General features: G+C 42.7%; 3 protein-coding genes across 4 annotated transcripts; all 3 read left to right on the forward strand.

Moving 5' to 3' along the window:
* Positions 1-8,463: 8,463 nt before the first annotated feature.
* Positions 8,464-32,948, forward strand: LOC110300390 (carboxylesterase 1C). Of its 2 annotated transcripts, XM_021170555.3 has the most exons (13): positions 8,535-8,642; positions 8,948-9,152; positions 12,568-12,712; positions 15,442-15,575; positions 16,775-16,928; positions 19,600-19,704; positions 21,476-21,586; positions 24,677-24,817; positions 25,637-25,717; positions 26,540-26,687; positions 28,954-29,085; positions 32,263-32,335; positions 32,615-32,948. In XM_021170555.3, the coding sequence occupies exons 1-13, from the start codon at positions 8,588-8,590 to the stop codon at positions 32,796-32,798; spliced, it is 1,668 nt and encodes a 555-aa protein (XP_021026214.1). In that variant the 5' UTR covers positions 8,535-8,587; the 3' UTR covers positions 32,799-32,948. The 2 variants fall into 2 exon arrangements, with proteins under 2 accessions (XP_021026215.1, XP_021026214.1); XM_021170556.1 differs by lacking the exon at positions 8,948-9,152 and having other exon boundaries at positions 8,464-8,642.
* A 16,276-nt stretch (positions 32,949-49,224) lies between these two features.
* LOC110300880 (carboxylesterase 1C) lies at positions 49,225-77,028 on the forward strand. The gene is made up of 13 exons (XM_085843707.1): positions 49,225-49,335; positions 49,638-49,842; positions 52,991-53,135; positions 59,671-59,804; positions 60,992-61,145; positions 63,830-63,934; positions 65,103-65,207; positions 68,224-68,364; positions 69,170-69,250; positions 70,077-70,224; positions 73,282-73,413; positions 76,319-76,391; positions 76,679-77,028. The coding sequence occupies exons 1-13, from the start codon at positions 49,284-49,286 to the stop codon at positions 76,860-76,862; spliced, it is 1,659 nt and encodes a 552-aa protein (XP_085699833.1). The 5' UTR covers positions 49,225-49,283; the 3' UTR covers positions 76,863-77,028.
* Positions 77,029-80,830: 3,802 nt separating this feature from the next.
* LOC110300389 (liver carboxylesterase 1-like) lies at positions 80,831-111,124 on the forward strand. Its single transcript, XM_021170554.3, has 14 exons — positions 80,831-83,811; positions 86,759-86,963; positions 89,542-89,686; positions 92,012-92,145; positions 95,501-95,654; positions 97,463-97,567; positions 98,757-98,861; positions 100,355-100,393; positions 103,950-104,090; positions 105,749-105,829; positions 106,056-106,203; positions 108,932-109,063; positions 110,423-110,495; positions 110,756-111,124. Exons 1-14 carry the CDS (start codon positions 83,628-83,630, stop codon positions 110,931-110,933), a joined length of 1,824 nt encoding a protein of 607 aa, XP_021026213.2. The 5' UTR covers positions 80,831-83,627; the 3' UTR covers positions 110,934-111,124.
* The last annotated feature ends 25,348 nt before the right edge of the window (positions 111,125-136,472 follow it).

Here is a 136,472-nt window from a genome sequence, read left to right on the forward strand (position 1 = left end):
GGCAGGAGTTCCTTTTGTTACACAATTGGCTTATGAGAATGCTAATGCAGCCTGATGTGCCACCATCTATCCATAGAAAGCCAAGCCAGAACCTGATAAACAAAGCTGTCCTGTGTCAAGAAAGGGGATGAGGGGGTCAGTCTCAGACCCCAAGGCACTCACAGCAGGCAGTGACCATGAAGCTGCTTATGGGACCATGAAGCTGCTTCCTAGCCAAGAAAATCTCGTTCTGAACTTATCAGAGCAACCCCAGGAAGCACATGATTGGACCCCAGTTCAACCACCTACACAGTACTGACCCCAGAAATGGGGATTCAGAGGCTGCCTACAGGAGTTTCAGGGCCCTTGCCTCTAGGGACCTGCAAATTACTTCTGGGCTGAAACTGCATTATTATAAAAAGACAACCAATCTATCCAGGAGTTCTAGATACTGATTATGCAGGAGAAATTAGAATTATGCCCCCCCCCCACACCCCATGGCATTATAGCTGTGCCTGCTAATAAAAGAATTACTCAACTTATTTCAGTTCCCTTGTATCTGCTACTTTCCATATTTGTTAAGAGTAGGAGAGGACAAGGTGTCTTTGTTTCCTCTGGTGTGTACTGGGTTCAATGTATTACTAATAAAAGGTCTAACCTTAAATGACTAATTGAAGAAAAAAGCTTTGAAGGATTAATAGACATTGGAGCTTATTACTCACTTGGCTGCAATGGATTGGTTATTCTATTAACCCCCCAAAAGTTCAAACTTAAGATTTATGAAAGGCAATGAAACTAGGAACTTGTGGGGGAATTACAACCTGACTTGCATACTCTAGCTGACATTCCAGGAAATGCACATAGAATTATTCTGGATTTGGAGGATTGCATTTATACTGTTCCTTTGCATCCTGGTGACTAGGAGGTTTGCATTTAGTGAGCTTACTTGTAATTTGAAGAACCCATGAACTAATATCATTGGAAAGTCTTGCCTCAAGGAATGGCTAATAGCCCTACTTTATGTGAAAATAAATTTCTCTGCTTCAATACAAAAAGCAAGGAATTTGAATCTTTCAGTGTATATTATTCATAATATGGATGGTATTTTATTAGCTGACTTTTCTGATGACGTTTTACTACAAGCCTTTGCTCTTATATACGAGTTTTTAAATGTTGGAGTCATTGTTGCTCCAGAAAAGATTCAAAGACAATGTATTTTTCAATATTTGGGGCCTCGGTTATATCCTAAACACATTGTGGCACAGAATAATCCAAGCAAGAAAAGATAATTTACTTACTTGAAATGATTTTCAAAAGTTGTTAGGAGGCTTGGATTGGCTAAGACCACATCTTAAGCTTACCACAGGAAAACTTAAACTTCTGTTTTATATTCTCAAGTGGGATACAAAACCTAGTTCCCCTTGACAACGAACTGATGAGGGATGAATAGTTTTGCAGAAAGTAGAGGAAGCTATTGGCCAACAACAGATACTATGATCAATTGTTAGTGGTTTCAAGCAGTCCTTTGACAAAAGGGACCATTAAGGTGGATTCATCTTTCTTCATCTCCAAGTAAAGTTTGAATGGCCTATTATGAAGCTGTTGCTATGTTAATACCAAATTTTAGGATGGAATCATGAAAGTATTTTGGAAAGAATGTCTTAAGAACCTGATGACATGTTTATTCCTTATTCTAAACGGCAGTTAATTTGTTTATTGCAGAATAATGATTTGCCCTATTGCATGGCAAATGTTTTAGGCAAAGTTGATAATAATTATACAAAACACAAGTTGTTAGAATTTGGCTCTATAAATACTTTTATGTTTCCTGTAAATCGATGCATGCAGCTGATAAAGAATGCATTTAGTGTATTTATAAACAGCTCATCTAGTAGGAGAGTAACATATGTGATTGGATCACGTTTATTCTCTTGAGTTCCCCCCTTGCTTCACAAATAATTGAATTATGTGCTATAGCCACTGTTTTTGAAATGTTGAAAAATCAATCAGTGTTGATGAATCAACAAGTTAGTACTTCCAAAGAAAGAGAGAGACTTCCCTAGCTGTAAGGGAGGCCATGCTGGAGAATGACTGTGTGCTACTTCTAGTGTGTGACAGCTTTGCCTGAAGGATTGGGAAGCAGCTAGTTAGATCCATGGGATGATGAACTTCAGCCAGAAGCTGGAAAGAACCCAGATGCCCCTCAACAGAGGAATGGATACAGAAAATGTGGTACATTTACACAATGGAGTACTACTCAGCTATTAAAAGGAATGAATTTATGAAATTTCTAGGCAAATTGATGGACCTGGAGGGCATCATCCTGAGTGAGGTAACACAATCACAAAGGAACTCACACAATATGTACTCACTGATAAGTGGATATTAGCCCAAAAACTTAGGATACCCAAGATATAAGATACAACTTGTTAAACGCATGAAACTCAAGAAGAACGAAGACCAAAGTGTGGACACTACCCCTTCTTAGAATTGGGAACAAAACACCCATGGAAGGAGTTACAGAGATAAAGTTTGGAGCTGTGACAAAAGGATGGACCATCCAAAGACTGCCATATCCAGGGATCCATCCCATAATCAGCTTCCAAACGCTGACATCATTGCATACACTAGCAAGATTTTGCTGAAGGGACCCAGATATAGCTGTCTCTTGTGAGACTATGCCGGGGCCTAGCAAACACAGAAGTGGATGCTCACAGTCAGCTATTGGATGGATTACAGGGCCCCCAATGGAGGAGCTAGAGAAAGTACCCAAGGAACTAAAGGGATCTGCAACCCTATAGGTGGAACAAAATTATGAACTAACCAGTACCCCAGAGCTCTTGACTCTAGCTGCATATGTATCAAAAGATGGCCTAGTCGGCCATCACTGGAAAAGAGGCCCATTAGACTTGCAAACTTTATATGCCCCAGTACAGGGGAATGCCAGGGCCAAAAAGTGGGAGTGGGTGGGTAGGGGAGTGGGGGGGGGAGTATATTGGGGACTTTTTGGATAGCATTGGAAATGTAAATGAGGAAAATACCTAATGAAAAATACATAAAAAAATCATAACGAACAGCATGATTATAAAATTGGGGAAACTGAGTGTTTTGTTTTAAATGGGGAAACGTTAAGGCTTTCCCAAATGGTGTTCTACTATGCTCTTGTGATCCAACAGTGTGTAATAAGTCTGATTGTAGAATTTTTTGTACTTGACTGCTGGTGGCTCTTGTTCTCCCTACTCCCTCATTTCTTTCCTGCCTCTCTAGAAAAGTTAGGGATCGATCAAGAGCAGGAATGGTTCTTATTTTGGTGCCAGCAGAATATGCAGACACCCTCTCCTTAACCACACAGTACACTCTGAGCAGTGTCATTTCCAAAGACATAGTGGACCTGCTTAGTAGGTCATCCCTGTGCCTCACAAAGCTCAAGAGTTCATGTAAGAAAACTTCTTACAGTATTTTTGGAACAAGCATGCATGTGTATGGGTGTGTGTGTAGGTGTGTGTGTATCTGTGTGTGTCTGTATGTCTGTGTGTCTATGTCTCTCTGTGTGTCTGTGTCTCTATTGTGTAAGTATCTGTATGTGGGAAGCGGGTGCGGCTGCATGGGCCAAGTTGTTTACTGCCTTGTCCAAGCAAGCACAGTGAGGCTGCATGCATGGGCTGCCTGACAGACTGGACTGTTCCTCGTGATCTGGACCTGTCAGCCTATTGGTGACCGATCTGAGCTCGTGCCTGGAGAGTGTGTGAATTCTGACTGGATGAGGTGGGGTAGAGCTAGAAGGAGGTCAGTCGGAGAGAGTATAGGACTTTAGCCCTTGCTGCGAGAAGGACGGAGGTAGTAGAAGAAGCTGCTGGGGAAGAGAGCTGTAAAGGAAAAAGCCACAAGTAAAGAAGCCATTGTGTGAACCCGACTTGGTGTCCGTGTCGTTTGTGTCTTCGCGGGCAGCGAGGACTACGGAGACCGGGACATCTGTGTGTGTCTGTGTGTCTCTATGTGTGTCTGTATTTGTCTATATTTGTGTCTGTGTGTTTGTATTTGTGTTGCATGTTGATTAGTGATACCTTCTAAGGCAATGTAAATACAAGTACACACAGGTCTAGATAAGTTAAAAGTAAAAGGAAGGCACCAGACATAACCTACAGATACTCAAAAGGAAATAGAGGTCTCAACATTAATATTGAATAAATTAATAGAGTAGAAGGAAAAAAATAGGAGCTTTAATTATGACTAAAGGGTCAACTTGCCAGCAAAACATGACAATCCTTAATTCATAGACAGCTAACAACAAAGTCACATATACTCAACAGGATATCTTGAGTTTGATTCCCAGAAAGCAGGCCTGGACACAGGCTTGAGTGCAGTTTGCATGGGGGATGGTGTTACCAGAGAGCACTATGGGTAACTGAGGAAGAGGGAGGGAATGCTGGTGTGACTGCACTGTGTGCTATTTTACCTGACACATTTTGATTCCTTAATGATTACCCATGGTTCATCCAAGGCTATCAGCATAATTCCAAGGGCAGGTTAATAAATGTTTCTGGTCAGGTATTACTTAACATCTAGTACCCGTTCTTTTGGATATTTGCTTTTGGGGCTACTATGAGGATTATTAACAGAGATTTTAATTATATTCATATATTTTGTAATAATATAACATTGATAGTAAAGATCAAATGAAAGGAGAGCAGAAATGTAGTCATAAAAATATCTCATTATATTCTATTCCTCCCCACACATTGAATTGTTTATGTACCAACTTGCATCTTCCTTACTGTCCTCATTAGGGTTTTATTTCTATGAAAAGATATTGTGACCAAGGCAACTCTTATAAAAGACAGTATTTAATTGGGGCTGGCTTACAGGTTCAGTCCATCATCATCATCATGGCAGGAAGAATGGCAGCATCAGGCAGGCATGGCACTGGAGGAGCTGAAAGTTATACATCTTGTTCCAAAGACAAACTGGAGAAGGCTATCTTCCAGGAAACTAGGAGGAGGGCCTCAAAGCCCACCCCCACAGTGACATACTTCCTCCAAATAGGCCATACTTCATAGTGCAAATGCCTGGACTGAGCATAGTCAAACCACCATACTAATGAAGTTTTATTCCAATGAATTTGATTCTAGCTCTTATAGAAAACATGTGAATGGTTTATACACCAAATTTATATTAGACCATGTGGGTTTGTTTGTATAGTAATTTCTGAGCCATATCTTTTATTTCTGTCCATGTTTTTATTTTCTTCTTACTCCTTAACACAGTTTTATTTATTTCGGTTTGAAAAGTTCCTTTGGAAGCCTTTAGATCACAAGTTTGATGGAGACATAGTCTCTTACTTATTTCTGTCTGCAGATATCCACATCTCCATCCTCCTTCCCACTAGGGTGGTCTCAGTTTTTGCCTTCAGGTCTATAAGATTTGTGTCAACTCTCTTCCTAGATTGTTGCATATAAGTTGAAGAAAGACATTGTTTGAAGTTTAAGGGCTGGATGTAGATGTCCCTCTTTTCTAGGGAGGAAAGTGCCTCTCTATTCTGGATGCTTGGACTTGGTTGCATACCTGCCTTCTTCAGAATATTTTTTCACATACAAAAATCAAACAGCCAGCCTGGCCTGCCTAGATTTCCTTAACTCTTATGAGGACACTTTGGTGTGTGAACACCGGAACTGTTGATGCATCATGGGAAGAGACAAATGGAGGATCTGGGTCGCTGTTTTGTTCCATCAACTTTACCAATGAGCCAGGTATCTCAGATCCATCAGTATGCAAATGTCCTCTCTTATAGTCACCTCTGCTTCACTGTCATTGCAAAATATAAAATGGGTTGTCATTTTCTTCTTGTAAACAATTGGATTTCTTTTAATGATTTTATTTTTTACACAAACACATACACACACACACACACACACACACACACACACACACACACGTTGAATTGCCCAAAATGGATGCTTGGAATGGAACTTACACCCTATAGTGCCACAGACTACCCAAGTCTGGTATGGGGGGTCTTCTGACATGATAATCCTCGAAAGCTAGGTGGGTAAGGATTCAGTAATGACAAACAGAAACAAACACAGAGTCACTTTGAATCTGAGTGTATTTTGCAGCTCTCAATCAAGGATTTTTATACTTAAAAAATATATATATATATTTATATTACATATATTACATTATAAATATATATATTTATATTAATATATATATTACAATTCTGAGAAGTTTTGTTCAGTGAAGCAGTCATGGATAGGACAGATATCATTATAGTCACTTGGCACAGGAAAGCACAAAAATCATACAAGGCTATCAGCATAATTCCAAGAGCAGGTTAATAAATGTTTATGGGCAGATATTATTTAACAACATCTAGTACCTGTTCTTTCTGTGAATCTTCGAAAGATAAATTTAAACTATTTTAATTCTTTTTATTTAAAACTTTCTAAAACAATATACCAAAGCCCAATTCTGATGACACATGGGTAGCCATATGAAATTTTATTGTTGGAAAAGTTTTTCTCTATCAATACTATCTTGTAAATGATTTATGAAGTGAAGCCCTGATTTCCCCAGAGATAAGGTCATGGCTAGTGCCCCCATCTCAAGGGATGGTCTTGTACCCATTATTCTTGCTTAAGATATTATCCTAGGCCATCAGGAACATCTCATAAGTAAGAAAAAGAATAAGAGAAGATAAAACAGATAAATTGTCATGAGAACTTATGGTTCAATTTTTTTTTTTTCTGGGCAAGAATTACACAACTGGTTCCAGGAGACCTCCATGTTTTGAAGTCTACCACCTCAGTCTGTGGAACTTACCACACAGATCCTACTGGAGATTGTGGGGCACTATTCAATATCAACATGGGCTCTGTCTCTTTACAACTGAGCCAATCTCTCCATTCCCAAACAATTTAATTTTTTTAAAGTATTATTTTACTTACCTCTCCTATTCCCACTCCAGACATCAAAAACTCCAAAGACTGCCCTTTCCAGTCCCACACAAAAAAGTGTTTCTCTCAATTCCTTAAACAGGGTCAAAGCAAAGCTAAATAAATTATATATACATATACATATACACACACACATATATATATATATATATATATATATATATATATATATATATATATCTTGACCATTTGCCACAAAGTTTCCAAATGTTCTGCAGAGAGACACATGCTTCTTTGTTTCTGGGCTTGAGAAACAGAAATAATAACACATAGTTAAACCAGAAATCAAGCAATACATATTCTGTTTATTTTGCCCTACATTCCAGTGGACTTAAGGCCTAACATTTGGGACATTTTAAATAATTTATAGATAAGGTCTGTAGATGTGCATCAGCCATCAAGAGCAATGGCTGTTTTGTAGAGGACAGGTGTTCAATTTCCAATACCCATTTATTGGTTCTCAATTTATAACTCCGTTCCCTGGAGTCCTGAAGCCCTCTCTCTTCTGGCCACTGTGGGTATTGCATGCATATACTGCATAGACATATATGCACACAAATACTCATACACATAAAATAAAAATAAAACCTCCAAGAAAGAAAGATCTCATAGAAAGAGGCATGTGTGGATGACTAGCCAAAATATTGTGGTTCACTGAGTTTATTTGACATAAAAACAATGGAGTATTTGAGTAAGAACTGTTCCTATAGTCTCAGGCATTCAAACACTCCTTGACCAGTCAGTGCTGGTGTTTGGAGATATTTAGGAGATGTAGCCTTATTAGAGGAAGTATGTCAGTGGAGGTAGGCTTTGAGAATTTAAAGCTTCCTTGTTTCTAGTTCACTCTCTGCTCTGAGCTTACATTTAAATATTATGAGCTCTCAGCTTTCTGTTCCAACCATCTGACTTGCTACGTGTCACCATGCTTCTGCTCTGCCATTGCAGACTCCTCTACCTCTGGATACTGTCTCTTCCTTATGTTGCCTTTGCTCTATGTGTTTCATCAGAACAACCAGGAGTAACTAATACAAACATTGTGTTTAAACATCCCTGCTCCAAAAGCAGTGAGATCATTAACAGAGAAGGTGTGCATTGGCACTTCAGGCCACCAGGCAAGAATAGTTGGCATATGAAATAAATGTTGGCTGAGGAGTGGGATTAGAAAACTTCCAAACTTGAGAGCATCTTTTCTAGGAAATAGCAGCCCATGGCAGCTGGGAAGTGTGCAATGTTCCCAGCCAAGAAACACTGGGGATGTGAAGTGCTCTTAATTCTCCAGCTTGTGGTGGGAATCCTAACCCAAGGCTTCTGCCTACCTCCATGCATTTGCTTGCTGGTGCCTACCTTGAGAAGTTCAAAGTGCACTGAGTTTTTATTTCAAATAGAAGTATTTGCATAAGAGATTGGATGAGTTTGTGGCCATTTGGTATCAGAGAGTAGGCAGTGTCTTTAAAGATAAAGAAGAGTAAACTCTTAGTGGGCATGGCTTGGAAGTCCTAACAAACACCCAGGGAGCTCTTTGGAGGAGGGGGAGATTTATGTAATTATGCTAATTGGTCTAGAGGTGGGTCCACAGCAAAGAGGCAGGAACAAGGCTTTCTATTTAAGCAGCAGACACCTCCCTGTCTCCAAGAACTCCTCTCCTTCCTTCCAACATGTGGCTGCTCCATGTTCTGGTCTGGGCTTCTCTTGCTGTTTGCCCAATTTGGGGTAAGACTTCTGGATTACAAACATTGGGTTGCACATTTGGAAACCTGTCCTTGATGAAGTGGGTGAAATGTATACAGGGCAAGCACCAAACAGTGCAATGACCCTTGTGCTGGCTTAGACTGGCTACTTTTATATCTCGAAACAGATTACTTTTTAGTTGACCCTCTATTTAATGTCAGAAGGAAAAGAGGCCTTAAAAGTTCAAATGACTATCAATGATGCAAGCCTAAAAGTGATTAAACCAACCATGAATCCAGGTTTGATCTATCCCCTCTGATGTGTCCTCACGTTTTCTCGACCATCAGGACACTCACCCTCACCACCCGTGGTGGACACCACACAAGGCAAAGTCCTGGGGAAGTATGTCAGCTTAGAAGGATTTGAACAGCCTGTGGCCGTATTCCTGGGAGTCCCCTTTGCCAAGCCCCCTCTTGGATCCCTGAGGTTTGCTCCACCACAGCCTCCAGAGCCCTGGAGCTTCGTAAAGAATGCCACCTCCTACCCTCCTATGTAAGCCACTGGGATGGGGACTATTTTAGTGAGTATGTGTTGAGATAAATATTTAATGTTAATTGGAGGTTTCTGCCATGCCTTGGATCATTTAGTTCCCAAATGAAAAACATACAACCTTTATATTTATAGTAAGACTTTAAAGCACTGGAGTTGGGCAGATATTTAATGTCTAAGCTTTTTTGTCTATTTCTCTATTAATAACCCTGAAGATAATTTACCATGTTTCATCTGGGCTGCTCTTACACTAACTGGCCAGCCTTTGTGGCCATGTTTTTATGATTCACCTCCCCAGTGCCATCTGTCCTCTCTTCACTTTCTCTGCCCCATCTCATAGTCCTATCTCAGACCCCAAGCCCAGGAATTGAAATTCTGTTTACCTCTCTTCTTCCCAGCTATAGGCTGTAGGCATCTCTATTGACCAATCAAGGATCCCTTGTGATGGTTACACAGCATCACTTGCTGTAACTGAGGATCTCCTCTTCCCTGAGGCAACCAGAGCCAGTACTTAGCATTACAATACCTAGCAACAGCGATCCAGTATGGAGATGAGGCAATCCTCTGATTAGTAATATTAATAGTAACTACTGGCATCCCTGAGAGCATGATTAAATATGGTCTAGTTACTGAGTACATTCGTAGTTTTCCAAACCCTTTATTTAGGACAAACTTACTAAGTACCTGTGGTGAATCAGTAATATTATGGGTTTTCATAAACTATTACAGGAAACAAATCTGTACTTTGTGAATCTTTTATCCTATTGGATGGAAAGAGAAAATGAGAAATCTGTGAACTAGAACATCAAGAATATCCTAGAATATCCTAAATACTTTGGAAAATAGCAATTGATCAGATAAGGTCAATGAGAAGTGAGCTGCTATATTACTCTGATTTGAACTTTAGTGTTGCTTAGGAGTGTGGTGGCTGTGGACTGGTGTGTGAAGAGAATAGTAAAGATGACTGAAAGTTCTCACACCCAGATCTACCTAGCTACCTACTAACAAGCAACTACCAAGGGTGTGTCACATCACCCCTGGAAACTGAGTGAACAAGCTCAAGAATTCCAGATGGCCTCATGGCCACCTAGGAGAACCTCAAACACATACAAATGTCAGATCAGACAGCATTTGTGTCCTCCTCAAGGTTCCTCTGGGAGTTTCCAGGATTCTGTGTCTGGCTGTCTTCTTACCATTCCATGCCTTTCACCTACAAATAATATTTGCTATGTTTTCATTTTGCTTGCAAAGTAAGACAATACTCTAACACACACACACACACAAGCACACAGACCCGCACACACAAACACACACACACACACACAGAGACACACACACACACGAGAAGGAGAGTTAAAATCATGTACAATTCAACAGCCCAGAGTTAACTGCTATTAACAATTGAGGTCATGCTTTCAAGGCCTTTGTCTGTGTAAATCCTCCATTAAACAGAGATCATAAATAGAGAGTGTGGGTAGCATCCTGGCATATTCATATGCATCAGCATCCTTTCATACCATATATATAATATACATGTTACACATATATGTTGTGTGAAAAATATATTTTATCTTATAATGTGTAATATAATATTAATGGTATATAATAACAAATGTAATATATAATATGATTATATATACATACATGTACATATACATATAAATAGTTTAGTTTTTTTGGTAATGAACAAAATTCTGATAGATTCATTACATACAACCATAAACAGTTTGGGATAAGTTTTCAAAGGTCACATTGCTGAGTGAAAAACACGAACTTTGGGTTCATTTGTCTCCATAAACAACCAAACTCTGCACAATTCTCCCATGGAAACTTACAAACTTCTGTCCCTGGCTTTTACCCATGCCTTGGCTTACTTGATGAATTTTTCCTGTGTACACTGGGTAAACAAAATGAGACCATAACAATAATAAACAGAAACATTGTTTCTATACTACATTTTTTCTAAGGATTAGTGAACCTGAACTCTTCTATCCACATGTAACATGTAAATTTATATTTTTATGAATATCATGCACTATTCTCAATGATATAGGAAAAATGACCCGGGACAGACATTCAGGTCTCTCTGTCATTTGATGTGGCTTGTGCCATGCTGGTCCTACACAGCATCACTTCTACACCCAGGATGGTGATAGCAGACCTTCTCATTGCAAAGTGCCCTGGGATGTTGCTCTAATCTACTTGAAGTATAAGCACTACCTAACATGATCTTCTTAGCTCTGTGTCCTCCAGCCATCTGTCAAACTTCTCTGTGCCTACAATTCCTCAATGGTAAAAGAGAAAGAATAATAGATGCTGTCTTAGTCAGGGTTTTACTGCTGCGAACAGACACCATGACCAAGGCAAGTCTTATAAAAACAACATTTAATTGGGGCTGGCTTACAGGTTCAAAGGTTCAGTCCATTATCATCAAGGTGGGAGCATGGCAGTATCCAGGCAGGCATGGTGCAGGCAAGGCTGAGAGTTCTACATCTTCATCCAAAGGCTGCTAGTGGAAGACTGACTTCCAGGCAACTAGGGTGAGGATCTTATACCCACACCCACAGTGACACACCCATTCCAACCAGATCACACCTATTCCAACAAGGCCACACCTTCAGATGGTGCCACTCCCTGGTCCAAGGATATACAAACCATCACAGATGCCTTAGGCTGGACTGACCCCTAAATGGCTTCATATACAAGAAGAATTTGGATATGTTCCTAATACTCTGGGATAATTCAATAATTGTTCTGAATCCCAAGCTACATCGTACCATTAAGAGCCTGTATCGAGGAGTCAATAGTGGCTATTAGAACAGGAAGATGTTGGACCTTAGCAGGTCATGCAACAAGACCTTTGGAGACTTTTCTCACTCCACCTGAACATGGAAACTTGGGGTCAGGGCAGGAGAGAAATTCATTCTAGGCTACCCAGCACATCATATCTGAGACAAAGCTAGTCTTTACCTTTCCTGAGGTTTTCCCACAATGATGCTCTTCCCTGCATCAACCTACAACAGGCTGCCTACCATTTTAACTGACTGTCTTGGTTAATGAATGTTTCTGAGAACTATGTAGCACATTTACCTGGTAGAAGAGCATAGTCAACTACAAACCACCATTCAAAGCCCAGTCCAGGAACTGTGGAAAGTGACATCTCATAGTGCAGGTCACCATACAATCATCTTTCTCCTTGGTCCAGAACATCCCAAAAATTCCGTAAAGGGAAGAGCTACCAATTGCTTCTCCCTCTGCAGGACTTAGAGACCCTAAAGATTTCCATGTTTCCCACCTCACCCATGGCAATGACTCCAGCCAAGTAATGATAACTACTAATATAGGCTCAAATATCTCAGTGCTGCACGAGGTAAGGTGCTCACTCTGGTGGACTCTCAGATGTTCTCTCCCCTCCCAGGTGCTCCCAAGATGCAGTTTGGTCAAAGCTAATCTCAGATATGTTCAGCACCATAAAGAAGATCCTGCCTCTCAAGATTTCGGAAGACTGTCTCTACCTGAATATTTACAGTCCTGCCGATTTGACAAAAAGCAGTCAATTGCCTGTAAGTGCGGGAACCATAACTCCAGACTTTAAGTTTGAGCATCTAGATCTTCAGTGGGTTTAGAAGGTGATAAAGGAAGCAGGGGTCAGGAACACATAGGTCAGGAGTGATTCTCGGACCACAGCTTCCTTCCGGTTTTCACCTGAGTTTTTATTCCAGTGATGTTAGACTTGTGTAGAGAGTACTATACAACTCACATGTAATTTCCCAATTCTTCACAGGATGAAAGGAAAAGAACGGCTAATCCTGCTTATGAGAATCCTATCCTCATGGCAATTAAGTCATGATTTCCAATCAAGTCACAACTAGGAGGAATCTTAGGGGGAAAGTGAACAACCCAGCATGGTACAGATAGAGAAACTGAAGTTCTAGTGGGGAAGAATAAAGAGCATGAGGAAGGAGAAACTCAGGTCTTCTGGTTTTCATGTGGATCCTCATAGACAGGGCCAATGGAGCAGGGAGATGGCTTCATTCTCAGGTTGCCTGTGACAGCTTTATTGACAGATGAACAATTTTACTCTCCCAGGAAGGGAAGGGAGGATGGAGGATGCTGGAACAATCTCAAAAGCATGTTGCCTGCCTGTAGGCAGCACTCCAGGATTTCACTCTGGCTCATTTCCATATCTGGGTGCCTTTGGCAGAGTCTGATGACCAAATGATTCAGCATTTCACATGGGAACATGGTTCAGGAGAAGGGGCAGGCTGCCAGGTATAGAAAACAGGATTTGGGGAGAGTTCTCTAGAAAAGTTAATCTTAGGTTTGTAACATGTCAGCACCCAACAAACTTCCCAGAAGACCTCGCTCTGAGACCCAGGAATGGGAGACAGTTATGGAAATGTATGCTAATATTTTGGTGTTCAAAACTCAAAAAGAGATAAGCAAGAAAAACAACAAAAACCTAAGTGACACCCATTCTTTAAGTCATATAAAAAGTGAGCATCCCAGAGGGAATCCTTATCTGGCCTTCTCATTGGAAAGGGACACAGAATGCTGCTCATAATAGACTTGGAAGTGTTAAGTACTATATACCATGGACCTTCCTGGCTATGCCTCCTTAGGACAGCTGTCAATCCTCTCCGTGCATCCAGTCCCTCATTTGTAAACTGTGAATAGCTGTTCTGTATCTGAGATGGATTTGTCCACAAGTAGAACTTGCATCTGTCCCTGATTCTCCACAATTGTTATCAACTTCTTTCAACATTGGAGCCCTTGAGACCCTTTATCAGGAAGCCAACAGCTATTGTTGGAATAGGAAGATGGTAGAACCTTAGCAGGCCAGGCAACAATACCTTTGGAAGCTTGAACCCATACCTTGACCAAAGGTTCAGGTATGAAAGCTTCAAATTTGGGGTCAGAGAAATGAAACATTTAATCTGTTCCCACATAGCCATGCTTTCATGGATTGTTCCGACTGGTCTATGAGGATACATCATAATCTCTTCAACACATCATTACCCACAAGCCTCAGACTCAGCCTTCACTCTTAGGTATCCACAGTTCATCTTTTGCAAGCTACAGAGATACAGAGGGAGAAAATTGGGATCTTGAGATCATGGTAACAGGAGACCCTCTAGCTTCAGACACATGCACTAGAGACACAGATTATGAGTATTAAACCTGGATCTACCTTCACAAAGATGAGAGCAGAGCCCTTTCTTAACCTCTCAGCCTGTTTCCTCACATGGGAATTGCCATATAAAAGCTCAGTGAGGATCAAGCTGGATCACAGGTCTGCCTGAGAGCCAACAGCCATGCTGACACATTAGGGTCTGCCTCATGGCTCAAGAGCCATGTCCCTGCACTCTGGTTATGGACTGGAGTTGTTGGTCAGCTCATCATGTTGCTGACAGGAACTAGCATCAGGATCAAACCCTGAATAATTCTCTTACTGGCTGTAGTTTTTCAGCAGGAAGATTCTCCTCCATTTCTTATGTGTTACACAGGAAAGTATTATTCCTTCCCATATGGAGAGTTTATTATTTATAGTGCATAGATCAAATCTTGGTTCATTATACCCCCATAATATTCTCTCAAATTAATTGTATTATCACAATATTATTTTACACACCTTCATTTCTTTCTTTATCTTCTTGTTTTTTAAATTAAAGAACATGGATTATAGATATTACATCCCTCTTCCACTCAAGTTTCATCAAAGAGCCTGGCTCACTGTAGAATCTGACATGATGCTAGCCAAATGACTAAAACATCTTGAACAAAGTGAATGTGAACTGGGAAGACTCAGGCTTGAGGAGAGGCAGACTATGAAGGGATGCCATCAGGGCAGTGAGTGTCGCCCCCAGATAATCACTTATCATAGAGAAGTTTAATTCATCACTGAGAAGTTAAATGAGATGAGACTAAGCTGAACTACAAAGTCTGTGTCTTGTTCATGTTCAGTTGCCTGAAGTTCCTGTTGTGAAGTGATGTGATTGCAGGGTGATGACACCACCCTTGACCATTACAGATCCCATGATAATCTCAATTCTGTGTCTTAGGTGGATGTGAGAGATGAGAAGAATGGGTGGGGTTATTGAGTGAAATGGCATATTGGACCTTATCTTGGAAAGTTGAAAACAAGAAGAGTCAGCAGTTTGCAACCTTCCTGGGAACTGGTGTGGTTTGGGCAATGACCTCGAGTCACAGCCTAGATACAATCAATTCATATGAACACAGTGGTGGCCCCAAATCTTCAATCTACTGCCCACGTGGCTTTATTATTGTCCAGGTGATGGTGTGGATCCATGGAGGTGGATTGGTGATAGGCGGGGCATCACCCTATAATGGACTAGCTCTCGCTGCCCATGAGAACGTGGTGGTAGTAACCATTCAATACCGCCTGGGTATTTGGGGATTATTTAGGTAAGATTCTACATTTTCTTCACTGCATATTAATTAAGCTTTGCTTTGGTTCATTTTGTTCAATTAATGAAACAAACACCCAAATTTGGATAGATATAATAACACAGAATTATTGAAAGATTTGGAAGACTCATGTTTGTGTAAAAGACCTATGGAGTGAGAACCCTTGTCTGGGAAGTAATATAGTAAAAGAACAGAAATTAGATTTTTTTTTACATGTAGAAAAGATAAAGAGAGAGGCAGGAAGTGAGTAATGGGATGCAGTCTTGATACTTTTACAACAAAACACTCCTGAAGATCTGAGCAAGATCCTATAAGCACTACAGAGATCCTCTTGAGAGTGATGCAATGGCACATTAACCTTGCACCTAGCCTCATCTCCCCATGCCCTTCCAGTGCTCAGTACTGACTTCCACAGTAGAGCCCAGAGCCCAGCTCTGGACTGTGCAACCAATGTTACCCTTCCTTATTACCACACTCAAAGTCCTATACCTCTGACATTTATAGTTTCTACAGTCACCTGTTGTTATAAGCCTGCACTTTGAATGCCATAGCTGCTCCACCCAGTGGGATGAGTGATCTGCGAGACAATGACTGGGTCATGTCATGTCTCTGCCCAATGGTCCCCACTTCCAATGATATTGAGATCCTGTGAAGTCTCTGTTCTATCTGAACTCATCTGTCTTAGATTCACACATCAATTCCCCTGGCTCTGGGATTCTGTGCCTGATGCTTCTAAATAAAATCCCCTTTTTTGTTACTGATGAAACTCATTCATTTATTTCTCTTTCCTGATGTTGCTGCTTCCTATAGTGACTTCCCCCTTGAAACCCACCCTACAGCCCCACACTGACCACATTGTATTTTTCTGCTAGCTGACTTACTCTTCTAGTCTACTTGATTCTGCTCTCCACTGTGAGCTGAGCATAGTCAGAGAATTTATTTGTCTTGTTCTCTATCTATTTGAGCAATGTTGGATGTACTATGGATCCTCAGTGCAGCACATAGGTGCTAGAATATGAGTGTAGAGCCCCACAAAAATCAACACATTCAGGATTATAGGCAAGTAAATTCCCCTTAGCAGCCTGTCAGTGGTGTCAATCTGATTCTGAAAAGCTCACTGAACCATTCCAGGCTATCTAGCCCTTGAGAGACCTGCCATGACATCTCTGTCCCCATTCCACCCTGTCACCTTGCAGCACAGGTGATGAACACAGCCGAGGAAACTGGGCTCACCTGGATCAACTGGCTGCACTACGCTGGGTCCAAGATAACATTGCAAACTTTGGAGGGAACCCGGATTCCGTGACCATCTTTGGAGAGTCATCAGGAGGTATCAGTGTCTCTGTCCTTGTAAGTATTCTTGTCACCAGACCTGTTGCTGGGGATTGACATAGCTACAGGGGGCTACAGGCTGGGTACATGAGAGGGAACCTGTTAGAAAGCATCTAGTCCAGTACAACATCTTTGCATTCAACACTTGCATTCAGGTTGACTCTGTTTGCTGCATAGCATCAGATGATGGAGAGCTTCATGTGTATAATTAGCTCTCTTTTGCTTATATAAGCTTACTTGTAGTTCCTTTTTTTTTCCTGTCTTGGATGCATGAACATCTCCAGCTTATCTTCTCACTTGGTTGATCTCATTCTCCTTCCTAATCATTTCAGTATTAGGTCTCACTCAACAAGTTCTGGGATGCAGTGATGGGAACCCATTACAAATTGAAGTAGAGGAGCAATAAGTTGGACCAAGTTTCTTTGTTTGGGTCAAAGCCGCATCTTTACATTAAGGAAATTCAAGACACAAAATCAGACTGGGGCTTCCCCTGAGGTTAAGAAGGCAGCATCAGGTTGTCTTAGGGATAAGAGGAAATGGGGGTAGTAGATATGAAAGATCCAGTAGGGAAGGGCAGGGAAGAAGATATGGGTCACAGACATAGGCTGGGCACACGAAATGTCTTATTGATGTGTGGAATTGAGCCTTATTAACAGTGAGGGAAGCTGTAAGGTGGTCTGGGAGCTGTAAGAAAACTTACCTTTCTCAAAGTTGAGCAGGCATTCAACCATGGACATAACACACACTGGCTTCCTACTTAAATTTTCAGAGGAAAAAATTTAGAGTATTAATCGGTAATTATATTTAAGTTTCAATATTTTAACGCATGACCATTTGCACATAACATTGAAATAAATGATTAACTATTTTGTGCAATATTGACGTAAGATTTAGTAAATAGAGAACATGGTCAATATTTGGAAGAACATAAGAAGAGGCGTGGGAAGGCTGTAGAGATGGCTCAGTGACCGACTGCCTGCTGTTCTTCCAGAAAACCTGAGTTAGGGTTCCAGGAGCCACATCCACAGATAACAACCACCTGGAAACAGAGGATAATTCTTTTTTAACAAGATTTACTTTATGTATATAAGTGCACTGTAGCTATCTCCTGACACCCCAGAAGAAGATCCCATTACAGACAGTAATGAGCTATCATATGGTTGCTGCCAATTGAACTCATGAAGATCAGTCAGTGCTCTTAGCCACTGAGCCATCTCTCCAGTCCAGAGGAAATTTCTTAAGAAAAAAAAAACTCTATAAATCCCCCAATGAAGAATAAAGTCTTAAATAAAAACATACACATGTCACTTAGATGTTACATTTATTTTTTCAGTCTTTTCAAAAATTCCATATACATTCATGTATTTAAACATAATTATATGAGACATCATATCTTTCTCTATATATATCATGCATCATTTATCCTGCATCCATATCCTCTTTTCTTTTTCTTTTTCTTTTTCTCTACCTAAGCAGTGATGCTGACTTCTAAGCTCCCTTGTCAAAAAAAGCTTCTTGTCATATAATAACATATAAATGGTGTCCTTACCAGTAAGCCCTCTTCTGCATTGCTACCTTTCTATTATTGAGTAATGTTGAGCATTGTAAAAGTAAATCCTAATTACCTAATTGTACTAAATCCAATTTTTACTATTTGAACAATGCATGTGCTTTCTAAGAAATGTTCACAGGTCTCTGTGATCTTTAGTGTTAGGGTAAATCTGAACAGTAGAGAGACAGACAATTTGTACAGGTAGGTGTTACAAAGCCTTTTATTGGTATTGTCTTTCCAATAGTTTGGATTTGCTCTGATAGGTGCTGGTAGTGTGTTTTCGCTCTGTGAAAACTCTGAATTTCTGCCACATTCTGCTGAGACGCTCTTGGGAAACATCAGATTAATAAGCTGTCTGGGATTTGGGCTTGGATGGGTGAGAATCAGTCTTATCCATGGAGCACCCAGGGTCACCAAATACATGGCCAGGAGATACGGGGAGCCCTAAACAGCAATTGTGCCATGGTTCATAATAACTTTGACTTTTCTTTTTACTATGGAGAAATAGCCATCAAAACAACGTAAGGAGGAGTTTGTTTTGACTCACACTATAAGGATGCAGTTTACCACAGCATGGGGGTCATGATACCCAGAGCTGAGGTGATTGGTCACATGGACCCAAAGAGGGGACTCAGAACAGAAGCAAACGCTGGTGCCCAACCCACTGATGGCCTCGGGTCTTCAAAAACATGTCTCTTAACATGGGTCAGGAAATTAAACAAGTGTGGTATTTTTCAAGTGAAACAGGATTCATCTCCAGAAACTTGCACCATGAAAATGATGTATGAAATGAAGACTAGGAAACCCCAGATTTGTGCAATTCCCCTTAGCTTTGATCCAACACCTGTGATTTAACTGTAGCTTATTTTTCTCCATAGTTGCCTTTATCATGGGCTAATGATCCAGTAAGTCTGCATTCCCATGTAAAGAAGGCCCAGATACTGGACAGGCTGCTAGTCAAGGGTTACAAGAATGTAGCTGCCATTAGACATCTTCCAACCTCAATTAATCTGATACAGAAATTCCCCCACAGTTGTGCTAACAGGTTTATCTCTTAGGTGATTCCTGATTTTCTTTTTTCAATTTGATGTTAACAAAACCCATAATAGGAGTATAAAATCTTCTCTCCCCTGCCAGGTCTTATCTCCTCTGGGCAAGGACCTCTTCCACAGAGCCATTTCTGAGAGTGGTGTGCTCATGAATACAAACCTGGGCAAGAAGAATATACAGGCTGTGAATGAAGTAGGTCTCAACCTGGGCATTCCTACATCACTTTCTGAGCTTCCATGGGTCTTCCCTGGCTTTGCTGATTGTGGGGTGCAGCTGAAATACTCAGTTAATTCTTAAAAATAGCTAGGCAGAAGGACTATCTTTTGGCTCACAGCAAAGACACATTCTGCAAGTTCTGGTGTTCCTTCATGTAAATCATTTTACTCAGACACACCGTGATTCTGCACAGGAACTGAAATATGAGACGGCATATTTTTTTGGTAGCTCACTTGAAGCAAAGTTGTTAGTGAGTGGGAGAGGCAGTATATGAAACCAAAAAGACCTCATCCTTCATTTCAAATGGCCTAATTAGAGGCATTCAAGTTAGAGAGCATTTTACTCAGTGATCTCTCTCTCTCTCTCTCTCTCTCTCTCTCTCTCTCTCTCTCTCTCTCTCTCTCTCTCTCTCTCTGTGTGTGTGTGTGTGTGTGTGTGTGTGTGTGTGTGTGTGCAAGTGCCCATGTACACATGGGTATGTGACATGGCCTGCTCATGTCATTATTCCAATTAGTAACAGAGGTAATATTTTGTGGGATATAGTATCTACATCTGCTAATTTAGAGCAGTAGTTCCCATAGAACTACTACATAGAACATAAGAACATAGAAACATTTCTTTAATACACATAAGTGAAGAGGCAAGCCTTTATATAGTGAAGTCTGTTTTCATTTTTAACACATAACACTTCAAATATTTGATAATAGTGCAATTAGTAACACAACAGCTCTCACAATGTACGTTACTGTGCCAGGCTCTACCTGCATAAAGCCAGTTCTCCATCAGATTGTTTGAGGTGGGCACTGCTGCTTCTGTTTCACGGGTGAGGAAACTGGAGTACAATGTCTTTTAGGAGCAATGAGCTCCAACATAGGCACCAACACAGGCCTAGGGAATGGCAACGCCCACACTCTTATTCACACCTTGTGCTTCTCCCCACAACTCTTCTAATAACAACAGTGATAATTAAAACAAATCATTGTTCGTTAAGCATAATTACTCCAAATCTATAGGAGTTTCAAATATTAACTTTGTCATGGTTACTTCTGTGAACAGTAAGAACTTTAATCTTAGAGGGAGTTTATTAAGGATCTACCACATGCAAATTTTGGAAAGCATCATTTAAGACTATAAGCTCTCCATAATAGCATAATAGCATTTGAAACTCTTTAGTACAGTTCATCATGTAGTGTTGACCCTCAACCATAAAATTGTGTTTGTTGCCACTTCATAACTGTAATCTTGCTAATGTTGTGAATTGAAATGTAAATATCTGATATGCAGGATGCATTTTCATTTTAACGAATTGGTCCAAAGGGTTCAAAAGCACTAAGTTGAGAAGTGCCCATTTAGACACCTTACACACCCTTTATGACCTTATAAAATAAGATGTGAGCGCAAAACCTGGTGATGCATGACTATAATTGAAATACGTGGGGAAGCAAAGGCAGAAAGAAAAATGGTGAAAATTTGAGAGTATGCTGATCTACGTTGTAAGTCCTGGGCTAGCCAAGGTTCTTAGTAAAATCCTATCACAAAAATTCATCATCATCCTCATAATAAATAATAATGAATGAAAAAAAGCAAGAGGGAATGAAGGGAGAGTTAGGGAGAGTGGAAGAGGGAGAGCAGGAGGATGAGGATGAAGAGGAGGAGAAGGCCATCTACATCAACTGTCTACTGTTGACATCGACAGAGAATATAGTCATTACTCTTGATCTCTGACTTTGCCTGTGATCTTTTTCAGATAATAGCTACTCTTTCCCAGTGTAATGACACCTCATCAGCTGCCATGGTTCAGTGCTTGCGCCAGAAGACAGAGAGTGAGCTCTTGGAGATTTCAGTGAAATTGGTACAGGTATGTATTCCTTCTAGTTGCCACTATTCTATGTCCTTGGCCCATAACTTTATGTCTTTTGTTGTTGTTGTTGCCATGGAATGACTCTAAAGGGACAATTTTTCAACTCTTGGAAAGAGTGTCAACTTCCTGACTGCAACTGGGAATTTCATTTCCTATTATGAAATACTTTAAATGTCATAAATTAGTCCAATTATATATTTCATGATGAAGAATTGCTTGCTTTTTGAATTTTTTTTTTCGAGACAGGGTTTCTCTGTGTAGCCCTGGCTGTCCTGGAACTCACTTTGTAGACCAGGCTGAACTCGAACTCAGAAATCTGCCTGCCTCTGCCTCCCAAGTGCTGGGATTAAAGGCGTGTGCCACCACCGCCCTGCTCCTTTTTGAACATTCTTGTAACATTTTAGTGAATAAGACATCCCATAGTCCTAAAACCAAAAACTACTATCCTGAATTTCAGGGATATTTAATAAGGAATTTTTCTGTCATGTTATCTATTGGTTGATATAAAAATTACATTATAACACAGTAGTAGACAACTTCTCTAGGATTTATGAGATATTTCCTCATTTATGTTCCTAGGATAGCCATCTATTTCCCTACCTTTTCATCTATCATATGCTGATTCATTCATTCATTCACGCTACCAACCATCCCATTCATTCATACATTTTCATCAATTCATAGAAATATATCCATAATTTTTTTTTTACATTTTCAGTATGTCCCTCAGTCATGAATGATCTGATAAACACATATCTTTCATTCCTTCAACCATCCAAACAACGGACAATTATTCTCCTATGAAAAAAGTCTGTTTGTCAATATATACATACAACACACCAATTGTATTATTTTTATATTTTTACTTTTTGATATTACAATTACATTTGTCTCTTTGCTTTCCTCCCTTCTAATTCAAAGGCAATGAGGAAGGAACAGGCTTAAGAAAGTCACCAAGGTGAGAGGGGCTGCTTCAGCTAAGAAGGTTGAACTATGAATCAACATGAGGCATGATCAGTGAGCTCTGAACGCTGATCTTTTTTCTTTTTAACATCTAGTGTTTATTTGCTATTTTGAGATTGGGTCTTACTCTGTATTCTAGAAATTTGTGATCTGCCTACCTCAGGCTCCCAAATGGCTATATTGCAGGTATAAAACGTAACACTAAGTGCAAAGTAGAAATGCACTATGTAAACAGGGGCCTGGGAATGTGCAAGGAGATTGAAGGAAAGACTTTGTTCTGCAGGAGGGGTGCAGGTCTTTGCACTTCAAGGCTTCTATATCATACCAGGGGCTGAGGAGTCGGGTGATGGCATGTGGCTGGAGGGCAGGAACTTTTGAAGGAATTTCAGACTGGACTTATTGTTAAGCAGGTTGTGGGGCATGAGATAAACAAAAGTACGAAAGATGCCTTTGGCTTCCCTGACTCAAAAGGGCAAAGCCTGTAGCCACAACATACAGCTATCAGTATTTCTGAATAGTAGTAGCCCTTCTGTGGATCTCATGGTTGCTGTTGCCAGGGTCTTCCTTCACCTCCCAGGTGCTAACACATGCAGGCCCTTACTGTGTGCCTTCTGCAGATCTGCCTCTGCTTTCCCTTCTCACTCTCTTTACTTCTTAAGAATAAAAGATAGACCATGCCATTTTTCTTCTTAAAAGCCTGGCTTTGCTTACAGGATTAAGCCCCTTCCCTGCATTGAGATAGTACCCTCCCCCAAACAGACATGACTGACAGGAAGGTGTCACATATATTTCTGCTCTACTTTCCTTTCTGTCGCTGTGATTAAAACCCTGAGATCTGAAGCAGTTTAGTGAAGTAAAGGGTTTATGTGTGTCACATCTCTAGACTATGGTTCATCATTGAGGGAAGGCATGAAGCAGAATCTCAAGCAGGCTTGTTCAGCTAAGGAAACAAGTACAGCAGAATCTATGGAGGAAGGGTAATGGCTGCCTCATGGGAAAACACATACTTAGCTAGTTATATATATTAGGACATGGTTTCCAGGGAATGGTGCTGCCCACAGTGGGCAAACAAAACATTCCTCCACAGACATGGTCACAAACCAATATGATCCTGACAATCCCTAATTGTGATTCCCTTCTCAGTGACCTTAGGATGTTAAAGCTAACCAGGAATATATATCAAAGTATTAGGTCTTATTATGACACATTTCAAACAATTATTTTTGTTGTTTTCTGCCTTCCCCTTTTATGTTTGCTACCTCACTAATCATAAGAGAAAAGAACTTGTATTACAAGAATGGGTAATGAAAATGTGTCATGCATACACAACGGAATTTTAGTCAAGGGTAAAAAAAAAATGTGTCATATATTACACATAGAAAATAATTCCACTCTGTAGCCCCCTCTCTAACACTCTACCAGAGAAGTCCTCCAAATCCAGGGCACTGTGATTTTCCTGGGATAAGTCCTGACTTTCCTGGCTTTGTGCTCACTTCAATAAATTCCTTCCTGATGCTTAGACCTGCCCACTCTCTTCAGTTGTTTATGGTATTCTTGCAAAGATACCACACCAGATATCAAAAAGACCAGCTTTGTGTGTCCAGTGTGTCATCTTCCTTCAGAATGCAGTTCCTCTCAGCATATTTAGAACAGTTTGTCTTCACTAAGCAGCTTTTACAAGGTGGCAGTAATTGTGCCCAGGTGGTATATTTTCTATCTCTCTGTTGGGCAGAATCTGGTTCTTGGTGTGGTATTTTCTTTCCATGAATAGAAACAAGGTTGCAGTTTAGGCTCCTCAAGTGATAAGCTCAATACTTCTCAAAGCCAACAACATATCTCAGAGCACGCAGATTCACATATGGATAAACAGAGGCAATCAGCCCTTACTACTAAGTGAGAATTCTCCTCTCCCCAATTCCCTACCAACATTGCTGTGCTGGTCCCTGCCTCACAGTTCTGACCTTGAAGTCTCCTAAGCTCAGACACTGTCTTTAGAACATTGGGTTTCTGTGTCTATAGCCACAGGAGTGTTTATGGTTGGCAAGTTGTCAGACCAGCAAAGAGGAGACGTGGCTCAAAGGTAAACTATAGTATTCATAAGTACTGCATTCCTGTTTTACCCAGTACAACAACTCCCTGTCCACCGTGATTGACGGAGTGGTGCTGCCAACGGCACCAGAAGAGATCCTGGCTGAGAAGAGTTTCAACACTGTCCCCTACATAGTGGGCTTCAACAAGCAAGAGTTTGGCTGGATCATTCCAATGGTGAGAATATACAGACCTCTTAGATACACTCCACAGAGGCTCAGCCATCATGCTCCCTGCACTGATCAAGGGCTATGTACCCAGATGACTACCATTTAAAGAGGCTTATATCTTTACAAAGTAAATTTGTTTTGAGAGTTCTTGATGAAGCCCCTTCAGTGTTAATTTATATCTGGGCCAGAAAAGGAATTAATAATTAGAAACTTCCTAAAGTAACTACTCAAGAGGGGCTCAGGGCATTGACTGCCCACCACCAAACTCAGCCATGTTGAACTCTCTATAGCAGACATTTTAGGGCCCTGGTTTTGGCCTGTGGTGTGGTTTCCAATGCTAAAAGACACACTGAAACCAGAGCAGATCTCTGAAGGCAAACATGAGCAGGCTCAGCACATGCCCAGTGTTCTGCAGCTCTCGTGCAAAAGGACCTCATGGGGCATCACAGAAACATAGACAGAGAAACACAATGCGAGGACCTCTTTCCCCTGTCACCTGAGTCTGAGGGTGTGTGGCCTGTGTACTCTGTCCCTGAGCATTTGGCTTCCATATGACACTGGCCTGAATGTTCTGCTGCCTTGAGGAATGTTGATCCTCCTAGTGTATGAAATACAGTTACTTTACTGTCTTCTCTGTATGGCTTAGCTTTATTAATATAAATCCATTAGTTTTGCTTGCTGATTTTTTTGAGAATCATAAACTCCCATATCTGTTAGCACCACCCCCTAAGCACCTTTACTTCATTTGGTTGTCTTGTTTTTTTCTGTTTGGTTCTTCTTAATTTACTGGGATTCATCAATGTCTTACTATGTGTGTCTTTAACAGATGTTTGGAAATCTACTCTCTGAAGCCAAAATGAATGAGGAAACAGCCAGTCTCCTCTTGAGGAGGTTTCAGTCTGAACTTGTAAGAGTCTAGGGAGATATGGGAATTGGTTGGGAAACAAAAGTCAGTGACTTGCTTTGATCACAGACAAATTCAATGGCTGCAAACAATGGTGGTGACTGGGGTGCCTCTCCCACTTTTCCACTCCATCTTCTTTGCATCCCAGTATAACAAACTCACATTTGTTGTTCACCAATCAAAACTCCTCAAGGGTCCAGGGCAAATTGCTAGGGAAAAGATTTATTTGGAGAGCTTTATACCTAGAAAAGATTGACTCCATGACCAAAAAGGACCATCAGGTTTATACATTGGAGGTCTAAGACCAAGTAATCAAGAGGCATATCAGATAAGCGAGAACTATGACAGTTACAAATTGTAGGTTCCCCGCTTTTCTGATGCATGAGCTTCTGTTATCAGTAGATCACTGAACAGATATTCTGGACTCTGTACATAAAACAAAATACTTACTGACTAGCAAATCTCATGAGTCATGTCTTTTTTTATTCCATTCTCTAGATATAGCCTATTTCATTTGCTAGGCTACAAAAGGCACCTTTCCCTATAGAACAAGGGAAAATACTAGATATTTACTTCCTCTAGAGATGACAGTATTCAATCTGTCAGGTGGTACCAGGCAAAGGGGTCTTTCCCACCACAGACAACGAGAGAACATAATTTTCAGACACCTGACGTCCAAATGTAATGACATACAGCAGGTGGATCTAGAAAATCTTCCCTGTATAGCAGGCTGATTTGGTATAAAGCCCAGGTTGTCCATTAGTCATGAAGTCATCTTAACTGTCTGCAGCTAGACAAGAGTGGTCATTTTCTGATTCATTTTAGAACATCTCTGAAAGTGTGATTCCAGCAGTCATTGAGAAGTATTTAAGAGGAATAGATGACCCTGACAAAAAGAGAGAGCTTATCCTGGACATGTTTGGAGATATACTTTTTGGTATCCCAGCTGTGCTCTTGTCCCGTAGCCTCAGAGGTGAGTCTTACGTGAGTCTTATGTGTTAAATGGGAGGAAATGGAGCCAATAGCCTGTCTCTGATTTGCCCACTTCTCAGCACAGGCATATACAAGTGTGTGTGTGTGTTTATATATGTAGATATACGTATAGATTATGTGAGGTTAGGGATGTAACTCAGTTAATAGAGTGCCTGCCTGGAATGTAGGATACCCTGCGTTCAATCCCAAGTAACTTTAGAAGTCAGTCCTAGTGGTACTTGTTTGTAATTCCAGCTCATAGGAGGTAGAAGACTAGATGTTCTTTGGCTATACAGGGAGTTCATGACCAGTCTGTGTTAAATGAAATGCTTTCTGGCAAAAACAAAAAACAACAACAACAAAACAAAAACAAAACAACAAACAACAAAAACACAAACAAACAAACAAAACAATCAACAAAAAGAATAAAAATCCAGGGTCAGGAATAGAACTAGGATTCCCAAGACCTTTTTCCAGTTGGCAAAGTCCAGAGAGAGTAGGAAGAATTATAGGGAGAGGAAGTGTAGAGACATTCAATTTCCTTGGCATGCCTTTATGCACCTTGGTGTGCACTGGTTAGAGTAGGTGAGAACTGGGATTGGCTCTCCACAGGGTTGTCTGTCAAGTTCTTAGGCCTGTGCAGACCGAGATGAGGCTACACATAGCTCTTCCTAACTTAGGCATGAATATCTTGTGCCTATGCATGATCTATTCCAGTGAATGATCTGTGAGTGCTCAGAAAGAATGTACACCCTGCTGGAATTAAGCTGTGGACCTTCTTTACAGTTCCATCCTGCCCCCTGAATCTAAATTTTCTGTCTAAGTGACACAATCATTGTTGAACGTGGAGTAAGTCAGTCCACTACTGCTTTGATATTATATTCTCTCCCCCTCCAGGTACTTTAATATTTGTTTTATATGTTTATGTACTTTGCATTAGATTAGATCTGTATTTAACATTGTTATAATACATTGGTGCACTGACTTCTCACCAGTATATAGTGGCTTTTTTTTTCCTTTTAACATTTTTCTATTTAAACTCAGCTTTTGATGTAGTTATACTCATTTCTTTTCTCCTTCGGTTCCTCTTTGTGCATAAGATCTAATTTCCCCTCAAGTGCAATCCATGCATATCTTAAAAAGTTGGAAAAGTTTATTTTAAGACTGTATAAACTCCGGTCTTTAAAAAAGCGACACATTTACTACATGCCCTTTTATTGTAGAATTTGCACTGGAAGGTATTTATGATAGCAAGGACTTACTAACACCAGTCATGGCAGCTGTTTCTGCTGGTTTTGTAAATATGCTCTTTCTACCTCACCCTCTTGGTCACTTCCAGATGACTTGGTGTCTTGAATGACTTACATGCTTTGGATTCTTTATTTTTATTGTATGCTTTGCTAAAAAGGTCACACTGTGGCTAGCCTGAGGACCTATACCCAAAGAAACTACTTTAAGTTAATAACAATATAATTTGATTTCATATGATGACTGAAAAATTCTATGTAGTTTTCTTCATTTAAAAGGAATTTTTTATTTTTATGTTTATGTGTATGGGCATATTTGCATATGTATGTTTGTTGTGCCTGATGCCCAAAAAACTCAGAAGAGGCCGTCGACACTGGAACTTGAGTTAAGAGATTGTTGTATGTTGCTGTGTGGGTGCTGAGAACTGAACAGCTGAACTCAGGTTCTCTGAAGACTATTGAGTTCTCTTAACCACTGAGCCATCTCTACAGCCCCACTTTTTTTGCATCAGAACATAAATAATTTTGAATGACTATTTTATTGTTCATTGTTAGCAGTAATTTTGTTCAGAACCCATGGACTATGTAAGAATAAAATCCCCAACACATTAAGATTACAGTCCCATTGTATCCTGAACATGGCTTTACAAGTTATCTTCACTGACCTCCATGTTATTCATCAGTGCATTGATCTTTCAGGTTAAAGGAGCCCAGCAAATGCTCATAAGTCGTCAGCAGGGACAATGCGCTCCACAAACTTTTCTCTTAGGGATCATCACTGAACACATCCAAGCGCTCACTGCCTGCATTGCATCCACTCATGTGGCATCCCATAAACACCTGCCTCAGATCCCAGCTTGACCTCAACCAGCTGTGCAACCCAACCAGATCATCAGGCTTTCAAAAAGATGCCTCTGTCCTACACTAGTAACCAACTATCTTCTTCAAGGATGGAGACATGAATGCCACTGAGGTGTGTGTCTACTAACATGAACTGTCCACAAATCCATGTCTCCTCAGATGCTGGGGTGTCCACCTACATGTATGAATTTCAGTATCGCCCAAGCTTCGTGTCTGACAAGAGACCCCAGACGGTCGAGGGAGACCACGGCGATGAAATCTTCTCTGTATTTGGGGCTCCACTTTTAAAAGGTAGTGGCTCTTGCCAGGGCGCGCTCTGGGAGTCAGGAGGAGTTGGTTCTCCAGACTTTGTTTAGGGGTCTTCAGTAAGTTTCTCCTTTTCTCCTAATGCTTATTTCCTGGCATTCTATAGCAGAACTGAGCTTCATTAGGCAGTCCTCAAACTTCCTCCTGTTCTATCACACATAAAGATAGTGCACATGTCCCTAGTCGCAGTCATTCTCAGAGTCATGACCTGGGACATCAATAAGAGAGGTGGTGAAGCACCCACAGGGCAACACTATAGGTCTAGATTACCACAATTTAATTTCCCACATAATTTTCCTTACGTACAATGAATATTTACCTTTTTATTGAACTTAGACTTTTTCCTCCTATACTATATCCTGATTTCAGTTTCCCCTCTCTTAACCCTCCCAGTTCCTCCCCACCTCTTCTGCCATGTGGCTTCACCCACTTTCTTTCTCTCATTAGAAAACAAACTGGCTTCAAAGGAATAATAAAAAAGTAAATATAATAAAAAAAAAAAAAACCATTGGAAAAGGAAAAAGCAAGCAAAAGAAAAAAAGCCCAAGAGAAGGAACAAGAAACAGCGACCTGCTCATTTGCACACTCAGGAATCCCATTAAAACATTTAAAGAAAAACCATAATATATGTGCAAAGGACCTGTGGAGTAAAAGAAAAAAATAAAAGATTCCTATCAATGCAATTAAATTAACTTAAAAATAATATATTTTTTTAAATAAAGGAAGAGCCCTAAACTGTCATTAGAAGATAAGGACCCTCCAGAGCTGTCATTGAGTTTGTTTCCTCTTGGCCATCTCCTGATGAGCATTCAGCCAACCATTTTCTTTTCTTTTTTTACTTAGATAATTTTTTTCATTTACATTTCAAATGCTATCCCCAAAGTCCCCTATACCCTCCCCACACCCAGGCCCCAGCCCACTCACTCCTGCTTCCTGGCCCTGACGTTCCCTTGTACTGCGGCATATGATCTTTGCAAGAACAAGGGCCTCTCCTCCCATTGATGGCTAACCAGGCCATCCTTGGCTACATATGCAACTAGAGACACAGCTCTGGGGAGTACTGGTTAGTTAATATTATTGTTCCTCCTATATGATTGCAGACCCCTTTAGCTCTTTGGGTACTTACTCTAGCTCCTTCATCCAATAGATGACTATGAGCATCCACTTCTGTATTTGCTAGGCACTATCATAGCCTCACAAGAGAGAGCTAGGTCAGGGTCCTGTCAGCAAAATCTTTCTGACATATGCAATAGTGTCTGGGTTTGGTGGTTGTATATGGGATGGATCCCCGGGTGAGGAAGTCTCTGGATGGTCCTTCCTTCTGTCTCAGCTCCGAACTTTGTCTCTGTAACTCCTTCCATGGGTACTTTGTTCCCCATTCTAAGAAGGAGGCACACAGAGGGATTTGATGGAGACAACCTATTTAGGGCTGATTATTCCAGAACATTCTCTGCCTAAAGTCTGGATGTGAGTCTCTGTGTTTATTCCAATCTTCTGCAGGAGGAAGTTTCTTTGATGGTGACTGTGCAAGAAACTGACCTATGAGTATAGTAAACACAGTAGTATTTGTCTTTATTCGGGTCCCTGGGCTATCTAGCCTCCAGTTCTTCATTATTCAAGCAGTGTCATGTCTGGTTTCCTTCATCTTATGGAGTGGAACTTAAGTCAAATCAGATGTTGGTTGGTTTCTCCCACAAGCTTTGTGCCATCTAGCAGACAGGACACCATTGTAAATCAAAGGTTTTGTAGCTGCCTTGGTGTTTGTGTTGTTCTTTGGAGAGTGTGCAGAATACCTTCTTGTCCCAAAGACACTAGAGTGTAGTGGTGAAGGGTCTCTGTAGGCACCACCTTGACATCTCCACAGTTAATGAGTTGTATAGGTACTGTCTTCAGCAATGGTGCCTCCTGTTGGCCTGTGGAGCACAACCTTTAGTCTTGACAAGAGCCTGGGTTGTTTTGTGTTTCCCACGAAACCCCTTAGGCAAACATCTCAATTAGATGTAACCAGTCCCACTATTGAAAGCTTCTTTTAATGACAAGAGATGCGCAGTTTGTCCCTTACTTGCCATCAATTTTATTTAGATTGGATTCCTATATGGATACATTTTAGGGAGCTTTTACTATATTAGGTTTCCATATTATACCTCAAGTCACCCTTAATGTCTCTCCCCACATTCCCTTTCTTAGCCTCCTCTTACCTCCCTCTCTTCACTTGATCCTCCTATTCCCACCATCCTCTTCACCCTCACCTTTCCTTTACTGTCTATTCTATTTCCATATCCTAGGGAAATTGACCGATATCTTCTCAGGAGATATCTGATATACTTAATAAAACAATATTAATTTTTATGGTTATGTGTATGTGTGTGTGTTTCTCTGTGTGTGTGTGTGTGTGTAAATGTGTATATGTGTGTATGTAGATGTGTGAGTATATGTGTGTATGTATTTGTGTATCATATGATGTGTATTGGTGTGTGTATGTGCGTATATTATATGTGAATTCCTGTATTTTGTGTGTGTAGCTGTGTGCACACCAATGTTGTGGAGATTAGAGAACTACTTAATACTTCCTTATCTTCTACCATGAGTCCCAGTAGTACAGTTCAGATGCTCATGGTGCAAGTGTGGCAAGTGCCTTGACCCTCTAAGCCATCTCTCAAGCCCAATATTGTGCTATTTAAGGAAATCCTCTCACAGATGTATTTAGTGTCTTAACTCTCAGCATTTGCATAGGCTCATGACCCCAGCACATGGCTCCTTATGGGCATTTCCTAGCTTGACTACTCCTTAGTCCTTTGTAGTTCTGATATTGATAACAATACCATGTGTAAGTAACTCAGAAAAGACCCAGAAGCTCCAAAACAAAGATCATGCTGGAATGTGACATTTTCACCCTGAGGAAGAAGGGGAAGGCAGATGAACTTGGACAACAAAGGAGCAGATTCATGATGCATGCACACATTCCTACATCTGGGTCACTGATCTGTCTCTCCCCTTGACCCCCGAATGTGCAGAGTGACTAGTCAGGCTCTTCTCATACTGGAGTGTTTGATTGCATGATTAAGGAGTGAGCATCTCTTTCTGCCTTTCTTACAACCTCCCAGAAGTAACTACATCTGGTTCACACTTCCCATAGCAAAACATTTTTTCCCTTCCCCACAGAGGGTGCCTCAGAAGAGGAGACCAACCTCAGCAAGATGGTGATGAAATTCTGGGCCAACTTTGCTCGAAATGGGTGAGGCTTGTGGCAAAGATGAAAGGGGTGGAAAGGGTGTGGCTGGACATATCTTTTAAGAAAGATGACTTCTGAAATCTGAGTGATAGAAGCCCTGACCATTATGTGTATCCTTATTGCTCTATAGAGAGAGTTTTCTAGAGTCATATGGGCTGTTGCAAAAGATGTTAGCTCTCTGTGGAGGTTGTCAGCCTCACTACTGAGATAAGCCAGGGATCCATTCAGACCTCAGAGGGCCACAGAGCAGTCTTGAGGAATTCTATTTGATTCTGTTTCCAGGAACCCTAATGGGGAGGGGCTGCCTCACTGGCCAGAATATGATGAGCAGGAAGGGTATCTACAGATTGGAGCCACTACCCAGCAAGCCCAGAGACTGAAAGCAGAGGAAGTGGCTTTCTGGACTGAGCTCCTGGCTAAGAATCCACCTGAGACAGACCATACTGAACACACAGAACACAAATGAATCTGAGGCTCTGCCAGTCTCAGGACCAGAGGAGCAAAGATGTGACTATTCCACAAAGGATGACTATTCACCGAAGATGGATCTTACAGAAGAAACTGCACAATAGTACAGTATCACAATTTGAAAATAAATTTCCTTTTAGAAATCAAATCCGGGATTGTGTCTTGAGCTGAAAATAAATCCATCCTCATGGGTGTTGGGGTGGGAGGATGAAGAGAGCTACTGACATAGAAAGACACCTTTTCAGGTGAAGATATGGGAAAAGGTTACTGGAATATGAGGAAAGATAGGATAGGATTATTACCTTATGATTCATCTCCACATAGACAATATTTTCACACTGCCATGCTAATCTCCACTGTGGACAAGTGTGTGAAGCCTAAATCTTCTGAGAATTACAAACCCAAAGGGGACTTTGAACTCATCATTGACTTCTCCACTGACGTTATCCAGGTGTTCATGAGTAAGAATGACAGCAGATAAGAAAGCTGGACAAAGATTGTCTGCTACATCCACTCCAGTAGTGTCACTCATGACAGGCCAAAAGCCTGGACACAATCCCAAGGCAAAACGTTCATGGAAACTTAGTCTCCTGGAACTGTGGCATCATATAGCACATATGCTCCAATTTTGTCCTTGCAAATGGATCTGTGTGCTTTCTTTCAGTATTGTTTTATTATAGGTGCCTCCAAGCAATGACTTGCCAAATACCTAAGCAAGATTGAACTTTGCTTCCTGGCCTTCATCAATGCCCTACGTAGTCCTTGAGCCAATCCTGGGCTTGGAATTCAGTAAGAATGTTGCCTATTCAGTGACATTCAGAATTGCCTCTCATATTGTAAGGGAGATAGTGAAAGAAATCAGGCATTGCTATCTACTACATAGAGTTAGAAATTTCAGGACAAGCTTAGCAAAGTAAGTTTAGAATTCTTATTATAGTTATGAATGGCAGACTACATTACTTATTAGTAGAAAGTCCCCCCACACTATCACTTAGAATAAAAGCCAAGTTGCTCCCATATACAGGAATTTACAATGGTTTAGGAAGTAGATTGGGCTGTGGGTTTAGAGTATTGCATTATTCATGAGATGATTAGCTAGAGCAGAACTCCCTAATTAGAACCATGACTTAGGTATGAAAGCCCTTGCCCAGGGAGTGTAAAGTCCTGGCTTCTAAGAATATAGCTGACCTTATACAGAGCTGACTTTGTCTCAGTTTTTTTATTGCTCAGTTTCTGCCAGTCTTTGTGTTTGCATTCCTCTGTTTTGTGTAAGAGTCATTAAGCATCAGGTAACCTCATTGTACCTTGCTGATGTGTCACCTAACTTCCCTAATTTCTTCTGTATTAAAACTCTGGTGCTCAATTTGACAAATTACATTCAAATACAGCATACTCCCTTGTGTCTGTATTTGTTTGTAGTTTCTCAACAACTCCTGCCCACCTGTCCAGAACCCTGATTTCTCCGGCAGATTGAGGGGGGGCTGACTGAGACCAACCAGTCCATGGCACCTGTCTCTGAAGGTTCAAACACACAATACTGTACAAACTCTTTTATATGAAGAAACAAACCCCCAACCCTCTGCAAAAATAGTATGGGAGCCTCTCTTCCCAGAGCTCTTTTGAAGACCCACTGAGGCCAGGCAAACAGAGCGTTAATGTTCTACTTTCCCTAAGTCGAGTACAGGAAATAGTCCTGGGTGAAGGCACTAGGGAACTTTTGGTACCTGAGAGAGGCGGGATGACTGAGAAGACCCCAATTCCAAGACTGGGGACCCGAGGTCTCACTAAGGTTAGGACTAGATCAGAGCTACAGAGACAATTCCCGGGACCTGCCACTTCATCAGCACATACAAGGTAACATCTACCTGAAGTCTACTTGTGGTGGAAAGTGAAAGTATGGAAAGAGACCCTCTGTGAGGGTCAGGGGAACAGAGTGGAAGCACCTGGAAAAATAGGACAAAGATGGAAGAGAATAACTTACAGTAATGAGCAATTATTCAGCTTCCTGTAATTTATACAACTCTGCTTGAAAATGCAATGTATAATATGGAAAGATTTGAATATTGCATACCAAGCACAACTTCTAAACTTTTTTTGCAGTGCCAGGCACTAATTTTTTTAAAAAAGAGGTTTCATAGTAATTGATTGCTGGAGATAAATGATTCTCACTTTCAAAGAAAGCTAACTTGGAAAATGGCAGAAGAAATAAATGAACGTTTGGGAAAGTAGTGAATGTAATTCACTTTGATAATAATTTTGCTAAATAAAATAGCCTTAAACATTAGTTAACAATGGTCTCGAGACTGGATTTTAAAGCCCAAACCCAATTATGTGCTGAGTAACAGTGCCTGACTCCACTTTGCGACCTTTGAATGCTGCTGAATGAGGCGGTTTATAAACCTCACCTGTCACCTTCCCCTCTATCTCCATATCTGGAAAAGCTGATTAGAAAGCCTGGGCACTTTCTGTCTTGGTGCCAGTGTAAGATCCAAGCCTCACAAGCTCACCCTGGCTTTAGTCCCAACAACAAAAGTCCTAAGCCACTGGCCTTTCCTTTCTGATTGAAAGTTTTGTCCTGTCCACCACACTGTGGCTAAGACTGCCACTCTGTATGTAAGAAGACTGTGCAATTTCTTTAAGGGAGGGGAGGTGTGGTTAGTATACACTCCCAGTAGAGACACACACAGTGGAAAAGAGAGAGAGATAATCCAAAGGCAGGAGACAAGTATACCAAACACATACCGAAAGAACACATGGTGGCTATGTGAATATCATGTTAACAGATACTGCAAGAAACAGCATTACAGAATCAAAATAGGGTCCATTCTCCAATAAGACATAAAGTCTTCAGTGTGGGTACACATAACCATAATCATACAGGCTTTGCATGACATGTTTGTTACCTCCCCCATAAACACACACACACACACACATCCCAAGATAAAGTTCAGTGTTGTTGTGATTTTCAGAAGTTCTCAGGATTGACATGGAAGGGAGAGAGAAGATAGGCCAGAGGTCAACCATTGGAAGTGTGGAGCAATGGAAGAATAAGGCAGTCCATGGGACAAATGGGAGGTGGTATAATGAAAGGAAATAAAACTTGAGACCTGTGATTCATGTAATGTATATCAAATAGCCCAAAGAGTTGTTTGTGAGCTTTGAAACCTGGGGCTGAGAACATAGCAGAACAGACCTGGACATGCCCGGGCAGGCCCATCGCCTCCCTATCTCCCACCCCTCTGACCTAAGTTAAATGTTAACAGGCTGCTGATGTTTAAATGGACCAATCATGTGAAACCGCACCAATTCCTCCCCCAGCCCCACTCCTTTTCTATAAAAACCCCTAGCTTCCAAGCCTCGTGGTCAAATCCACTGTCTCCTGTGTGAGATACGTTTCGACCCAGAGCCCCGCCATTAAAATACCTCGTGTTGTTACATCAAGGTGTTGTGTTCTGTTCGTGATTCTTAGGTGCATGCCGAATCGGGAGTTGAATGGGGGTTTCCCCACTAGGTTCTTTCAATGACATGATCAGAGATTCCCTACAACAGAAGAGGGTGAGTTATGTATGTACATGAATGGGACCTGGACATCTATTTACTTGGACAATCTGATCCAAACTTCTTGGAGAAGATCACCATAGAAGATCACCATAGAAGATCACCGTATGAGCAGAGTACTGTACACACAGCCTAATTTTCTAAAAATTCTCCAAATCACTGTGTTAATGTCCTTGACACTGAATATGCACTTTAACTAACAACTTTTAACATGATACCTTCATCTTACAATGTTGATTAGGGCATCCCCACATTTTCACAAAATAGGGTGTTTCCAAGGCCAGGCCCTTTCAACCACTCCTAAATCCTGCAAGCACATGTCCCTAACAGGCTTCCTCAGTTCATCAAGCAACAACTTGTTCTATTTTCCACCACAGTAGAATTTTATTTTATTTTATTTTATTTTATTTTATTTTATTTTATTTTATTTTATTTTATTTTATTTTATTTTATTTTATTTTATCTTATCTTATCTTATTTTATTTTTCTGAGAAAGCTTGCCCTACCAACAACCAGCATTGGTCCTTTTCTCTAGTTCCATGACAGCAACCAGAGCCAACACCAGTCTTATTGACCTGAGTATTTCCCAGTGTCCAGCAGAGGGCAGCATAGGAATAAAAGAACATGTTTTCCTTCACAGCACCAGAGAGGCTGAGATGGTGCAGTTCCAGACAAGACTAGAAGCCTTAACACAAAGACACATTAGAAGCAAAACCTCAGTGTGGTGGTACATGTTTGACATCTCAGGACATAGGAACCAGAGATGGGAGAATCAGAAGTTCAAGGCCAGCCATGCCTGAAACCCTGACTCAAAACAAATATTAGAAACCAGTTTCATCAAATGGGTTGGCCGTTTTCTCCAGAATATGTAGAATATGTGCTTCACAAGCATCTGAGACTGAAGACCCACAAGTTTCTAATTTCAAATCTTTGCATTTTATTTTACTATGGAGAAAAATACATTTTGGCAAATGTCTGATAAATGATGAATACTGTGGAGAGATCAAATGGATTTAGCATAGAAACATTTGTTCCCAAAGTGTGGAGGAGACACTGAAGGAACAGCCATCCAGAGACTGCCCCACCTGGGAATCCATCCCATATACAGACACCAAATCCAGACACTATTGAGGGTGCCAAAAAGTGCTTGCTGACAAGAACCTGATATACCAGCTCCTTAGAAGCTCTGCTAGATCCTGACAAATACAAAGGTGGATGCTAGCAGTCAAACATTGGACTTAGCATGGGTTCCCAATGGAGGAATTAGAAGAAGGACTGAAGGAGCTGAAGGGGTTTGCTACTCCATAGGAAGAACAACAATATCAACCAACCAGACTCCCCAGAGTTCCCAGGGACCAAACCACCAACCAAAGACTACACATGGGGGGACCCATGGCTCCAGTCACATATGTAGCAGAAGATGGCATTGTCTGGCATCAATAGAAGGAGAGCTTTGTTAATCTACAACAAGTTGCTTGGTTATGAGTGTACATTATAATTGTAGACTGGTTGAAAGATTTTGCTGGGATATTTAAGGGATGGAAGAAAAAATAAAGTAAGGAGTGGGGTGGTATGGCCAGAAAAAAATAGGAGAGGCCCCTGGTTCTGTGAAACTCCATCCCCCAGTGTAAGGGAATGCCAGGGCAGTGGGGTGGGAGTGTGGAGGTGGGAGGGGCTGCACCCTCACAGAATCAGGGGCAGGGGGGATGGGATAGGGTGGTTCTTGATGGGAAACCAGGAAGGAGAATAACAGTTGAAATAAAATACATAAAACATCCAATAAATTTAAATAAGAAAAAAAGGTGAGACATATGGAGGTATAAAAGGATGAAGGGAACAGCTTACGTTCTGGGGCCCGGAGCACTGTTGCCATTAAAATTCCTAGACAAGGCTATGCTAGGATACTCTTCCCTAACTGTTTGGAAAGATAAGCACTTCTCTGTATATCAGATCCACGCCATTGCCCCCAGTATCCCAGTGTGGAACCTCACTGAGCACCAAGACTAAGGTGGGATGGTTTAGATGGGTCAGGCAAAACTAGGGTGGAGAAAGAGTTAAAGGTGTTTTGAGGAAAAAGCAAACCCTTGGGTAGGAGCTGTGCAAGTTTGAGATGCTTATGAGGTCCCTGATGCCAGTTGCTGGATAGATCTGGTGAGGAACACAAAGGTAAGAAGCCAAAGCTGAAAGAAGCCGCTCTAGAAGGGCGTAAATTTAGTCTTGGAGATGGAGTGATAGTCCTCTGATTGACTCAGAGTTTTATATGGAGCCCTTAACTTTTCCTTTTCCTTTCTTCCCCAGGTGTGGAAAAAAAAAAAAACACTGATGAGGAAAACTAGGGCTTTCCTTCTCTTACTCAAGATTCAGAAAGCTCCCAGGCATAAAGGTCCACTGGAAATTGTCCTTTTCTTCCCCTGAACCTCATTAGGACTGCCTTCATCATGACCATGAAGTTTAGGTGTGCTGAGTTTTCAAGAAATGCCAACTTTCCATGTTAACTTTGTTAATGATTCATTGTCATCTAAAGGTGTGTTGTTCAATATTCATGAGTTTATGTCTGTTCTCTAGATTCTTTTGCTGTTGATTTCTAGGTTCGTTTCATTGTCAGATATAAAACAAAAAAAATGCTTCAGGTTTTTTTTCTCATTTGTTAAGATCTGCTCTGGGTATCATATTTTCTATTACAGAGGAAGTTTCATGAGCTGCTGAGAGGATTCTGGGCTCTGGAGTATCTGGATGGGATGCCCTGCAGAAGTATATTAGGTCCATATGACTTATATTAATGTCATTTACCTCAGATGGTTCTCTGGTTTTAGGTCAAGGCACTCTATATATTGGTGACAGTGGAGTGCTAATGTCACCCACTATAATTCCCTTGGGTTCAATCTATTTAAAAACAAATACTTTTTTTTTTTCATTTTGAAACTTGTAGTGCTGATATTTTGGTGCATAAATGTTTAGAATTGTTACATCTTCATGATGAATTTTTCACTTAATCAATATAAAGTAACCTTCTCTGTGACTTCTGACAAATACCAATATGATGTCTGTCAGATGGGGAACAAAGAGAATTTCTTCCTTTCTGCTTCTACCTTCTTGAAAAGCCTTCTCCATCATTTGATCCTAGGCTGTCTTTGTCCTCCATGGTAACAAGCACTCCTTGGAGGCAACAAACAGGTGGATCCCGATTTCTTTTCTATCTGATCTACTAGTCTGCGTCTTTTGTCTAGCGACTCTGAAGCATTATTATTCATGTCCATTTGTTGTTTTTGTAATGTTGGGTATCACTCCTCTTTATTTGGTTCACTACTATACTGGTATAATTTATTCTTTCCTGTGGTTTCTTGGAAGTATTCATTTTCCTCTCCAGTGTGTAGGGATTCATTAGGTCTTTGTCAGTGTCTGCACATTCTAATTCAGTTTCTTGTTATCCATTCCTGATAGTCTATCTCCTACTTGACCCATTGTATTAAAAAGATTATATTTGACTTGGGTTAGTTTCACATTGAACATTTTAGTTTCACTTTTTTTTCATTATTTCTTATGAAATTTTTTTCGTATGCCACACTGAATTCCTTGCTACATCCAAATGTTTGGGTGCTTTGTTAAAAATTAAATTATTTAGTTTTTATAATTCAATATATATTATTTTATCAAAATCCCCCAAGTATTCTTTTTATCTTCTCCAACCATTCTAAAAATTAAAATATAATTATATCTTTTCTCCCTCCAACACTTCTCATGTACTTCCATCCTTTTTCTTAATTTAATTGTTGAATAAATATACATACACAAATACACACTATATATATATATATATATAGTATATATATATATATATATATATACTATGGAAACCACCCAAACATCTGGGTAGGCCCACCATGCCAATGTTCTAATAGCCACTTCAGAACATTCATCATTGGAGCTTAGTAATTGATAGAGTTGAGAGGAACAGGGATATTATAGTGTGGACTGAGCTATCATTTGATCAGGTTGGGAACAGAATGGAAACAGGCTGTGGAAATATAAGTATTATATCTAGTGAAGGAAAATATAGAAGTGGGAATGTAGATAAAAAAATGAAGTTAGGATGTTCTTATCATACTTGGAGCTTAAATATGATTAAAGCATACAAAGAGGCAAAAAGAAGGGGGAATGGGAAAGAGTAAGAGAGAGGTGAGGTAGGGAAGAGTATAGAACAGTAGACAGCCAACATTAGGATGGGTGTAAAACTAGAATGATTGGTCTTAAGATCTAACAAGAAACATAAAACTAGAGCAAAAACAGTAAGATATATTTATGAAAGAATAAAGATTGAAAAATATGATAACCAAACAAAAAGATGCTAGTGTTGTGTCATGAGACTTTAATCCCAGAACTCAAGAGCTACACATAGGCAAAGTTAAAGGCCATATAATGTATAATTGATGCATATAGTGAGACCCAGGTATACCAAAGACACCTAGTAGACCCTGTCTCAGAAAACAAATTAAAAACAAAAACAAAAACAAAAAAACTGTGCCCTTCCCAGCCATAAGCATGTTTTTTTCCAGCCATAAGCAGGCTGAACAGACCTTGAGTGCTCATCACAATGGACTGTCACAATGGACCTTAATGAGGTAGGTGGAGTCATCTGCCCCAGTTGTACATGCAACTTCCTACAGGAACTTAGAATAATAGATGACCCACTGACCTTGTTTTGCAACATAATCCAGCTGAAACAAAGGATGGGTCTATGGGCTTTCCCTATATAAATGCAGTGCTGAATATTAAACTTGGATCCTTGATCAGAACCTTGTCTTGCCTTCATTCTTCTCTCCCTTGCCACCCACACCCACCCCTGTCTCTTTTTCATTTAAAGCTCCCCAAACAGGTAAACCCAGGTTGTCCATGGCCACTGGATAGCTACAGGTGGTGCCTGAACAAGGGGCCTGAAAACGGGGATGGGGGGAAACCCACTGAGAAATACTGACTTGCGTGGAGCTCCACAGAAAATATAAGAAAATTAATAGTATTCTGCACAGAAAGCAACACACAGCATTAATGGTAACACTAGATATAAATTTTATTTTTTGGAGGCTGTTCTTGCAGGAGGTGCATTTGAGGGGATACAGGCTAGGCTGAGGAGGTGTTGACCCAATGCCAACTTCACCTAGGGGTGACAGCACAATGGGACAGAGGAATTCTAAACAGACATTTGTCTGCAGCCAAAAAGAGCTGCTCCAGGTGAGAGGAGCAGGGTTTAAAAAACAAATGTTAAAAAAAAAAACAAAACCTTATATCAAGTAGAATTATGCTGTCCATAGTTCCCAGAAGTAGGAATGATAAATATACAAATGACATGAGAAAGAGAGTATAGGTTTCAGAAAAGCAGTTTTCCCCTGTACAGGATGCTTTATCAAAAGAGAAGGTATGGGAACTAAAAGGGACCAGGGGAAGCGGGGAGGGGGGGAGATAGGAGGGCTGCCAGATGCTTTCCACTCGGCCCTGGGTGGGCATCTAAGCCACTGACCCCACTCAATGGGGGTGCACAAGGGGCAGCCCCCAACCAGGGGGCCCGGGGCAACACCCTGTCGCCCCGGGGTTCTGGGAGAGAGGGCTGAGGGAGAGATGTTCCCACACAGGTGAGAGTCTGTGCAGTGGACCTTGATGAGCAGAGACTGTCTATGGTTTTAGAGCCTTATTATAGAAAGGCAGGGGGAAAGTGAGAAGGGAGAGAGAGAGAGAGAGAGAGAGAGAGAGAGAGAGAGAGAGAGAGAGAGAGAGAGAGGCTGGCCATGACCAAGAGGAGGGAAAGGGGGAAAAAGAGAGAGAGAGAAGAAAGGCTAGAGAATAAGAGGGAGAGAGAGGGAGAGAGAGGAGAGAGGAGAGGAGAAGACAAAGAGAGGAGAGAGGAGTGAGAGAAGTGAGAGAGCGAAGTGGGGCCAAACAGCCCCTTTTAAAGTATGCTGCTATCTTTTCTGTTGCTAGGCAACTGGGGAGGAGTTTAGCCTGAAGGTCAGCTTGGGACATTGCCTATGTGACTGCTAGCCACACACTTCTCCTGGAGGGGCTGAGGGAAGTGGTAACTTCTACAGGATCCAGGGTTCCAGGAGACATGAGAGCACTCCTTCCATCCCATGTAGGTGAATTATCACCACTGGGTCCTGGGTTCAACATCTAGCCTAAACTGGAAACCAGGCTGTCTGGTTTGGGCTATAAGAGTTGAGAAGGCAAAAGATTGTACAATCAATTAATTTTTCCATGGGTAATACAATTTGAGGGTAATAACATCAGTTTTGAACAGCAATTAATTAATCTAGATAGATATTATGGTTTTCCTCACTATCATGTAGCTTTCCCCAAAAGGGGAGGGAGAGGGGGAGGGAGAGGGGGAGGGGGAGGGGAGGGAGAGGGAGAGGGGGAGGGAGAGGGAGAGGGAGAGGGAGAGGGAGAGGGAGAGGGAGAGGGAGAGGGAGAGGGAGAGGGAGAGGGAGAGGGAGAGGGAGAGGGAGAGGGAGAGGGAGAGGGAGAGGGAGAGGGAGAGGGAGAGGGAGAGGGAGAGGGAGAGGGAGAGGGAGAGAGTTTTTTAAACTGGATCACTCACAGTCTCCAGAAATTTGAAGGTCTGATGTATGTCTCTGTGTGTGAAGCATCTTCTTTAGCTGGTTCTGTCTCGCGTGGATGGCGTAACCATCACTCTGCTACCATCTGTGGGAACAAAAGGGGGGCTGGGGAAAGAGGGGGGAGGGAGGATAGCCCATGTCTGGCTGGAGTTCCTCCTATGCTCTGGGCAGACAAACAAGAGAAGACTGCCAGATGCTTTCTGCTCGGCCCCAGGTGGGCATCTAAGCCTCTGACCTATCCTGCAAGCCCATCAAAGTTAGTTCAGAGCTCTCCTAGAGAGAGGAGGAAATGGGGAAATGTCCTGCTTCCTCTCTGGCTCCTAATGGAGCTTTGTCCTATACTTAGTTCTCATTCTGGGTCTCTTAGTTAGGATATCTTGGTCCCTTTGGGACATCAAGGTCTCTTTCTTCTCTGTCTATTGTCTGTACTTGGTCCACCAATCTGTCCATGTCTGACAATTTATGTCTGTTTTTGTTTCTTTGTTTGAATGATTGTTGTTCTGTGTTTCATGTTCAAAAGAAAAAAAAAGATTAAAACTTTATCTGCTGGCTGTCCACCCCTTGATTTAGTTTAACCTGTTTAAAAGGCAGTCTCAATTTGCACAGCAGAAACTAATAAGTTACCATACGAAAAATCTTTGTGACCGTGTTCATAAGGTAACAAGGTGATCTTCTCTGAAATTACAGCTAGAAAAGGCAAGAAAATTTGTTTGATCTAAATATATAAGATGTGTAGAGGGAGAGGGAGAGAGAGAATGAGAGGGAAAGAGAGAGAGAAAGAGACAGAGACGCATTTCCCTCACTGTAGGGAGGCCATGCTGGAGAATGACCGCATGCTACTTCTGGTGTGTGACAACATTGCTGGCCGGATGGGTGCCGCAGACCCTCTGGATCCCTTTGTCCGTGTGGAATGGGTCTCTGGGGCAGGTGGGCAAAGCGTTGGATGAAATGACAGACAGATGCACACAGGAGAGGTTGTGTAGAATCTGAATGAAATTTGTCAAATTAAGCATCAAACTTTTTATATAGAAGAAAATAGGGAAGTTGGGTGACACACCAGCAAGGTACAAAGAGGTTACTGGATTCTTACACAAAACAGAGGAATACAAACACAGAAGGTCTGACAGGAACCACCTGGGATAGAATTCATTGTTAACAACTGGGATCAAAAAGAGCTCCACCTAAGATCCACTTAATATTAGATGCCAGAGTCAAGGGCTTCGTACCCTTGCCATAGTTCCTATTTTAGTCTATTGTATAGTCCACCTTCCCCCTAGGCCATTGTAAATACGTGTGTATGGGTGTAACTCGGCTATCTATAGTTCTAAGTATCTATTCTGGTTCCTCCTTAAGTCTCAAACTTCCTTCTTCCTAGATGATGGTAAATTCCTGTCTAGGGCAGTGACTTAGCTTTTATTCAGAGTGATAGTGTAATACCAGAGGCAATTCTGAATGTCACTGAATAGGCAACATTCTTACTGAATTCCAAGCCCGTGATCTGCTCAAGGACTTTCTAGGACATTGGAACACTGGTGAAGGCTTAGCTATGTCAGAATTCAATCTTAAAAGGCACTTATAATAAGATAATACTAAAAGAGAGCACATGAATCCATACAGCAAACTAACTCGGGGATAGAGTATGAGTATATGGGTTAAAGAGAACGCCAGACTCCAGGAGGTGAGTTTCCATGAAACTCTCTGCCTCGTGAGTGGCTTCCAGGCCTCTCAGCCTGTCAAGCTGACTCAACCTGAGTGCGTGGCAGATGGGGAAGCAGCTAAGTTAGTTGGGATGTTGAACTTTAAAAATCATAACTAACAGTATGGTTATAAAATTGGGGAGATTGGGTATTTTGTTATCTAAGAAGGTGAAATTTTAAAGCTTTCCCAAAATGATGTTCTAATACTCTCTTGTGGTCCAACAGTGTGTAATGAGTCCAATTCTAGATTTTTTTTTTTACTTGACTGCTAGTAGCTCTTGGTGTCCCTGCTCCCTCATTTCTTTCTTGCTTCTCTAGAAAATTAGTGAACAAGAGCAGGACAGGTTCTTATTTTGGTGCCAGCAAAATATGCAGACACCCTCTCCTTAACCACACAGTGCACTTTGACAATTGTCATTTCCAAAGACATGATAGATCTGCTTAGGAGGCCCATCCTACCTCTGATAAAGCTCAAGAGTGCATTTAAGAAACTGCTTGTAGTATTTTTGTAACACACATGCACATATAAGTGAGTGTGTGTGTGTCTGTATGTGTGTGTGTGTGTGTCTGTGTGCCTATGTCTGTGTATGTGTGTCTGTATCTGTGTCTGTATTCCATGTAGATCAATGATGCTTTCTAAGGCGATGTAAATACAAGTACTCAGAAGTCCAGATAAGTTAAAAGTAAAAGTATGGCACCAGACGTAACCCATAGACAGTCAAAAGGAAATTCAGGTCTCAACATTGACATTGGATAAATTAATACAGTAGAGGGAAAAATGGACTCAATTATGACTAAAGGGTCAACTCACCAGGAAAACATGACAATCCTTAATTTGAAGACAGCTAATAACAAAGTTACAGATGCTCAACTGGTATCTTGAGTTTGATTCCCAGAAAGCAGATCTTGACACAGGTTTGAGTGCAGTTTGCATGGAAGATGGTGCTATCAGAGAGCACTATGGGTAACTGAGGAAGTAAGAGGGAGATGATGCTGGTGTGACTGCACTGTATATGATATTTTACTTGACACATTTGGATTCCTTACTAATTACCCATGGTTCATCCACTGTAGATGTCTGCTTTTCTGGCTACTATGAGGATTATTAACGGAGATTTTGATTATATTCATATATTTTGTAATAATATAACACTGGTAGTAAAGATCAAATGAAAGGAGAGCAGAAATGTAGTCATAAAAATATCTCACTATATTCTATTCCTCCCCACACATTGAATTGTTCATGTACCAACTTGAATCTTGCTTACTGTCTTCATTAGGGTTTTATTGCTATGAAGAGATACCATGACCAAGGCAACTCTCATAAAAGACAGTATTTAATTGGGGCTGGCTTACTGGTTCAGAGGTTCAGTCCATCATCATCATCATGGCAGGAAGCATGGCAGGCATGGCAATGGAGCTGCTGAGAGTTATACATCTTGTTCCAAAGACAAACTGGAGAAGACTATCTTCCAGGAAGCTAAGAGGAGGGTCTCAAAGCCCACCCCCACAGTGACACACTTCCTCCAACAAGACCACACCTACTAATAATAGTGCCACTCCCTGAACTAAACATATTCAAACCACCACACCACCATATTAATGAATATTTTATTCCAATCAATTTGATATTAGTTCTTATAGTAAATATATGAATGATTTATACACAAAATTTATATTAGACCATTTGGGTTTGCTTGTATAGTAATTTCTGAGCCATCTGTTTTATTTCTGTCCACATTTTTATTTTCTTTTTACTCCTTAACATACTTTTATTTCAGTTTGAAAGTTTCCTTTAGAAGCTTTTAGATCACAAGTTTGGTGGAGTCTTAGTCTCTCACTTTTGTCTTTCTACAGATAAATGGATGCCTATCCTCCTTCCATTAGGGTGGTCTCAGTTCTTGACTTCAGGTCTATAAGGTTTGTGTCAACTCTCTTCCTAGACATTTGCATTTTCTGAGTTGAAGAAACACATTGTTTGAAGTTTAAGGGCTGGATTTGGATCTCCATCCCTTCCTGGCTGGAACATACTTCTCTTCTCTGGGTGTTTGAACTAGGTTTCATATTCCCTACCTGCCTTCATCAGAGTATTTATTTTCACATACTAGAATCAAACACTCTACCTGAGCTCCCTAAATTTCCTTAATTTTTATAAGGATACTTTGGTGTGTGAACACCTCAACTGCTTGATGTGTCATGGGGAGACACATGGAGGATCTTGATCACTGTTTTGTTCCATTAACTTTACCATAGAGCCACTTCACTCAAACCCATCAGTATGCAAACTTCCTCTCTTATACTCACCTCTGCTTTGCTGTCATTGCAAATATAAAATCGGTTGTCATTTTCTTCCTGTAAACAACAGAATTTCATTTAAAGATTTTATTTTTTATACACACATGCATCTGTGTGTGTGTGTGTGTGTGTGTGTGTGTGTGTGTGTGTGTGTGTGTAAGTGCCCCTGGAGGCCGGAACAGCATGCTGGATTCCCTGGAGCTAGATTAACATGTAGTTGTGAGTTACTCAAATGGGTGCTGGGAATGGAACTTAGGCCCTATACAATAGCAGCAAGGGCTCTAGCACTTAATAACTAAGCCAATTTCTCCATTACCCAGCAATTTAATATTTTTTAAAGTCTTATTTTACTTACTTCTCCTGTTCCCATTCCAGATACCACTACACTCCCACCAAGACTGTCCTTTCCAGTCCCCCTCAAAAAGTGTTTGACTTGATTTCTTTTTCTTTTCTTTTTTTTTTTTAATTTATTCTATTTTTTTAATTAGGTATTTTCTTCATTTACATTTCCAATAGGCCTCCATACTCTCCCCACAACTCCCCTACCCACCCACTCCCACTTCTTGGCCCTGGAGTTCCCCTGTACTGGGGCATATAAAGTTTGCAAGTCCAATGGGCCTCTCTTTCCAATGATGGCCAACTAGGCCATCTTCTGATACATATGCAGCTAGAGACACGAGCTCTGGGGACTACTGGTTAGTTCATATTGTTGTTCCACCTATAGGGTTGCAGACTCCTTTAGCTCCTTGGGTACTTTCTCTAGCTCCTCCATTGGGGGCCCTGTGATCCATCCAATAGCTGACTGTGAGCATCCACTTCTGCTTTTGCTAGACCCCGGCATAGTCTCACATGAGACAGCTATATCTGGGTCCTTTCTTAAACAAGGTCAATGCAATGCTTTATAATCACACCTTCCTTCACCACAAACTTTCCAAATGTCCTGCAGAGAGCAGCATTGTATTAGAGACACATGCTTCTTTCCAAGGCTCCTGGGCTGCTGGGGTTGAGAAACAGAAATAACACCACATAGTGAAACCAGATATCAAACAGTACATATTCTCTTTTATTTTGCTTTATCTAGGTACATTCAAGTGGCGCTAATGCCAAACATTTTGGACATTTTAAATAATTCATAGATAAGGGCTATAGATGTGTCTCAGCCATTAAGAGCAATGGCTGCTTTTCTAGAGGACATATGTTCAGTTTCTAGGACCCATACATTGGTTCACAATCTATAACTCCATTTCCTGGTGTCTTGAAGACCTCCCTCTTCTGGCCATTGTGGGCATTGTATACACACGCTGCATAGATATATATGCAGGCAAATGCACAAAAAGTAAATAAAATCTCCAAGAAAGAAAGAATTCATAGAAAGATGCATATGTGGATGATCAGACAAAGGATTGTGGTTCACAAAGTTTATTGGACATAGGAACAATGTTGTGTTTGAATGAGGACTGTTCCCATAGTCTTGGGCATTCAAACACTTGATCCCCAGTTAGTGGTGCTGTTTGGAGATATTTAGGAGATGTAGTCTTCTTAGAGGAAGTATGTAAGTGGAGGTAGGCTTAGAGAATTTAAAGTCTGTCATCATTTCTAGTTCCCTCTCTACTGTGAGCTTACATTTAAGTATTATGATCTCTCTGCTTACTGTTCCAACCATCAGGCTTGCTACGTGTCACCATGCTTCTGCGCTGCCATTGTGGACTCTTCTCCCTCTGGACACTTTCTCCTCCTTATGTTGCCTTTGCTCTTCGTGTTTCATCACAGCAAGCAGAAGTAACTAATACAAACATTGTGGCTAAGCAGCCCTGATCCAAAAGCAGTGAGATCATTAACAGAGGTGTACACTGATGCTTCAGGTTACCTGGCAGGAATTGTCAACATCAGAAAAAAACTTTGGTTGAAGAGTGAGATTAGAAAACTTCCAAACTTGAGACCATCTCTTCTAGGAAATAGATGCATGGCAGCTGGGAAGTGTGCAATGTTCCCAGCCGAGCAACACTGGGGACTTCTTGACTGCATTCATCTGCTTGCTGGTACCTGCCTTGGGAAGTTCAAGGTGCACTGAGCTTTTCAATTAGAAGTGTTTGCATAAGAGGTTGGCTTGATATCAGAGAGTGGGTAGTATCTTTAAAGAAAAAGAAGAGTAAACTCGTAGTGGGTGTGGCTTGGAGGTCCTAACAAATACCTTGGGAGCTCTTTGGAGGAGGGGGAGCTTTATGTAATTATGCTAATTAGTCTAGAGGTGGGTCCACAGCAAAGAGGCTTTCTATTTGAGCTGCAGACACCTCCCTGTCTCCTAGAGTTCCTGTCCTTCTTTCTACCATGTGGCTCGGTGCTCTGGTCTGGGCTTCTCTTGCTTTTTGCCCAATATGGGGTAAGTTCTGGATTACAAACATTGGGTTGCACATTTGGAAACCTGTCCTTGATGAAGTGGGTGAAATGTATACAGAGCAAGCACAAAACAGTACACTGACCCTTGTACGGACTTAGACTGGCTACTTTTATACCTCCAAACAGATTACTTTTTAGTTGGCCCTCTCTTTAATGTTGGAAGGAAATGAGACCTTAGAAGTTCAAGTGACTATCAGTGATGCAAGCCTAAAAGTCACTAAACCAACCATGAATCCAGGTTTGACCTTCGTCTCTGATGTGTCCTCATGTTTTCTCCAATATCAGGACACTCACCCTCATCACCTGTAGTGGACACCACACAAGGCAAAGTCCTGGGGAAGTACACCAGCTTAGAAGGATTTGAACAGCCTGTGGCAGTTTTCCTGGGAGTCCCCTTTGCCAAGCCCCCTCTTGGATCCCTGAGGTTTGCTCCACCACAGCCTCCAGAGACCTGGAGCTTTGTGAAGAATGCCACCTCCTATCCTCCCATGTAAGTCACAAGGGTGGGGACTGTTTCAGTGGACATGTGTTATGGTAAGTATGTAAAGTTAATTGGGGCTTTCTACCATGCCTTGGATCATTTAGCTCCCAGATAAAAGACATAAAACTTTTATATTTATAGTAAGACTTTAAACCACTATAAATGGGTAGATATCTAATCTCTAAGCTATTTTGTCTACTTCCCTATCAATAACCATGAGATATAATTTACCATATTCCACCTGGGCTGCTCTTATATCAATTGGCCAGTCCTCATGGCCACATTTTCATGATTCTCCTACCCAATGGTGTCTTATCCTCTCTTTACTTTCACTCCTTCCTCTGGTAGTCCTGCCTCAGACCCCAAGGCCAAGAGCTGAAACTTTTCCTACCTCTCCTCTTCCCAGCTATAGGCTGTAGGCAGCTCTATTGACTAATCAAGGATAACTTGGTGTATCTGAGAGTTTCCACTTCCCTGAGGTAACCAGAACCAGTACTTAGCATTTTAGCAACAGATCAAAAGGAGGTATGTGAAATAGGTATAACTCTCTCACGGTGATCCAAGATGGAGACAAGGCAATCCTCTGACTAGCTATATTAACAGCAATTATTGGCATTCCTGAGAGCATCATGAGTCCTTAAATATGGTCTAAGAACTTTCGTAGTTTTCCAAACCCTTTATTTAGCACAAATGTACTGAGTACCTGTGGTGGACCAGTGCTGTTCTGGGTTTTTAGAAAACATTAAGGAAAGCAAGTTGCTGAATCTTTTATCCAATTGGATGGAAAGAGGATATAAGAAGTCTGTAGATAAGTACATCAATCATGCAATATACTAGAATATCCTAAATGCTTTGGAAAACAGTAATTGATCAGGTGAGAAGTGAGATGCTATATCATTGTGATTTGAACTTTAGTGTTGCTTAGGAGTGCGGTGGGTGTGGACTTGTGGATGAGGAGAATAAAAAAGATGACAGCAATTTCTCAGCCCAGATCTACCTAGCTACTTATTCCCAAGCAATTACCAAGGTTGTATCACATCACCCCCGGCAACTGAGTGAACAAGCCCAAGAATTCCAGATGGCCTCATGGCCACCTCAGAGAACCTCAAGCACATACAAATGTCAGATCAGAGAGCATTTGTGTCCTCCTCAAGGTTCCTCTGGAAGTTTCCAGGATTCTGTACCTGGCTATCTTCTTACCATTTCATGCCTTTTGTCTACAGATAATAAGTGCTATGTACTTCATTTACATTTTGTTTGCAAAGTCAGACACTACTATCACAAAAAGTTAAACACACACACACACTCACACACACACAGACATACACACATACATGGAAGTGAAATTGAGTTAAAAATCATATACAATTCAACAGCTCATAGAGAAATGCTATTAACAATTGAGATCATGCTTTCAAGACATTTTTCTGTGTAAATCCTCCATTAAACAGAGATCATAAATAGAGAGTGTATCGGTGGCAGCCTGGCATATTCATATGCATCAGCGTCCTTTCATACCATATATATATAAAATATATTTTTATAATATAAAATATATTTTATATTATAATATAATATTAATTGTATATAATGATTAATATAATAAATAATTTTATGAATATAAGACTATATATACATATGTGTACATATACATATACTGTTAATATTTATTAACTGTGCATAATTGGGTCTTAAAGTATTATTTATTTACACAGTCTTCTATTTGGATTGATTAAAGTAGTTTGGTTTCTTTGGTTATAAACAAAATTCTAATGGATTTGTTAAATACAACCTTAAACAGTTTGGGACAAATTCACAGAGGTAATATTGCTGAGTCAAAACATGAACTTTGGGTTCATTTGTCTCCATAAATAACCAAACTCTGCACTATTCTCCCATGGAAACTTAAAAACTTCCATCCCTGGCTTTTACCCATGCCTTGGCTTACTTGATGAATTTTTAATGGATGTACTGGATAAACAAACTGAGACCATAACAATAATAAACAGAAACTTTGTTTCTATACTTCATTTTTTCTAAACATTAGTGAACTTGAACTTTTCTATCCGCATTTAACATACGAATTTATATTTTTATGAATATAATGCACTACTCACAGTGATGTAGCAAAAATGACCCAGGACAGAGATTTAGGCATCTCTGTTGTTTGATGTGGCTTGTGCCATGCTGGCCCTACACAGCATCACTTCTACACCCAGGGATTGTGATAGCAGACCTTCTCATTGCAAAGTGCCCTGGGATGTTGCTATAATCTACTTGAAGTATAAGCACTACCTAACATGATCTTCCTAGCTCTGTGTCCTCCAGCAATCTGTCAAACCTCTCTGTGCCACCAATTCCTCAACTGTAAAACAGAAAGAATAATAGATGCCTTAGGCTGGACTGACCCATGAATGGCTTCATATACAAGGAGAACCTGAATAAGTTCCTAATACTCTGGGAGAATTCAATAATTGCTCTGAATTCCATGCTACATTGTTTAAGAGCCTTTTTCGAGGAGTCAATAGTGGCTGTTGGAACAGGAAGAAGTTGGACCTTAGCAGGTCACGCAACAAGACCTTTGGAGACTTTGCTCACTCCACCTGAACATGGAAGCTTTGGGTCTGAGTGGGAAAGGAATTCACCTTAGCCCACCCAGAACATCATGTCTGAGACAAGGCTAGAATTTAGTTTTCCTGGGGTTCTCCCACAATGATGCTCTTCCCTGCGTCAACCTACAACAGGTTGCCTACCATTGTAGCTGACTGTCTTGGTTAATGAATGTCTTCTTAGAACTATGTAGCATGTTTACCTGGTAGAGGAGCATAGTCAACTGCAGACCACCATTCAAAGCCCAGAAGGACAAAGCCCTGTCCAGGAACTGTGGAAAGTGACATCTCATAGTGCAGGTTACCATACAATCATCTTTCTCCTTGGTCCAGAACATCCCAAAAATTCCATGAAGAGAAGAGCTACAGATTGCTTCTCCCTCCATAGGAGACCCCAGGAATTTCCATGGTTCCCACCCCTCACCCATGGCAGTGACTCCAATGAAACAAAAGAAACTACTTTTAAAGTTTCTAATCTCTCAGTGCATGACCAGGCCTGGATGGTGTACTTAGTCTGGTGGAATCTGAGATGTTCTCTCCCCTCCCAGGTGCTCCCAAGATGCAGTTGCAGTACAGCTACTCTCAGATATGCTCAGCACCAAAAAGGAGAGCGTACCTCTCCTGTTTTCGGAAGACTGTCTCTACCTGAATATTTACAGCCCTGCCGATTTGACAAAAAGCAGTCGATTGCCTGTAAGTACAGGGACCATTGTTCCAGACTTTAAGTTTGAGCATCTAGATCTTCTGTGGGCTTAGAAGGTGATAGAGGCAACAGGGGTCAGGAGCACATAGGTTAGGAGTGATTCAGGGACCACAGCTTCCTTCCAGTTTTCACTTGAGTTTCTTTTCCAATGGTGTCAGATTTTTGTAGAGAGTACTATATAGTTCACATGTAATTTCCCAAGTCTTCACAGGATGAAAGGAAAAGAATGGCTAATCTTATTTAGGAGAATCCTATTCCCATGGCAGGTAAGTCATGATTTTCAATAAAGTCACAACTGGAGGGAGACTTAGGGGGAAACTGAACAACTCAACATGATACAGATAGAGAAACAGAGGTTCTGGTGGGGAAAAATAAGGAGCATGAGGAAGAGGAGTCTCGGGTCTCTTGGTTTTCATATTGGTCCTCATAGACAGGGCCGGTGGGGCAGGGAGATGATTTTATTCTCAGGTTGCTTTGATAGCTTTATTGGATGATGACCAATTTCACTCTCCCATGAAGAGGAGGGACAGTCTCAAAAGCATTGTGCCTGCCTGTAGATAGCACCCAGGGATTTCACTCTGGCTCATTTCCATGTCTGGCTGCCTTTGGCACAGTCAAATGACATAATGATTCAGCATTTCACCTGGGAACACAGTGCAGGAGAAGGGGCAGGCTGCCAGGTACAGATGACTAGTTTGGGAGAGAGTTTTCTAGAGAAGGTAATCTTGGGTTTGTAACACATCAGCACCCAACGAACTTCCCAGAAGACCTCTGTGTGAGACCCAGAAATGGGGGGCAAAGTTGATGATGTGTATGCTATGATTTGGTGTTATCTGTGTTCAGAATCCACAGGGAGATAAGCATGCAGTGTGTGTGGGGGGGGGGTGGACCTTGGTGACACCCACTCTTTAAGTCACATGAAAAGTGAGCATCCCATAGGGCATCCTTATCGGACCTTCTCATTGAAAAAAGACCCAGAATGTTTCTTATAATGGACTTGGAAGTATAAGTACAAGCTACCATGGATCTTCCAGGCTATGTGTCCTTATGGATGGAGTCCCCTCATTTGTAGACTGAATAATAATAGATGCCTGAGACTGTTCTGTGTCTGAGATGGCTTCTTGCACAAGAATAACTTGCATCTGTTCCTGATTCTCCATGATTGTTATCAGCTCCACTCAACACTGGAGCCCTTGAGACCCCTTATCAGGAAGCCAACAGCAATTGTTGCAATAGGAAAATGGTAGAACTTTTTTCCTTGGCCAGGCAACGAGACCTTTTGAAGCTTTACTCACCCTACCTGATTCAGAGATTCAGGTACCTAAGCAGTCAAACTTGAGGTCAGAGAAAGGAAATATTCAATCTGTTCCCACATACCCATTCTTTCAGGAACCATTCCATCTGTTCTACATTGATACATCATAACCTCTTCAAGACATCATCACCCATCACCCTCAGACTCAGTCTGCACTCTTAGATATCCACAATTCATTTCTCTTAGAAGCTACAGAGATCTAGAGGGAGAAAATGGGATCTTGAGATCGTGGTAACAGGAGACTCTCTAGTTTCAGACACATGCACTAGAACCACAGGTTCTGAGTATTAAACCTGGATCTGCCTTCAAAAAGATGAAAGAGCAGAGCCTTTTCTTACCTCTCACCCTCTTTGCTCCCATGGGAATTGTCATATGAAAGCTCAGGGAGTATCAAGCTGTAATCACAGTTCTGCCTGAAAGCCAACAGCCAGGCACTTGTGAGACCTGCAGGAGGGTCTCCCTCATGACTCAAGAGCCTCCTCTCTGCACTCTGGTTGTGGACAGCATCTGGCTGACAGGAACTAGCATCAGGATCAAGCCCTGAATCATTCTCTTAGTGGCTGTAGTTTCTCAGCAGGAAGCCTTCCCTCTGTTTCTTATCTGCCACAGGACAATATTACTCTTTACCATATAGAGAGTTTATTATTTTATAGTGCATAGATCAGTTCTTGGTTCTTCATACACACCCAAGGTTTTCTCTCAAATTAATTGTGTTACCACAGTATTATGTTACAGACCCACATTTCTTTCCTGATCTACATGATATTTAAATCAAAGAACATGGACTATGAATTATTACATTCCTTTTTCTCCTAGTTTCATCAGAGAGCCTTGCTCACTGTAGATTCTGAGATGATGCTAGCCAAATGACCAAAGACATCTTGAATGAAGTGGATGTGAGCTGGGATTAACATAGTGGGAAGACTCAGGCTTGAGGAGAGGCGCACTAGGAAGGGATGCCATCAGGGCAGTGAGTGTCTCCCCAGACAATCCCTTACCATTTAATTCATCTCTGAGGAGTTAAATGAGATGAGACTAAGCTGAACTACAAGGTCTGTGAGTGTTCTCTAATTCGCCCGCGAATAAGGACACCACACACAATAGGGTTCTTCTGCAGCAAGCTTTATGCGTCTTGAGAGGGAGAGCATAAGCTTCACAACCGGAGACCCCAGGCAATCCGAGCCCCTCCCTTTTATAAGAAATTCTCCCTGCCTCGGACGTGGCAAGCCATGATTGGCTCAACACTGATTGCCCCATCCCTGAGGCGGAGCTGCCCGGGGCGGGGATTTCCAGCACAGGATGTTTACGAGTTGTTATTGAGGAAATGACTCAGCACAGGATGTTTACGAGATAGTACTGAGGAAATGACTCAGCACAGGATGTTTACGAGATAGCGGCGCTCCACATCTCCCCCTTTTTTGTCTAATAAAACCAACTGGACACCCAGTATGAGAGGACGGGAACATTGGCCGAATCCTCTTACTCAGAGATGTAAGAACTATGTCCGCAAGCAACAACTAGGCTTGAGTGGGACCCGAAGTTGCTCCGACCTGTCCCTCTGCCATTTTTTCGAGGAGGGGAAGACTAGGGCAGGAAACCCCCACTAGACGGCATATTCCCCAGGTGGGACGGGGGGACCACCTGTGCGATGCATTGCTCTACAATCCTCTAGGGCTGCTGAAGCTCACCCGCTAAAGCGCGGGCAGCCAGCGACCAGTGGTGCAAATCGATTTTGTTTAAGCGCCGCCATCCATACCTGTGCAGATTGCCCCTGCTCCAAGGCAGCAAGCGCCTGGGATATCATGATTTTGTCTCTATTATTTTTCTTATATAATTTGCAAATTAACCATAAGCTAGATACCGATCCGAAACAAAGGAGAATTCCAAACAAACCCACCCCCACCCATTCCTTAAAATAAGAAACAGCAGAAGAAATCCATGACGAAAAGCCTTCGGTCAAGGAGAGGTCAAGTCTGGTGGAATTGATTTAGACGATGGCCAATCTAAGTTTCTGGAGGGTTTGATCAAAATCAGACGTCCAATTATATAGCAGCTGTTGGGACAAACTCTTAGAAAGATTAGCGGCATATGTGAAATTATAGCATCATGTTTTTTGCCTTGTTCAACCCTTCCTCCGACACGATTTTTTCATTGGACAGGGTTAGGCCCAAATGTTGCATAATGTCTCTCCCCCAAAGGTTTACTGGGAGCGGGAGCACATAAGGTTCGAATTTACCCTTTTGTCCCTCAGGAGCCTTCCAGGTCAAACTCATTGAGCTTATGGCAGGGCATGAATGATATCCCAGACCTTGTAGAGAGTGGGACAATTTTGTAGTGGGCCAAGCTTTTGGCCACCAGTGCGTGGATATAATGCTTTTGTCTGCCCCGGTATCAAGAATACCTTCAAACCTTTTTCCATTTACTTTGAGGCAGAGTTTGGGCCTTTCATTCAGGGATACAACAAGGTAGGCTGAATCAGTTCCTGACGACCCCATCGTTTTGGGACTGGGGCCTGGGGAGCCCTCCCAGAGGGTGTCGGGGAGGAGCAGCAATTGAGCTATCCTATCTCCTGCACTGATGGAAAACACGCCCCTGGGGCTGGAACATAAGACCTGTATTTCGGGGGAGTGTAGATGGTCAACAACCCCAGGATGGACCACTAGGCCCCGTAAGGTGAGTGATCCTCGTCCGAGGATAAGGCCCATGGTCCCAGGGGGCAAAGGTGACATTGGCTCTATAGGTACTGGTTGGATACTCATTTGGGGCATTAGTAGGAGGTCGGAGGCGGCACGCAGGTCCACCCTTGTGGGTCTTCCTGGGTCGCTTCTTCCGCCATCCCGGATGTTCTGACAAACCGGTTCCCATATCTTTGAGGGCCCTGGGACCGTGGGCCCAGTGACCCGTTTTTTGACACATTGGGAGCAGGAACATTTAATGGAGGCAAAAGCCTTCCCTGTATATCTCGCACTGAGCGACATTGATCTGCTCTGTGGTACCCTTTACCACACCTCGTGCAGAGGGTCAAGACCCCCCCTTTCTTGTCTGGGGCTTTGCAATCTCTTTTGAAATGTCCAGGCTTACCACAATTAAAACAGGTCCGTTCACCGGTCTTCTTTTGTGGAGGATGCTTTTGTGCTAACATGATGGCGGCCGCGAGGCCAGTATTGCTAAGTGGACCTCCAAGCTCTCTACACACTCTTAGCCATTCTTGCAACCCTTTTGATTTTCTAGGAGCAATGGCATTCCTGCATTCCTGGGTGGCTTGTTCAAAAATCAGTTGCTCAATAAAGGGTCCTATCCCCTCTGGGTCCCTAAAGATTTTTCCTGCCGCCTCCACCATGCGTGCGACGAAGTCGGCAAAGGGCTCCTGGGGCCCTTGAACAATTTTTGTAAGCTGATTGGTGGTTTCTCCCTTGTGATTAAGTGACTTCCAGGCCCGTATGGCTGTGCTGGAAATCTGGGCGTACGCCCCCCAATGGTAATTAATTTGATCTGCGGCCCACGGGCCTTGGCCTGTTAAAAGGTCAAATGTCCAATCCCGCTGCTCTTGCGTAAGGGCTATTGCGTTGGCCCTGGCCTGGGACTGGACTGCCTCATGCCACAAGGCTTTCCATTCTATGTATTGTCCCATGGTAGGCAAGGCGGCCTTAACCACCATTTGCCAATCACTAGGTGTCATGGCAGTTTGTGCCATTCTTTCAAGAATCATAATAGTAAAATTAGCATTGGGACCATATTTTCTTACTGATTCTGCAAGATCTTTTATCTGACTATAGTCTACAGGAGCGTAGATTCTCCCCCCTTCCTGTTCATAAACAGGAAACGCTAAGTGTAGCTTGCGGAGGATCCTTTGGGGAAAAAAGGAAGTTGTGGATGACCGGGCCTCATAAGGTGGGGGAGCGGAGGGAATGGCGGCAGCCAACAATCTCCTATCCTTAGAGAAGACACCGGACGCGGGCTTACTTGACTCAGGTCGCCCGCCTTCATCTGGGTGATACCTTTCTCCTTTATATCTAACTGCTTCTTCTTCTAACTCGCCCTCTTCCTCCGAGGTCAGCTTACTATCCTCGGTTTCAGAAGAATCCGAGGTATCTCTTAGGTGGAGGGCAGCCAGTTCTCGGGTCGGATATAACCCGGGCCTGCTGCTCCCCTTCTCTCCCTTTCTATTTCTCCCGGGAGGTCCTTTTTCACTTCCCTTTTTTGCCTTTTTTACGGTTTTTGTGCGCACACCCATCCTCTCACTACGCTCGGATTCTGACATACCTTCCTGCATAGCTTCTAAAACCTTTTGCCCTTTCTTTCAGGCTAGGAACCATACAACCAAAGCCACGAAGACGATAATTAAAGCCTCGGGCAATCCCTCCCACGGCCCAGTTAGTTGAAGGGAGTGCGAAAGGGTCAGGTAAAATTCAGGCATACCTTTCTGAGACGTAGTTCCTGCAGTTCTGGACCCTCCCCGTCACCGAGGGATCTCCGACGGTGCTCACGATGTTCTTTGTTTTCCCGGGTTTTCGGCACCAGATGTGAGTGTTCTCTAATTCGCCCGCAAATAAGGACACCACACACAATAGGGTTCTTCTGCAGCAAGCTTTATGCGTCTTGAGAGGGAGAGCATAAGCTTCACAACCGGAGACCCCAGGCAATCCGAGCCCCTCCCTTTTATAAGAAATTCTCCCTGCCTCGGACGTGGCAAGCCATGATTGGCTCAACACTGATTGCCCCATCCCTGAGGCGGAGCTGCCCGGGGCGGGGATTTCCAGCACAGGATGTTTACGAGTTGTTATTGAGGAAATGACTCAGCACAGGATGTTTACGAGATAGTACTGAGGAAATGACTCAGCACAGGATGTTTACGAGATAGCGGCGCTCCACAAAGGTCTGTCTCTGGTTCATGTTCAGTTGCCTGAAGATCCTGTGGTGATGAGAGGAACCTTGGCCTTTATGGGTCCCATGACAATCTCAATTCTGTGTCTTAGGAGGATGTGAGAAATGAGAAGAAAGGGTGGGGTTATTGAATGGCATAACATACTAGACCTCATCTGGGAGAGTTGAAAACAAGAAGAGTCAGCCTTTTGCAACCTTCCTGGGAACTGGTGTGGTTTGATCAATGACCTCCAGTCACAGCCTACATACAGACAACCAATTCATATGAACACAGCAGTGGCCCCAAATCTTCAATCTACTGCTCATGTGGCTTTATTATTGTCCAGGTGATGGTGTGGATCCATGGCGGTGGATTGATGACAGGCGGAGCATCACTCTATAATGGACTAACTCTCTCTGCCCATGAAAACGTGGTGGTAGTAAGCATTCAATACCGCCTGGGTATTTGGGGATTATTTAGGTAAGATATTAGATTTTTCCTCTCTGCATATTAATTAGTCTATGCTTTGGTTCACTTTGTTCAATTAATGAAACAAATGCACAAGAGTGGCTAGATATAAGACCAGAGATTGATTGAAAGGTTTGGAAGACTCAAAGTCCAATCTTTGGTAGAAGACTTAGGAGTGAGAACTCTAGCCTGGAAAGTAAAATAGTAGAAGAACAGAAATGAGATTTTTACATAAATAAGAGATTACATGACAGGGGAGAAGTGAGTAATGGGATGCAGTCTTGCTACTTCTACAAGAAAACACTCCTGGAGAACTGAGCAAGGTCCTATGAGCACTACAGAGATCCTCTTGAGAGTGATGCACCAATGGCACATTAGCCTTGCACCTAGCCTCATCTCCTCATGCCCTTCCAGTGCTCAGTACTGACTTCCACAGTAGAGCCCAGAGCCCAGCTCTGGACTGTGCAACCAATATTACCCTTCCTTATTACCACACTCAAAGTCCTATACCTCTGACATTTATAGTTTCTACAGTCACCTGTTGTTATAAGCCTGCACTTTGAATGCCATAGCTGCTCTGACCAGTGGCCTGAGTGATCTGTGAGACAATGACTGGGTCCTATCATGTCTGTGCCCAGTGGTCCCCATTCCAATGATATGGAAGATCCTGTGAAGTTCTTTCTGAACTCATCAGTCTTAGATTCACACATCTATTCCCATGACCCTTGGACCTGGTGCTTCTAACTAAAATCCCCTTTGCAGTTACTGATGAGACCCATGGACTCATTTATTCCTCTTTCCCAATATTGCTGCTTCAAATAGATTTTTCCCAGCAAAGGTCACCCTACAGACCCTTATTGAAACGTTGTATTTTCCTGCTAGCTGACATACTTTCTTCTAGTCTACTTGATTCTGCTCTCCACTGTGAGCTAAGCATAATCAGAGATTTTGTATGTTTTGTTCTCTATCTATTTGGGCAATGTTGGATGTGCTATGGATCCTCAGTGCAGTACACAGGTACTAGAATATGAGTGTAGAGCCCCACATACATAACATATTCAGGTATATAAACATGCAAATTCCCTCCATTGTGATGTCCAATGTGATTCTGAAAAGCTTACTGAACCTTTCCAGGCCATCTGACTCTTGAGAGCTCTGCCATGACATCTCTGTCCCCATTCCACCCTGTCACCTTGCAGCACAGGTGATGAACACAGCCGAGGGAACTGGGCTCACTTGGACCAGCTGGCTGCACTACGCTGGGTCCAGGATAACATTGCAAACTTTGGAGGGAACCCAGATTCAGTGACCATCTTTGGATCATCAGCAGGAGGTGTCAGTGTCTCTGTTCTTGTAAGTATTCTTGTCACCATATCCCTCACTTGAGATTGATATAACTATTAGGGGATGAGGGTGGGGACATGGGAGGGAACCTGTTAGAACGCAGTCAATCCAGCACAACATATTTGCATAGAACACCGCGTTCAGATTGACTCTCTTTGTTATACAGCATCAGATGATGGATAGCTTCAGGTGTATAATTAGCTCTCTTTTGCTTATAAGCTTACTATTATTATTGGGGTTTTTTTTGTCCTGAAGCCATGAACATCTCCAGCTTCCCTTCTCACTTGGTTGATCTAGTTCTCCTTCCTAATCACTTCAATATTAGGTCTCACTATACAAGTCCTAGGATACAGTGATGGGTAACCACTACAAATGGGAATAGAACAACAATAATTTGGACCATGTCCTTGTTTGAGTTGAAGCTGCATCTTTACATTAAGGAAAGTCAAGATCCAATATCAGTCTGGGGCTTCCCCTGAGGTTAAGAAGGCAACATCATGTTGTCTTAGGGGTGAGAGGAAAGGGGGTAGGGGTGATGGAAGATCCAACGTGGAAGGGTAGGGCAGAAGATGTGGGTCGCAATCATAGGCTGGGCATATGAAGTGTCTTGATGATGTGTGGAATTGAGCCGTAGGAACTGTGAGGGAAGCTACAGATGTTCTGGGAGCTGTAACAAACCTTAGCTTCCTCAAAGGTAAGCAGACATTGAGCAGACATTCAGCCATTGAACACACACTGGCTTTCTACTTAAATTCTCAGAGGAAAAAATTTAGAATTTTAATCGGTTACTATATTTGAGTCACAATTTTTAAAAGTGTGACAATTTTCACACAACATTAAATGATTAACTATTTCATGCAATATTGACATAGATTTAGTAAATAGAGAACATGGTCAATATTTGGAAGAACATAAGAAGAGGTGTGGAAATCCTGGAGAGATGGCTCAGTGCTCGACTGCCTGCTGTTCTTCCAGAAATCCTGAGTTAGGTTTCCAGCATCCACATCCACAGATAACAACCACCTGGGAACAGGAAAGTTCTTAAGTAAGAAAAAAAATGTATAAAATGCCCAATATAGACTAAAGTCTGACATACAACCTATCCAGGGGTTGTTGCTTCGGTGTTGTTACATTTATTTTTTCAGTCTCTTCTAAAGTTCTGTATAAACTGGGCGTGGTGGCGCACGCCTTTAATCCCAGCACTCGGGAGGCAGAGGCAGACGGATTTCTGAGTTCGAGGCCAGCCTGGCCTACAAAGTGAGTTCCAGGACAGCCAGGGCTATACAGAGAAACCCTGTCTCGAAAAACCAATAAATAAATAAATAAATAAATAAATAAATAAATAAATAAAGTTCTGTATACATTTACATACATATACAGAATTATATAAGACATCATATCTTTCTCTCTATTCATCATGAAGCATCTATCTTCCATCCATACCCTCTTTCATTTTTCTTTTTCCCTATATATCGAGTGATGTTGTTTATTTAGTTTCTTTATCCAAAAAAAGCTCCTTGTCATGTAGTAACATAATATTTTCCTTACTAGTAACCCCTTTTCTGTATTGCTACCTTTCTACAATTGAGTAATATTGCATTATAAAAATGAATCCTAATTACATAATCATATGTTAATATATTGGACTAAATCCAATTTTTATTATTTGAAAAATGCATGTGAACTCTGAGAAATGCTCACAAGCCTCCGTGATCTTTAGTGGTAGGATAAATTCTGAACAGCGGAGAGACAATTTGTATGTGTAGGTTTCCAAGCCTTTTATTGGTATTTTCTTTCCAATAGTTTGGTTTTACCCTGATAGGCACTTGCAGTGTGTTTTCACAGTTTCTGACTCTGAAATCATGCCACATTCTGCTGAGACACTCTTGAGAAGCATCAGAAAAATAAGGTGTCTGGGATCAGGGCTAGGATGAGTGAGAAGCAGTCTTATCCACAAAGCACCAAGGTCTCTAAATGCATGGCCAGGAGATAGGAGGACCCCTAAACAGCAAGTGTGCCATGATTCATAGTAACTTTGACTTTTCTTTTTACTATGGAGAAATATCCATCAAAACAACTTAAAGAGGAGTTTATTTTGACTCACAGTGTAAGGATGCAGTTTACCACAGCATGGGTGTTATGATAACTAGAGCTGAGGTGATTGGTCACATGGACCCATAGAGGGGATTCAGAACAGAATCGAATGCTGCTGCCCATCCCACTGATGGCCTTGGGTCTTCAAAATCATGTCTCCTAACATGGGTCAGGAAATTAAACAAGTGCAACTTCCCAAGTGCAACAGGATTCATCTCCAGAAACTTGCACCATGAAAATGATGTATGAGACGCAGTCTAGGAATCCCTAGATTGGGGCAACCCCCTTAGCTTTGATGAAACATCTGCGATTTAACTGTAGCTTGACTTTCTCCGTAGTTGCCTTTATCATGGGCTGATGATTCGGTAAGTCTATATTCCCATGTAAAGGAAGCCCTGGTATTGGACAGGCTGTGCTAGTCAAGGGTTACAAGAATGCAGCTGCCATTAGACATCTTCCAACCCCAGTTAATCTGAAACAGAAACTCCCTCACAGCTGTGGTAACAGGTTTATCTCTTAGGTGATTCCTGATTTTCTTTTTTCAATTTGATGTTAACCACAAAATCCATCTTAGGAGTATAAAATCTCTCCCCTGCCAGGTCTTATCTCCTCTGGCCAAAAACCTCTTCCACAGAGCCATTTCTGAGAGTAGCGTGGTCCTCGGTACAAACCTGCGCAACAAGAATATCCAGGCTGTGACTGAAGTAGGTCCCAACCTGAGCATTCCTGCATCACTGTCTGAGTTTCCTTTGGGTCTTCCCTGGCTTTTCTGGCTGTGGGGTACAGCTGAAATAATCAGTCAATTCTTAAAGTAAAACTAGCTGGGCAGAAGGACTGCCTTTTGGTTCACAGTGAAGACACCTTTGGTAAGTTCTGATGTACTTTCATTTGAACCATGTTACACAGAAACCGTGTGATTCTGCACAAGAAAGAAAATATGAGGAGATAATTTTTTTGTAGCTCATCTGAGTCAATGTAGTTAATGAGTGGGAGAGGTAGTGTATGAAACCAAAGAGACCTCATTCTTCATTTCAAATGGCCTCTTTAGAGGCATTCAAATTGGGGAACATTGTGTCCAGTGGTGTGTGTGTGTGTGTGTGTGTGTGTGTGTGTGTGTGTGTGTGTGTGTGTCTGCATGTGCACACACATGTGACATTACCTGCTCATGTCATTATTCCAGTTAATAATAGAGGCAAAATTCTGTGGGATGTAGTATCTACATCTGCTAATTTAGACCAGTGCTTCTCAGCCTTTCTAATGGTGAGACCCTTTAATACAGTTCCCCATGTAGTGTTAATGCTCAACCACAAGATTAGTTTTGGTGCCACTTTATAACTGTAATTTTGCCGATGTCATGAATTGTAATGTAAATATCTAATATGCAGGATACATTTTCATCTTTACAAATTGACCCAAAGGGGTCAAAAGCCATAAATTGAGAAGTGCCTATTTAGACGCTTTACAAACCCTCTATCACCTTACAGTAGAAGATGCGAGATCAAAACCTGGAGATGCATGTCTATAATCCAAATACGTGGGGAAGCAAAGACAGAAAGAAGAAATGATGAAAGATCGAGGCCAGCCTGGTCCACAGTGTACCTGCTGGGCTAGCCAGGGTACTTAGTAAAATACTATCATAAAAACTTCATAATCATCATCATAAATAAGAAGGAATGAAAGAAAAGAGAGAGGGAGTGAGGGGGAGGTAAGGAAAGTGGAAGAGGGAGAGAAGGAGGAGGAGAAGGAGGAGGAGGAGGAGGAGGAGGAGGAGGAGGAGGAGGAGGAGGAGACTGAGTTAGAATCTACTGTTGACATCAACAGAGAATATAGTCATTACTCTTGACCTCTAATGTTGCCTGTGATCTTTCTCAGATGATTGCTACTGTTTCTGGGTGTAATAACACCTCATCAGCTGCCATGGTTCAGTGTTTGTGCCAGAAGACAGAGAGTGAGCTCTTGGAGATCACAGTGAAACTGGTACATAAGTGTATCCCTTCTAGTCACCACTATTCTATGGCTCCCAACATTGTTTCTTTTGCTGTTCTTGTCCTGGATAGACTCTAAGGGGACAGTTTCTCAGATCTTGGGAAGAGTGTCAACTTCATGACCCCAACTGGGAATTTCATTTCCTATTATGAAACATCTTAAATGTCAAAAATTAGTCCAATTATATGTTTCATGATGAAGAATTGCATGGAAATCTTTCAAATCTATGAAAGCTTGCTTTTTGAACATTCTTATAACATTTTAGTGAATAAGACATTCTGTAGTCCTAAAACCTAAACCTACTATCCTGAATTTCAGGGATATTCAACTAAAAGTTTTCAGAAAAATGTCACATTACCTTTTGGTTGATATAAAAGTACAATATAATACAGGAGTAGACAGGCAGTTGTGGTACTCGCCTTTAATCCCAGCACTTGGGAGGCAAAAGCAGGAGGATTTCTGAGTTCAAGGCCAGCCTAGACTACAGAGTGAGTTCCAGGACAGCCAGGGCTATACAGAGAAACCCTGTCTCGAAAAACCAGAAAAAAAAAAAAAAAACCACAGTAGTAGCCAATTTCTCTAGAATTTATGAGATATTGCCTCAATTATGGTCCTAGGATAGCCATCTATTTCCCTATCTATTCATCCACTGATTCATTCATACTACCAACCATCCCATTCACTCATAACTTTTCATCAATTTGCTAGAAATATATCCATAGTTTTTACTACATTTTTCAGTATGTCCCTCATTTATGAATGATTTGATAAATACATATCTTTCAATCCTTCAACCACCCAAACACTGGATCATTCTTCACCTAACTATGAAAAAAGGTTTTGTCTGTTTGTCAGTATATACATACAAATCACCAATTGTACAATATTTTTATTTTTGGTATTATGATTACATTTCTCACTTTGCTTTCCTCCATTCCAATTCAAAGGCAATGAGGAAGGAGCTGGCTTAAGGAAGTCACTAAGGTGGGAGGAGCTGCTCCAGCTAAGAAGGTTAGACTATGAATCAACATAAGACATGATCAGTGAAATCTAAACACTGGTCTTTTTCCTTTTTAACGTCTTGTGTTTATTTGTTATTTTGAGATAGGGTCCTACTCTGTAGCCCAGAAATTTGTGGTCCACCTACCTCAGCCTCCCAAATGCCTCTATTGCAGGTACAAACCTTAACACTAAGTGTGATGTAGAAATGCACTATACAAACTAGGTCCTGAGATGGTGCACGGAGATTGAAGGGAAGACTTTGCACTGCAGCGGGCCAGTCTTTGCACTGCAGGGCTTCTATATCATACCAGGGACCGAGGAGTCAGGTGATGGCATGTGGCTGGTGTACAGGAACTTTTGAAGGAATTTCAGAGTGGACTTATTGTTAAGCAGGTTGTGGGGCATGAGAAAATCAAAAGAGGAAAAGATGCCTTTGGCTTCCCTGACACAAAAGAGCAAAGCCTGTGGCCTCAACATACAGCTATCAGTATTTCTGAACAGTAGTGTCCCTTCTGTGAATCTCATGGTTGCTGTTGCCAGGGTCTTTCTTCAACTCCCTGGTGTAATTCATGCAGGCCCTTACTGTCTGTCTTCTGCAGATCTGCTTCTGCTTACCCTTCTCACTCTCTTTTCTTCTTGAGAATAAAAGATAAACTATGCCATTTCCCTTCTTAAAAGCCTGACTTTGCTTACAGGATTAAGTCTCTTCCCTGCAATGTTATAGTGTCTCCCACCCATCCCCAAACAGACCTGACTGCCAGGAAGGTGCCACATATATTTCTGCTCTACTTTCCTTTCTGTTGCTGCGATTAAAACCCTGAGATCTAAAGCAGCTTGGTGGAGTAAAGGGTTTATTTGTGTTACTCCTCTAGACTCTGGTTCATCATTGAGGGAAGGCATGAAGCAGAATCTCAAGCAGGCTTGTTCAGCTAAGGAAACAAGTACAGCAGAATCTATGGAGAAAGGCTGCTTGCTGGCTCCATGGGAAGACACATAGTTGGCTGGTTTTCTTATATAACTTAGGTCATGGTTTCCAAGGAATGGTGCTGCCCACAGTGGGCAAACAAAACATTCCTTGATACACATGGCCACAAACCAATATAATCCTGAAAATTCCCTAACTGTGATTCCCTATGACCCTATGCTGTTAAAGCTAACTAGGCATATTTATCAAAGAATTAGGTTTTATTATCAAACTTTTCAAACAATTAGTTTTTGTTGTTTTCTGCCTTCCCACTTCTACATTTCTTACCTCACTATTCATAATAGAAAAGAAATGGAATCATATGTCTGTCTATCAACAGAAGACATAATGAAAATGTGTCATGCATACACAATGGAATTTTTGACAACTGTAAAGAAAAATGTGTCTTATATTGTATGTAAAAATTAATTCCACTGAGGCCCCCTCTCTAACACTCTCCCAGAGAAGTCCCCAAAGTCCATGCCAATGTGACTTTCCTGGAATGAGTTCTCAAAGTTCAGGCTGCTGTGACTTTCTTGAAATGAGTTCTGTACACAGACTCCTTGCTCACTTGACACATTTTCTTCCCATTTCTTTGAAATACCCACTTTTTTCTTCAGTTGTCTATGGTGTTCTTGCAAAGATACCACTCCAGATATCAAGAAGACCAGGTTTGTGTGTCCAGTGCATCTTCTTCCTGCAGAAACCAGTTCCTCTTGCCAGATTTAAAACATTCTGTCTTCACTAATCAGCTTTTGAAGGTGGCAGTAGTTGTGCCCAGGTGGTATAGCCCTTATTAGTAAGTGAGAATTTTCCTCTCCCCAATTTGCTACCACGATTGTGTTGACACTGCTGGCTTCCACCCCATAATTCTGACTTGTAAGTCTCTTAGGTTCAGCCATTGTCTTTAGAACCCTGGGTTTCTGTGGCCATAGCCACAGGAGTCTTTCTTCTTGGCAAACTCTCAGACCAGGAAAAGAGGGGATGTGGATCAAAGGTAAGGCATGATATTCATAAGTACTGTATTTCTGTCTTTCTCAGGACAATACCTCCATGTCCACTGTGATAGATGGTGTGGTGCTGCCAAAGGCACCAGAAGAGATCTTGGCTGAGAAGAATTTTAACATTGTCCCCTACATAGTGGGCTTCAACAAGCAAGAGTTTGGTTGGATCATTCCAACGGTGAGAATATACAGACCTCTTAGATACACACCACAGAGGTTCAGCCACATCCTCCCTGCACTGATCAAGGGTTATGTACCCAGATGACTACCATTAAAAGAGGCTTAAAAGTTTCCATGTGAATTTTTTCTGAGAGAACTTGATGAAGCCCTTTGGAGTGAAAATGTATATCTGGGCCAGAAAAAGGATTAATAAAGAAACTTTCTAAAGTAACTTCTCAAGAGGTCTCAGGGCCCTGACTGCCCATCACAGTTTCTTAAACTCAGCAATGCTGGGCATTCTCAAGCAGGCATTTTATGGCCCTGGTATCAGCATGTGGTGTGGCTTCCAATGCTAAAAGACACACTGAGACCAGAGCAGATCTCTGAGTGCAAACATGGACAGGCTCAGCACATTCCCAGAGTTCTACAGAAGAACCCCACGGGGAATCACAGTAACATAGACATAACATGATGCTAGGTCTTCTTTCCCTAGTCACCTGAGTCTGGTGTTTGACCTGTGTTCTCTGTCCCTAATCCTTTGGCTTCTGCATGACCCTGGCCTGAATGCTCTACTGTCTTGAGAAACGTTGTTCCTCCTAGTATAATAAATATAATCACGTGACTGTCTTCTCTGAATGGCTTAGCTTTATTCATATAAGTCTATTAGTTTTGCTTGCTGATTTTTTTTCAGAATCATAAACTCCCATATCTGTTAGCACCACCCCCTAAGCACCCTTACTTTATTTGGTTGTCTTGTTTGTTCTGTTTGGTTCTTCTTAATTTCCTGGGATTCATCAATGTTTTATTATGTGTGTCTTTAACAGATGTTGGGAGATCTACTCTCTGAAGGCAAAATGAATGAGGAAACGGCCAGTCTTCTCTTGAGGAGGTTCCACTCTGACCTTGTAAGAGTCTAGGGAGTCATGGGAATTGGTTGGGAAGAAAAGGTCAGTGACTTGCTTTAATCACAGACAAATAAATTCAATGACTGCAAACAATGGTGGTGACTGGGGTGCCTCTCCCATTTTACTACTCCATCTTCTTTCCATCCCAGTGTAACAAACTCACATGCCTTGTTCACCAATCAAAACTCCCCAAGGATACAGGGCAAGTTGCAAGGGGAATGATTTATTTGGAGAGCTTTATACCTAGAAAAGTTGGATTGCATGACCAACAAAGACCATTATGCTTATACATTGGAGGTCAAAGACCAAGTCATCAGGAGGCATATCAGATAAGCGAGCACTATGACAGTTACAAATTGTAGGTTCCCTGTGGTTCTGATGTGTGGGCTTCTGTTATCAGTAGATCACTGAACAGATATTCTGGACTTTGTACATCTAAAACAAAATACTTACTGACTAGCAAATCTCGTGAGTCATGCCTTTTTCATTCCATTCTCTAGATATAGCCTATTCTCAAGTGTTTTTGCTAGGGTACAAAAGGTATCTTTCCCCTATAGAACAGGGGAAGATACTGAATATTTACTTCCTCTAGAACCAATGAAGGTAGTATTCACTAGACAACAGTCTTCAAGCTGTCAGATGGTACTAAGCAAAGGGGTCTTTCCAACCACAGCCAATGAGGGAACATAATTTTCAGACAGCTGACCTCCAAATTTAACAATATACAGCAGGTAGATCTAGAAAATCTTCCCTAGTATAGCAGGCTAGTTTGGTATAAAAGCCCAGGTGGTCCATGAGCCATGAACTCATTTCTGATACATTTTAGAACATCTCTGAGAGTCTGATTCCAGCAGTCATTGAGAAGTACTTAAGAGGAACAGATGACCCTGCCAAAAAGAGAGACCTTCTCCTGGACATGTTTTCAGATGTATTTTTTGGTATCCCAGCTGTGCTCTTGTCCCGTAGCCTCAGAGGTGAGTCTTATGTGTTAAATGGGAGGACATGGACTCAATACATGCCTCAAGATTTGCTCACTTCTCAGAACAAGTGTATATACATGTGTGTGTTTACATGTGTATATATATATATGTATATATATACATATATATATATATATATACATATATGTATATATCATGAGGTTAGCTGCATTCAATCCTGAGTAGCCTTATAAGTCAGACCTACTGGTACATGTTTGTATTTCCAGCACTTAGGAGGTGGGGAGAGAAGACTAGATCTTTGGCTACACAGTGAGTTCAATTCCAGTGTGTGTTCTATGTAATATTTTCTTGCAAAAACCAACCAACAAAAAGAATGAAAATCCAGCTGGACATGGTGGCACACACTTTTAATCCCAGCACTCGGAAGGCAGAGGCAGGTGGATTTCTGAGTTCAAGGCCAGCCTGGTCTCCAAAGTGAGTTCCAGGACAGCCAGGGCTATACAGAGAAACCCTGTCTCAAAACAAAAACAACAAACAAAAAGAATAAAAATCCAGGGTCAGGAGTAGTATTGGGGTTCAAAAAAAGTGTCTTCCTGATGAGAAAGTCAAGAAAGAGAAGGTAGAAAGAAGTATGGGGAGAGGAAGTGTAGACACCTTCAATTTCCTTGGCATGCCTTTATACACCTTGGCGTGCACTGGTTAAAGAAGGTGAGAACTGGCTTTGGATCTCCCACAGGGCTGTCTGTCACTGATTTAGGCCTGCAGAGACAGAACTGAGGCTACATATAACTCTTCCTAAATTAGGCATGAATGTCTTGTGCCTCTGGGTGATTTATTCAAGCGAATGATCAGTGAGCGCTAAGGAAGAATGTACATCCTGTTGGGGTAGTCCCATCCTCTCCCCTGGGTCTAAACCTTTTTGCAGGGTCAGTTTTGAATTATAAATTTTCTGTTTATGTGACCCAATCATTGTTGAAAGTGGGATTTGGCAACCCACTACTGCTTTGATAATATAATCTCTCCCCCTCCAGGTTCTTTAATATTTGCTTTATATGTTTATGTACTTTGCATTAGATCTGTATTTACCATTGTTATAATCCATTGGTGAACTGACTTCTTACCAGTATATAATGACTTTTTTTTAATATATTCTTTTTACTTAAACTCAAGCTTTGAGGCAGCCATACCCAATTCTTTTCTCCTTTGGTTCTTGTTTGTTCTTTTTTTTTAATTTTTAATATTTTTATTACATATTTTCCTCAATTAAATTTCCAATGCTATCCCAAAAGTCCCCCATACCGCCCCCCACTTCCCTACCCACCCATTCCCATTCTTTTGGCCCTGGCATTCCCCTTTATTGGGGCATATAAAGTTTGCAAGTCCAATGGGCCTCTCTTTCCAGTGATGGCCGACTAGGCCATCTTTCGATACATATGCAGCTAGAGACAAGAGCTCTGGGGTACTGGTTAGTTCATCATGTTGTTCCAACTATAGGGTTGCAGATCCCTTTAGCTCCTTGGGTACTTTCTCTAGCTTCTCCATTGGGAGCCCTGTGATACATCTAATAGCTGATTGTGAGCATCCACTCCTGTGTTTGCTAGGCCCCGGCATAGTCTCACAAGAGACAGCTATATTTGGGTCCTTTCAGCAAAATCTTGCTAGTGTATGCAATGGTGTCAGCGTTTAGAAGCTGATTATGGGATGGATCCCTGGATATGGCAGTCTAGATGGTCCATCCTTTCATCACAGCTCGAAACTTTGTCTCTGTAACTCCTTCCATGGGTGTTTTGTTCCCAATTAAGATCTAATTTCCCTTTAAGTGCAGTCTATATATATCTTTAAAAGTTGGGAAACTTTATTTTAACACTATAAACTCCGGTGTTTAAAAAGCCCACTCATTTACTCCATGCCCCTTTATTGAAGAATTTACACTGGAAGGAATTTATGATAGCAAGAACTTACTAACACCAGTCACGGCAGCTGTTTCTGCTGGTTTTGTAAATATGCTCTTTCTACCTCACCCTCTTGGTCACTTCCAGATGACTTGATGGCTTGAATGACTTACATGCTTTGAATTCTTTATTTTTATTGTACACTTTGCTAAAAAAAAATTCAAATCATAGCTATCCTGAGGACCTATACCCATAGGACTTAATTTCAGTTGATAACAATATAATTTGTTTTCATATGATGACTGTACAATTTTATATAGTTTTATTCATTTTATTTTATGTGTGTGGGTATATTTACCTATATATGTCTGTGCACCAAAAGTTGTGCCTGGTGCCCACAAAGGCAAGGAAAGGTCATTGGATCCTGGAATTTGAGTTAAGAGATTGTTGTAAGTTGCTGTGTGTGCTGAGAAATGGACCCAGGTTCTCTGGAAGAGCTTTCAGTTCTCTTAATCACTGAGCCATCTCTCCAACCCCACTTTTCTTTTATTTCTTTTCTGTTCTTTTTTTTTTACATTTTTCATTTCATAATTTATATCATTTTAAATGAGTATTTTAATATTCATTGTTAGCCGTATTTTTGTACCTGTGTGCTATGTTAGAAGAAAATCTCCTACATATTAAGATTACAGTCCCATGGTGACTTGAACATGGCTTCACACGTTGACACCACTGACCTCCTCTGTTATTCATCAGTGCATTGATCTTTCAGTTTAAAGGAGCCTAGCAAATGCTCGTAAGTCGGCAGGAGAGACAATGAGCTCCACAAGCTTTTCTCGGGGGAATTTGAAACTTCTCCCTTATTTCTCAACATCTTAACACTGGGATGCTCAAAAACAGGATGAAGATGAGCAGGTGCGCATCTTCTCAGAATGACAGGGGACTATGGGATCATCACTGAACATATCCAAGTGCTCACTGCCTGCATTGCATCCACTCTGCAGCATCCCATAAACACCTGGCTCAGATCCCAGGTTGACCTCAACCAGCTGTGCAACCCAACCAGATCATCAGGCTTTCCAAAAGATGCCTCTGACCTATACTAGTAACCAACTATCTTCTTCAAGGATGGAGACATCAATGTCACCGAGGTGTGTGTCTGCTAACATGAACTGTCCACAAATCCATGTCTCCTCAGATGCTGGAGTGTCCACCTACATGTATGAGTTTCGGTATCGCCCAAGCTTCGTGTCTGACAAGAGACCCCAGACGGTCGAGGGAGACCATGGCGATGAAGTCTTCTCTGTATTCGGGACTCCACTTTTAAAAGGTATTGGCTCTTGGCAGGGCGCGCTCTGAGAGACAGAAGGACTGGGTTCTCTAGTCTCAGTTTGGGAGCCTTCAGCAAGTTTCTGGCATTCTGTAGCAGAACTGAGCTTCATTAGGCAGTCCTCAAACTTCCTCCTGTTCTATCAAACATAAAGATAGTGCACGTGTCCCCAGTCGCAGTCATTCTCAGAGTCATGACCTGGGACATCAATAAGAGAGGTGGTGAAGCACCCACAGGGCAACACTATAGGTCTAGATTACCACAATTTAATTTCCCACATAATTTTCTGTACGTACAACGAATATTTACCTTTTTATTGAACTTAGACTTTTTCCTCCTATACTATATCCTGATTTCAGTTTCCCCTCCCTCAGTCCTTCCAGTTCCTCCCCACCTCTATTCCCATGTGGCTCCACCCCCTTTCTGTCTCTCATTAGAAAACAAAAAGGCTTCTAAGGAATAATAATAAAATAAATATAGTAAAAACTAACACACTGGAAAAGGGCAAAACAAGCAGAAGGAAAAGAGCCTAAGAGAAGGAATAAGATACAGAGACCCACTCATTTGCACACTCAGGAATCCCATTAAAACCTTGAAATGAAAGCCATAATATATATGTGAAGGAGCTGTTATGTGAATGAAAAAAAGTGAAGATACATATAAATTAAATTAAATTACAATATTTTTAAATAGAGGAAGGGCCCTAAACTGTATTAGATGACAAGGACCCTCCAGAGATGTCATTGAGTGTGTTTCCTCTTGGCCATCTCCTGCTGGGCATTCAGCTACCCTTAAGAGTAGTGTGTTTCCTCGGTGAGACTGACTCACTTGGACAAAATTAAATGTTCCTCTGCAAGTGGTTATCAAAGATGGCTTCTTGGTGAGGTATTGGGCATGTGTCCTCTTTTTCTCAGCTCTAGGCTGCCATCTGGTGGAGAGCTGTGAAGGCTCTGTGCATGCTGTCTCAGTCTCTATGAGTTCATGTGTGTCCACATTCTGTGAATTAGAGGACCTTGGTTTCTTAGTGTCCTCCACACCCCTTGGCTCTTGTATTCTTTCTACATCCTCCTAAGTAGTGTTCTCTGAATCCTAAGCAGACGGATTTGATGGAGACAACCTATTTAGGGCTGATTATTCCAGAACTTTCTCTGCCTAAAGTCTGGCTGTGGGTCTCTGTATTTATTCCAATCTTCTGCAGGAGGAAGCTTCTTTGATGGTGACTGTGCAAGAAACTGATCTATGAGTATGGTAAACAGTACTATTTGCCTTTACCCGGGTCCCTGGGCTATCTAGCCTTTGGTTCTTCATTATTCAAGCAGTGTCGTCTCTGGTTTCCTTCATCTTATGGAGTAGAATTTAAGTCAAATCAGATATTGGTTGATTTCTCCTACAAGCTTTGTGCCACCTTGCAGACAGGACACCACTGTAGATCAAAGGGTTTGTGCTGGATTGGTGTTTGTGTTGCTCTTTTGGGAGTGTGCAGAACACCTCCTTGTCCCAAAGACACTAGAGTGTAGGGGTGAAGGCTCTCTGTAGACACCACCTTGACATCTCCATGGTCAGTGAGTTGCATAGGTACTGTCTTCAGCAATGGTGCCTCCTGTTAGCCAGTGGAGAGCAACCTATAGTCTTGACAAGAACCTGGGTTGCTTTGGGTTTCCCATGAAACCATTTTGGCAAACATCTCAATTAGATGTAACCCAGTCCCAGTAGTAGAAGCTTCTTTTAGGGACAAGAGATGTCTGGTTGAGGTTTTGTCTTTGCCCTTACTTGTTGTTAATTTTATTTAGATTGACTTTCTATATGCATACATTTTAGGGAGCTTCTACTGTCTTAGGCTTCCATACTATGTCTCAAGTGGCCCTTATGTCTCTCCCCACATTCCCTTCCTCAGACTCTTCTTACATCCCTCTCTTCACTTGACCTTCCTATTCCCACTCTCCTCCTCACTCTCATCATTCCATAAATGTCTATTCTACTTCCATTTCCTAGGAAGATTGGTTGTCATCTTCACAGGAGAATCTATGATATAGTTAATAACACAATATTGAAATTTAATTTTTATGTGTGTTCATGCATATATGTGTGTGGATTTCTGTGTGTGTACATGTCTGTATGTGCATGTGTGAGTGTATGTGTATATATGTGTGTATTGTGTAATATGTTTTTTGTGTATATGTATGTTTATTCATAAGTGTTTGTGTGTGTGTGTGTGTCTGTGTGTGTGTGTGACTATGTGCACACCCATGCTTGCAGATATCAGAGAAAAACTTGTGAGAATAATTCCTTACCTTTTACTATGAGTCCCAGTAGTACAACTCAAATTCTCATGTCCCAAGTGTGGCAAGTGCCTTGACCCTCTAAGCCATCTCTCTGGCCCAATATTGTGCTATTTAAAGAAATACTTTCACAGATATATTTAGTGTCTTAACTCTCAGCATTTGCATAGGCTCATGACTCTGCTTCTTGGTTCCTTTTAGGCATCTCCTAGGTGGACTACTCCTTAGTCATTTGTAGTTTTGATGTCTTTTATTGTCTATTAATGATACTATATTAATATTGTATATAAATGACTCAGAAAAGACCCAAAAGCAAATCTCCAAAACAAAGGGCACTGTGTAATGTGATATTCTGACTCCCAGGAAGGAAGGAAAGGCAGATGAACATTGATCACAAAGGAGCTGACTCATGGTGCATGCACACATTCCCACTGCTGAGTCATAGGTCAGTCTTTCCCCTTGACCCCTGAACATGCACAGTGATTAGCCAGGGTCTTCTCACAGTGGAGCATTTGACTGAGTGGTTAAGGAGTGAGCATCTCTTTCTACCTTTCTTACAACCTCCCAGATGTAGCTACATCTGGTTCACACTTCCAGTAGCAAAACATTTTTTCCCTTCCCCACAGAGGGTGCCTCAGAAGAGGAGACCAACCTCAGCAAGATGGTGATGAAATTCTGGGCCAACTTTGCTCGAAATGGGTGAGGCTTGTGGCAAAGACGAAAGGGGTGGAAAGGGTGTGACTGGACATATCTTTTAGGAAAGATGACTTCTGAAATCTGAGTGATAAAAGCCCTGACCATTCTGTGTATCCTTATTGCTCTATAGTGAGAGTTTTATAGAGTCAGATGGGCCATTCCTAAATATATAAGCTCTCTGTGGAGGTTCTTAGCCTCACTACTGAGATAAGCCAGGGATCCATTCAGACCTTAGAGGGATGGAGGGCCACAGAGCAGTCTTGAGGAATTCTATTTGATTCTGTTTCCAGGAACCCTAATGGGGAAGGGTTGCCTCACTGGCCAAAATATGATGAGCAGGAAGGGTATCTACAGATTGGAGCCACTATCCAGCAAGCCCAGAGACTGAAAGCAGAGGAAGTGGCTTTCTGGAATGAGCTCCTGGCTAAGAATCCACCTGAGACAGACCATACTGAACACAGAGAACACAAATGAATGGGAGGCTCTGCCAGTCTCAGGACCAGAAGAGCGAACGAAGATGGAGCTATTCCACAAAGGATGACTATTCACCAAAGATGGATGTTACAGAGGAAACTGCATAGTTGTACAGTGGAGATATTTGTATCTCAACTTGAAAGTAAATTTCCTTTTAAAAATCAAATCTATTCTCATGGGTGTGGGGATAGGAGGATAAAGAGAGATGCTGGCATAGAAAGACATCTTTCTGGGGAAGATTTGGGGAATGGTTACTGGAATCTTGGGGAAGATCGCTGATTGGAGGAGAGGTAAGATAGGATTATTACATTATGATTCACCTCCACATAGACAACATTGTCACACTTCCATGCTAATGGAAATGCTTGTGGGCAAGTGTGGAACCATAAATCCCCTGAGAATCACAAACCCAAGGGGACTTTCCACACATCACAGACTTCTCCACTGATGTCAGCCAGGTGTTCATTGGTAAGAATGACAGCAGATAGCAAGGCTGGACAAAGCGTGTCTCTGAGGGTCCAGGCACACAATACTGCACAAACTCTTTTACATGAAGAAACAAAATCCCACTACCTCTACAAAAATAGCATGGGAACCTCTCATCTCAGAGCTCTTGTGAAGACCCGTTGAGGTCAGGCAAACAGAGCTTTGATGTTCTACTTTCCCTAAATCCAGTGCAGGACACAGACCTGGGTGAAGGTACTAGGGAACTTTTGGTACCTGGGAGAGGTGGGATAACTGAGAAGACCCCAATTCCAAGTCTGAGGACACAAGGTCTCACTAAAGTTAGGAGTAGATCAGAGCTAGAGAGACAGCTCCCAGAACCTGCCACTTCATCAGCAGATACAAGGTAACATCTACTAGAAATCTACTTGTGGTGGAAAGTAAAAGTATGGAAATAGACTCTCTGTGAAGGTCAGGGGAACAGAGTGGGGAGACCTGGAAAAATAGGGGAAAGATGGGAGAGAATAACTTAAAGTAATGGGCAATTATTCATCTTCGTGTAATTGATACAACTCTGCTTGAAGATGTAATATTGAAAGATGTGAATATTGTACACCAAGGGCAATTCCTAAATTATTTTTGCAATGCCAGGCAGTATAGTTTTTAAAGAGGTTTATATAGTAATTTCATGTTGGGGATAAAATGAAGTTATCACTCTCAAGGAAAAACTGACTTGGAAATTAGCGTAAGGAATAACTGAACATCTGGTAAATTAGTGAGTTGAGTTCACATTGTGAATAATTTTGCTAAATATAAAATACTTAGACATATTAATTAACAATGGTCTCGAGACTGGATTTTAAAGCCCAAACCCAATTGTGTGCTGAGTAACACAGAGTATGACTCCACTTTGCCACCTCTGATTGCTGGTGGTTTATAAGCCTCACCTCTGGCCTTTCCCCCTGGCTCCTTATCTGGAGAAGTTGATTAGAAAGCCTGGGCACTTCCTGTCTTGGCGCCAGGGTAAGATCCAAGCCTCACAAGCTCACCCTGGCTCCACCCCCAACTACAAAAGTCCTAAGCCACTGGCCTTTCCTTCCTGATTGAAAGCTTTGTTTTGTCCCCAACACTGTGGCTAAGACCTCCACTCTGCATGTAAGAAGACTGTGCAGTTTCTTTGGGGGAGGGTAAATGTAGTTAGTATATACTCCCATTAGACACACACTGGAAAAAACAGAGAGATAGCCCAAAAGCAGGAGACAAGTATACTAAACAGATACTGAAAAAAACATGTGGTGGCTACATGAATACCATGTTAACAGATACTGCAAGAAATCTGTTTATTATAGAATAAAAATAGGGTCCATTTTTCAGTAAGGCATGATGGTCATCTGTGTATGTACTCATAGACATAGTCACACAGGCTTTGTATGGTATCTTTGCTCCCCCCCCCCAAACACACAAACACACACACACACACACACCAACCCTAAGACAAATTGAAGGGCTGTCGTGATTTTGGGAAATACTCAGGATGTCATGAAGGGGGAGACCAGATAGGCCAGGGGTGGTGTGCAACAGCAGGGTACTAGTGGAGAATATAACATGGTCAGAGTTCCCCAGAGAAGAAGAGGGTGAGTTATGTGTGTACCTGCTCCCATCTACACGTGATTGAGGGCATCTGTATGGCCCTAGGAAGAGCACCAAAACACATGATGGAAAGCCAGGAAGCCCACGAATACAACTGTAGTGTGGCTGCTGGTCACAGCTCTAGGAATCCTGGATGTGGCTCTGTTTTTCATGCATGTCTTACTAGGTGCCCAGCTATAAATTACACTTGCCATCCAATTTTCTGTTTCCTTGGTTATTTTAAGATTTTTCTATGAGGTAAAAGTTGAAGGATTGCTAGAAGCCTTTGCCAGAATCCCAATAGCCAGGGCAAAGTTCAATCCAGCTGACTGAAATATTCGTGAATGGGACCTGGACATCTATTTACTTGGGCATTCTGATCCAAACTTCTTGTTGATGATCACTGTATGCACAGAGACATTTGCATATGGCCTAAGTTTCTAAAAAGTTCTCCAAATCATTGTGTAATGTCCTTGGCATTGAAGGTACACGTTACCTAACAACATTTTTTCTTAATTTTTTTATTATTTAAGTGCATTGTATACATCAAACATATTAATAATATTGAGTATTTTGAGAACCAAATAATACATTTGTTAAACTTTTATATTCATATCCTTTCATACCCTAAAATTATCATTAATGAACATTTAATCCTATCCATAACTGAGGATCCTATATCAATGTTGAGTACTAAATCTTTTCAAAACATACAAAATATTCTTTGGGAATTAAGCATAATAAAAGAGCATAAAATATTAGAAATGGATCATTAAGAAATATATTCAAAAGCCCTTATATGAGTCTTTGTATAGTTCTTTTTGTTTCTATTTGGTTGATTTCAGTCCTGAGTTTGATTATTTCCTGCTGTCTACCCTTCTTGGTTGTATTTGCTTCTGTTTGTTCTAGAGCTTTCAGGTATGCTGTCAAGCTGCTAGTATAAGCTCTTTCCAGTTTCTTTTTGGAGGCACTTAGAGCTATGAGTTTTCCTCTTACCACTGCTTTCACTGTGTCCCATAATTTTTGGTATGATGTGTCTTCATTTCCATTAAATTCTAAAAAGCCTTTAATTTCTTTCTTTATTTCTTCCTTGACCAAGTTATCATTGAGTGAAGCGTTGCTCTATGTGTATGTGTATCTTTGGTTGTTTTTGTTGGAATTTAAGACCAGCCTTAATCCGTGGTGATCTGATAGGCTGCATAGCATTATTTCAATCTTCTTGTATCTGTGAAGGCCTGTTTTGTGACAGATTATATGTTTAGTTTGAAAAAAGTACCATGAGGTCCTGAGAAGAAGGTATATTCTTTTGCTTTAGGATGAAATGTTCTATAAATATCTGTTAGATCCATTTGATTCATAACTTCTGTTAGTTTCACTGTGTCTCTCTTTAGTTTCTGTTTCTATGATCTGTCCATTGCTGAGAGTGGAATGTTGAAGTCTCCCACTATTATTGTATATGGTGCAGTGTGTGCTTTGAGCTTTAGTAAAGTGTCTTTTATGAATGTGGATACCCATGCATTTGGAGCATAGATGTTCAGAATTGAGAGTTCATCTTGGTAGATTTTTCCTTTGACCAGTATGAAGCGTCTTTCCTTATCTTTTTTGATACCTTTTGGTTGAAAGTTGATTTTATTCAATATTAGAATGGCTACTCTAGCTTGTTTCTTGGGACCATTTGCTTAGAAAATTGTTTTCCAACCTTTTACTCTGTGGTAGTGTCTGTCTTTGTTACTGAGATGCATTTCCTGTATGCAGCGAACTGCTGGGTCCTCTTTATGTATCCAGTCTGTTAGTCTATGTCTTTTTATTGGGGAATTGAGTTCATTTATGTTAAGAGATATTAAGGAAAAGTGATTGTTACTTCCTGTTATTTTTGTTGTTAGAGGTGTAATTATGTCTGCGTGGCTATCTTCTTTTTGGTTTGTTCAAAGATTACTTTCTTGCTTTTTTCTAGGGTGTAGTTTCCCTCACTGTGTTGGTGTTTTCCATCTATCATCCTTGGTAGGGCTGAATTTATGTATTGTGTAAATTTGGTTTTGTCATGGAATATCTTGTTTTCTCTGCCTATGATAATTGAGCGTTTTGCTGGGTATAACAGCCTGGACTGGCATTTGTGTTCTCTTAGAATCTATATGACATCTGCCCAGGATTTTCTAGCTTTCATAGTCTCTGGTGAGAAGTCTGGTGTAATTCTAATGTCTGCCTTTATATGTTACTTGACCTTTTTCCCATACTACTTTTAATATTCTTTCTTTGTTTAGTGCATTTGTGTTTTAATTATTATGTGGCAAGATGAATTTCTTTTCTGGTCCAGTCTATTTGGAGTTCTGTAGGCTTCCTTTATATTCATGGGCATCTCTTTCTTTAGGTTAGGGAAGTTTTCTTCTATAATTTTGTTGAAGATATTTACTTGCCTTTTAAGTTGGGAATCTTCGTGCTCATTTATACCTATTATCCTTAGGTTTGGTCTTCTCATTGTGTCCTTAATTTTCTGGATGTTTTGGGTTGGGGTTTTTTGCTTTTTGCATTTTCTTTGACTGTTGTCAATGTTTTTTATGGTATCTTCTGCACTTGAGATTCTTTCTTCTATCTCCTGTATTCTATTGGTGATGCTGACATCTATGACTCCTGATCTCTTTCCTAGGTTTTCTAACTCCAGGGTTGTCTCTCTTTGTGATTTCTATATTGTTTCTATTTCCATTTTTAGATCTTGGATTGTTTTGTTCGTTTCCTTCACCTGTTTGATTGTGATTTCCTGTAATTCTTTAAGGAATTTTTGTGTTTCCTCTTTAAAGACTTTTAGCCGTTTACCTGTGTTCTCCTGTATTTCTTTAAGGGAGTTATTTATGTCCTTCTTAATGTCCTCTATCATCATTATGAGAAATGATTTTTAGATCCAAATCGTGCTTTTCCACTGTGATGGTGTATCCAGGACTTGCTATGGTGGGAGAATTGGGTTCTGATGATGCCAAGTAACCTTGGTTTCTGTTGCTTATGTTCTTATGCTTGCCTCCTGCCATCTGGTTATCTCTAGTGCTACCTGTCCTGGCTATATCTGACTGGAGCCTGTCCTTCCTGTGATCCTGGTTGTGCCAGAACTCCTCAGAGTTCAGTTGTCTTTGGGATCCTGTGATTCTGGGATCTTGGGATCCTGGGTGTGTCAGAATTCCTGGGAGTCAAGCTGCCTCTGGGACCCTGAGATCCTGATGTAATCAAGTTCCTAGGAGCCTCTGATCCTGTGATCCTGTGTTCCTGGACATGTTATAGCACCTGGGAGTAGAACTTCCTCTGGGTGTTGTGGGACTGGCTGTGGAGTTTGTGCCCAAGGTCTGCTTAGGGCACTGGCTAAAAACCAGAAGCAACCTGTGCCAATGGTTGGGTGAAGTTCCTGGGTGCCTGGGTCCTGCTGTTCCCAGTTACTTCTGGGACTAACAACTTTTAAAATGATACCTTCATCGTTCAACATGACTTAAGGTGTCCCCACATTTTCAGGAGATAGGGTGAGTCCAAGGCCAGGCCCTTTCAGTCACTCCTAAATTCTGCAGACTCATGTCCCTAATGGGCTTCTTCAGTTCATTAAGCAACAACTTGTTCTATTTTCCACCACAGTAGAATTTTATTTAATTTTGTTTTCTGAAAAATCTCCCCCTACACACACTTGTTCCATGATATCAACCAGAACTAACACCATAAAGTCCCATTGACCTTAGTATTTCCCAGTGTCCAGCAGAGGGAAGCACAGGAACAAAGGAACATATTTTCCTTCACAGGACCAGGGAGGCTGCTGGTGTGGCTGAGATGGTGCAGATCCAGACAAGACTAGAGGCCTTAACACAAAAACACATTAGGAACAAAACCTCAGTATGGTGGCATGAGTTTGTAATCTCAGTACCTAGGAAGTAGAAACAGGAGAATCAGAAGTTCAAGGCCAGCTATACATGAAACCCTGCCTTAAAACAAAAATTAGAAACCCATAACATCAAGTGGGTTCCCCAATTTCTCTGGAATATGTAGAAGTAGGGAAAGGTGAGAAGATGTGTTTCACAAGCATCAGTGACTGAACTCCCACGAGTTTCTAATTTCAAATCTTGGCATTTAATTTTACTGTGGAGAAAAATACATTTTGGCAAATGTCCAATAAATGATGGATACTGTGGAGAAATGGAGCTGATTTAGCACAGAAACATTTCCCCCAAACATATTTAAAAGTAGTGAGCTCTCCGAGTCTAGAGGTGGATGGCAGATGGCTTGGCCACTTGGCAGGAGCATGGAAACCTACTTTAGGCATCAGAAAGAGAACTACTCACAATTTAACTTCACTTGCAGACTTGAGAACACAGAATTTCTGACCCACTATCTGAGGGAAGTTGTAGATGTGTTTTAACCTCCCCAGACAGCATCTCTGGAGCTGAGCATTGCTCTAAACTTTCCAGCCTTTCCTGAGGGTCTCAGACCAAAGCTTAGCCCTGCCGGAAGATGCCATTTGCTGTGCATGCCTTTGGGAAGCTCAAGGTGGACGGAGGTTAGAGTGCCAGGGGAAAGAGCTTATGTAAGATGTTGTTTGAGATCATATGTAATCTGATAGTTGAGTCTGGAACCAATTATAAGAGCTTGAACTAAGGCTATGTATGGCTTGGGTTGCCATCAGACTCCTGGGAGCTCTGTGGAGCAGGCAGAGCACCTTGTCATCTCATGATTAGGCCACTGAACTACACATGGATGGATGTGGTAACAAGGCTTCACCATCTAAGACGGGTTATACAAAACCCTTCAGAAGAGCACCAAGACCTTGTCACAGGACCCCAGAGCAACTGGCCTTCTACCATGTGGCTCTTTGCTCTGGCCCTGGCTTCCCTCAATACTTGCATGGCTTTGGGTGAGTTCTTCCAAAATATAAACACTTGGAGCTCTTTTGAAGCTCCTAAACCAGGGCAAATGGGAATGTAAATGCGTATGAAGAGAATAGAGGCCAGGTTCCATTCTGTATCAGAGATCACCAGCACAATTTCAAAATGGGCTTGGAGCAAAAGAACCCAGCAAGCTCCTCCCATTACAGAGATCCAGGGAAAGAAAACCATAGTGATACTGCAGCTGCAGGTGCTAAGAGGTCATTGAGCTAGCATGAGAGGCCCTAGCTATCTCCCAGATCTTACTCTATCTCTGGGTAGATATAGAGAGAGGCTCAGCAGAGTTTTAATAGCATTGAGTCAGGATCCAGGGCACAAGGCTAGAGTCTATTTAAGCTCTTCTGATCCCTGTGACTTTGGGAAAGACACTTCAACTTTGCAGTGTCTGGGTGATGAATCTGGAAAATGGAAAGCAATAGAGCTTTCCTTCCTGGGCTGTACTGAGGATGGCATAGGTGGTTGTTTTGTAGCTCTTAGCATAGTGTCTGGTCTAGAAGTACAATATATGGATGGACTTAAAGGGGTGATATCTTTAATGGGTATATTAGTAAAAATTTGAAATATGGTCAAGCCAACATGTTAAGAGCCAAATACTACTAAGAAGATAATTTGTTCCTCAGTCCCCAAGAGATGTTGGTATGAGCTGTATGTTGTATGAGGTGATTAAGAGGCACCCCTTAGACTCAGGAGCCTGTCATTGTAGGAGAAGGACCACAGACACACCTAGATGAGAGAGGGAACAGAAAGGAGCTGCAAGGAGTTGGAGGAGGGATTAAGGCCTTCACATCACCAGGGGGAGCTGGGACTTGTACTGAGGGAATAAGTAAATGAGGGGAGATGGAAAGGAATTGCATACGGGAAAAAGAAGAGTTCAGAGATTCAGATAGCAAGGTACAAGTTCTAGCTGGGAAGAATAAATGGGCTACAAACACTGCTAAGTAGAGACCATGGGAACTGTGGAGGGAGGGTCTGAAATGTACAGGTGCATGATGTGGAGAATCTCAAATCCCTAAATAAAGGACTGAGGTTTGCTTAATGGTCAAGTAAAGAACAGGGACCATTCTGGAGTAAAGAATATTCACTGGCAGTTCTTAAAATGGTCATCCCAGCCAGGCTAGCCTGCGAGCTCCATTCTTGTGGCACATACAGTTCTTCCCTGACTCCCTACAGCTTCGTCCCTGTCTTGGTCCTCCTTTATTTGGCTCTATACAAAGCCAGACTGACCATCTGTCCTGATGCTGAAGGACATTGGCATTCTTGATCATGGTCATGGATCATATGTTCTCCTGTGTGGCTTCAGGGCATCAGTATCTCAGAGCATCCCTCTCAGAACGTGATTCTATTCTCTCATTCACCAACTGTTGCCACTGAGTACAGACACTTTGTCAACATCTCCACTCAAGTGTGTGGTCAGAAATAAATAATGACTCAAAATTGGTCTTACCAAAGAGAACAGCCAATAATCCTGGAAGGTCTTTTAGGAAACAATATTGCAAAACAGATCAGGGTCTACTCCAAGCACTGGAAACAGTCCAAATTGAGAACACACACTAGAGTGGTCACAGGAGGAAGGGCAAACAAAGCACCATGGAAGTCCAGGGAGACATGGAGAAGGGGCTGGAAGAGTGTGAGAGCTACCTCTGAGCCAAGATCACTAGCTGTGGTCCATGTTAGCTCAGTGATGCTTTCCTGCCACCTGAAGTGGGTAGAAATGAGTAGCCAGAAGGTGGAAAGTGGACCATTGAGATGAGAAAATATAAAAAGAAATAAAAAGATTACTTATCAAATGGGAGGTACTCATATGGGGCATTTACTGTGCACCAGATGTGTATTATAAGTACTTTATAATCCTCCTCAAAGAAGCCTAGCTAAGTAGGCACTAGCATGGCCACATTACAGATGAGGACACCGAGGGATGGAGAGAATCCTGAATGGACTTCCTGAAGATGGGTTGAGGTGAAGTTGCTGGGGTAACCAGCAGCAAAACAATGTGCCATTCCAGATTTGTCCATTCTCATTTTGCCTTACATTCCCTTTCAAATCTGTCACAGTGCCTCGGGGACAGAAAGGAGACAGAATCCTAGACATAGTGAGGGTTGCCAGGGCTCTGATGGCCAAACACTGGTTCTGGATTCAGATGGCAGAAATGAATAAGACACAGTTTGGCAGGTGACACTGGGGTAATAACCATTCTAACGAGTCTTGCTAATGAACTGCTTCAAATGGCATGGAAGTATATGGAAGTCCTAAGCTGTCCTGCAATAAGCATGGATTGTCTTTCTTGAGTTTGAGCCTTTCAAATACAAAGTCTTGTCAATTTGGAGATACCGACATTTACAGGGTCCAATTAATCCAGACCCTGTACCCCAACCACCTCCAATATGGGGTTCTTGTAGCCTACTGCCTATTCAACTTAGTGACTCAGAACCAGGCACCAGGTGAGGACAGCCCTTGAGCTCCAAAGAATGATGTAAACTATCTTCTTCTTCCCCTGCTCCTTCTTCTTTCTCACAATCCCTCTGCCCCATCCTCCTGGTTGACTTTGGTTCCTTTCCTGGTCATTTCAGTGGTGAGGAGGATAAGTAGTAAGTGCTAAGGGGTAAGGGGCCACCTCTCCTTCATCCTCTAACCCAGCATCCAACACCAACATCCAACACTTCACTGAATGGGCTATCTCCCAATCTCCATGGCATGGATGCTTTTCTGCCTCCAGTTCTGGTTTACCCCTTCTGACATCCCTCTGAATTGGGAAGGATGGTTTTTCTTACCATAATTTTATATTAAAAACAATTGATGTCTACATGGCTATGGTAGTTTACTCATGACCATATACCTAAAAGTAGTAAACACCCCGCTTGGATTCATCTCTAAGTCATCTACTCTGGTGTGTTCTTATTTTGACTCCATTTTCATCAGGGCACCTGTCCTCACCACCTGTGGTAGACACCCTGCAAGGCAAAGTCCTGGGGAAGTACATCAGCTTAGAAGGATCCGCACAGCCTGTGGCCATCTTCCTGGGAGTCCCCTTTGCCAAGCCCCCTCTTGGGCCCCTGAGGTTTGCTCCACCACAGCCTGCAGAGCACTGGAGCTACGTGAAGAACGCCACCTCCTACCCTCCTATGTAAGCTACTGGGGTGGGCCTAGGTATCTTTCCAAAGGATATCCTGCCTCAGAGAGCTGTTGGAACGAGTTGAGGCAGGATCTCTGATTGATTAGACTTTGTTTATGTATCCCTAACATACTCTAAGATCCCAAAGATGTTCCATAACTGTCAGGGTGCCTAGAGTCTTTTCTCAAACATGTATTTATTGAACACCTGTTATATATTCTAGGTTCTGATAATGCATCAGTGAGCAGAATAAAGTTCCCCTATCTTTTTGTATGGGGGGGGGGTAGAATAACTAATTGCAAAGCAAGAAAATGAATTGTGATAGGTAAGGAAGGTTGGTGTTTCACTCGTTGGATAAGATGCTGATAAGAAAGTATGACACGGGAATCATGTCTCTCCTCCTGTCTTGACCTTTTCATGGAGGAAGCTGCTGATGTTGGGGGTGAGGTATGGTGAGCTGAGCACAGTCCAGAGGACCCAGATGGCCTCACAAGAACGGTACCCAGCATTCCCACGGCCAGTCCTTCCTTTCTTCCTTCTCTCTGTCTTACTTGGTAGTTAGGTGGTTTTCTCAAGTAGTGTTCTTTGATCCTTTGACTTTTTTTCAGTGCCACTGTGATAAGCTTTTGCTTTGTAGTCACTGTTGAGCTTATAACAAACAGCCCGTACTTGCAGTATTAAATTGACAAGAACCCACCATTAACCAAGAGGAAAACCAACACTCTACATGTCAACTTTTTTCTTCCATTTTGAATTTTTGATGCCACAGAACACATCTTTGTCCTGCCTACTATTAACAAATTCAATGAGCATTATTTCTAATAAAATAAAATAGCTTTGCCAGTTTACAGATAGGTGTGAATACTCAGCACGATTGCAGTGCTAAGGCAGTTGTAGCCATTTCTGTGTTTACATCTACCAGCGAAGGTTAACAACCCTGTTCCATGCTGTCTTCTCTCTGGAACTTCTATCTAGCCTTTCTTGTATGGCAAAGCTGGTAGCAATCCTTTATGTGTTACTTGCTTTTCTGTTTTGTTTTTCTTTTACCTTTGATGGTTGGGTTTGTTTATAATATGTCCTAGGTGACAATTTTGGGTTTGATCAAACATGTGAGCTTTGACCTTATATCTGGATGGTTGTCTGGATGCTAGCATCTCCCATTCCGCTGCAGCAATCTCTGTTATCCTCTTTGAATAAAGAAATCCCTGTTCTTTGTCTTTGTCTACTCTTCCCCAATAACTGCCGTGTTTGCTCTTTTGATGTGTCTAATGGGGTCTGTAAGCTGTCTTCCTTCATTCCTGTTCTCCTCTCACTCTGTGTACTTTCAAATCAACTGCCTGGGGCGGTGGTTACAGCTCGGTGGTGAACTGTTTGCTTAGCAAGTTCAAAAGCCCGTAGCACTATTAAAAAAAAAAAAAAAGACCCAAAAAGGAAAGAGAAGCACCATGAGCTAGCTGGCCCTCAAGCGCACTGCTCTGCTCTCTGGTTCATTTGCTGTTGGCTCTTTTTCCACTTCATTCTTTGTACTTTCCATCCTTCCTGTTTGATTTGTTTTTAACATTTAATCTCAATGTTCAATTTCTATGGTGAGGGCACACTCTGTATCTGCTTAACAACAAGCAATTAGAAATATTTCCATATAGACAACTTTACTTCTCCTGCCCCAAAAGAAAACGTGTCTATGATGAATTTATGAGCCGCTTCTTTGTGTCTCCTTGGAGTCCGTTGTTCTTCCTTAAGAACAGAAAACAGCTATTCGGAGGCAGAGCTCCGGGAGATTGCACATCCTTGTCATTCGGGAGTCAGTCTCTGGTGCCTTACTTTGTGTATTTATTGAGGTTATGTTGCTGTGGGTGTTGCTGATGCTTGTGGTCATTGTGCAATGTCTACACATTGAAGGCCCAAGTAGTCCCTACAATCACTTTTGTACCTGAATTCTCCAAGAGATTTAGGTAGGTTAGGTGCTGTGTTCCTTAAGCCTGTGATAACTGCACACATCTCAGCAGTAGAGGGCACTTCAACCCAGGCTTGCTGAGAGTCCCTGGGGGCTACAAGGATCCTGAGGCTTTCCAGACTCGATGGCCCCAGAGCACACAGAAGGAGAATTCCAGGACTGCATGACCAATCTTCCCAGGGAATTAAGCCTGGAATCATGTCTCAGCAGAGGAGACTGTCCCTACATGGAGGAGACAGATGCCTACCACAGTAAGAACAGCTGGAGTTGACACCAGGATACCTCAGTACCTGTATGAGACAAACGCTAGAGATTGTGTCTCATTGGATCTGATAGATCCCTCAGCAGTTAGCCATACAGACATGATTGCTGTTTCGTGACAAACACAAGGCGTAAAGTTGACATTAGATCCCCTTTAGGTTTGCTGTTTGACTGTAGTGGGTGCCAGTGACTCTGCATGGTCTTCATGGAATCTCAGGATTCTTACTAAAACCCCCAGACAGCTTCCTATCCACACCAGTGTCTTAGGCCTAGTAATGCAAATTCAGTTTGTGAGCTTAAACCACATGATAGAAGGCCTTCCCTGGGTTTATTTGTTTGTGTGAATCTCAAGGTTCTTCTTTCTCCCCTTCCCAGGTGCTCGCAAATTACAGGAGTGGGGCCAGTGCTCTCCGATGTCTTTACTAACCAACTAGAAAATGTTCCTCTTGAGTATTCTGAAGACTGCCTTTACCTAAATATTTACTCCCCTACAGACCTGACAAGCAAAGGCAGGCTGCCGGTAAGCACTCAAGCATGAGCATCTAGACGCTTCAGCATCCTGGATCTTCCAGTGCAGATTAGAAGGGATAAAGGATTCTAGTAGTATAGGTACTGTTAGCCATGCATGCCTCTTACTTCTCTTGACCACAGAAAAATATGGTTTTGGTACTTCAGTTATCCCCAGTGATGCTAGGCATATGTGAGAGAGTACAGTATATCTGGTAGGCACATTTTAATTCTTGCATGCTCTCTTACAATGGACATTAGGAAAGCAATGTTTGTTCTCTTAATTGTTGTTCGAGAATCTGAACCCGTGGAATTAAGACAATTTCCAGTAAAGTCAGAAATGGAAAAAAATCCATGACCCAACATCCCCCTAGTCCCACTTTTATGGATAGAGAAAATAAGGCAAAGATGGAGAGGATCTATAAATTAGGGTTGATGGAGCAAGAACTTGGGTCCCCTGATCTTCAAACCATGTTTTTTAGTAAGGACTTGGAACCAATGTGTGCTCTTCCAAGTACATCAGGGTCCATCTGTGAACACTTTCATGGTCCCATGATGAAGGTATGTGGGATGCAGTCTGGGACAACCCCAGAAGTATTTCCTTTGCCAAACATCTGGGACTTTGCTATAATTTGTTTCTTCCCTTGGTTGCCTTTGGCAAGAACTGATGGCTCAGTGAGTCAGCGTTTCCATATAAACAAAGACCCAAAGATGGGCAGGCTGCTAGTTCCAGGTCACAGGACAGAGGATGGGGCAGGCTGCTAGTTCCAGGTCACAGGATAGAGGATGGGGCAGGCTGCTAGTTCCAGATCACAGGATAGAGGATGAGGCAGGCCGCTAGTTCCAGGTCACAGGATAGAGGATGGGTCAGGTTACTAGTTACTTGTTACAGGACAGAGGATGGGGCAGGCTGCTAGTTCCGGGTCACAGGATAGAGGATGGGGCAGGCTGCTAGTTCCAGATCACAGGACAGAGGATGGGGCAGGCTGCTAGTTCCAGGTCACAGTCATAGGATAGAGGATGGGGCAGGCTGCTAGTTGCAGGCCACAGGATAGAGGTGGGCATCTGGAGAAGGTGACCCTTTGGACAGAAGATACAATGTAGTTAGTAGGTTCTTCAGTATGCCATTGCCCTCCAGCCTTTTCTGCTCTTCACTCTGAGATGATCTTGCTTCAGACCTTTCCTCAAGGTGGCAGGGAACCCAAGAGAAGGAAAACCAAGGAATATGGTAGTCTAAAAGCAGGAGGTGCTTCAGCTATGAACTTAAGTCCTAGAGCATAGGGTCTGGATTAATCCTGGGTGTGCTTTTAAGAAGATGAGAGACTGGGCTATTTTTTTTTTTACTTCCTCAGCCTCTGTTTTCTTCAGATTGGTACGGTTCCTTGTGCACACACAGAAGTGACTTTCAAGACATGCTTCAGTCCTGAATGAGCTCACACAAGGCAGCAAGAACATCTGCCTTCTGCCCTAGTTGCCTGGCTGCTAACTCACTGAGGTGTAGCTGTGGGCAACAGGAGTTAGGAATTCAATGGCTCTGAGTCAAGTCTTACTTCTGTCTCTCATGCTCTGTGGAACTTCAAGCAGATTGCCTATCTGGTACATGAATAGGTTATTTTTAAATACTTTAAACAGTAATTAGTTTACAGTTTGTTAGTTCTTTTATTAGCAACATTATAGTAGTGTATCCTTTTGGTTCTGGCAATGTGATCCCCAGGAGCCATTACTCAGAATTTGTACTCCCTTTGCTCCTGACCCTTAATCTTTATGGAAGTGCCTGGTGAGTCGTGGACTCTCAGGTGAAGTCAATGTATAAAGACTTCTTGGAAATGTGGTTGGTAGTTGGCTTGGGAGATGGATAGGCTTGAGGAGACACTTCAGCAAGGGGTACTTGTGTGTTTGGGGGACATGTGTATTTCTTGAGATAATATTTCAGTCACAGGGAAGGTTAACTCACCACGGAACTGAGATATTATGTCCAGACATGAGAGGGGTGCTGTGTTGCTGAGAAAATGACATCCATGGCTTTTACTGCTACATGATGACATTTGCAGTTGGAAGAACTATTGAAAGACATGGTCTTGAGATAAGGGGAAGAGCATTAAGTACCTAGGCTGTCTTGAGTGTGATTGTGATCTGAGACCAAGTTTAGGGAGTTAGGAAGGCTACACACACACACACACACACACACACACACACACACACACCCCTTTTATAACCACAATGGGCATTCATAGCTTTAGATTATGGCTACCTTAATCATAACCAAGAAATAATTAAGTCATCAAATGTTCTTTTTCTACTTCTCATAACCTGCATGGTTCCTTTGCTGCCTGTCCAGGTGATGGTATGGGTCCATGGAGGTGGTTTACTCTCTGGTGGAGCATCAACTTTTGATGGACTGGCCCTGTCTACCCATGAAAATGTAGTGATAGTAGTCATTCAATACCGTCTGGGCATCTGGGGTTTCCTCAGGTAAGATGGCGGACCCTTTTCAGATTGCATTAACATTCCCTTGGGAGGACATTAGGGCTCATCCCTGGTCATTTCATCCTCTGAGAGATCTGTGATGAGCTTCTTAAATCGTCCGTTTCTTCAGTGTGGACCCTGCCAGTCTTCTGTCTCCTCAACCACACTGATGCGCTGGGCTTCTGCACTTACTGTTCTCTCTTCCTGGAAGGCCTGCTTTTTAAACTCATTCATCTTTCAAAGCCTAGCAGCCATTTAAACAGCTCTGAAACACGTATCTCCTCTCACTAGTGCTGCCCAGCACACTAAATTCCTGACAACAGTCACTGTGCAGCAAAGAAATCCAGTGTCACACATCTCCTGGGACAGGAGGCCCAAAAGAAATTGCAGAATGCTTTTGTGTTAAGGATTGAGTGGCTGGGGTTTGTGGAAGCTGTCAAAGGATCTGACTCCAGGAAAATAGGTTCCCTGGAATGTGTTAGGGTGCACACAGCTCACTTCTTCCTTAGCATCTGGCAAATATGGGAGTCCATGCTAGCATCTCTCTGTCAGATCTGTAAGGTCAGGACCAGGCTCCTGCATTAAAAGTCTAGGAGCTTTTTCTTCATATTCCTAACCTGAACCAAACAGACCTGAGAAGGTTGCTAAGTAGTCCTGCTGAGCTCCAGCTGCCAGTAGGGGGACTGGAGCTGGAAGATGGCTGTGGTCTGCCTCTTAGCAGGAACTCACCTTCCTCTCAAGGTACCATGTCTCTTTCACTCAGATTCTGTTTCTCTGCCTTCTATTTTAATAAGCCTGCCAAAAGTAGTCCCTCCATCTCTTCTTTCTCTTATCTCTCCTTCCCCCATGCCTGGCAGGCTGTGCTTGCTGAAGCCACCAGTGATCTCTACCCTCCCTCAGAACAACCTCTTGACCCCTTAGTAACAGCTGGGTGAGCCCACATGCTTCTAATGGCTTCTTTTCTCTGACCTTTGGCTGTTTGCACCTCCGTGGCTGCTCATGATCCTTGCTTCTTACCTCTGCATCCTCAGGCCTCTGTATGTCTCCTCCCACCTGTCCAGTAATTCCCAGCATTCCCCACTGTGGTGGTTTGAATGAGAAGTAGCTCTCATGTTTGAATATTTGGTCCATGGTTAGTGGAAGTATTTTGGGAAGGAATAATTGCTCTGATCTTGTTGGAGGATACATGTCACTGGGGGATAGGTTTTGAGGTTACAAAAACCCATGACCCCCTCACCGCCTTCTCCCTCCTCTCCCTCTTCTTCTCCCTCTCCCTTCCCCTCACCCTTTCCTTTTGTCTCTCTCCCTCCCTCCTCCCCCACTCTCTCTGTGTGTATGTGTGTGTGCCTGATGCTTGTGGATGTGTTGTAAGCTCTCAAATACTGCTCCAGTGTCCTGCCTGCCTGCCTGCTATCATCCTTCCTACCATGATAGGAACTGGCTCTCTGAAACAGTTGTAAACATTCCACCAATTATATCATTCTTTTATAAGTTGCCTTGGTCATGGCATCTCTTCACAGGGATAGAGCAGTAACTAAGACACCCGCTTCTCCTTTGAAGCCAAGATGCCATTTTTAACTATCTTCTCATGTTTCCTGGGATGCCCTACTTCACAGAGACAGTGTGAACTCTTGGCAATTACCTAGACCACAAAAATCTCTCTCCCTGTTTTCCTTAGGACCCTAAGAAGGTGTCCTAGATTTTATACTTTTGATTGCGCATAGTAAAGTCCTTATAAAAGTCTAGATTCTGCTTTATTTCATACTCCTACATGGCCAGCAAACCTTTCTAGCTCTACCTTTCAAATACAGAGCCCAGCTACTCAATTCTTTACTCCTACAAACATCAAAGTTCTGTGTCTCTGGCCTATGTTGCTATAGTGACCATTTAGTTTTTCTCATTGCTTCTAATGCAGTGACTATTCCATATTAGGCTAAGTTTCCCTCCAAAGAGGGATCCCACCTTTCTAAGTGTGTTTATAGCTCATATGATTGAAGATTCTGCCAGTTAGGAGAAAAATCTAGAGATGATGTCAGGTAGAAATTCCAAGGAAAAGTCTAAAATTCACCCCTTGAAGTCATCACGTCTTGGAAGGTGTCTGTGTCGATGATGGGTGGTCTCAAACCTTTTTTCTTTTACCCTGATGATCAGCCTCCTGCTGATCTCTTTAGCAGGTGATCTCTTGGCTCTACCCCTAAATGCTTTTTCCTCTGTTCCTTCTCTAACCACACCCTAGTATTTCTAGTCTGCTTAACTTTGTTTTTTAGTCCCACTGAAAATCTCCAGCAGCTAATAATGTCCACACCATGTCCTGAGGGCTTTGCTGTTTAGAAAATGTTTCTATCATGAAAAGTGCTCCATCAGCCTTAGGGTTAGCCTCCCATAAAGTTTTAGGGCATGGGTTTAGGTCATCCAAGTTCTCTGTGAAGACGTTTAGCATAGTCTTTATTATAATCAGAGATTGTATTCATTTGCAATTACTCCCCTAACCTCCTTGTCTCCTGAGTCATCTATAGCACCCCAAATACAGCACTTCAAGATGACTAGCTCACTCCTCCAAATCCTTCACATTCTCCCCAAAACCACTTTCATCACATATTCTAGTACAGTTATATCCATGGACCAATTAATTCTTTGGGACCAATTTTCTGTATTAGGCTATTTTCCATGGGTATAACAAATATCCAAAGCTCAGTATTTTGTAAAATATAAAGTTGGACTACAGAGATAGCTAAGTGGTTAAGAGTAAATATTGCTCTTGCAGAGAACCCAAGTTCAATTCCTAGCACCCACACAGAACAGCTGACAATTGCCTATGACTCTAGCTCCAGGGGGATCCTATGCTTCTGGCTTCTTGCTGTCATCAGCGTCCTCACATACACAGATTCCTGCGCGAGCGCGCGCACACACACACACACACACATCTAAAAGTAAAATAAATGTAAATTTTTAAATGAGATGCATTTATCACAGGGCTTCAAATGCTGAAAGTTCAAACACCATGATTCCAGCTGTGAAACCTCTGGGCTGTGTCACATTGTGACAGATGCTATTGTGACAATGGGGCATATCAGGAAGCCAGTGAGCAAGTAGGGGGTCAAGCTTGATCTCTATAACTTTCTCATAAGAACTAATAAGAATGCTTCTAGAACAATTTTCATTCTAGTACCCTCAATAGCTCAGCCACCTAGCAATGAACCCTTTGAAGGTTATACCAATCTCCAGAATCCCCACATTGTAGGCAAAGCTTTTAACATACAAAACAGTGAAGGATAATCTATACCCTAGCCACTGCCAGCTCCTGGCCCATCATAGCCCAGCTATAATGTCTCCTGCTCTAACTCTCCCCTTTCCCTTACAGCACAGGAGATGAACACAGCCGAGGGAACTGGGGTCACTTGGACCAGGTGGCTGCACTGCAGTGGGTCCAGAACAACATTGCTAACTTCGGAGGTGACCCAAGCTCTGTGACCCTCTTTGGCGAGTCAGCAGGAGGTGAAAGTGTCTCTGTCCTTGTAAGTATTCCTGGCACCAAGCCCCGTGTCTAGGGTTGATGTTGATGTGGCTGTTGATGCTATTGAAGACCATTCAGTCTTGCCACAGGCACATTGGCTAACAAGACTTGGATTTAGATTGACTGTACTTGTGGTTCAGTATCAGGCAGTGTAGAACTAAATATCAAGAGCTCCCAAGAAGCTCAGATGGCAGCTTTGTGTCCTGGAGCCAAAAGAATGTCCAGCTGAGCCTGTGACCATAGTGTTCCAACTCCCCTCTCTTGGTTGAGTTCTCTCTTCTTCCTAGTCATTTTGGTTTTGCAACTCACCTAACTTGGGGTGAATAAAGAGATGCTAACAGTCAGCTAGAAGGTCACTATTTGGCTGGAAACTTGATTTACTGGTAGAGATTGTTAGCACTGAAAGCTGAGGTTGCCATGTGGCTTGGTCATGCCTAAGAGGGTGGGCAACAGTCTCTGCACCTAAGGCATTATGCCTTAAGGGAAGTCAGTGAGAGGAAGGAAGAGCAGGAAGTGTGACAGAGAGAGGCAGGGAAGGGCAAGACCACAGACAACCTATGATGTGAGTTAAGGTGATGGTGTAGAGATGCACGCACACTGAGGGAAGCTATAGAAACCCACCAGGAGCTGTCCAGTGAGATGACCCTCTGGGAGCTGTCCAGGCATCTCAGATCTGGGTCAATCAGCCTGATTACCTTTTAAACATGTATCAGATTCATAGTGGAATACTCACTGGATAATATTTTATATTTTAAAAGATTTGAAAGAAGGGTAAAAAAGATGTCAAAAGAAAAAGAAGTCATTCACAGTCCCAGCACCCAGGTGATGTCTCTGTGGCATCTTAATGTTCATTTCTCTTGTCTTTCTCTGACATCTTTATCTCTATCCTGGGCCTCTGTTTACCATCTCCCTACATCACCTCTTTATCTCTTTTATCTATCACATAATGTTTTAAGAAAAAACTTCCCTCAATATACACCACAACAAACGCTCCCTAAAATGTTAAGTGCCTTTCGTCCCTTATTTTTATTATCATATACATGGTGAATTTTATTTCTTTTTACCTTATTTAGTTTGTATTTGTTGGGTTTTATAAATTATTTTTTCCTACAATATATTTTGATCAGGTTCTTTGAAGTCTCCCAACTCCTCCCAGATCTCCCCACCTACCCACACAACTTTATGGTTTTTTGTCTCAAAAGAAACCAAAGCAAACAAAACTCAAAGCCAAAAATACAAAGAACAAAAACAAACAAACAAAAAAACCAATGAAAGCACTCCCATACAAAATAAGTTTCTTCTTGTGTTGTTAGCCAATTACTCCTGAGCATGGGACCTGCTCTTGAGTGTGTTTGATATACACTTGATATGTACCCAGTGTTACTCCACTGGAGAAAAACTCTTAACTTCTAAATACAGGTCCTTATACCCACAGATAAATATAATCCTTACCCCTCATCAAGGAAATGTCTAAAATAATTTTATGGATGCTCATCGCAATTTTCTCTGGGACACTTTCTGACTTTCCGAGTATTAGAGACACTAAAAAGGCTTTGTAGCTAGGAACTGAAAAACCATTCTTTCCAGTGTTGTTGATTAGCATAATGGGTGCATGCCAATATTCCGAACTCTATCCCTGACACTGAGGAAAGCTGGGAAGCAAGCATAAGCAGGTAAGGAGCTGTCAGTCACATCCAGTGAGAATCAGAATCTGCAGGCAAGGGGTATAGGTGGAGGAAACCTTACAAGATGAGCAGGTCAGAAACCATCTCTCTGGAGCATAAACTCTCCTCCTCTCTTCCTTCCCAGGTTTTATCTCCACTGACTAAGAACCTCTTCCAGAGGGCCATTTCTGAGAGTGGTGTGGCCCTCACACCATGTCTGTTCAGGGAGACTACAAGGCGTGCGGCTGAGGTAGGTCATCAGGGTAGCAAGAACCTTCAAGGAAAATTCCCATTGAGTTATTCAGGTGATATCCCCTAGTGTTGGAAGAGCGTTAGAGACTGCACTCACTCTCTCAGTGCCTGTTTAGGAAACAGGATCAGAATGCAGAAGTGACTTATTGAGGTCACTAAGTGGTCAGGGCCAAGCTGAGACCCAAGCCCAAGACAGTGAGCACACTGTCCCAAGTATACCAGGGCAGGTTAGGCTGGACAGAGATCAGTGGCCTCTAATTACATATTTGTCAGAATCTGAGTTCCAGTGCTTTGCTTGCAGCCTATGGATCTGGGATGATTCCTCCCTGAGACCCTGGTAACCTTGCAACCTAGAAAGCAACCATTCTAGTAAAGGAGATTAATTTTTAAATTGTGTAATCAATGTTAAGATTTCAACAATAAGAAGATGCATAAAGGAAAGAGAGTAACCAAATCCAATGAAATCGCAAGCATCCAAAAGGAACAGTTAGGGAGAAAATGTCCCATAAGTAAGAACCAGAAAGGAGCAACATATTTATCTGGTGAGCAGAGGATATTCCAAGAAGAAACAGCATGAGCAAATGTCCTGTGCAAAGGAGAGTCCTGGGAGGAAGAATGAGGGAAACCTGGTGTGGACAGAGCAACAGAAGGAATAGAGAACAGTCAGCCAAGTGCATCCCACCATCAGCTTCTATCCATTTGTGCCTCCTCCTCCAGCCAGGTTGATTCCAGTCCACATGGGTACCACACCTGCCCCCGGGGTTACAAACTTTCTCTAGGCTCTAGAAAAATGAAGCGTTGTTCTGTGATTTATGGGGTGGTGGAAGAGTATTTTTGCTTTGACAGTTTTCCTTAATAACAAAATATGAAAGCAAAAGGTTCAGTTTGGGATTCTGTGCTTCTAGCCACTGACTCACACTGTCATTCTTATAACAGTGAGCTTTTAGATAAGCATACCCATGTTATCAGAGAAACGGCAACTAAGACACAAATGTGTGAGTGTCTCATGTCCCAATCCAATCAGTAACAGGGGCAACGCTGTTCAGCCCACAGCCTTCACTTGCTGGTCTAGAGCACTTTCTGCCATCACATCCCAGAACTAGGCTTGAGATAGCATCCCTTTCTGTGTGTTCCTGGAGAGGAGAGACAATGTCCTTTATCTCTGCTGTTCCCTGTGATCACTGCAGCAAGTTGCCATTGCTACGGGGTGTGTGGCCACTACATCAGCCGACATAGTGCACTGTCTACGTCAGAAGACAGAAGAGGAACTCTTGGCAACGACCCTGAAGATGGTAGGTATGGCTAAGTCGGTGCTCCCCACATTTCCATCCTAGGAGCAGTGCTCCTCATGCCCTGAACAACTACATGGGGACCTTTCATGGACAGTGTCAGCCCTCTGATACAAGTTAGATGTTTTGGAATGATTCAAATGTCAAAAGTGTTCAAAAACGTTATGTTGAAAAAAATGCATAACAATATCCCAGGGTTCCCAAAACAGTGGTTTTGCAGTTATAATAGGTGAATGTGTTGCAATAAGTTAAGCATTTTCTATTCACAGAATTGACAACCATCCTAAATTTTAGGGCTGGAAATACTAAATGTGAAGGTTTTCAGAAGTGCTATAATTTGTCTAGCAATAGACTAATTGACTTTATGAATAGAACTTTGCAAATATTTTTCCTAGTTTCAATCTTTCCCTTAGACTTTCTGTATGTTTTGAATCAGGAAGGATCAAGAATAGTGATAAATATTTAACAATGATAAACTATCAATTATAAATTAGTAGTGGTCTCATTCTAGGGTAACCACACATTCATCCATTTCTTTATCTATGTATCCACCTGTCATCCATTTATCTACCTATTTAAGCACAATGTACTTCCACAAATACAATATCAGTCCATCTATATTGCTTCATATTTTGACTATTTTAATACCTATGCATCATCCGGCCACTGTTTATTTACACCCCACTATCATTCCAACCAAACAAGGATATATTATTGTTACCTGCTCATTATTGCTCTATGCATGAGTCCATCCAATTCATCAATATGACCATATACTATATGACCATCCATCCATTCATATATCCACCCAGATGAGGTAGGAAGATAGACTGTGCATTCATTACACCCAGCTAAGATGCTTGAAAGAAACATGACACTAGAAGAGATAACCATGACGCTGTTACCATAAGGAAACTTGTTAGAGCAAACACCCAGAAAACACAACATCTGGGGCCACTCGACCTAGTCCCTTCATTGGGAAGATATGAGTGTGAGGTCAGAGAAACTTAAAACTTTAAACCCCCTACCTCCTACCCTGGCTCTCATTATTTTCAGTGTTAGATGCTGGAGGATGATTCTGAACCCATAATATCCCCCATTAGCACTGGACACTGCCTGTTTGCCCTGGCATTTTAGGTTCCCATAAAATGATCAAACTATTGGAAGAAAGCATAATCGGTTTCTAAAGCTTGGAGAAAAACACTTCAGTGATTCTTCTTGTATCACAAAAATAAAAAGGCATATAAAGAAAGGTGGGCACACTAACTGTGTCATCTCCAGAGCTAGGAGTCCTCACTCTGGGTCCAAGGGTCTGTCTCTTTGCTTGTGCCTCTCCATCTTTGTCTTACTCCACCATCATGTTCTCATGCCCAGTAGAGCTCAGGTTTTCCCACACTGGGCCCAGTCAAAGAAGGACCAGAACTGAGAACTTGACAACTCAGGAGTGGAGCTAAAGGTTAGGCTCTTGCTCATCACATCTGCTTTTGTCTCCACAGAAATTCTTTGCTCTTGATTTGCTTGGAGACCCCAGAGAGGTAAGGATCTTTGCTTTTCCAATAGAGGTGCTAAGTCTTAACACCTTTAAGCTTCAATTAACTATGGAGCAAAGAATTATTCTTGTAAAATACTAGTTAATCTCAGCATGCATGTTACAGAAGCCCAGAGAAGGAAGTCCCTTGCCAGAACAACATAGCCAGGACAACCACAGGCAGAGCTGTGTGCGTCACAGTACAAGGTGACTAATGAGTAGCTCAGCCTCCTGAGCTCAGGGATTTCCTTCTCATTTGCATTTCCTGATCACAGTATGGCCCTGTAGGAAGAGAATAGACTTGAACCTTCCATGGAAGGGGCAAAGGTGCTTGGGTAAGGATCTTAGGAGCTTCCATTGAGATGCTCAGGACTGATACACTTGGCCCTCCAGCTCCAGCCCTGTCTTCCCACCTACTGGCAGTTCCCTTTGACCTGTGACATTTGCTGTGAAAATGTCAAATATTTATAGCCCTGTTCTATGCTCTCTCCCTGGGTGTCCTTGCAATCCACTGATGATCTTGTGAGGATGCTGTGGGATTCTTTCAGTCATTCATCACAGTTTTACAATGAGGCAAGAACTAGCTCTGCAACTGGGATAGAGCAGTGAACAGATGGTACTTCTGACTTTCCTGGAGCCTTCCCAGTCCAAGGGGATGAATGCATCCAACAGAGTAAATAAAATAGAATGATGTAGACTTAGTTTTTACCAGGACGAACTGATTACAAAATGGAAAGTAGGCAAGGGGATTGGCGGGAACAGAGATCACCCAGGGGGACTGGATTCCAGTGAAGAGATCATGGCAAATTATACCATGACCTTAGCAGGAGAGTGGCTAAAAGCAGTTTGTAGCTGGACATACTTGTAGGGATAATTGACAGGGTCTGCTGGGGAAAAATACAGACTAAGAGATAAAGAGAAGAGGAAAAAATGCCCCTCTTCTCTAACCAGAGGTGGCAATGAACCTATATGTCATAACATAGCCACCATCATCACTGAGGGCCATGGCTGTCACTGTAGTCCCTACTGTTGCTCATGGCCCCTCTAAAGATGCTACCTTCAGAGGACCCTTGCCGCCTGTCTTCTGGACTTTTTTCTATTTTCTATATCTATTTCCTCTCCTGCCCCCATGCCATGGAATCATTCAATCTACCATCCACAACACAAGCCAAAGTATGCTACCTCCTTTCTTAAACCCAGACCTTGTTTATAGCACAAATCTCCTTGCCACCATTGAAAACTACACTCAAAACATATCTAAATGCTTATTATGTGCCAGATATTATGCAGAAAAATGTGATCTGCCCCGTGATCCTCTCTCTAATGTTCTCACTCGGCCATACCCAAGTTTCTTGGCATTTCTGGGAATAGCCCTGCATGCAAGCATCTCTATCTGTTTCTACACGCCCTGCCCACTGTTTGGAAATCCCAACCCTTCTTTACTGGTCAACATCCTTCATTCTCAAAGACCACTGCCAAGGTCAAATGTGCCTGCTCCATTCAGATTATCTGTTCCCCTGCAGCCTCCTTTATCAGCCCTTTCTGCACTCTACACTTTTTCTAAGGCAGCAATAGTGGCACCCAGAACTTGCTCTCTAGTGTTAGCTAGCATGGATTAACATTCTGGACCTTTTGGGTAGATCTGCTTTGTTTTATTGAACTTCACACTGCAAGAGCTAGCTAGTCATTAATTCATCATTCATTCAAGGACCTTTGTCCTTGAAACCCTGATCTTCAGTTTAGGCATCTTCCAGTCCTCTGTTCTCCAAAGAGAGATATGTTGTACATGGAAAATGAAGCTAGCAAGATGGCACAAAAATAGTGTCAAGTGACCCAATTGATAAAATACCTCTGCCAATGAAAATAATATCTACTATTATTGAGCCTTTCCCAGTACAAATATTGTGCTGAACATTGCCCGGGTTCAATTGCTTACTTCAAATGGGTCTACTGGTGAGAAAACTATAGCATATGCAGGTACATTACTGTCCCCAGTGAACAGCTAGTAAATAGTAGAGTCAAGTTTCAGACCCAGGTAGCCTGACTCCAAAACACAAGTTCCAAACATACCAGAGTACTAGATCTCACGGTTAACCAAACCTACAACCAGCTTCCTAGCAGGTGATGTGTAAACCAGGCTCCATTTAATTTTGTAATTTTTTTTTTATCAAAAGTAAGATATAAAGGCAAGATGTCTATCAATGTGGTATAGTCGATTCCAGTTTCCGTGGCTCTCAGCAAGTTATCTTGGAGGTTAGGGGCTCTGATCTTCAGAAAAAGCTCACATTTATATAGAGACAGATGGGTGACATTGGTCTATACACATGACAGATTATGTGCTTGTGAGTTGAGCTATTTGTAAAAATGTGTTTCTAAGTCCTCAGATAAACTCAAGGCACTTGTGCCCACTCCAAGGCAGAGCCTTGAATGTCTGAGCCACATGAGACTCAAATTCCCATCTTGAATCAAAGCTGCTCAGGGAAGTGCTGCTCAGGGAAGTGCGCCTTCTCCTTTGCTTTACTGCCTTATTTTGCAAACTCTGATGATTCTACTGATTTCTTGTTTTAAAGGGGCTCCAGGGAGGAGGGAAGGAGCTGCTGCAACTAAACACACAGGTGCTATACTTTATGAAAACGGTGTCCAATGAGATTAGTTCAGGTTTCAGTTACAGAACGATTGGGTATGGGTTTAGTGACAATGTCAACAATATATTATTAGAGCCACAAGAAGAGCCTTGTCCTCATGTAAGTGAGGTTATCCCACAAGGTACTGATATGATGCACCTATAACGTCTGATGAGGCTTCAGAAAGAGGAGAAAGAAGCTAAATCTATACGTTCATGGCATGAGGAAGGATATTAAAAATGTGTAGTAGACAGTCTGACTGCGAGAAGGAAGCCAGAGAAATCTACAGTTATGTTCCTCAGCATTGGGGAAATGCTAAGCCTTTCCTCAAGGCACCCACTGCAAAGTAATGCCCTTCTTTTAAATGGCACAGTGCTCCACAGTCTGAAGAAAATCCCACAAATGGAATTCTATGGCAAGTAATAGGCAAAATGTTATGCGTTAGATGTTACCAATCATCAAGAGAGAGAGCTAAAAGGATGGCTTAGAGATTAAGAGCACTTGCAACAGTTGCAAGGGACTGGAGTTTGGTTCCTAGGGTCAATGTTGGCTCACCACCACCTGCAACTCCATCTCTGGGTCATCCAGTGCCTCTCTGGCCTCTGTGGGCATACACACTTACATGCACATGCCCCACACAGACATATGCATGTAATTAAAGTCAAAATAAATCTTTAAAAATATGCATTAGTGAATTTCATGGTTCAATTTGGATCCCACCCCTATGGAACTTTATTACACACACACAAATATTCCAGAATGTACCAACTTCTCACCACCTTACCAGTGGTACCTGCAAGAAACTTAGTCACTTTGAACTTCTGTGGTCACTGCCCAGGCTCATGTAGTTTGACAGTGTGGGTTTCACCACCAGACAGCCAACAAAGGAGACACAGGGGTTCTGTAGAATAAGTAACCACATGCTGTTTGGTTCCCCAGAGCTACCCTTTCCTGACCACTGTGATTGATGGAGTGGTGCTGCCGAAGGCACCTGAAGAGATCCTGGCTGAGCAGAGTTTCAACACTGTCCCCTACATAGTAGGCATCAACAAGCAAGAGTTTGGCTGGTTTATTCCAACGGTGAGAAAATAGTAATCTCATAATCCTAACCCCAGAACTCATCTTTATCTGCACCCAGGATGTCTTCCTTTTCCTTTGAATCCATGGAAGCTGTTCCCATTGTCACAAGTAGACATCTCCATGGAAACAGACTCCAAGATGGTCCAGTTGTGCCCTGGGAAGTGTGGTCCCAGGAGCTCCTCCCTCCACATTCTTTGCCTTTCTCTAAAGAACCCTGACAAGCTCCAAGTGAGAGATCTGTAATGATGAGAACTGCCAACAGTTCTTGTTAGCCCAAAGGCCAGAGAGTGATGGAAATTGTTCAGATGAAATGACTAAGAACACCCAGAAAGGAGAGGGAGCTGGGAGTCGAGCAGTCAGGCTGGGACAATGCAGTTTCCACCTTGGAGTTGGACTCACGTGCCCCATAGATCTCTACAAGCACACTAAGCTGCTTCATTACAAATACTAGAGAAGATTGGCACTAAAATGAAAAATGTCATGCAAAAGGAAATGGAAGGTTTCGTGCTAAACAAACAAAAAAAAGTGAAAAATACATACTCAAGTAGGATGATGCTGTTCATTTAGTAGCAAGACTGCATTAGGGAAAAGATAGACTACAAAATTTAACTCAGATCTCTGCCACCAATAGTGGGAGAGATGTCAATGCTGTGATGTTCTTCAAGAGCCAATGTGCTAGGAGGGGTGAGTCTGTGTGGCCAGACACAGAATTGTTGGTCCACACCCATCTACAGAAGAAACATCCTTCTCTTCACGGAAGGATTCAGATCTGTACGTTAAAATTGAGCCTATATCTAAATTTGGGATTTTTTTCTTCCATAAAGACCAGAAGAGAAAACCAGAACAATGTCCCCCAATTTTTTTTACTTTAAATAAGCTTCAAAAATTAGAGAAAATTGCCCTCTGGCCCAGGAGGAAACTGTTTTGATTGAGACATTAATAGCTCAAGGATCATCTTAAAGATTGCTAAGTGCAAGCATTCTACAGTAGCTGCTTCAATAGAGGTCAGGGGCAGTCTGCTCAACTCCAGGTTTTCTCCTGGCAGCATTGAGCTTCCCCAGTAAGCACGGCAGGGGGTGAGTCATACTTCTACAACCATTCTGATGCTGGGTTGTCTCTGACTGCAGAAGGTGGCACACATCGGTGCACAATAAGCTCTCTACAGCTCTCAATAAAGAAATCTTTCAAATATGACCAAATGACACAGCCATAATGGTTGCTGGTAGATTCTTCAGTCACATTATTTGGTAGTAGGATGTCTTGTGACCGCTATCCACTAGTTCATGGCTTCTACATACCTGCTTTTGATTTTTCTCTCTCTGCCTGAAAGATCTTGTGTGTATTCCAGCTTTATAACCAAACATAGACCCACACCCACACATACTTACAAATACACTTATATATACATCCACACACTACACACAAATGTACACACAGACACAAAGAGGCAGCTTCTGCTAGACATACAAATCTCTTGTATTCTTTCAGTTTTTTGATAAATCCATCAAGTTAACTACTATTGTCTAATTCACTAGAACCCATGCACATCAAGGCCTGCAAACACCTCCATTCTGCATCAGTTTGTTTGATTGGTTAGCTGGTTTGGTTATTCATTAATTCCCAGCAACTGACAAATAACTAACCATTCTTTAATTCAGATGATGGGCTATCCACTCTCTGAAGGCAAACTGGACCAGAAGTCAGCCACATCTCTACTGTGGAAGTCCTACCCACTTACTGTAAGTATCAATAGAATCTGCAATGTTGAGATTCAAGGAAGGGCTAAGGGCTCACCCTGAGTCATAGGTCAATTAAATGGTAGTGTAAAAGGGAACTAGAACCCATAGAGTAAATATTATTACTATGGCACTGAAGATGGTCATAGTTAATCGGAGTCTTCTCAATAGGCTGGAAAACATATGTTGCTCATTGCATGGAGGTGGGCTCTTTTTTGGTTTATTTCAGAACATCTCTAAGGAACTGACTCCAGTGGCCACTGAGAAGTATTTGGGAGGATCAGACTGCCCTGACAAAAAGAAAGACCTCTTTTTAGACATGATGGGAGATGTGTTATTTGCTGTGCCATCTGTGATTGTGGCTCGCTATCACAGAGGTGAGTCTTGGAGGCTGGACAACAGAGGGACTCTCACTCCCAGTATAGTCAAATGTGGAAACCGATGGGGGTCAGGACTCAAGGGCTCATTTCCTATAGTCCAGAGGTGGTATGAGGTATATTCTACATCGTTTGTCTTTTACATGAATCTTTATTTCTAGGAACAAATGCAAGTTGTTCATTTAGGAGTCAATCTCATTAAATGCTCAAAGAGAGCTAAGGATATGATATTGGAAAGAGACAAGACAGTGATTTATAACCAAGAATTTGTCTACTGTGAATGGAGAGAGTTGTTGGGGGGGTTCATGAAGTCATGCAGGAGACACATCTCAGGGCTATCCCATCTGAGTGGCAAAGGAAGTAGGCAATCCCTTCAGCACACACTTGCCATGGGTTGAACGCTATTTCAGTGAGTTAGTTCTTTGATTTCTTGACCTGTTGCACACATGGGCTTGGCTATCTGTAACAATAAAGAAACCCTCAGCCAAAGAGCTTCGAGTGCTGGAGCTAATCTGCCTGTAAACAAGAGGTATGTATGAGGCCTAGCAACATCTGCTAGGGGCTCCTGGTCTGAATTTACGCTGGTGTATATAAAATGCAAACACTTGGCAAGTTTGGCAGGGTCTGCCAAGAGTCTTAAGCAGTAGGAGATAGATAACGGATAGGCAGGCAGGCAGACAGACAGTCAGACGGATGAAAGGGGATATATTGGGGAAATAAACTTGTGGGATTATTAAGGCCAAGAATTCAGGGGTCAAAAACAGTTCGGGGACCCTGGGGTTCTGGTAAAGTGACTACAGGATTGGAAGTCTTTGGACCTGAGAAACTAATGGTGCTTTTCAGTCTAACTCCAGCAACCAGATGTTCTTGAAGAGCCTTGGTTTAAGTCTCAAAGTCCAGATGTGAACATCCTGGAGTCCTGGGCAGGAGTTCAAGGTCAGGAGAAGAAGCTCGATGGGAGGGGACATCATGTTCTCTCTGGTCTCTTCTCTGTTATGTCCAACAGGTCAGATGACACCTGTCCATACTGAGAGTGCACATTCCCCCTGTAGTGTACCGTGTCATGTTCTAGTCTCCCCTAAAGACCCTGCTCACACCCAGAAATAGTACTTTATGGTGTTCTAGTAGTCCTTAATCCACTCAAAATGATGCATAAAAGTAACTTTCAGAGAACCTGCCTAGGGTCAGAGGGTGCTATAAGGTAGCTTGTGCACAGTACTAGGGCTGGAGGAAAAGTAGAACATGCCACACAGGATTAAAGACTACACAGGACCAGAGGCAGAGGGTTCCAGGAGATGAGTAAAGGGGGATCAGGGATCTATTGTTGTTCATACCTGGCCTTTGTCCAGCTCAGTGCATAGATTTGTGAGTACTCTGGGGGCTGAAGTGGGTCTTCTCTAGGACTTCCTAATGTTGCCCCAAGACTGTGTAGGTAAGATGGGATGTTATAAAGCCTGGACCCACTTAAAACTGAGAGGTGTTCTTCCAGGTGCCATTTGTGGAGTCTTCCAGGACCCTTTCTTGTTCCTGAATTTTGTTACCCAAGTACCTATGCCCCACTTCCCATTGATGACTCGTTTTATAGTTGTACAAATTTTACTGATCTCATCTCAGTGGCCTTAGGTAAGATGTTTAAAACCAGTCACACTGACCAAAGGAAGTGTTCTTTTCTCCAGGCTGGGGCTCACGGTTCCTTCCGCAGTCATTTCCCTCTTGTAGGTGGCTAGGTTACTCTTTTCTCAGCAAATGGTTCATGATCTTATAGTGATCGCTTAGAAAGTGGCCCTGTGGTCCACGAAGGGTTGGATACTTGTTCAAAACACCAATTCTTGCTCAACCATAGGACAATGGTGGTAGCTGAGAAGGCAATTTTGTAAAGCCAACCCTGTGTCCTCAGGCTGAGGTGTCATAATTGTCTGCTATTTTATGGATGAATATTTAATAACATGAAAAAACAATTACAGTATGTTACAAGATGTCTTGGATACTATTATCCCAGTTTATATAGAGAAAGATATATGCTTCAACATCAAGGGACTGTCTCGGTGGTGGGATCCTGAGTAATAGTTTTCTTTTTTTCTATGTTTTTCAAGATTCTTACAGAAAGCAAGCAGGGAAAAAGAGTCAGAATTTTTTCCACCACTCTGATTGGAGACCTTATCCTTCCATTCAGAAGCACTCTCTGCTGGCGTCTATGCTGTCTTCTGACCACTGATACTGATGTCTCTGGGATGCAAGACGTAGGACAGGAGCAGAAGTATTAACTGATACAATGATCCAGTGGGAGGGAACAGTGCTGTGTGAGCTTGGACATGACACCTTTGGTGGTGAAAGGGGAAGACAAAGAACAGGAGAAGAGAGGCAAGCTCACCCTCCCTTCATGCCTGGTGGTCTTAATACTCTCATCCAAGCAAGACTCAAATGAGAACCTCAAGTTTCATGGTTTCACAAAGCCTAAGAGACAGACTGCTCATGCTCTTCCTAGACTTGCAGTTAGTGCTCAGGCAGGCAGCTTGGGTATTCAGTAAAAAACAAAACAAACACAAAAGAAAGCAACAACAGCAACAACAATAACAATAAAACTTGTTTAAATTCCAGCTCCACCAACAGCAGCCCCAAGCACCAAGCAAGTTCCTAAAGCTGTTTTTCCCTTCTAGCTATGGATTTTCAGTGACTTTATACCACCCATGTGTATCTGATAGCATGACCTGAATCCATGTCTTCTCAGATGCTGGAGCCCTCACCTACATGTATGAGTTTAAGTATCACCCAAGCTTTGTGTCCGACATGAGACCCAAGACGGTAATAGCAGACCATGGAGATGAAGTTTACTCCGTTTGGGGGACACCATTTTTAAAAGGTAATAGCTCACTGATGGCTTGAACTTCAAGTTAAGAACCCTGGGGTCTAGTCCTGGTTTGGTGGCCTTAAGCAAGTGTCTCTCCTCCTAACCCTAGTTTCCTAACAGGACCATGTCAGTTATTTTATACATTTCTCTGTCAAAATATATGCCCAAGGCAACTTAAGGAGAAAGGGTTTGTTCACACAGTTTCAGAAGGTCACCACCTTCTACAGTGAGGGAAACATGGTGGCAGGGCCATTAGGTTGGCTGGTCACACTGCACTCACGGTTAGGAATTGGAGAGGAACCAGGATGTAGATCTAAGGTATAAGCTCCAAGGCTTGCCTATAGTGAACTGCTCCCTCCAAGTTTCTGTCTCCTGAAAGTTCCACAGCCTTCCCAATCAGGACCACCAGTTGGAGACCTAGTGTTCCAACACACAAGCAGGCTGGGGACATTTCACGTTCAAACAACAACTACATCAAGCAGTCTGTTGTTCTCCCTCCTCTAACAGGCATAAAGGAAGCTGTACCCCAGCCAAAGTAGTCACCCTCATGATCCTGACCCGTGATGTCACTAAGACAGGTGGTGGGTAACCTGCAGGGCTCTGCCTCAGGCAAGAATACCACTGTTTGAATTTATAATCCCAGGAGTGTACAGAATGGGAGAGGAGAAATAATTAGTGCTGGTGTTAAACTTGGGTGGGTTCTAATATATATCTTCATATATCTCTGCCTACATGTCAAATATCAAAGTTTTATATAACATGTATATAGTTATATATTATGTTTTTATAATATATTAAATATAATCATATATATTTTATATATTAAATATATTTAACACATATAAAATATAATATATAATAACATAATATTTTAAAAGGTTCTCAAAAATATCTTCAGCATCATCACTCTCAGCATGTGTAGGTGACCTGTGACCCCTATCATGGCTATTCATAGCACACTAGTATCTGTGGGTGCCTCCAACATAGGTGAATCCTTAGAACACTAACAGTTCTGATATATTTCAGAATCTATGAAAATGGGAGAATATGAAAAGATCCAGAAGTCAGCAACTTATGAGGCAGAGGAAACGCTGGGGTTTGGCATTGTGGCATTGAGTAGAGAGGCAAGAGCAGATGACCATGAGAAGTGAAGGCAGCCCACTCATGGGCAAACTACATGCCCATTTGTGAGTCCTAAATAGTCCAAGCTTAAACAGAACACTCAGCCTAACTCTTCTGCGAACGCAGATTCCCATACAGTAGGTATATGGTAAGAGTGAAGACTGCATTTCTGAACACTCTCAACTGATGCTAACACTGCTCACGAACCACACCATGAGCAGAAAAGGACTCTTTTCTTCTTCCCCACAGAGGGCGCTTCAGAGGAGGAGATCAACCTCAGCACCATGATGATGAAGTTTTGGGGCAATTTTGCTCGAAATGGGTGAGGCTGGGTGATGTGGGGGTACTGGAGACACTCCAGGAAGGGGCAGTTTCTAAAGTCTAAATGATCAGAGCAATGGCTTTAGTGCTCTAACAATGAGAACTCTCTAAGAATGGGCAGGCTGCTCTGCAGAAGGTGAATAGGCATCTCAGGCTGTGTGGACTCTTGGCAATGTACATGCCAAGGAACTCCTAAAACCCTCAGAGAAACCTGAGGACCACAGAGCAGCCTTGCAAAGCTCTATTTGATTCTGTTCTCAGGAACCCAAATGGGGAGGGACTGCCACACTGGCCAGAGTATGGCGAGAAGGAAAGTTACCTTCAGATCGGAGCCACCACCCAGCAAGCCCAGAGGCTCAAAGACAAGGAAGTAGCTTTCTGGACCAGCCTCTGGGCCATGGAGGTGGAAGAAGCAACCAAGGGAGACACTCGGAAATGAAGTAGAAGCAGTACAACCCTGGAAGCCATTAGCAGCCTGGTCAGTGCTGTTCCACAAAAGGTGTCCTGTAGTCCAGAGAGCTTTCTCATCCCAGAGGCTGAAGAACTGTGTTGGAAGTAGGCAGAAGCCAGTGAAGAGAAATGTTTGTAGCTGTGGATTGAGTTTGCAAAATAAATAAAATCATTGTTTTTGAGGGGTACCAAATCAGTGTCGGTGTTTTGAACTACAGATTAGCCCTTCCTCCCCAGAGAAAGGTAAAGAGAAATAGCCATCAGCAGAGAGACTGCCCCTTGTAGCAATGGCTTGGCCTGCATACATGCTGAATCCTGGCATGCTTGGAGGTACTAATGGGGACTTTGGATGTATCTGAATCATACTCAACAATGGAATATGGGAAGCTGGGGCATCACAGAATAACAGTGTATACGTAAGTGTTCTGGGAAGCTGTTTCCTCTAGTCTTGACCCACCCCCCCCAGGAGCAATCTCTGTTCTTGTATTCCCCAAAAAGAATAATTCAGGCGGGACCCAAGGGTAGATCAAGTAGTCAAGAGTTTAATCACAACAAACAAGGAAACAAGAATATACTCTTCAGAAAAATCATGAGCTGAGCTGAGAAGAAATGGCCCAATCCCAGCAGATATGCGGCTCAGATCTCTTCTCTACCCACTTTCCCTCCATCTTGCTTCCTCAAGGATGGCCATTTCCAGGAAGGAGGTATTTTCTTCTTGGAACTACATTCTACCAGGATTCAGACTGTTACGTGTAACTATATAAGATGCAAGAACATGTATAGGAACTTAGTGCTCACTAGAGTAAGAGTAACAGTGCTCAGTCCACGGTGTCCTAGTAAGGAGTCCCTGATCCAGCTAGAGACCACTACCACGTATGTTCTTCACAATCTAATTTTGAACTTGTAAATGGTTTGTTTATTTTGTTTTCTTTTCTTTTGGTTTGTTTTGGTTTGGTTTTGGTTTTGTGTGTGAGTTGTTGTTGTTTTCTAGCCAAAAGGGGTTGGCTATAAATCCTAGAACAACCAGACATCTCAAAAATCATAGAATCCCAAGACTCTACATGTATTCAGCCATCTCAAAGCTCTTCAAATGCTGGCCTTAAGCATATCCTTCAGATCAGAAGTCAGCCCTCACACAAGCACACTAGAACACTCAGAGCATCGGGTGGTACTAGAAAGTGTGGGACAACGTGCATTTCAGATACCCATGGGATGGTATCTGAATAGAGATAGAGTACACAAAGCTCACACGGAAATGCGTAGGCACCGAGAGAGAGAGAGAGAGAGAGAGAGAGAGAGAGAGAGAGAGAGAGAGAGAGAGAGGGAGAGAGAGAGAGAGAAAGCTGAGCAAAAGTTTTAGAGGGGGAGGTCTCTGCAAACCAGGGCCTGCAGAATAACAATCCAACACTCTATGTGAGATAAGAGGGGAATCTGATTCAATATGACTCAGTAGCTGAGTGTTGGTTCAAACCTGTAGAGTCGGACCCTGAGCTGCTTATTTTAGGGATATTCAAATATTGTATAGTTTGAGGGAAAGAGGCAAATTATGTAGACACTCTTCTCAAAGAACATGTCACTTCTTTCATAAAGATGGATTGTATAGATAGAGTACATGTGTCATCTTAAGGGCCTAGGTGAGGATCTGGTATGGTCTTAGTCATGCAGATAGCACAGACGTCACCTAGGCTAATAACCACCTCTGGTCCTGTTTGTGAGAGCCCGGGGAAGCAAGATGTAGCCTGACCCTACAGATAGCTCATAGGTCATCAGGACTATTAGGCATCTCCGGTCCTGCCTATGGGAGCTTGGAGGAGTCTTTGGCCATACAGATAGCTCAAAGGTCACCTAGACTGTTAGCCACCTCTGGTCCTGGTTTTGGGGGAGCTTGGGGAATCTTACAGAGAGGGCCGGGATTACCTAGGCTATTAGCCACCTCCATTCCCAGCCTTTTCAGCAGAAATGGGCTCTACATTCTTTTCCTTTGAAAAGACAGCCCTGTGTGTTTAACATACCTGGTTTCTCCAGTGCTGTTTGTGAACGCCCAGGACTTCTGTGCTCCCCCAAGGAAGGCATGTCTGTTTCCACTCATACAGTTCCATCCTGTTTCCACACTCCACCTCATGATGCAAAACAGTTAATGCAACGCTGAGAACTCAGAAAAGCAAGAAAACACCACTGTACTGGCTATTTTTGTGTCAACTTGACACAGCTGGAGTTATCACAGAGAAAGGAGCTTCAGTTGAGGAAATGCCTCCATGAGATCCAACTGTAAGGCATTTTCTCAATTAGTGATCAAGGGGGAAAGGCCCCTTGTGGCTGGGACCATCCCTGGGCTGGTATTCTTGGGTTCTATAAGAGAGTAGGCTGAGCAAGCCAGGAGAGGCAAGCCAGTAAAGAACATCCCTCCATGGCTTCTGCATCAGCTCCTGCTTTCTGACCTGTTTGAGTTCCAGTCCTGACTTCCTTTGGTGGTGAACAGCAGTATGGAAGTGTAAGCCGAATAAACCCTTTCCTCCCCAACTTGCTTCTTGGTCATGATGTTTGTGCAGGAATAGAAACCCTGACTAAGACACACCACTAACAAGAGACAAATTAAACAGCAGAGGCAAATGCAGAGTGAACCTTGCAACTAGGAGAACTAACATCTAGGGTGGGAGGAGTCAAAGGATCAAATGGAAAGCTTATATGGACAAGCGATATTGAAAGCAGCCCTGGGAAAGGACCATATAGGCAGAGTATCAAAAAAGGGATTATGGGAAAATTCTTATTTTTATTTAATTTTTTAAAAAATTTATACTTCAATAACATATGTGCATCATTTCCACTGCACTCCCATTTCCCTCTATCTCCTTCCATGCCCCCTCCTTCTCAAATTCATCACTTGTCTTCTTTATTTACTATTGTTACATATATGTGCACTGACTTGCTTTGTGTCAATAGGCTTGAATCACTTGAAGGAGAGAACCTCAGTGGAGAGAATGACTCCCTAACATCAGGCTGTAGACAGACCTGTAATGCATTGATTGACAGAGGAGAGCCCGCCCATCGTGGTTGGTGCCATGTATCCCTGGTCTGGATTCTTTACGAAAGTCTATGGCTTGAATAAGCCATAAGGAGCAAGTCAGCAAGCAGCACTCCTCCATGGCCACCTTCCACTTCAGTCCCTGCTTCCAGGTTCTTGCCCTGTCTGAGCCTCTGTCCTGACTTCCTTTGATGAGGAATTGTGCTGCAAAAGCAAAATTAACTCTTTCCTCCACAACTTGCTTTTGGTCATGGTGTTTCATCACAGCAACAAAAACCCTAACTAAGACACCATGTATGTATATATTAATATTTCTATTTATAGCTTAAAACCTACTATGCTCTTTTAATGTTGTTCTTATATGCCTGTGTTTAGGGACTATCATTAGATATTAGGTAACCCATTGGGGTCTTCTCCCTGTAGAAAACTAACTCATTCATTCTCTCTCTCTCTCTCTCTCTCTCTCTCTCTCTCTCTCTCTCTCTCTCTCTCTCTCTTTCTCTCTCTCTCTCGCTCTCTCTCTCTCTCTCTCCAACCATTGCTCACCTGTAGCTCTTCTTCTAGGGGATGGGAACTATAAGATCCACCTTGGCATGTCAACTGCTGTTGTCACTGTGCAGGTCTTGTTTAAATGAGCATATTAGTGAGGTTTCATGAATTTAGCTTCCCTATCATGTCTAGAATACACTACCTAGCAGAAACTGCGCTGGTCCTCCGACTCCTACAATTTCTGGCCTTTCTTCTGTGATATCAACTGACTTAACAACAATTAGTTGTGTCTGGCACCCCACAATCATTTATTTTCTGCATCTTGACTATTTATGAGTCTGTGTAGAAAAGAAGTTTCTTTGAGAAACTTCTACTTGTCTGTAGATATAAGGATACATATTTAAAGTACAGTTAGAAATTATATTAGTGAGAAAATGGCAGTAGTGGGTTCTTCTCCAGGGTCCATGCCCTCTTTAGCCACTGGTAGTTGGCTACATTTGCAGAACCAGACATGATTTCTCTCATATTGAGTGGGGTCATAAATCCAATTAGAATGTTGTTGGTTGCTTCCCAAGATATAAGCGTTACTATTGCGTTTTGGGGGGAGATCTCACTGGACCAGTTATTGTTGTGGTTCACAGACTTTCAGCTGTGCAGGAGTATTGATCAGTTTTCTCCCTTGGCAGCCTACACAGCTCCTTCAGTACTCTGAGAATTAGGGCGATACTAGGCAGGGTCAGATCTAACTCAGTACTCCAAAGTCTTATGTCCAGCATGTGCGGTGTCCTCAGCGATAGGGTCTTACCTTCAACTTCCAGGAGGCAATAGCTTATATTGTTTTAGGACTCCCTTGGAACATCCTCCTAAGACTAACATCTAGAAGGAGGTCTCCCATGACCAGCCACTGGGATTGTTTAGATAGTCTATGGCTTTCGGGAAGAACATTGTCATCCTGTGTGATGTGAATCCATTTAATATGTATATAATACATATGTGTGTTTTTAAGTAAGCTTATAAAATACTGTTTCCCTATGGCCTTTTTAAACATCACATTTGATCACCTAGGGAAGTCAGACTGGAACCCAGGGCCGGAGCCGGAGCCATAGCCATGGAGAAACTCTGCTTGTTGACTGGCTTGCTCTCCATGGCTTTATCACCCCACCCTGCGCTCTTGTAGAACTTTGAACCACCTTCTGCGGAGTAAGCAATGCCCTTCCACATCAGTCCTTATTGAAGAAACTATCTCCACAGGCTTGCCCACAGGCCATTCTGGTGGGGAAATTCTCTCAACTAAGCCCCCCCACCCTTCTCAAATGCCTCTAGCTGTGTCAGGCTGACAAAAAGAAAAACTAACCAGAATGGATATAAACAAACAACAAGAAAAAGAATTTTAAAGAAAAGTAAATGCAACATTTTCCTTTAATTTAGTTCATTGATTATCCAAAGGGTGGGGGGAAACAATACCAGTGAACTGTGGGCTTAAGGAGTACATCATATCAAAACATATGACAACAGGACCTAGGAAGCTGAATCAGAAGTTAAGAGCACTGGCTGCTCTTGCAGAGGGCCAGGTTTGATTCCTTGCACCCACATGGAAGGAAGTTCACAACTGTTTAGAATGCTGGTTCCAGGGGATCTAACTTCTTCTGCCACCATGGGCACCAGGCGTGCATGTGGTACACATACATGCATGCAGGGATGTTAAGATTTGGCCTTGCTATGTATTGTAATGCTAAGTGTGGACCCCCCAAGACCTGGAGTCAGCACATAGACCCAAATGACCTTGCCTCCAAGTTATTTCTGATTAGTAAATAAAGTTGCTGACTGCCAATAACTGGGCAGAAAAGACATAGATGGGGTTTAGAATTCCTGGGCTTGGGGTTGAAGGAGAACCAGGAGGGAGAAGAAGGAGAAAGAGGAAGGAGAAACCACCATGAGTTATGTGAGTCATGAAAATGTGGCCCTGGGGGCCGGCCAATTGGAGTTAAGAGCAGCTCAAATGAAACATAGTAAGTAGTAACTCAGGGTTGTGGATAGGAAATAGACTGTAGTAGAATAGAGGGTAGATAGCTGCCCAGCTCTTGTGCTGGTTAAGGTTTATTGTAAGCATAAAGGTTGTGTGCCTTTTATCTGGGAACTGAATGATCAAGGCAGGGTAGAAATCGCCGATTGGGATTAAAAATGTCTACAACACAGGGAAAACACAATAGCAATGGGAGTTAGAGGAATAAATTATTATTATGTGGTTCTTATGCTTGGTGCAGTTGGTACTAGATTTGAATGCCATGGGTGTCCATGTGCTGAGTGCAATGCCAAGCTATGCCTAGTCTAGAACTCAAAGATGAGAAAGGTTTGTCATCTTCAGTAGGCAAGAAGAGCTTGGGAGTCATTTCCAAAGCAGTGTCTTCCCAGAACAAAGGAAAAGTGAGCATTTTATTCAGGGACTCCATACATAGTTACATAGGAATCACTTTAGAGCATGCTCAGTTAAGAAGTACATTGCTTAACGTATTAGGTTGAAAAGCACATCACTGAGCATGCTCAACTAAGAAGCACACTATTATGTACACTCAATTTAGAAGCACATTACTGAGCATCCTCAATTAGAAGCACATTACTGAGCATGCTCAATTAAGAAGCACATTGCTGAGCATGCTCAGTTTAAAGGAGCTTCAAGAAGGAAAAATGGTGGGTACATTTTGAAGCATGTTTCCTTCAAGGTCATGGATGGATATTTGAAAGATTATCATGGTGGACCGAAAGACATTGGTGACTCCTCTGTCCCAGTCATGCAGGTAGCAGTCAGGAGTGCCCTTGGTGTACACAATAGTCATCCAAAAAGATTACCTGGAAAAAAAAGTCTTCTTCCCTTAGGTGCTAATAATATTGTATTATTTGAAAGTAAAACCCACCAGAGTGCTGTATACCCATAATTAGCACTAAAGCCTCCTTAAAGAGGTATAAAGAAAAGTTCAATAGTGAAGATAAAATGAATCAAAACCTCTCAATCCAAAAGCAAGTAGCCAAACAGGAAAAACAGAACAGCAGCAAGGAGAAAAACATTCAGAGAGATCTTAATCCACTCATAACTGTAATTACATGGAATTAGGATGCCTGATCACAGTCATCAAGAGATTTGTGAGACTAGATTTAAAAAGCAAGACCCAACTCCACCTTACAGAATACAGTGTGGCTCTACTTTGTGACCTTTGACTGCCGCTGGCTTTTAAGCCTGGCCGGTCATCTTCCTCTGGCCCCTTATCTGGAGAAGCTGATTAGAAAGCCTGGGCACTTCCTGTCCTGGTGCCAGGGTAAGATCTAAGCCTCAAAAGCTCACACCAGTCCCAGTCCCAACCCCAAAAGTCTTAACTAAGACTTTCCTTTCAGACCTTGTTAGAGGTGATGATTGACAGGCCTGGCTTGCACCTCAACTGAGCATGTAAAAATCAAAACAAAACAAAACAAAACCTCTCTACAGTGTGTGTCTGTGTGTGTGTGTGTGTACACATTTATTTTTATACTTATATTTACAGTAGGAGGAAAGATTAAAAGGCAGATTGGGCAGTTATATTAATATTCCTTGAATCAGTGTTACAAAGGAAGGGGGACAGGTATCAGCGCGTCAACTCACCAAGAAGCTACTACAATCCCAAAGTATCTACAACAGCTAATAGCATCTCAGAGGCCCAGCTTAATGTTTGGGGGTTTGGTTTCCCCCAGGGGTAAGTCCTGAGTGCAGTCATATCGGGGTGAATGGGGCAATAGTTACAGAAGAACTGGGGAAGGAGTGGGAAAGAGACAGTGCTGGAAATCAGCTCATGCAGGGGTGGGGAGGGGCTTCTTACTGGAAACCGAGTCAGTCCCACTGGGGACCAATAGGAAGTAGCACAAAAAGAGACCCAGTGTTATTCCTTCAGCGGAGTTCAGAGGGGGGACATTTATACTCCAACCTCCAGTCCTGCTCACAAGTAGCTCTTCTGTAGCCCTGTGCACTAACCCATGAGACATTACAGATGTTCATCCCAGGTGCCTACAGAGAGAAGCATCCTGGTGAGCAGGAACCATGAACATGAAGTTGAGCAGAAAATCAAAAATGTCCATTGCCACGTACTAAAGCTAGAAGGCCAATGAGTCAGCACTACATTATAAGGTAAAGGGAGAAAGGTACTGACCCAAAGTCATTGCTAAAGGCAAAGAAGCCGCAGAGTCCCCTCTCCATCACCGGATTCTTTAACCACGTGGCCTAGTCAGCCTCAGCCCGACCCCATGACACAGGGACACGACATTCGTCCTCCTGACCACACTGTGCTGCCTGTACCACCACGTGTTCACAACGGCTTCAATTTCTGCCTAGTCGCTGGGCTTGGCACAGGCACTGCTGCGCGTATGTCTCTGCTCAGAGCCGCTGTGAGATCCCGGGGCTCTGAAGCTTCTGTCAGTGCTGATCAACTGGGAAAACGTGTGGTTGAGCTGGGCCCTCATCTAAACCAAGTCACTACCCATCATAGAGATAACCAAAAAAGGCAAGGGTGGGAGAAGGAAGGGAGGGAGGGAGGGGGAGGGAAGGGGAGGAAAGAAGGAAGGAAGGAAAGAGATTAAAGAAAAATATTGGAGATAAGCAAATGTAAGAAAAACTTCAGAAGCCCAAACCTGTAAGAGGCTGAGCCATCACTGAGAGGTTCCTCGACTCGACTGTCCAGCAGTGCCAAAGGAAGCTTTGAAGACAAGCCATTGCCAGTGCCCCACCCTGATCTGATTCTTGTGGGCCAAGGACAGACCTGGAGTTAGAATATGGATAACACACACTGAGTCTTCCTTCACAGATACCTCAGCTCTGAGTATCAGAAAACAAGCCTCCTTAGCTCTTCTCAGCACTGTGACAAATGCTCTCCTTATGACAAATGGCAGCGAGTCTGTTTCTCCTCGGTTTTCTAACAGTTTGAGGCCTGGGGACAGTTAGGGTTGTTAGGCTGATCATCCCTCAGGAGGAAGGAGGGCAGCTACTGCATAGCAGAAATGCAGGCATGGATGGGCCGGTGTTTGTAATGCCTGGTGGTGATCATGGCTGCTCCCCCTTGTGGTCATGAGCTGGTTCACATTCCTCTTTATGACAGCATAATAAACAAGAATAAAGGTAAGCCAGTTACGTCCAGGGGGTTTTCGGTTAGACCATATCTTGGTCTAGATGTCAAGGTCATAGCTCCCCATCACCTCCTAGCAAGTACTTAGCTTGGACTAAAGGGGTTGATTGGAGATGCCTAGCCAGACGGACCCTCTAATGGTTAAAAAAAGAAGTTTTTGCTTTGAATCCTCTAGTAATAATGGGAAGTAAATGTCATGAATTTTTTAATATGCTAAAAATCAAGTTCACATCAATTCAAATTCACATTAATTCAACTTCAAATTCACATTAATAAAGTCACATTAACTCTCAGAGTAAAGCTGAGAAAGGAGTAGTTATCCACTTCCCGTGAAAGGCAACACAAGGCCCAAGGAAAGTTTCCTAGTAAGTGGCAGGACCAGGTACATGCAATTAATGAGGTTGAAACATTATTATTATTATTATTATTATTATTATTATTATTATTATTTTCTTTGAAAGTATGCATTTTAAGACAGTAATCACATGTTTAATAAAAACAACGGTGGAGGCTTTCTAAAAGCACAACTCTGTGACAATAGAGGTCTCGAAACCACAGAGCCAGCCTTGGGAATAGAGCTTGGATATGAATCTAGAGATGAGATTCCATGAGAGCAAAGCATTCTTACCTTGTAAATATGCACACCCACGCCCTGTTCTGACTATCGCCAACGTACGCAGTCAACTGATAGCGCTTTGCCGCCCTCTGGTGGCCAGTTATCAGATAGCGGCACTAGCCTTCTGGGCAGGACCCTGGGCTACATAAGACCAGTGTTCCTTTCCCGTTTGTGTGATTATGACAGTGCTGACATAAACACAGAGATCTTCAAGATGCTTTCTTACCTTAATCGGCTTCTGCAGTCCTAATCCTGCCCGGGCCATATGGATGAGAACTTCTCAAATCTCAGTGATCTGGCAACGGCCCGGCCTCAAGACAGGGCAAATTCACTTCTGGGTGCCTTGGAAGTGTTCTAGAAACTCTAAAGATCAGATTTTTTATTTTATTTTATTTTATTTTATTTTATTTATTTATCTATTTATTTATTTAGCAAAGGGGATCGACTTTGCCCGGGTTAATCCCGAATAAGGAAAAGTCAACTATGTTTCTTCTCTGGGTTCATACTTACAGTTAACCCCAATGTGTAGCCTAGAATGTGTTGTGAACAGCATCCAGAATATACCTATCAGAAGTAGTCCACCATCTGAGAGACCCAGAAAATAGCCTTCACTTGGTTTTATATGCAAAGACAGCAAGACACAGCGGGCTAAGCTGTAAAAGGATATCCTGTTCTGAGAGGGACTGGGACACAGCCCAGGTTGCTGGGGCCTGTGCTCCCCTCCCCCCCCCCCGGTACTTTAAACATTTAAACATTTCTATCACATTCTATTGTAAATATTGAGAACTCGGAGCAAAGAAGGAGAAATGGAGAGACCCCAGGGAGTCTGAGAACTGCGATTGGAGTCAGGAGATGAAATGACATGAGAAAGAAAACTTTCACTCACTGTAAAGGCAATCAGAAACACTAAAATGACTTAAATAAGTATGCAGTGGGTGCTCAATAGTGCTTTCGTGCCAGCAAGACATCTACTGCTCTCTCAGGCTGAGGATCTCAAAGCTGTGTTTATCTGTCCGTGTATTCAATGCCTATACACAGTACATGGGATTCTCATGAGTGAGTGAATTAATGAATGATTCCTCCCAGGACAACTAGTATGAAACCAATTTATCTTTGTGTCTAGATATGACAATAGTTGATGTTCTGCTCCCAAATAAACTCCGAGACAGACTGAGAAAAGGAAAATTCTAGACTCCTCTAGACACCCTTCAGCTGCCGCTTAGCTCTGGAGTGTGTTTGGCGCCACCTAGTGACTATATAATATTTTAACCATCGCCTTTTGTTGTCAAAGGAGCCTTGCCAGGCCAAGGAAGGAAGGAGGGAGCTAGAGAGAACAGAACTTCTTTGCTTAGCCAATATAGCCACTAAACAGGTCTGAGGGGTCTCTGTAAGTGCACCCCAGATATATCTACTCTTACCCTGTGTACTGGCTGGTTTTGTGTGTCAATTTGACACAAGCTGGAGTTATCACAGAGAAAGGAGTCTCCCTTGAGAAAATGCTTCCATGAGATGCAGCTGTAAGGCATTTTCTTAATTAGTGATCAAGAGTGGGAGGGCCCAGCCCATTGTGGGTGGTGCCAACCCTGGGCTGGTAGTCCTGAGTTCTATAAGAAAGCAAGCTGAGCAAGCCAGGGGAAGCAAGCCGGTAAGCAGCACCCTTCCATGGCCTCTGCATCAGCTCCTGCCTCCAAGTTCCTGCCCTGTGGGAGTTCCTGTCCTGACTTCGTTTGGTGATGAACAGCAAATGTGGAAGTGTAAGCTGAATGCACCCTTTCCTCCCCAACGTGCTTCTTGGTCATGATGTTTTGTGCAGGAATAAAAACCCTGACTAAGATACCCTGCAAGACTTGGATCCTAAGTCCCATCACCACAGCCCAGGAGTGGATCTTACGACGTGGGGTGATAGATTAGGACAAGCAGGTGATGCAATGTGCACTGGGTATTGTTCTGTTCTACAAGTTAACTCACTGAATCTGACCCAGAGCTTCAGGACAGGGGTACATTGTAGAGGAGAAGAGAGTACTAGAGACTGCTACCTCTGCACAGGACTTGCTTGCTGTGGCAACCTGTGTGTGAGGGCGGGAGAGGATGAACTGGGAAGAAGTGGGTCATCAACAGGTGTGGAAGAGGAATAAGAGGAGACCATGGGGGAGGGGATGTAACCACAGTACTTTGTATACAGGTAAACTGTCAAAAATTAAAACTGATCTATGTGAGTCTTCCCAAATCAATTCACCAAGTAAGTTAACCCCTCCCAGGCATGACTAGATGTTACACAACCCCTCCCAGATTGGACTAAAGGCTTGTCTCACAAGCCTTTCAGATCCTGACAAGTTGACACCAGCCATCACTCTGATCCACTACCTGTGTATTACAAGAGGTTGGAGAAATCCCTCCTGTTTGGATATGATAGCAACCTTTCTATTATATGCAGTCACTTGCCATTCTAATATGTATGAATGCACACTACATACAAGAATGTAAAGTCTGTATGTGTGTGTGTGTGTGTGTGAGAGAGAGAGAGAGAGAGAGAGAGAGAGAGAGAGAGAGAGAGAGAGATCTTCCTGCTTTTTGGCTTTGAACCCAGACAGAATCTCCATCTGACTAGTACCCCACAGAACATGTAATTGCGGTAGCTTAAAGAGAACCAGTATAGTCATTGTCCCTGTGAAGTTGGAGGCCTTGGTCTAAGCTGATCTAACTATGTGTGATGATGGAAATTATTTGATTTCTAATACATTGTAGAGACTTAAAATATTTACGTTTTATTAAAATGCATGAAAATGCATATACACACAATATAAGATTACAAATTGTATATATTTATGCAAATCAATAACATTATTTACATGTGCATACAGGATATATTCATAATTGAAGATGCTGTTGGAACTAGATGAGAACTCATGTTCATACTTTGGCTGGTGTCAGGAAACATAAGACAAAGAATGGGACCACGTCTCCTGGGTTCAAATCCCAGGGACAACTTCTGGTCATTTATTTTCTCCATTTGAAGACTGGAAAAGTAATATTGACCACTCCAGTCTCCTCCCTCCTCTCCTGTCTAGCTCCTCTCCCTGTCCTGATTCGGTGAGTTAATTTGTAGAACAGAACAATAACCAGTAAACATGTCACCTGTTTGTCATTGTCCCAGGTGCTGATGCTCCAGAGCTGTCTGTCCTCCTGGGAGCCAGCAGCTTGTATGACTGAACTCCTCTTAACTGAGGCTTGAAATGAAGGCAGGCATCCCTGGGTCACACTCCTCTTCCAGTTATAAAACTCAAGGATCAGGGCTTTATCACTGTAGTTGTGAAAGTTGTGGGTCTCTTGTTGTGTCCTCATTATGCCTTGATCAGACTCCACAGCTCACTTGAAATACCAAAGCTGCAGACCCTGTGTGGGCATGTCTGAAGTGTCCTCCCCTGGGCACAGGGGTTTGGACTATTGAGTGGCTGTAGAGATGGGCTAAATTCAGTGTCAATTACAATGAAAAGTGGGTGTGGTACAATATAAATTAACTGAGGTCCTAGAAATAAATTCAGGGTGGGCAGAAAGCAAATGAGTTGTAGCTGGGCTGACCAAGGCCAATGTCTTGGTTCATTTTCTATTGCTGTGATAAAATACCATGACCAAAAGCAACTTGGGGTGGAAAGGTTTTCCATCACACAGCTTGCAGTCCATCATCCAGGGAGGTCAGGACAAGAAGCAATCATGCCACTCAGCCTGGAGCTGCAGGCACACAGAGGATGTTCCTCATCTAGCAGCTAGCTGGCCTCTGCGGAAGACTCCATATGTCTGTACTCCTGGTCTGTCCAAGTCATGGCATCACTGGGACCTTTTCTGGAGACAGAGGTGACCTTACTGGGTTTCCTCCCTTTACTTACCATGATGTTCTGCTGCTCTGGCTCAGGCCACCCTTTCTCAGACCTGAATCTGATGAAGCTGGTAGCTGATAATAGCACCCTAGATCACAGCTGGATGCTTAAGTAGTTTCTAGGTCTTTCTCCTCCACTTTTGGTCCCAGTGGTTATCAGCACTGGCATAAGGGAGTGTTTCCCTTGCCACCAAGTCTAACAGGGGCTGGTATTGAGTGTTCCAGAGGGAGGTAAAATCCAGGTATACCTAGAATGTTAACCTCATGCCTAGACAGTCATTTGCCTGTGGATCCAGGAAGACTGTGATTTGATTACCCAAACCAAAGACACCACTCAAAGGTGAATTAAAGGGACATGAGAAGAGGCTCTATTCTAGCCACATGAAACCCAACAACCCAGCTGGTATACATTTGAAATGAGCTGCAAAGTCAGAACAAGACAGAGACCATACAAGAGACCCTAAGCACCACAATTACAAGGTTTCCTGCTGTGGAATGATACGACAGGGGTGTAGACCTAGGGACTGGTGTGGGTATAAAATATCCCAAGAAAAAGCTAGCTTGTTGAAGACTTGGTCCCCAGAGAGCTGTGCTATCAAAAGGTGGTTAGATCCTAAGAGTATTAACCTTATCAACACACTATTCCAAGTTCATGACTGAATGGTCTAGGAGGTGGAGCCCAGTGTAAAGATGAGGATCACTAGGGAGATGCTTCCTGATGCCTCTTGTTCTGATATCCCTTCTATCTCTCCTTGCTTCATAGCTGTCTCAGCAAGCAGGTTCCCCCCTTGCCCCCATTATGCCTTCCTATTGCGAGCTTTTGTTCCCCTGGTAAGAACACGCTCAGGGCAACCGGAATCTTCTGCAGCACAAGCTTTATTGCTTACCCCATCAGGAGCCAGTGGCGAAGAGAGCCAGAGAGAGAGCCAGAGAGAGAGAGCCAGAGAGAGAGCCACAGAGAGAGAGAGAGAGAGAGAGAGAGCCAGAGAGAGAGCCAGAGAGAGAGAGAGAGAGAGAGAGAGAGAGAGAGAGAGAGAGAGAGAGAGAGAGAGAGAGATGGCGGAGCCCTCTCCCTTTTATGGAGGACTGTCCTCCGCCTCGGACGTGTCACTCCCTGATTGGCTGCAGCCCATCGGCCGGAGTTGTCGTCACGGGAAAGGCAGAGCACATGGCGTGGAAAGCTACCCCGGCACATGCGCAGCTTGCTTGTTTACTACTTAGAACACGGGTGTCAGTGCTATCAGCGCCATCTTGTAATGGCGAGTGTGAGGACGGCTCCTTACATCTCCCCCTTTTCTTTTATTTAAGAGCAATAGGCCACCCATAATAATGAGAGTGGAGATAGAGGTCAAATCCCCAGTGTGTAAAATAGGGGCTTTACACAAAACCTCCTCCCAGGCTCATCACCCGGAGGGGTCCTGGTCTGCTCCCGTGTCGTTTTTCCTGGGGGAAGGACACTTGGACACTCAACCTTCTTGAAAGATGACATGTCTCCCTAGAATAGGCTCATATATGCCACAGAGCCCTTCTACTGCAGTGCTTAGCCGTGCAACTCTCTCGGGCTGCTGAAGCACACTCACTCTATCCCGTGCAATGAGACTAGCCTCGTGGGGTGCAAGAGCTGAGTGGCCAGCGACCTATAGCTTAAGCATAGATAACCATATATCAGGGGAAGCACCATGTTCTAGTGCTGCAAGCGCCTGGGAAGTAACCACTTTGTCTCTCCTAGTTTGGGCCTTAAGCTTACAGACCAATCAGAGAAGCAACACTAATCCACAGCAAAGAACAGCTCCAAATAATTCCACCCCCACCCATTCTTTAAAGAAGGAAAATGTTGGGGAGATAATCCTTTGGTCAGGGACAGGTCCAAGTGCGTGGGGCAAGTCTCAATTTTCAAAGGGTCTGTTCAAATTTAGCCGTCCAATTCTGTATCTCCCAACGCTGCTCTCCCTTTGTTGTTGTCGCACTGGACATCACCAAGACGAGGGACATCAGTATTCCCTTGGTCAGTCTGGATTTTTCGGGTGAGTCTTTCTGGTATCCAAAATGGGTTGTCTTCATTCTGTGGAAAAACACAAACAGCTCCCCTGGATCTTATCAAAATAGGATCCGGGCCTTTCCATTTGTTATTTAAAACATCTTTCCATTTAACCATCTCTTTGGGCCTATCTGGCTCTGAACAATGGCGTTCAGCCGCCGTATGGCCATGAGCATCAAGATTTAAAAAATTGAGTGTAAAAAGTGCTGTAGACACAGACACTCTTGGTACTCGGGGTAGAGCCTCCTCGACTCCCCCTTTCTGTTTTATTAGATAGGATTTGAGGGTGCGGTGCGCCCGCTCAATAATACCCTGTCCTTGGGGGTTGTATGGAAGTCCAGTCAGGTGGGTCACGTCCATCTGACGGCAGAACTGTTGGAATTTTTGAGATGTATAAGCTGGTCCATTATCAGTCTTAAGTAGTTTGGGTTTCCCCCAAGCACTCCATGCCTCAAGGCAATGTTGAATCACATGTGAGGCCTTTTCTCCAGTTAAAGGAGAGGCAAACAAAACTAATTGTATCTACTGAAAAATATTGGCAACTTTACTGGAAGGCTTAATCACTCCAGCCACTTCTAAAAAATTGAGGGGTTCTAAAAAGGTTTTTAAAACTTTTAAAACCACTAAACATTCTACCACTTGAGGTGAATTTTCATTATGTTGTTTGGATACTACTTTACCATTAGCCACATAGGCACCTATGCCAGTTTTTGATCCATCAGTATATACCACAATCCCATTTTTAAGTGGGTTTCTTACTGTTATTTGTGGAAACACAACAGATTGATTTTGGGCAAACTGTAAAATTGGATGTTTTGGATAATGGTTATCTATTTGTCCTGAAAAGGAGGTAACTAAAACTGCCCAACCATTGGATGTGGCTGCCAAGGTTTGAACCTGTCAAAAGTTCAATCTCTCTGCTCTGGAGTCAAAGCAGCAGCGTTTGCTCGGGCCTGCGTTTGTGCAGCCTCTTGTCATAGAGCTCTCCATTCCATATATTTGCCCATATTGGGGAGAGCGGCTTTTGCAATCATTTGCCAGTCGGCAGGAGTTAGTGCCATGCCGGCAAGCCTGTACTCTACCGGAGCATGAACACGCCCACCCTCGGCTCCTTCAAAGACCGGAAATGCCTGTTGCATCTTCCTTTGTTCCTCTCTTGAAATGAACGAGTCTGCGCACTGCCTCTCTGTGCAGGGCTGACGCACTACGCAAGGCAGGGGCTCCGCATAGGGCGGAGATGCACTATGACCTTGAAGCCGACTGCCCTGAGGCCGAGCAGCAAGCTGGACTTTGCCAGCCGCTTTTGGCTTTTTTCTTGACCTATAAGCTCGCATTTCTCTCTCATAACGAGCTGCTCCCTCCTCCAAGTCTGTTTTCTCAGAAGGGCTAATTTCTTTATCTGATTTACAGCTACTAAGAACTGGCTCTTTAAACTCATCTCTTTTCTCCTCTTTCCTTCTAATCTCTCCCCAGGTATTTTTCCCTGACATTAACTTTTCTTTTTTCCTTTGTTTTTTCTCCTCTTTCCTTCTAGTCTCTCCCCAGGTATTCTTCCCTGACATTAACTTTTCCTTGGGTTGAAGACCCGTGGAAAGGCCTGTATACTTATTTGGTGCACCATGTTTCCTCTTTGCTCCTGCTCTCTCTCTCCGCTTTACTTCTGATAGACTGTCTTGAATTTTGTCCAGAATTCTCCACCCTGCCTTAACCGCTTGTTGACATGTGAAAAGAAATAAAAGGGCTTTTAACACTAGAGAAAGTTCAAGACCAGACATACCTTGTAAAGCTGTAACGCGCATCCCATCCCCACAGTTCTGGTTCTGCTCCATTCCCCAGCTGAAGAGTTCTGAACCCATGCCGGATCCTTCTCAACAGTCTGTTTTGCGGGAACACTTCATTACCACAGTTCCCCAGCTGAAGAGTTCTGAATCCACACCGGATCCTTCTCAACAGTCTGTTTTGCGGGAACACTTCATTACCACAGTTCCCCAGCTGAAGAGTTCTGAACCCACACCGGATCCTTCTCAACAGTCTGTTTTCCGGGAACACTTCATTAACCGCTCCTTCCCTGTGATGTAGTAGCTCGCGGGTTTCGGCGCCATTTATTGCCCGCGCTTTTGTGTCCCCCCTGGTAAGAACACGCTCAGGGCAACCGGAATCTTCTGCAGCACAAGCTTTATTGCTTACCCCATCAGGAGCCAGTGGCGAAGAGAGCCAGAGAGAGAGCCAGAGAGAGAGAGCCAGAGAGAGAGCCAGAGAGAGAGAGAGAGAGAGAGCCAGAGAGAGAGAGAGAGAGAGAGAGAGAGAGCGAGATGGCGGAGCCCTCTCCCTTTTATGGAGGACTGTCCTCCGCCTCGGACATGTCACTCCCTGATTGGCTGCAGCCCATTGGCCGGAGTTGTCGTCACGGGAAAGGCAGAGCACATGGCGTGGAAAGCTACCCCGGCACATGCGCAGCTTGCTTGTTTACTACTTAGAACACGGGTGTCAGTGCTATCAGCGCCATCTTGTAATGGCGAGTGTGAGGACGGCTCCTTACACCTTCCCACCACAATGATACACCAGAATTTCCATTGGCCTAAAAACAATGGCCATTGACTGAAACTATACAGCAAATAGACCTTTCCTCCTTGGCATTGCTTTTGTTGGGTATTCTGTTATAGTGCCAGGATGCTGACTACCACAGAACTGATACCAGATACAGGGCTTGTTGCCATGACTACAGTTGATGTTCTGACTGTGGTACAGACTTTTTGGAGATGTAGAAGGAATTTAGAAGAGATTGGACAATGTAGCTAGACAAGATTTGAAAAGCAGTAAGCAGAGCATGGTGGCTGAGGCTGCTGGACCAGAACACTGACAAAAACACAGACAGCAAGGACTGTGGGGTTTCAGATGGAAATGAGACGCTATCAGGAACTGAAGTAGAATCCACTCATGCTGCATTCTTACAATGGGCTTGTCTATATCTGTTCTATGCCCAAAGAGTTTGTGGAAGCCTGTATGTAAAGAGGATGATGTAATTAATTTTAAGAAACACGACTGATGCCTTCAGGCTTCTTTTGACAATGCTAGAAGTGACCTAAGAAAATTATAGGCAATCTTCTCTCTGGTGACTCTCTAAGGCGGGTCCACTCAGGAGAGCACAGGCCACAGAAGCAGCAGAACAGCTGGGACAGTGTTCTAGGGGCCTACATCTGCAGCCAGGAGGTGGGGATGTTCCACAACCCTCTGTGTACTGAACTTGCCAGGAGAGAGCTGGTCTCCCAGGAGTGTTGACACAGGCTTACAGACTCACAGGAGGAACAAGCTTCAGCCAGACACAACATCTAACACCAGAGATTACCAGATGGTGAAAGGCAAATGGAAGAATCTTACCAACAGAAACCAAGACTACTTGGCATCATCAGAACTCAGTTCTCCCACCACAGAAAGTCCTGGATATCCCAACACACTGGAAAAGCAAGATTCAGATTTAAAATCATATCTCATGATGCTGGTAGAGGATTTTAAGGACATATATAACTTCCTTAAAGAAACACAGGAGAACACAGCTAAACAGGTAGAAGTCCTTGAAGAGGAAACACACAAATCCCTTAAAGAATTACAGGAAAATGCAACCAAACAGGTAATGGAATTGAACAAAACCATCAAGGATCTAAAAATGGAAGTAGAAACAATAAAGAAATCACAAAGGGAGACAACTCTGGAGGTAGAAATCCTAGAAAAGAAACCAAGAACCATAGACGCGAGTCAGCAGCAGAATACAAGAGATGGAAGAGAGAATCTCAGGTGCAGAAGATTCCATAGAAAACATGAACACAACAATCAAAGAAAATGCAAAATGCAAAAAAGATCCTAACTCAAAACATCCAGGAAATCCAGGACACAATGAGAAGACCAAACCTAAGGATAATAGGTATAAATGAGAATGAAGATTTTCAACTTAAAGGGCCAGCAAATATCTTCAACAAAATTATAGAAGTAAACTTCCCTAACCTAAAGAAAGATATGCCCATGAATATACAAGAAGCCTACAGAACTCCAAATAGACTGGACCAGAAAAGAAATTCCTCCTATCACATAATAATCAGAACACTAAATGCACTAAACAAAGACAGAATTTTAAAAGCAATAAGGGAAATTGGTCAAGTAACATATAAAGGCAGACCTATTAGAATTGCACTAGACTTCTCACCAGAGACTATGAAAGCCAGAAGATCCTCCTCCTTCTTTTCTTACTCCTCCTCTTCCTTCTCCTCCTCTCCTTCCTCCTCCTCCTCCTCCTCCTCTTAATTTTTTATTGATTCTTGTGGGTTTCACATCATGTAACCCAGTTCTGCTCATCTCCCATCCTCTCATATCCGCCTTTCTCCCTAGCAACCTCCCCCACAAAATAAAACACACATGAATAAACACACACAAACAATAGAAAACATCTCATCATGGAAGCTGTAGTGTGTCAGCGTGTCCCACACTGTATCCCTCTGTTCACACATCTTCACTTGCAAATGTTCATTGCAATGAGTCATTGGGTTGATCGAGATCTCTGCACACTACCAAAGGCAAAACAAACACCAAGCCTGCCACAAAACCTTTGATCTACAATGGTCTTCTGCCTACAATATCTACTATTACAATAGTAATAGATCCCACACTCCACCACTGTGGGATTAGTCAACCAATATCTGATTTGACTGAAGGCCAATTCCATGAGCTAGAACCCATATCTGACACTGCTTGGTGACCCAGAACCTGAGATAGCTCAAAAAAGAGCAGCAAAATGACTCCTAATGGCATTCTGCTATACTCATAGATCTCTCCTTGCTCTTCCATCATCAGATAACTTCATCCTGCACAGGGCCTAAATGGATCTGTACCATGGTGTCCTAGAGCTGAAAGGAGAAGGGAACTCATGACCTATCCCTAACCCATATGCTCTCTGCAATTGATAACTATCTGCAAATGATAAGCTGGCTTTTTCCATCTAAGTCTAACTGGGGAACTAAACCATTCTTTGTTTGTTTGTTTGTTTGTTTGTTTGTTTGTTTGTTTCAAGACAGGGTTTCTCTGTGTAGCCCTGGCTGTCCTGGAACTCACTCTGTAGACCAGGATGGCCTTGTACTCAGAAATCCGCCTGCCTCTGCCTCCAAAGTGCCAGGATTAAAGGCGTGCACCATCACTGCCCAGTTTTCTTAAATGTAGGCTGCATGCCCAGCAATAGAAGACCAACAGAAAACAGCCCTGGAGATTCCTCATCTCACAGTGTCGTGCCGGGGATGTTTTATATTTTAGTCATGTTTCCTCTTCTTTCACCCTATAGTCCTTCGTGTATACATTATGGGCTCCAGGTCAGTGTGTTTATCTGAGTTCATGGATGAGTGAGGCTCTGTGCCTGTATCTGCTTCTTGTGCTTTCTTTTGGTCTCCCTTCCTTATGTTTGATTATTTTGTTCATTCCCAGTGTTAGTTCTTGTTCTATATTATTATGCTATATTTTATTATTATCCCATAGAGACAGGCAGAGGGTAGATTCAAATGAGAGAACATGAGGGAACAGGGAGGGGAAACTGTAATCTGGATATATTGTGTGAGAAAAAAAAATTGATTTTCAATAAAAGAAGACAAAAACCTATATTGACATCACAACTTCCCTCAAGCAGAGCCAAACATGAGCTCCAAGGGCCTAAGTGTGCCCACAAAAAAAATCTACACTAAATTGTGCATCCAGTTCAATCCAGCAGATTCTGATTCCTTTGAAAGCCAGGCCTAGGAATGACAAACCAAAACAAAAGTAGACAGCAGACATGTTGTCCCATGACGTTCACTTTGTATTTAAACAAAAATGTGTGGGAGCCAAGGGCATAGCTCAGCAGGGGATGGGGGGAGCGGAGCGTGTGCTCAGCACACTTGAGGGCCTGGGTTTGATTCCAAGTACCAGAGAAGAACAGAGTACAAAACAGGAGGAAAGGACCAAAAGAGGGAGGATGGTAGAGGAGAGGAGGGGAGGGGAGAGGAGGAGAGGGAAGGGAAGAGGAGAGAAGAGGAGAAGAGTGGAGGGGAGAGGAGAGGAGGGGAGGGGAGAGGAGAGGAGAGAAGAGGAGGGGAGTGGAGGGGAGAGGAGAGGAGGGGAGGGGAGAGGAGAGGAGAGAAGAGGAGGGGAGTGGAGGGGAGAGGGGAAGAGAAGAGAAGATGGGAGGGGAGAGGAGCAGAAAGGAGAGGAGAGGGAAGAGGAGAAAAGTAAGGGAGGGGAGGAGAGGAGAGGGGAAGGAAGGAGAAGAGAAGGAGGGGAGAGGAAGGGGAGGGCAGAGGAGGGGAGAGGGGAGGGGAGAGGAGAGGGGAAGGGTGAGGAGGAGAGTGGAGAGGACTGCCAACCTTTGAGTTACCATCATATGCTCAATCTCCTCTGTCTCCCATCTCTTCCTTGGGGTCTCAAAGCGGCCCTTTGGGTGAAAGGTGGGTTACTGTGATCAAAATCTGTTCTTTGCCGGTCAGTGACCCATCAGAGACAGAGGCACTTGCCTTGTGTAACTCACAGCTCTTACATTCATGGAACAAGCACTCAAAACTGTACAACCCAATACACGGCACAGGAAATATCTTTTATTAGACTGTACATTTATTTGTTTTTTTTTTCCACGAAGAGAACTTTCAAAATAAATCCAAAGCAGATGCAGAGATCCGCACAATACTTGGAAGGTCCGTGACACGGAGAAGATGCGAATGAAACTATCCTATTTACACAGAGGAAGAGACAGTAGAGCAAGGACAGGTGCCCCCGACTTCACATTCACCAACCAGGGCCAGGCACCCTGCCTGTGGGCAGAGCTGTGGGTGCCCAGGCCGGCAAACACAGGGCAGAGCGATACCCTCTGCCTTCTCAATGCTACCCAAGCATCAAATCGACTGGGCTGGGCTTGACTTCTTCTCAAACATCAAGGCTTTCTGGCGTGAGATGAAAAGAAAACTCTGAAAAAGAGGATCTCCTGGACATACAGGAATATCGAAGCTCTGCAGGCAGAAACCTCTATTTCTAAGCCCAATAGATGGTCAGTTATGGGACACTTCTGAAAGCTTCTGAGCTGATCTGCTTTCTTCACTGTGACTTTAGCACAGGATGTTATTGTACTTTATTCTGGTTTATGTTTTCAATAGGATGTGTCCTTTGATAACATGATCAAATCTCTGTTTTATAGAGATGTGCCCCCCTCCCAAAAATCTAAAGATATAAAGTTCCTCTCTCAAGATATAGCTAATTGGCTGCAGAGCCACTGCTAATCAACTCTAAATGCTGTGCTGCTTCCACTACACCAGACACCGACTCTGATCACTTCCTCACCATAGTTTTCAAAAGAAATAAACACATGGAGTGAGTGAGCTTAATGGGGTAGAAATGATTTCTTTGGTAAGAGCGTGTCAATCTTACATTACCAAATCTAGAAAATCTAGACTGAATGACTGTGCAGCAGGGGACTAGCTTCCACCTGGGCAGGAATTAAGGCAGTTTTGGGACCTTTGTTGTGTAGGGTATCTGCAGTGAGTTAGTATCCACTTTCTCTCCTGTCTCACTTGACTCTAGAATGGAGACTGGCAGGCGGAGGCTAAAGTCTTAAACAAATGTCTCACATATCATAGAAAACAATTCTCTAAAAATCAGATTAACTATCAAAAGCGTCGAGTGTCACATTTGGTACTTGGGAGCATGCTGGCCCTGAGTGAGCCATACTACTAAAAAAAAAAAAAAAAAATCAGAGCACAGAAGGCAAGCAAGCAAGCATTACTTATGATGGCACAGTAGCCCCCTCTGGCAAGCGTGGGTGGAAAGGTGGGTACAGGTGACCTCCTAGCACCTTCGTGAGACCCTCCAGGAGCTTTCTGGGTGTCTCCCCGCTCCCCCATTAGAGCACCTGGGCATAGAGCCGCAAAGCACTTTGTCCCAGTCTCAGGAGCCGACTTTGCCACGAAGCAGCACCATTGCTTTAGTCTGGGGCTCATTCGGCTAGCACCACATTTTCAACTTCAACCCCTGGGAGGGAACAGTGTCTGCAGGCGAAGAGGCCACTCAGATGGCAACGAGAAAATGGTGGCCCTGTGCTGATCCAAGGCACCCAGGTTTTCTGAGCATGTGCTCTCGAGACAGTCAGGTGGACGCTTGCTTCTCAGGCCCCACTATTCAAAGGGTGACTTGTCATCAAAGGTGAGGACAATGCCTCTCAGGGAGCCAGTGGGGGGAGATGAGTAACATCCTTCTGCCCTCCTCCCAACACTTTGTTCTGCTAAGAAACATTCTTCCCCCTTAAGTGGTACTCTGTGCATTCTGTTTGGTGTCAGCCCACAGTAGGGTAAACAGAGAGATCCCTGGTGCTCTGGACTATGAAGACAAGATGAGGATGGAGGCTCCACCCAGATCCCTAGGGAGCAGAGACCTTGAGCAAGCAAGATTTCTCATCTTCTTACCAGGGAAGTGGGGAGACAGGAAGCAGCCTTCCTTTCTATGGGGCAGCTTGGAGGCAGGGAGGGTGAGCATGAATTGTTTAAATAATAGTACAATATATATTTGGTTTTGGTTTTTCGAGACAGGGTTTCTCTGTGTAGCCCTGGCTGTCCTGGAACTCACTCTGTAGACCAGGCTGGCCTCGAACTCAGAAATCTGCCTGCCTCTGCCTCCCAAGTGCTGGGATTAAAGGCATGCGCCAATATTTTAAAGGTAACAACTAGAAAGGAATTACTACTCATGAAAGGTGTTGAGGTTGTTGCTAGCAGGGTCCTGGCTTGCACCTACCTTGCAGTGGGGTGGAAGAGCTTTCTCTTCCCCAGGGCTCCAAGACATTTGCCAATGCGGGATGCCTTGAGCTGACATGGCCTTCTTACATGGAAAGACAAAATTTCCTCTAAGGAATAACTCAAGGACTCTGATTCGGGGGGAAATTTTGGCGGTCCTCAGAGTAAACTATCTTCCCATCCCCAGCTGGCCTCACCTGGCCTCTTTTTACAGCCTCCATGGGACATGGGAACATCCTAGTTTCTCCATGTACCTCCTATATAACTCTAATCACACACACACACACATGCACACGTGCACACCAACACACACAGACATACACACATACACAAGGACACACGCAGACATACACACACATATATACAAACATATATACACATACACAGACACACACAAACGTGCACTTATAGACATGTGCGCGCGCGCACACACACACACACACACAACCTAGGAAGGGAGTCCTACTATCACAATGGTAACCTATGATTCTAGATTTCAAGAAAGAGCATAAGAGACTCAAACCAGAAACATAAATCCCAAGGAGACGCCATCAATTTACCAAACCATTCTTTCCCTCAGTGAACCAAACCTAACCACCAGAGGGCAGTAGTTGCAAGTCTGTGTCACATGTGAAACGTAGAAACTTCCTGAAGCCATCTGCCTGTCCCCTCCAGTCAGAATACCCTCCCTGGACTTGAGAGGCTGGGCTGGGCTGGGCTGTGGTAAGTCCCATCGTGCCCTCCAAGGTGCCAAGTCAAGTAAGTAAGGAAACGGGCCATTTTCAGAGCCAATGGACTCCACTGCTCAGGACCCCTGTCTGCTGAGGTTCCCAGGGGAAGACCACAAAGAACCATGGCAGCCTATCAAGTTGTCCTACAACACCCACCTGGCCTCCCAGGACAGAAATCCCTGTGATGGGCATACATATCTGGCTTTAGAGGGACCCTGTCTCAATCCCTAGGAAGGTCTTGGGAACTACCCATATGTCTGACAGAACAAGACTAGCAGGTGGCCTTGGCAGGCACAATTTGTCTAGCGTTACCACCTTTCTAAGGGATCTGACTTTGGGGACTCCCTCACTGGTGGTGCAGCCTCATTCTTCCCCTAAAATCATGGTTTGGGGACTCTCCAAACATCAGAAGTTAGAGTAATATTCTAGAACATACCAAAACCAGCCTTTGATTAACTAGATAGCTAAGTAAGAGAGTTTCTGCCTAACGCCCTGCCCCCCAGCCTCAGAATATTCCACCAGATGCATTTTCAGTGCAAATAAAGCCCCACGCCCAAACAGAGGCTCAGATACCAGAGCGGTGACAGGATAAATGGAGAGGGGTAACCTGCACACCTTGGCCCCCCACACAGACCCTATCAGGCTTTGCTTGGGCTTTTGATATCTAACCAGAAGCCAATCTCCTCTCAGCCTGGGTGAACTGAAGATTTTGTTTATGATCTGAAGTACAAGCAAATCCGGGAGGAGTTTCTGCCAGGGCTGTGGACCTCAGCTGAGGTGTGCTCCAAACGCAGTAAGCCTGCCCCCAAGTCAGAGTTCCAGAATTCACGTCCCACT

The sequence above is a fragment of the Mus caroli genome, unplaced genomic scaffold (assembly GCF_978045245.1).
Source record: "Mus caroli unplaced genomic scaffold, Mus_caroli_1 scaffold_10, whole genome shotgun sequence".
Taxonomy (NCBI): Eukaryota; Metazoa; Chordata; class Mammalia; order Rodentia; family Muridae; genus Mus; species Mus caroli.

What these genes read in the sequence shown, in the direction of transcription:
- LOC110300390 (XM_021170555.3), top strand. Translation starts at nt 8,588, where the DNA reads ATGTGGCTGCTCCATGTTCTGGTCTGGGCTTCTCTTGCTGTTTGCCCA. An exon ending in CAAAAAGCAGTCAATTGCCT is followed by an intron (nt 12,713 to 15,441) that starts GTAAGTGCGGGA and finishes ATTATTGTCCAG; the next exon opens with GTGATGGTGTGGATCCATGG. An exon ending in CTTGTCCCGTAGCCTCAGAG is followed by an intron (nt 26,688 to 28,953) that starts GTGAGTCTTACG and finishes ATGTCTCCTCAG; the next exon opens with ATGCTGGGGTGTCCACCTAC.
- LOC110300880 (XM_085843707.1), top strand. Translation starts at nt 49,284, where the DNA reads ATGTGGCTCGGTGCTCTGGTCTGGGCTTCTCTTGCTTTTTGCCCAATA. An exon ending in GGAGGTTCCACTCTGACCTT is followed by an intron (nt 69,251 to 70,076) that starts GTAAGAGTCTAG and finishes GATACATTTTAG; the next exon opens with AACATCTCTGAGAGTCTGAT. An exon ending in GCCAACTTTGCTCGAAATGG is followed by an intron (nt 76,392 to 76,678) that starts GTGAGGCTTGTG and finishes TTCTGTTTCCAG; the next exon opens with GAACCCTAATGGGGAAGGGT.
- LOC110300389 (XM_021170554.3), top strand. Translation starts at nt 83,628, where the DNA reads ATGATTAGGCCACTGAACTACACATGGATGGATGTGGTAACAAGGCTT. An exon ending in TGGCAACGACCCTGAAGATG is followed by an intron (nt 98,862 to 100,354) that starts GTAGGTATGGCT and finishes TTGTCTCCACAG; the next exon opens with AAATTCTTTGCTCTTGATTT. An exon ending in GGAAGTCCTACCCACTTACT is followed by an intron (nt 105,830 to 106,055) that starts GTAAGTATCAAT and finishes GGTTTATTTCAG; the next exon opens with AACATCTCTAAGGAACTGAC.